This window comes from Hypanus sabinus, chromosome 7, assembly GCF_030144855.1.
Source record: "Hypanus sabinus isolate sHypSab1 chromosome 7, sHypSab1.hap1, whole genome shotgun sequence".
Lineage (NCBI taxonomy): Eukaryota > Metazoa > Chordata > Chondrichthyes > Myliobatiformes > Dasyatidae > Hypanus > Hypanus sabinus.
Genome location: NC_082712.1, coordinates 108,642,775 through 108,770,454, shown reverse-complemented (window position 1 = coordinate 108,770,454; position 127,680 = coordinate 108,642,775). Strand labels below are relative to the sequence as shown.

The 127,680-nt window shown below is 41.7% G+C and overlaps 2 protein-coding genes across 5 annotated transcripts; both read left to right on the top strand.

Annotated features, from left to right (window-relative positions):
- Nucleotides 1-30,447: 30,447 nt before the first annotated feature.
- On the top strand, nucleotides 30,448-95,461 carry slc39a13 (solute carrier family 39 member 13). 4 transcript variants are annotated; one of them, XM_059975358.1, is made up of 10 exons: nucleotides 30,448-30,462; nucleotides 43,379-43,735; nucleotides 44,648-44,761; nucleotides 53,324-53,448; nucleotides 78,654-78,848; nucleotides 78,953-79,042; nucleotides 80,664-80,714; nucleotides 82,167-82,299; nucleotides 89,574-89,673; nucleotides 93,783-95,461. In XM_059975358.1, exons 2-10 carry the CDS (start codon nucleotides 43,414-43,416, stop codon nucleotides 93,853-93,855), a joined length of 1,203 nt encoding a protein of 400 aa, XP_059831341.1. In that variant the 5' UTR covers nucleotides 30,448-30,462; nucleotides 43,379-43,413; the 3' UTR covers nucleotides 93,856-95,461. The 4 variants fall into 4 exon arrangements, with proteins under 4 accessions (XP_059831341.1, XP_059831342.1, XP_059831340.1 ...); XM_059975357.1 differs by lacking the exon at nucleotides 30,448-30,462 and adding an exon at nucleotides 30,534-30,692; XM_059975356.1 differs by lacking the exon at nucleotides 30,448-30,462 and adding an exon at nucleotides 30,534-30,692 and having other exon boundaries at nucleotides 43,367-43,735.
- On the top strand, nucleotides 34,621-43,358 carry LOC132397087 (general transcription factor II-I repeat domain-containing protein 2-like). Its single transcript, XM_059975355.1, has 2 exons — nucleotides 34,621-38,029; nucleotides 38,111-43,358. Exon 1 carries the CDS (start codon nucleotides 36,093-36,095, stop codon nucleotides 37,509-37,511), a length of 1,419 nt encoding a protein of 472 aa, XP_059831338.1. The 5' UTR covers nucleotides 34,621-36,092; the 3' UTR covers nucleotides 37,512-38,029; nucleotides 38,111-43,358.
- Nucleotides 95,462-127,680: the final 32,219 nt, after the last annotated feature.

Below are 127,680 nucleotides of genomic sequence, written 5' to 3'. Positions count from 1 at the left end.
TGGAGTGACATAATGCAATTTTCCAGTTCTCCAGACTGACTATTTCAGAATCTAGTGATTATGTTGGTTGCTAGATCCAAGATCCAGGCATGGTGATGGTTATTGTGGGGTGAGAGATGGACAGTAGCTTGCATGGTGGGTTTTTGAGGAAAAGGGTGGTGATAGTTATATTTTTCATCTGAAAAGGAGGGTGGGGAAGGAGGTTAAGTTGGACAGTAGTTTAGTAAGAATAGGGTGAAGGGAGTATGTGGTGATCATGATGGCTTGAATTCAGCATGAGAGCCAGCTGGAAAGTGCATGATGTAAATTTAGGGGCTAATCTTGGGAATGTTAGTGTCATAAAGCATGGAAACAGGCCCTTCAGGCTAGCTCATCCATGCCCACTTGAACGAGTTCTGTTTCCCCATTGTCTATAATTTTCTCTGGCAGCTCTTTTCATATACCCACCACTCTGTGCAAAAACATTGCCCCTTTTAAATCTTTCTCATTTTACCTTAAATCTATGCTTCTAGGTTTTGGACACCCCACCCTCTGAAAAGGACTGTGACCATCCAATGTCTCTCAAGAGGGGAATGGACTACTCCAGGTGACCAAACCATCAAAGAGAATCTCTTAATTGACTGCCCAGGAAATCCACTAAGTGTCCCATGACAAAATCTACAAATTGATAGCATAGGGAATCTACTAATTACACCTCCAAAATCTATCAACTGTCCTAATGGGGAATGCATTAACTGACTTCCCTTGAAATCTACTGTTGTGGAATTCCTAACAGATCTTGAGAAAAGACCTGAAATGAACTAATTGGTCCAGTGGGGAACCCACCAACATCTTATACATCTTATACATTCTTATACATCAACCACAAACAAGAGAAAATCTACAGATGCTGGAAATCCAAACAACACACACGAAATGCTGTAAGACTGTATTCTTTTCCATAGATGCTGCTTGGCCTGCTGTTCCTTCAGCATTTTGTGTGTGTTGCTATACATGAAACAATGTGGCTAGCTAGTAAATCTACTCATTCACCAGCCTATGAAATAACTTAAAGGTTTATGTAATTTACTCAAAGAACAACCAGGGAATCTTAACATTTTAGAATTTGATGGAGGAGGCAATTTGGTACAATATGGCTATGTTGACCCTTTGAAAGAGATGTCCAGTTTAATCCCACTCCCTCTGGGAGACAATCTAGTGCCTTCTTCTTTTTCCATTTGTGTAAATAGTATGATTCCTACATGCCAATCCACTTGTCAGAAGAAACTGTTTCTCTCCACTTGTACTCTCAAAACTTTTGCATAAATGGATTTGTCCTTGATCATTCCTGCACTAAGGAGAGCAATCCAGTTTAACTATACAATTGAAGTTACTCATCTCCAGTATCAGCCCAGCAAACTTCTGCACTCAAGCTGCCTGAAATCCATACAAATTAAAACCAACAGTGCTTTATTAGCATTGTAACATAACTTCCTTGTTCTTATATTCAGTACCCTATCTACAACTGCAAATATCTCACGTATTTACTGAATTGTGAATTACTGCTTTCATTTTCAGGTTGCACCCAGTCTCTACAATTACATCTTCTTAAGCTAGTACTGTTTAGATTATATTTCTTCTGCATTTGATACCTCCCGATGTGTATCTTTTCAACATAACCTCATTAAGTTGCATATATCATATACCTGCCTACTTTAGGAGTCATTTTTATGACCCCCCTACCCCCCCCCCCGAAGTTTGCTTCATTCCTAGTTGCTATTTACTTTGTAGGCATGTTTGGTACGTCACATATTTCAAAAGGAACTTTATGATTATTTGCAAATACCAAGAAAAGCAGTGGCTTAACTGCTGATTCCTAGGGATCACCACTGCACAACACTTAACACAGAAAACTATCCACTCCATTCAATCCTATTTTGTTTCTAATCTGTGAACCAATTACTGTTTGTATCACTGCCCATTTAATACCATATATTATCTTCTGAATAAGTCTCTCAGGTACGTTATCAAATATCTTTGAACATCCATATGTAACAACCAACAAAGTGTTCTACAGGGGCATTACCAACATTTAACTATCAACCACATAGGGCGTTATTCAGACCAACAACCAAAAGCTTGGTCAAAGAGTTGCATTTAAGAAGCATCATACGGAAGGAAGGAGATTTAGAGAGACAGATACTAAATGAGAATTTTAGAGTCAAGACCGACAGATGGCCACACTGCTGATAATGGAACTACTAAATTCAATGGTAATGAAAAGGTTAGAATTGAAGAAGGCAGTTAATTGAGATGGAAGGGATTATAGAAATGGAAAGGAAGAGGGACCTGTGGACAGTTTCAAAACAAGAGTGTAGGCTTTTGTGCTCTCAAACTGCAACTTTGCTCTTTGAACATTTGTAGCTCTCCATTACCCTGCAGAACCTCTGTCATTTACAGTCTTAGTTTCCTTAGTAAACAAGAAATATCCCATCTACACCAGATTTATTATTGTATACTGTTTAAGTAAGAATACTTTTTTTCTTTTGTTTTCTTTCCTTCTTTTACTTCCTTTCACTATACTTTTTTTCCCATCATTATCAAATTCAATGCTGGTCAATGGGATTCATAGGGTGCCCACCTGAGTGAAACTGCATCTGTCTGTTTCCATCGTTATTTATTAAATTATTTCCGTAGATTAACCAGCAATGGCTTCTCATCCTGCTCCCAAGTCATGACTTCCTATGTCCATCAAAGAGCCAGTCGTAGAGAGAAGGGTGATCATCCCCCAAAGTTCCCTAGATTGTGGTGCATTGAAAGGTAGAAAATTGAATGTTCTATTGAGGAAAGAATGAAGAGAAAATATTTGACCAGTTAAACTGATATCAATTGATAGAAAAAAGCTAGTAACAATCATTAGGTGTGTGGTAACTGAGCATATAAAAAATTATAACTAGCCAGAAACAACATATTTTCATAAAGTCAAAACTGAAACAAATCTAAGGAGTTTTTAGAACTTGAAATGGGGAGGAGCTGTAAACGCAATGTATCTGCTTTATCCAAAAGGTTTGTGTTCAGAGATAAAGATGGAAATAGGCCTTTCAAGGCACAGTCTACACCAACTACCTCTTTACAGTAATTCCATTTTTATCCCACTTAGATTACACTAACTCCCATTAGATTCTACAACTTACCCTCACACCAGGCACAATTTATAGCGATCACTCAACTGACCAAACACGCATGAGTTTGGAACCTGGAAGGAAACTCATGTGGTCAAAGACAGAAGATGCAAGCTCCACAGAGGGAACACTTAGAAACTAAATCTGGTGAGCTATCAGTAAAATTAACAAAATAAATGTTCAGGAATTAGAAGTAATACATTAGCAGAGATAGATGCTTGATTAAAATAATGAACAGAAATAAAATCATTTATTTGTACTTTTGCAGACAGGATCAATACCAGCTATACAAATGGTTTAGAGGAAAGGCAGAGTGCGAAGTATTCATATTTGCTTATTTTACAGAGCTAGATGGGAAAGTGAGTTGTCAAGAGGACAAAAAGACAATATGAAATATCTACACTGAAATATTGTCAAACTAAGCAAGTGTGCAAGGCAGTGGCAGCAGTCACATAATGCAGAAAAATGTGAGCAACAGACAATATGATGGAGGAACTCAGTATGTCAGGAGGCATCAACGGAGGGAAACAGACCATCAATGCTTTGGGTGGAGACTTTTCATCTGTATTGAAACATAGAAGGGAGACGGCCATTATGCAAAGTTGTTCAATTAATAAATGAAAGTTTATCTTACTAAAACATGTGAGATTGAAGACTGATAGGGTAAACTGGTGACTGTAAAAGTCGGGTGCTTGGGATTCTATGTCAAAATAACAAGTTAGTAATTTAGGATGGAATGTGGTGAAATTTCTTAACTCAGAGGTTAATTGAATTCCAATGGCTGTGGATGCAGTTGTTGAATAAATTTTTGTCAAGAATTTTAGGATCTTGGCAAGTCAAAGGGTTCAGCCATGCTACTGAATGGCAGATCAGCCCTGAGAGGTAGGAGGTCCCACATGTGCTTCAACCACCTCCCTGACTATTGTCTCAAATTGAGCAATCTGTTTGCAAATCATAAGATGAACCTGAACGCATAATCACATCATCGCCACAACAACCAATTTCATAGAATTGTGGACTCTGCTCAGAATTCAAGCTGCCATTGAAGATAAGGTTATGCCCTTTGCTCCTCAGTTCATTCCTAGCCATACATGTCCTAATCCCAGGAAGTTCCAGTTCTAGTTTTACCTTCACATTTGTGTTGATCACCTTGCACAGATATTACCTTAAATTTAGAACTCTCATTCTTGTTTTCAAGTTCCTTCATGGCCTTGACCCTCCTTAACTCTCTGAAGCCCTCCAACATAACATGCCTGCACTCTAACTCCTAATCATGCCAAATTACTTCACTGCCTGACGACGTCCCAAGCTCTGAAATTTTGTTGCTAAATCTCTTTGCAATTTTACTTCTCTTTACTCCTTTGAAATGTTCCTTATAATCTTTCCCTTTGACCAATTTTTTGGTTATCCAGGTCATCCTATCTTCAGATGAAAGCCAATAAGAAAATTTGAATGATAAATTTTGTGAAAGATTTAGGAGCACTTAATGATGTGAGAAATGTTTTTTTTAGAATAAATTATTGTAGCTGTGCTCTCTCCCTTACACAGTTCTTTGCAGATAAAACCTAGTGAAAATGTAATGTTGTACGATGCTGTCCCCTACTGGGGTTGAAAGGATTAACAAAGGCACAAATAAAAGTGAATTATACTGAAGACATTTTCTGTTAAGTTCCAAATTCAGGGCTTGAGTAGTGCATAGCAATAAATAATGTGACAAAGGAAATGCAGAATATGCTTAAAACGAGACTTGGAGGAATGGAGAGTGCTGGGTTCATTTGATGATTGGAGGTGTTAGAAGTTAGTTATGGGCAGCTGAGTTTTGGATGAAATGAAAGTTATTGAAATAGTTGTGTTTGAAGATGGTTTCCATCAAGGTAGTAAAGATAAAGGTAGCAATACTGAGGCAAGGTAGAATGAAATAAGTTGTTTTTGTAATTATTAGAACTATGGAGTTAGTAGATCAGTCTGGAGTTAAATGTGATCCAAGGAGAGCTATGGAAGTAGAAGTTGTTTGTGGCAAGGACTAAGGACAATGCTTTTGTTGTGGGGAGAATAAAATATGGGATTAATCTAAGATTAGTATAAATGGGTGTCTAAATAGATTGTGCAGACTACAGGCAATATTTTCAGCAGTGTAGTTGCAGAAACAAACTAAGAAACTTCTCAGTATATCAGTTACCATCTGTAGAAATAGTAAAAGATGACTTTTTATCAGAAACAGGTAACATTCTGAGGCAGAGCAAAGAAGAGAAGAGTACAAATGGAAAATTCTGTGATAGGGTGGAAGTGCGGAGAAGTTAGGTGACGAAAGGTGAAAGTGTGTGATTGATTAGAGGTGTCAGTAAAAGAAGCAGAATCATTGCTCTGAATCCCATTCTGACAAAGGGACTTGGTCCTGAAACATTTTGCATAAAGCTGAGTGGCTTGCTAAGTGTTTCAACATTCAAGCAGAAGAATTTTCTGCAATTATCAATAAAGCTGCTGAAGATCTGAAATAATAACATAACATGCTTATTACCTGAAATTGTTGAAATCACTGTTTGAAGATTGCAATGCACCTGGTTGACTTCACTCTCTTGTCCTCAGCTCGTGATGAAAGATGAGAATAACTCCAGGGACTGTAAGATCAATATGCTCAATTTCAAACTGTTTACATCCTTTGTGAACTCATTGTCTTCCTCACTATTTATTAACACACTTCTTTACCTTCCATCAATGAACTCAGATACATTGCTCTTGGTCATTTTATCAATTAATATAGTTGTTAATAATGGACATTCACAATTATAGTAGTTATAACATGACAGCCTGGAAAAACATCTTTAATTAACCAAAGGGTTCATTTATTATCAAAGTATACAGTTCTGAAACTTTTCTTCTCCAGATAGTCACAAAATCAAGAAAGAAAAGAACATCAGAATGATTATCAACCACCAAATCCCCCACATACAACAAAACAAAATCGGGCAAAAAACACAGAGTACAAAAAAGCCATAATACTGAAAAAAAAGTCCACAGTCCAAGATCATATTCAAAACATAGAAAACCTGGGTGATTGGAAGATCAATCTCACTGGTGATCAAAAGGCAGTCTCCCCTCCTGTGATAAAAAGACAGGTAGCTGGTATTTCAATCTCCCTCATCACTTTAATCGGTGAACGATGCAAGCTTTAATCCTCAAAACGAATTCGAACATCAGCATGCAGCCTTCTTGCCACAAGGTTCCTGCATTATGCCTCTGACTCCCGGAATTCCCTCAGAGACTGAAATACCCAAACTGCAAATCACAGGCTCCAACAGTTCCAGAATCACATCAAGATGAAAAACAAATGAAAAATACAAAAGATGTAAAATATATGGTTTCAGGATACTTACGAGGGATATCTTTATGGGGTAGAGGGAAGGGGTGTGTAGAGAGAAAGAGAGGTGAGTATAGAGAGAGGGGTGGGTAGAGATAGGGGGTGGGTATAGAGAGAGGGGTGGGTAGAGAGAGAGGGGTGGGTAGAGAGAGAGGGGTGGGTAGAGAGAGAGGGGTGGGTAGAGAGAGAGGGGTGGGTAGAGAGAGAGGGGGTGTAGAGAGAGAGGGGGTGTAGAGAGAGAAGGGAGAGGGGGTAGAGAGAGAGGGGAGCCAGAGAGAGAGGGGAGTAGGGGGGGAAGTAGAGGGTAGAGACAGGGGGCGTAGAGAGAAGGGTAGTGAGTGAGGGGGAAGAGAGGGGGCAAAAGAGAGGTGGGGGTAGAAGGAGTAGAGGTCAGTTGGTAGAGAGTGAGGGGTGGCTGGGCGAGAGGGAGTGGGGTGCTGCTGGGAGAGGAGGAGGTGCTGGGATGGGGGTGGTTGGGGGGGGCTACTGGGTGGGGAGAGGTGCTGGGAGAGGGAGGGTGCTGGGAGAAGGGGGTTGCAGGGAGTGGGGAGGTGCTAGCAGTGGGCAGATACTGGGAGAAAGAGGGACTGGGGAGGGCCAGGATAGAGAGAGTGGGGGCTAGTAGAATGCAGGGACTGGGAGAGAGGGGGGGCTACTGGGTGGTGAGAGGTGCTGGGAGAGGGAGGGTGCTGGGTGAAGGGGGTTGCAGGGAGTGGGGAGGTGCTGGAAGTGGCGGGGTTGCTAGCAGTGGGCGGATGCTGGGAGAAAGAGGGACTGGGGCCAGGACAGAGAGAGCAGCGGGCTGGGAGTGAGAGGGGGTCCGGGAGAGAGAGGGGCGTCCGGGAGAGAGACAGGTGTGAGGGCTATCTCTTATTTTGCCATTCAATTTATTTGCTGGCATGCCTTTTCTCTGCTGTTACAAGGTCCAAACAGAACAGCTGCATGGAAATCTTGAAATACATATGCATCTCACAATATTGAAATCAATTCAACATTGATGTTGTCAAAATAATCTCCTAGAAGTGGGGCAACACATCCAATTAATCTTGGAGAAATATTCATCAATTTTTAATTGTATGACACTATTTTTAAAATTGATGATCTCTGCATATTTAAACCACAGTCTATTACTTGATCTGGATTGAAAAAAAATGGTTTAAAAACGATTTCAGCTGATTTTTGCAGTCAAACACAGAGATGCACGCAAAGTTCTAAACACAGACAATTATTAGCTTGTCATTGTTCGATCTTCTATCAGGATTTGCACAAGTCATTCGTTAATTAAACACAAAAGTGATTTTCCTGTATACTTTAAGAGCTGAAGGCCTCTGAGATGTGCAAGATGTGTTGTTCATAAGCCAAAATATCAATGTAATCTATCGTGTTGGGTAAGAGTTGAAACTGATAATGGCTATACTCGCTGGAAAGATAATCAAGATGCAGAATACTATAATTCTATACCCATCTTCTTGGTGCTCATTATGGAGCTTACAATTTGATCAAGAATGTTGGCCATTCTTCCTCATAGCCAGAAGAGAATACCTGAAATAAGCACAGTACTGATGTCAGTTTCAAGAGCTCCTAGAATTTGGTTTTATTATTCATTGGCTGATTTTACTTGGGCTGCTGATAGAATGGGAGGAGTACAGAAGATAGTCAGATTTCAGCCAACTGCAGCAGGGGAGAGGAACAGGAGGGGTGAGTGTCTGGAAGTAGCCAGAACACACAGAGCTATAACAGGAGAGGGACAGAAAGGGATGAAGGAAGAATACTGAAAACAGGCAGAGCCCATCCAGCTACTATAGGAAAGATGGACAGGAGGAGGGAGTACATATTTTTACATCTCTTAATGATTTTTCAATTTTATAATACAGTGTCCACAGAAATGGGACAAAGATAACCACTGAGAAACAGAATCAGTGTGTACATTCTTGTATTTATTCTTTGGCAGTGTCAGGTATTCTCCACGTTACAGAGGTACTGTACTTTCATATGAGAATGCTGCTTAGATCCCTGTCATACTATTGCAGTGCTCATGTGGGAGAAATGTTAATGTCAGTTAACATTAAATGCTATGGACTTGAATCAACTTATACTCAGTGGCCACTTTATTATGTACCTCCAAATAGCCACTGTGCGTGTGTTTATGGTTTTCTGTTGCTGTAGCCCATGTAGTTCAAAGTTCGATGTGTTGTGCATTTAGAAATACTCACTTACAAACTATTGCTGTAACTATTTGAGTTACTGTCACCTTCCTGTCAGCTTGAACCAGTTTGGCCATTCCCCTCTAACTTCTTCACCCATGGAACTGTCACTCATTGGATGCTTTTTTTTTTGTATTATGCACCATTCTCTGTAGACTCTAGAGACTGTTGTGTGTGGAAATCCCAGGAGATCAGCAGTTTCTGAGATACTCAAAGCACCCTGTCTGGCAACAACAATCATTCCACAGTCAAAGTCACTTGGATCACATTTCTTCTCCATTCTCATATTTGGTTTGAATAACAACTGAATTTCTTGTCTATATCAATACATGTTTATGCATTGAATTATTGCCACGTGATTGGCTAATTAGATATTTGCATAAATGAGCAGATGTACTTAATAAAGTGTACACTTGGAGGCAGCACTTTTGAGAGATACCACTGAGTGATATGGTGCATGTTTTGGAGTTCATCTCACAAGTGGTTAAAGCACCAAGGCAAACCAGCATTAAGACCGCAAGAGCTTGAGACTTGCAGCTGTAGGTAAAGTTTCTAAAGATTGTTTTATTTAACGCTCCAGAAAAGTTCCATCTCTGTAAATTGGATGGAACCTTCCAGAAGGACAAATAAATGGAATCATTAGAAACTTTGCTACACAAGGCTCTTCATTCTAATGTGCCATGCTAGTCAAATAAGGGATAGCTTCCCTAAAATCACCTTCCTCCTTGAACTATAACTGTGTGTGTGACTACACATCAAATACAAATCCAGCACAATATCACTGTAGCACCTGTTCTGGAGTCCTACGACCCACTGGGTAAAAATATTTTCTTTCATCCCCTCTTTAATCCAACCAGGTACCTTCACCAGTTTTTGATCCCTCAGATACCACCTCTATCTGGAGCACATGGTGGGATTCTGGTGTATTTCTAATCCCAGGTTCTTTTAGGAGTCAGGGACAAGGCATAAAACTTGTCACTTAATGACCGTTTATTAAGAATTAATAGAACAAAGAAAACAGAAACAGGACAGCGATAGGGAACTTAGTACTTCAACAAGTAGCTGAAGAAAAAGGTAGTACCTAACATAAAACAGCACTCCTACCCAGAGATAAGAGAGATAACAATGGTCCAATCAGAAAATAACTATTAATAAAATCAGCCTTTGAGAAAATACTCATTAAATACAGTCAATGAGAAAATACTTCTTCAAAGAAGCTTCCAGAATTCTACTTTAGACCACCTCTAAAAGGCATATTAGACTGCTATGTTTAAGACTACTTAAAATGCAAGCAGATAATTGATTGTTAAACTACAACGGAAGTAATAATTAAAATTAAACTGTTGGATCCAACAACTCTGCCTTTGATTCTAAATCTCACATTTAGAATCATCACATCTGAAAATTCAGGTGCAGAAAAACTTGTTACATATAAACTAATCAAAGGTTATGAAATATCAAAGGGTATATATATTCTTCAAAGTATTCATAAGATTATATCATGGTTAGGCAGATCTGTAGGCACACTTACTTGAGTTTGAATTATTTTATTAATGATCACCTTTAAACAAGTAAATGATATATTCGTACTAATGTGTTTTATCATATTTACAACTCATAATATTGAGTAATGCCATCTTCCCAGACGTAAATGAATCCAGTCAAAGAACTCCCATCTATCAGATTGATGTATTTTAGTTACTTCTTTTACGAGAATGATCAGCCAAATTAGCTATCTTTAGATTTGTCAGATATGTAATTACAACACTCCTTGCCTAGAACTGCGCACATTTCCCCCTTAATTGCTAAGAGAGGATCTAATACCATACGATTTTGAAGAACCATTCTACGTAGCATGACCTTTTCTGTTGTTACTTTACTTTACCCAAGGCTTCGGCAGTGTGACTGCTTACTCTTTCTAAGGCTTTCTGCAAAGTCATAAAATGGGAATAGAATTGATGGAAAAGGATCTCCTTCTGAAATGTCATGTTTACTTCCAGACTCTGGCAGGTAAGGGTAAGGTGTATGTATGCCTCATGGCAGGAAAAACATACCCTAAAGAATAGGATCCTAAACAATTACACGGAAGAGAGATGTAAGCTCAATTTCCACACAAACAGTACATATTGTTCCATGACCTTAGATCACTTCTTATCACTTTACAAGAGCTCTGTTGGATTGTAATATTTTTCTGATGGTCAATAAAAATTTCAGTATCATTATCCCATTTAAGAGAATGTAGAGTGTAATTATATAAACTAAGGCTTACTGGAATGGTGCCTTCTGCACTCCAGGTAGGGCAGGAGTACTTAATTGTGGTGGCTTTTCCACTGCTCCAGGATTCTTTTTCTGGCATGTCATGCATCTTTCAAACATTTGTCAAGCATGAACCCTGATTTAGATTCTGCTATAATTGGGATAATCTGTTAATTATCTTTTGCACTCCAACATGCCACAGAGAGTGCATTTGCTGTGCCAGATAAGGAAGCAGTGTAGTTAGGCCACTAGTCTGTGACTTGTACCATATCTCCAAACACCATCAGTTTTAATCCAGAACCAGTTTTCCTGTCTGGAGCATTGAACTTGCATCACTTGGATATCTTTTATGCTGGTCTGCAATACAGAGTTCATGAATTTCCAAAGTCATGAACAACTCCAAAAGCATATCAAGAATCTGTGTAGGTTTTAGCTGATCTTCCAACTTACAGACCTCAGTCAAAGTTTTTAGTTCTGCCTGTTGCACAGAGGTACCAGGATCCATACTTCCTGGTGCTAAGTACTTCAGTTCCAAAAGCAACGGCCCATCCAGCCATTCGAATTCCTCTCTCAATCATTGAGGAGTCATCAGTGTACAGAATCAGATCCAGGTTCGATAGGGCATTTCTTTGTAATAATTTGCATTTTCTTGGCAAATTATAGTTCTTGCACAGTCATGATTATCATAGTCTTCTATGTCAGCCAATAACAAGTGTAGCTGGATTTGCTGGGCTCACCCATTAAATGGTGATATTAGATGTCTTAAGAACAGTAGACCACAAAGCAGCCATTACTTGACAGACCCTGTTCATCATCAATAAAGTGCGTACTGAGTGTGGATATTGAACATTCAAAATATGATTGAGCATAATGCTACAAACAGCCATGACTCCATGATAGATTGACTGCACTGCTCATAAACATGGACCCCACACAAAAAATGCTGGAGGAACTCAACAGACTAGGCAGCATCAATGGAAAAGAATAAACAGTTAATGTTTTGGGCCAAGACTGATGGAGTCTTGACATTTTATGCGTGCGCTGCATGCTCTATTGTATTTGTACAAACACAGAAATGACCAGAGTTGGACTTCCAGTGAGGCACGAGGCAAGATGGCAGCACAGCACTGAGCGCTGACATATAACCCTCCTTTATCATGTTCTTTAGGGCTCATAGATGGCCTTAATACAAAGTTGAATTGGAGAAAGATCTAACTAAAGACATGACCTCAAAAAAAGATCCAAATTCAACCAAGATACCAGCAGATGACACCAAGCTAGCGATTCATCCAAGGAAATAGCTATGCTAATTAAGTCAACAATGGCAACGGAGATGGAATTGCTGCAAGAAACAGTAGTCCACGTGCTAAAGAAGTTGCTGGAAAAGACTCTCAACCCCATAAGGAAGCATATGGCAGAGAATGGCAACATTCTCCAGTCGTTAAAGAGCAAGCAGACATTCATGCTAAAAAATTTAGCATGGTCTTCAACAAAATAGACTACTTTCAGGTTAACTTATGCAAAAATAAGGAAGATACTAGCTCCTGTCTCGCTGGGGTGACTAAGATATGGAAGAAGTTAAACGACTTGGAGAATAGATCCAGAAGAAACAATGTACGGCTGGTCAACTTACCGACAAGTGCTAAGGGCGACGATCCGAGAGGCTACCTCCAGGAGATGCTGCCTAATTGGACTCCAGCGCTCAAGAACTCCCACAGCACTCCATTGGAGATCGATAGAGCACATAGGATCTTTTCCAACAACACCTCAAGACCGCAGACCATGGTTTTTATGCTTCTATGGTACACCGACCAGCAGGCTATCCTGGAGGACACGAGGAAAGCCAAACCTACTCTCCCTGATGGCACCCAGCTGCAGTTCTTAGCCAACTACAGCCCCGGCACGATGCGGGAATGGCAGGGCAAGGAGATTTGTGCTAAGTTTCGACAGAAGGGGATCAAACTCGTTCCTCATTTACCTGGTGATTTTGAGAGTGAATATCAAGAGCATGATGTGGTAAACCATGTATATCTGTCTCGACACACCCCTCTGCTGACTGCTCCTGTGGCTCCTCCCACAGACCCCTGGATAAGGGTGATTGTGTCACTGCTCCTCCCACAGTCCAGGGCAGTCATCCGACATGGATGTGCTCCGTTTTACTGCTAATAAAAGCCTTTCGGTATTTACTCTTCTTCCAGTCTTTTGGAGTTACTGATAGTGCATCACATGAAGATGTCGTTTAACTCAGCAGAGGAAGTGAAAGACGACCTGAAATCATCAGTGTTGGGAGATATGGAAGAAGACCCTCGGCAAAGTCCACACGCCCCTCAGGAGATGGAACTGCATTAAGAGCTCGGACCAGCCTTTCTGCACAATCTAATAGGCACGGGCAAGTTAGCGTCCTAGGTGTGAAGTTTTCTGGTTATTCTTTTATTGGTAAGTCATTTGATGTATTTAGTTAATTAAGGGGCCAGTTTGTTTATGAGTATTGCAGGTCATAGTTTTAAGGCAATGGCTCAGTTAACTTGTTAGAACAAGGATAACATGGTAATGTGATACAAGTCCGTCTAGAGTATACTTTTTATCTTTTACTTTCTAAGGTGATATTCAACACACCCAAATGTCATACTTCATCAAGAATGAAGCTGAAAAACAGCAGCTTGTTCTGAATAACTTTATTTGTACAAGTTCATTTCGGGTTATGTCTCCAGTAGACTTGTTTACATTCCTGGGCGCGAGATAAGACGTCACTGGCGTCATCGTCATCGCTATGCGACGATCTATTAAAGCAACAGCTGGGGTACAACAGTAGAGCTGTTGGGGTCTTGATTATGTGTTGTACTATATTTGAGACAGGAATGGTTTTAATTATATAGGTTAATGAGTTTGACTAGCCTTTTTTTTCTTGTCTCTTTGATATGACTGTCTATGAGAACCGTTTTGCCTTTCTAATTTGTATTGGTAGAGAGCGGCGGTCAATGTTCAGTGTCTGACATTGCTACGTGACAATCACAAATGTTACAAAGTAAAGGGTTGAATGGGAGGGGTAATGGGAAGGGGGATTGGAAGGGGGTAACTTAGGGCTCCACTACCAACTTACAACAACAGATCCAGGGGAAGATGAGCAACACAGATAAATTAGAAAATCCTACTATTGTATCATCTAATGTTAGAGGCTTAAACTCTCCCTACAAGCATTCAAAGGTTTTGGATTTCTTACGCAGAAGAAAATAGATATTGCGCCATTACAGGAAACATATCTTAAACCTAATGACATTCCCAGGGTTCAAAACTGCTTTTATAAACCCGTTGTGGCATCAGCTGATGGTACTTGTATGGAAGGAGTTATCTTTTTCTTTTTAAATCTTTTTACTAATTTTAAACAAACATAAATGAAACATGAATACAGAGAGGTTGAAAGTACATAATTAATAGGTTAAATATACATTCAGATAAATGATAATCCATATGTAATAACCTCCCAAACTCATAGTAATTACGAAAAAAGGGAGTAAATAAGAAGAAAAAAAAACCCAAAAAAGAAAAGAAAAAAAACCTAACCAACATGGGCCATTGCATTATGTCAAATATACACAGTAGTGTCAATAACTCCGCACCTCCATCCAAATAATTGAAGCAGGGTTTAAGGAAAAGTCAGTTTAACGGATATGAAAATGTTAGATAAATGGTCTCCAAGTTTCTTCAAATTTAACTGAAGAATCAAACACTTCCAATTTTTTCTAAGCTCAAACAAGAAATAGTTTGAGAGAACCACTTAAATATAGTTGGAGGATTAATTTCTTTCCAGTTCAATAGGATAGATCTTCTAGCCATTAACGTAACAAATGCAATCATCCGTCGAGCTGAGGGGGATAAACAAATATTATCCACCATTGGTAAATGGAAAATTGCAGTAATAGGATGCGGTTGCAATTTGATATTCAGAACTGTTGAAATAATACCGAAAATATCTTTCCAATAATTTTGCAAACAAGGGCAAGACCAAAACATGTGGGGGAAGGAGTTACGATATTAATAAGACTAATGTATCAATTGAAAGAACTGGCTCCGAAAATGAAGGACGTCTAGCTTTTTGCTGGACATCCATTCAGGGTAAAAAAGTTGCATTCATTAGCCTATATGCCCCAACTATATTCGAAACTGAACTTTTTCCCCCCATTTACCTCACAATTACTAAAGTTAAGTGACTACCAACTATATGTTGGTTTGGACATGAATGCTTTGGTAATCTTCCTCAACTATACCAAGTTCTCAAGAATCTGCTTCCAAAGCACTTAACCTCTTTCTTATGGATTTAAATTTAACTGATGTGTGGAGGGTGCATAATCCATCTGCTAAAGACCATACCTTATTCTCCACAAGACATAAAACTCTCTCTCTGATAGATTACATTCTTATATCCTCTGGTTTGCTGCCTTTGGTATGCTCAATAGAATTTTTGCCCAGATATCTATCTGATCACAACCACTTAAATCTACTTTTAATTATGGCAAAATCAAAAATAAGGCTACTAGGTGGAGGTTGAACTCCTCCCTTCTAAAAAACAACAAATTTCTAACACAACTGAGAACAAAATTGATGGAATTTATAAATTTAAATAAAAATAGTGTCTCACATATGACAGTGATTTGGGCCTCCATCAAAGGTTTCTTACAAAAATACAAAACGCCATATGGTTCAGTTCCCACCTACACAAAAGCAGGCTTCAAAAGATTTCCACCCTAGAAGAACAATGTAAGGTTTTGGAGAATGATCTCAAAAGGAGATACACCATAACGAAAGAAAATGAGCTCAAAACAAAACAAGCAGAATTAAATGATTTATTAAGACATAGGGCAGAATATATGATCCATATAACTAAACATGTATTATGCAGAAGGCAGCAAACTGAGCCATCTTTTAGCTCTAACGCTCATACAGGAAGCTAAAAGGTCTATACCAGCAATTAGATGTGCTAAAGGTGGAGTAGTATGTTCAACAGAGGAAATAAATGAGGCATTCAAAAATTACTTTAAAGAACTGTATACAAGTGGCTCAATTCCTTCTGAGAATGACTTCACCGATATTTTTAGAGGATTAGACCTCCCTGCGTTGTCATTAGCGGACACCAAAACTCTAAACACTCTATTACACCGGATGAGCTACTTAAAGCAGTCAAAGATACAAATAAGGGCCGTATGCCAGGTATAGATGGCATACCTGTGGAACTTTACCTAGCACTTTGTGATATTCTTGGATCAGTATGATTAGAAACATTAAATTCTGCCATTGGAAATGGCACTTTCCATAGAGATCTAAACACAGCCCTACTCACAGTTATACCTAAGCCTGGCAAGGACCCCTTAGAGTGTGCCAATCACTGTCCAATCTCCTTGGTAAATGCCGACTTCAAGGTATTTTCCAAAGTCTTAGCCAGTAGACTTGAGACAGTAGTTGGGAAAATAATTAGCCCAGATCAAACGGGCTTAATCAGGTGACGTCTCACATCTGATAATATTCGCTGGCTCTTAAACATACTGAGTGCAACACACAAAATCCCGCCTGCCTGTGGCCTGCTATTTCTAGATGCTGAAAAAGGGTTCAATCACCTTGAATGGTCATATCTTTGGAGAGTTCTAAAGGATTTAAGTTTGGGGATAAATTTATCAACATGATTCAAACACTGTATGTTAATCCCTCAGCCTGGGTATGTGAGAGGAGGTTTCTCAGAGTTATTTGACATAGGATGGGGCACATGACAAGGGGACCCTTTGTCTCCTGTAAATTTTACTATATCTATTGAACCGCTTGCACATTTAATTAGAAACTCTCCTCAGATCTCCCCTATTACAATAGTTACAACATCACATTCGATATCACTTTACGCAGACGACACATTAGTTTATATGGCAAATATTCAACAAACTCTCCCCTATGTTTTAAAAACACTGAAGCAATTTGGATTTCTTTCAGGGTACAAAGTTAATCTGTCAAAATCAGCACTGGTGCTGATTAATACAGATAAAAGTAAGGTCTCTCTCTCTCTCTCTCTCTCTCTCTCTCTCTCTCTCGCTCTCTCTCCAGATTAATGTTAAAAATGAGGTCCTCTGCTTGGATATTAAAGTTGATACTTCCCTATCATCTGTGGCTAAAACAAATTACTCTTTAATTTTGAAAAAAAAAGATATTAAGAGATGGAGAAACCTGCCATCTTACCCCGCATTAATTTTATCAGCTCAATGATCCCACTTGCACCTTCAGCAGGATTTTGGCAAGAACTGGACTCCTTACTACAATGCTATGTTTGGAACAGTAAACGACCCAATATAAAATGGTAAGCTCTACAATTCAAAAAGCCGGATAGGGGATTGACATGTCCAAATTTTAAACTGTATCACTGGGCATTTGTGTTAAAAAGTCTTAGCTATTGGATGGAGGAGGATAAAGTTTTTTCATGAAAAAATATAGAATAAGAGCTAATAGCACCAATAAGGTTGAAGGACTTTTTCCTTATAGGTATGTCTACCAAAAAAATGTGATAAGTATTATGGTCTAATTTTAACCCATATGCTACGAGTGTTTAGAGCAGCAGAAAAATTCCTAAAATTTAAAAGCATATGGTGCAAATCATCTCCATTATGGAACAATAATCATTTTCTATCTGGGGGTGGAACCATTCACTAACAGAACTTGGGAGGATAAGGGTATTACTACTCTTCAAGATTATTAATGGGACGTACTATCCTTAGCTTTCAAGAACTGGCATCTCGATACATTATTGATAAACACTATCTTTTCTTCTACTTTAGAGTAAGACCCTCTTGTAAAGCCTACAGGGTTCCCTGGGGGTCAGATTTAAAGGACCATCCCATTTTAAGTTGGATACAGAGTGCTCCAAGACAGATTGTGTCATATATCTATAAACTCACAGAAATATATGCCCACATCAGGAATGAAAGCCTGGGAGAGGGACATATCTGAATTGGGACAAGTCTTAGACTAGGATGTGATTTGGGATAATATTGCCGGTACTGTGGAAAACCCAAATCATTGGCATGTACACTTGAAATTTTGTCATAGAGCATATTTAACACCAAGAATTAGACATCAGATAGGACTGGTTCATGACCCATATTGCTCATTTTGCCCCCACAGAACCATTGTCTCTTTTATACATGTTGTTTGGGAATGTCTATGGGGTTTTTAGTTTGTGGGGGAAGGTTATCAGTACTCTTAAAGAATGAATGGGGGTACCAATGGGCCCCACTGTACATCTTCTAAGTGATGACTCCCACCTGTTCCTTACGGAAAAAACATGCAAAGTCTGGCTGGCAATCTAAGAAGATTGTAGTCCAGCGTTGGAAAGCTCCTCATGGTATTTCAAGTACTCACTGCTTTGGAGCTTTTTGGACATTGCTTACCTGGAATTATCGTCAGCCAGAGTAAATGATAGAACATAGAACAATACAGCACAGTTCAGGCCCTTCGGCCCACAATGTCATGCAGACCCTTAAATCCTACCTCCCATTTAATCCTCTACCTTAAATTTATCCATATACCTGTCTAGTAGTCTCTTAAATTTCACTAGTGTATCTGCCTCCACCACTAACTCAGGCAGTGCATTCCACGCACCAACCTCTCTCTGAGTAAAAAAACCTTCCTCTAATATCCCCCTTGAACTTTCCTCTCTTTACCTTAAAGCCATGTCCTCTTGTATTGAGCAGTGGTGCCCTGGGGAAGAGGCACTGGCTATCTATTCTATCTATTCCTCTTAATATCTTGTATACTTCTATCATGTCTCCTCTCATCCTCCTTCTCTCCAGAGAGTAAAGCCCTAGCTTCCTTAATCTCTAATCATAATGCATACTCTCTAAACTAGGCAGCATCCTGGTAAATCTCCTCTGTACCCTTTCCAATGCTTCCACATCCTTCCTATAGTGAGGCGACCAGAACTGGACACAGTACTCCAGGTGCGGCCTAACCAGAGTTTTATAGAGCTGCATCATTACCCCGCGACTCTTAAACTCTATCCCTCGACTTATGAAAGCTAACACCTCAAAAGCTTTCTTAACTACCCTGTCTACCTGTGAGGCAACTTTCAGGGATCTGTGGACATGTACCCCCAGATCCCTCTGCTCCTCTACACTCCCAAGTATCCTGCCATTTACTTTGTACGCTGCCTTGGAGTTTGTCCTTCCAAAGTGTACCTCCTCACACTTCTCTGGGTTGAAATCCATCTACCACTTCTCAGCCCACTTCTGCATCCTATTAATGTCTCTCTACAATCTTCGACAATCGTCAACATGATCCACAACACCACCAACCTTTGTGTCGTCTGCAAACTTGCCAACCCACCCTACTACCCCCACATCCATGTCGTTAATAAAAATCACGAAAAGTAGAGGTCCCAGAACAGATCCTTGTGGGACACCACTTGTCACAACCCTCCAATCTGAATGTACTCCCTCCACCATGACCCTCTGCTTTCTGCGGGAAAGCCAATTCTGAATCCACCTGGCCAAACTTCCCTGGATCCCATGCCTTCTGACTTTCTGAATAAACCTACCGTGTGGTACCCTGTCAAACGCCTTACTAAAATGCATGTGGATCACATCCACTGCACTACTCTCATCTATATGCCTGGTCACCTCCTCAAAGGACTCTATCAGTCTTGTTAGACACAATCTGCTCTTCACAAAGCCATGCTGACTGTCCCTGATCAGACCATGATTCTCCAAATGCCCATAGATTCTCTCTAAGAATCTTTTCCAACAGCTTTCCCACCACAGAAGTAAGGCTCACTGGTCTATAATTACCCAGACTATCCCTACTACCTTTTTTGAACAAGGGGACAACATTCCCCTCCAATCCTCCAATATCATTCCTGTGGACAATGAGGACATAAAGATCCTAGCCAGAGGCTCAGCAATCTCTTCCCTCGCCTCATGGAGTAGCCTGGGGAATATTCCGACAGGCCCCGGGGACTTATCCGTTCTAATGTATTTTAACAACTCCAAAACCTCTTCTCCATTAATATCAACATGCTCCAAAACATCAACGTCACTCATATTGTCCTCACCATCATTAAGTTCCATCTTATTGGTGAATACCGAAAAGTAGTATTCATTGAGGACCTCGCTCACTTCCACAGCCTCCAGGCACATCTTCCCACCTTTATCTCTAATCGGTCCTATCTTCACTCCTATCAACCTTTTGTTCACATAATTGAAGAATACCTTTGGGTTTTCCTTTACCCTACTCGACAAGGCCTTCTCATGCCCCCTTCTTGCTCTCTTCAGCCCCTTCTTAAGCTCCTTTCTTGCTACCCTATATTCCTCAATAAACTCATCTGACCCTTGCTTCCTAAACCTCACGTATGCTGCCTTCTTCCATCTGACTAGATTCTCCACTTCACTTGTCCTTCACCCTACCATTCTTTTATCTTCCTCACTGGGACAAATTTTTCCCTAACATCCTGCAAGAGATCCTTAAAACATTGACCACATGTTCATAGTTCATTTCCCTGCAAAACTATCACCCCAATTCATATCCGCAAGTTCTTGCCTTACAGCCTCATAATTTGCCCTTCCCCAATTAAAAATTTTCTTGTCCTCTCCGATTCCATCCCTTTCCATGATAATGTTAAAGGCCAGGGAGCGGTGGTCACTGTCCCCCAGATACTCACCCACTGAGAGATCTGTGACCTGACCCAGTTCATTACCTAACACTAGATCTAGTATGCCATTCCCCCTAGTAGGCCTGTCAACATATTGTGACAGAAATCCGTCCTGGACGCACTTAACAAACTCTGCCCCCTCTAAACCATTGGAACTAATCAGGTGCCAATCAAAATTAGGGAAGTTAAAGTCACCCATGATAACAACCCTGTAATTTTTGCACCTTTCCAAAATCTGCCTCCCAATCTGCTCCTCAGCATCTCAGCTGCTGCCAGGTGGCCTATAGAATACTCCCAACAGAGTAACTGCTCCCTTCCTGTTCCTGACTTCTACCCATACTAACTCAAAAGAGGATCCTGCTACATTACCCACCCTTTCTGTAGCTGTAATAGTATCCCTGACCAGTAATTCCACCTCTCCTCCCCTCCCGCCCTATCCCTTTTAAAGCATTGAAATCCAGGAACATTGAGAATCCATTCCTGTCTTGGTGCCAGCCAAATCTCTGTAATGGCCACTACATCATAATTCCAAGTACGTATCCAAGCTCTCAGTTCATCACCTTTGTTCCTGATGCTTCTTGCATTGAAGTACATGCACTTTAGCCCTTCTACCTTACTACCTTTACACCCTTTATTCTGTTTGTCTTTCCTCAAAACCTCTATGCTAGATTTGGCTTTACTCCATGCACTATACTTGCAGCTGTTGCATGACCTTTATCCTCCTCCACCTCACTATCTGCTCTAACACTCTGGTTCCCTTCCCCCTGCAAATCTAGTTTAAACCCCTGGAGCAGCACTAGCAAACCTTCCCGCAAGGATGTTAGTCCCCCTCCAGTTCAGGTGCAACCCGTCCATTCGGAACAAGCCCCACCTTCCCTAGAACAAGGCCCAATTATCCAGAAACATGAAGCCCTCCCTCCTGCACCAACTCCTTAGTCACGTATTTAGCTGCATTATCTTCCTATTTTTAGCCTCACTAGCATGTAGCACAGGTAGCAATCCTGAGATTGCAACTCTGGAGGTCCTTTCCTTCAATTTTGTACCTAACTCCCTAAATTCTCTTTGCAGGACTTCCTCCTTCTTCCCATCCACATCACTGGTCCCTACGTGGACCACGACATCTGGCTGTTCACCCTCCCTCTTGAGAATACTGAGAACTCGATCCGAGATATTACAGACCCTGGCACCAGGGAGGCAACAGACCATTCGGGATTCTCGATCTCTTCCACAGAACCTCTTTTCTGTCCCCCTAACTATCGAATCCCCTATCACTACTGCTCTCCTCTTTTCCCTCCTTCCCTTCCGAGCTGAGGGTCCAGTCTCGGTGCCAGAGACGCAACCACTGCAACTTGTCCCTGGTAGGTTGTTCCCACCAACAGTATCCAAAATGTTATACTTATTATTGATGGGAACGGCCACAGGGGTGCTCTGCTCATTCTGTTTATTCCCCTTCCCTCTCCTGACAGTCATCCAGCTATCTGTCTCCTGACTTTTAGGGGTGACTATCTCCCTGTAACTCCTGTTTATTTCTGCCACTGCCTCCTGAATGATCCTAAGTTCATCCAGTTCCCTAACTCGGTTTGTCAGGAGCTGCAGCTGGATGCACCTTTTACAGGGGGTGCAGTCATCAGGGACAATTGTGCTCGCTCTGACTTCCCACATACTGCAAACGGAGCACTCGACTGCCCTAACTGCTGCCTCCACTACCTACTTCTAAGTTAATTAGAGTAACTAAAGGAGCTTACCCGGCCTTACCTCACTGGGAGCAAGCTCATCCTCAGCCTCTGCTTGCCGAAGCCTCTCGAGCCAAAGCCTTCCTACTGTCTCCCTCTACTCCATCACCCGATCCATTAATCTGCTCGCTTTTTAAACTCTTCTGCTGCCTCACAGGCCTACTTTCACGCGCTTGCACAGTTGTGCCTCGTTCAAACTGCCGAAGAAATGACCGCCCCTTCTCAATCTGCTCACTTTTTAAACTGTCCTGCTGCCTCACAGGCCTACTTTCACACACTTGCGCAGTCGTGCCTCGTTCAAACTGCCGAAGAAAAAAAATGATGCACGACCAAACACAATCTTAATGTGGACAAATTTGATATCTAATTTAAAAGATCTTCTGTTAAAATAGGAATGCTCTATCTGTTTATGCACTACTATTCAGTTGGTTGGTTGGAGGGGAGAGAGTGGGGGGGAGAGAGGAGGGTGTAGATGAGGGTTGGAGGTGACTGGGTTAAACAGTCAAAATGTAAATGGCAACTGGTTGTACTGAATGTAATGTGTTGGTGTTGCAATAAAAATTAGTGATAAAAAAAGAAATTTCCAGAGTTGCTGAACTGCTGTAGGAGGTTCTGTTGATTTAACAGCTTTTTCATGACCCTCAGTAACTTCCCATTTATCTTGTGGAAGTATTTTGTCTCAAGTAACTGATTTCCTCTTGTGGGAATTGTGCCTTGTCTAGAGTTGCTTTGTTACCCTTGATGTACAGGTGATCCAACAAATAAAGTGCATCATGTTCTTGCTAATCTGCAATCAGGCATCATCCACATATTGTATGATTGCTGGTTCAAATGTGGTCTCAAAGCCGCGTGATAGACCATGAGACCGTTGTGAAGCCCTTATAGTGGCCTCATCCACTGATATTGCTTATCATCAACTGTAAAAGCCAACCATTGTTGACATTCAGGCGTCAACGCTCCTGATCAGAATCCATTGGCCAAATCAATGATAGTAAACCATTTGTGTGATGCGTTCAGAATGTTAGGGTGTTTTTGGGGTTAGGACATATAGCAAATAACTTCAGTAACTAACTTCAGGCACCAATCTTCAGATCTGAATATCGACTGTAGATTAAATTTTAAATACTCTGGACAATTGGATCCAAGAGAAAACAGCAACTGATTGAAGGACCAAACATTGTTGGTTAACATTGTCTGGAGTGTTGATGTAAAGAGGGAGTGTGGGAGTTGTGTGTAGTTCAACGAAAGCATTACAGATACATTGTAGATATAGAATTACCCTTTGATCTTTAGCATGTAAAATGTCATGTAATGTTGAGCTGAGCAGATCTCTTCATCCAAAAGGGTCTCAATATGGCGCCTGCTGTGTTCCATTATGTCGAATAAAGAGACTTCATATCAATCAGCGAGTTCTCTCTGGTGATGTTATTCAAGCGACAAACAGAGCACTGAAAATAGTTGGCTGCTCTGCCACTATAGGGGTTAACTTGTCAATACATTGATTAGCAATGGTTTCATCTTCAGTCCTGTTTTTCTTCACTCTCTCGGTCTTTATTGGAGCAAACTGTGACATAGCTATCAATCTTATTGTTTCATCACTGTCATCGTCTTGTGAGTCGTTAAGCACCACTGTAAAGTCCCTGTCATGTCGATTGTAATTCTCCGGAGCTCGGATGGTGGCGATGTACACGGAAAGTGCTCGATGTGAGCTGTGATTCCTTGGTTGGAGCTTCCGAAGTAGGTGTTTCCCAAGACAGAGCACCAGGAGTGTTGCCAGTAAGACGGCCCAGTTGAAGTTACAGCTGCACTTTTGAAGTTGTTTTAATTTACTTTAAAATCTCATATCGATTGAACTACCGTAATGTTCTCCCAGTAATTCGGTTAATGCAAATATTTGCTCTTTAGGCTTTTTACTGTCTCTATCACGGTGTTTCTGAAGATTATCGTAAGCTTTGCGTTTCTTTCAATTTGTAAAAGAGCTCACTTTTTAAACTTTTTCAATCACTCACACATTTAATCAAACCAACCATACATTATAATCTCTATATCAGTGGCATTCATTTTCTAGATTTTAATGCATTCCTTTCCATTCTCAATAAACTTAACATTGGTATTTTTCATCTGGACTTTTTCAACAATTTTATCAAACATAAATGTTTCACTTAGGTAAGAGATCAAACCTTCAGCTATGTACTTTAAGTTCACAATAAAATTATTATCAATGTCACCACATACAACCCTGAAAATTCATTTTCTTGTAGGCATTCTCATTAAATCCAAAATAGAATAATAACCATAGTCGAATAAATAAAAGACCACAACAACTTGGGTGTTCAGCCAGTATGCAAAAGACAACAAACTGTAAGCACAAAATGAAAGAAATGATCATAATAAGTAAAGCAATAAATATCTAGAACTTAAGATGTAGAGTCCTTAAAAGTGAGTTCATAGTTTGTGGGAACATTTCAGTGATGGGACAAGTGAAGTTATGTCCTTTGGTTCAAGAGCCTGATGGTTGAGAGGTAATAACACTCCTGCACTTGGTGGTGTGGGCCTGAGGCTCCTACATCTTCTTCCTGATGGTAGCAGCAAAAAGAGTGCAAAGCCTGGGAGGTGGAGGTCCCTGATGATGGAGGCTGCTTTCCTCTGCCAACACTCCATGTAGATGTGCTCAGTGGAAGAGGGTTCACGATTTTGGCCATTGTTCTATTTTGATCTTAATTCATGCATACTTTTTTATGATCTAGACCACGATCTTGAAATTTAACAGGTTGCCTGCAACCCGAATTTGATTCTTTTTTCCCAGTGCTTCACTAGCTTGCACTATTTAAGCTTTCTCATGCACCCCACTGGCTTGCATGCCTCGATTTTTTTGTCACACATTGCTGCTTGTGCAAATGTGATTTTCTGACACTTCACTGGCCTGTATATTTAATTACAAAATTACAGAGCTGTTTTTAAACCAGTGACTTAGCAGTTTCCTCAATCCTAACTCTGATCCAGCTTTCAAAACCCATTTTTCTCTTGGGCAATAGAACGGAACATAAATAGGAAGTCCTTACCCCTTTAGTTTGGATGCCTAAAATTCTCTCCGTCTTGGAGCTTTCCGAGTAACTGCGGACTTTGAATATCTTAGCCAACTACCACAAACTATAGGATTCTGGTGTGTTTCAAATCACGTGTTCTTCTGGGGGTCAGGGTCGAGGCATAAAACCTGTCACTTAATTATCATTTATTAAGAATTAATAGAACAAAGAAAACAGGAACAGGAGAGTGATATGGGGTCTTGATAAATTGAAGAAAAGTTAAAGAAAAAAATGGTGCCTAACATAAAATGTCAACCCAAATACTGAGAGATAAGAGTGAAATTCCTCAGATAACAATGGTCTGATCATAAAATACCTATTAATATAATCAGCCAATGAGAAAATGCCCCTTCAGAATAAAGCTAAGAGGCTTCCAGAATTATACTTTATACACTTACTCGAGGCATATTAGGCTGTTATAAATGCTACTTAAAATACAAGCAGATAATTGATTGTTAAGCTACAAAGGAAATAACAATTAACATTAAACAGCCTGATCCAACACCTCATACACTCCAATTAATTTTCCCCAGCCTCCTCTGTTCCAAAGTAAACTAGTACAGTTAACTAAACATTCCTCAATGTAAGTTGCTCGTCAGTGGAGCTTGTACTCAACTTGAGTCTTGCTGGCCTGGGTACAGGTTCACAACTGGAGAATTTTTGGTGTGAATGTAAAAGCTAATACATAGCAAGCATGAGAAAATCTGTAGATGCTGGAAATTCAAGCAACACACACAAAATTCTGGTAATGTTGATTGTTGCATAACTCCAGTCACAATCTTGGACTTTTTAAGGATTTCTGAACAGCAGCTATTTTGAATGCGTGGTAAGGTTAGAAGATAATATCATAATTACTGTATCAGCAATCTTTTACAAGGTGTTGCAGAACCAATGAATCAATACATAGTTGATTAAATAAAAACAGAAATGCCATAAGAAATTGGCTAGTCAAGTAGCATCCATGGAAAGAGAAATGGGTCAATGGATCAAGTCAGAAACCTTTCCTCAGAACAGGTATAAAGCAAATGAATATTCACAGTGAAGATGAGCTTGTTGGGACCAGAGAATGGTAAATTGTCAGAATGATAGAGGGCATCAGAGAATAAATGTGAAGGGAATAGACCAATGGGGGCAGAACCGAGCCAAGGTAGAATAGTCCATTTTGTAGATCTAGGTTAAAAAAAGGGAAGGGCAGGGTTGGGGCATTAGCAGGATGGAGGCTGTGGAAGGAAGATCTCCTGAGACAAAAGCCTTATTGATAGCTTGATATAGCCTGTTGTGGTTTGGGAATATTGGAGACGGAAGAACAGATTACTGGACTGGATTAAGGATTCCTAGCCAAAGAAATGTGCATTAAGGTACAGGAAGAAAGGTTCTACAGCAGGTCTGGCCTGGAAGTCATTGAGCTTCAGGCATAGGTGTACAAAGCCAAACAATGTCTCTGCCAAGGACTGAATACTTGGTAAACAGTGGGGGAGAACAGAAAGGTTGGGTGCATGGTGGGTGGCGTTGGGGTAGGTAAAAGACCAGAGGATGTTATTGAAAATCCATGTTGAGGATGACCCAGTAGGGACCAGGGAAACAGAAATGAATGATGGGGAAGATCAGTAGTGTCATGGATGTAAGAGGGAAGGTACTGGACCATAATTCAGTCTGGAAAGAAATGTTTGATAGGGCAAGATTATTCTGAAACAATGGAATACTGAAGCACTCCTCTTTGTGGAGCTTGGGTAGGAAGCAGAAAGAGTGTGATTGGCCACTACCAGGTTGGATACTCTGGCAGAAAAATCTTTCAGTAAAATGAGATCTGTAACAGTCTAGGAGACAAAGGCCTGATGCTGACTGCAGAAATCATGGTACAGAGGGAGGTATGAGGACGTGTCTGACAGCTGATGTTTGCATTATGGAATAGAACATCCATGGTGAAGATTAGCTGAAATTGTCAAAGTAGTTAACGGCTCTGGCCCCTCTTCGATTTAACTCCTTGATGACAATTGACCCACAAAATAATTTCATTGATGAGTGTGGATATTAGCAAAGCATTGCATTCCTGATGAAAAGAACAGCAAATGAGCAAGAGAAGTAATGTCATACCTTCATCATCTTCTTAAGTCCCTCAGGTCAATGATGACTTGCTTTAACTGCAGTTCTGTTGGTTTCACGGACCCATCTCAAGTGAAACAAGAATAAGGTTTGATGGGGCTGGAAAGTTGGTAGATGAAAAGACCATGTTCTTGCAACGGATGGACTCAAGTTTCTAAATGCTAGCTTGAAGGCTTCTTTTCCACACCGAGTGGTACGGACAAGGAATTCCCATGAGCCAGTGAGGATGTTACACTTTTTCATGGTGGCTTTGACAACACATCAAAATATTTCTTCTATGCATTGAAGGATTTCTGGATTTCTTGATTAGCTTGAGGTAGAGTGCCTATTTGAAAGTCTGGTGTCAGGCATGAAAATGTGTCCTACCACTGAAGTCAAATGTTTAAAATCTGAGCCTCAGGTGCTGGGAAGAGTACACCATAGCTGGTTCACTCCTCCTGCCTGAGGTTTTAGTAGATTCTGTGGAGACAGCATTTGGAACTAATTCTCCAATACCTCCTGTGTCCTTCTTCTATAGGTAGTTCATGTCACAAAAACATACAGCTATTGCTAACAGATGGTTCCTGAGAGATATAAGTGGTCTGCATTTTCCTGGTCTTTTGGAAGTTCAAGGTTCAAAGGGCATTTATTATAAAAGTATGTATACTTTCACAGCATATGCCAGTGATATAAAACCCAATTCTAATTTGGATTCTGATACAACCTTGAGATTCATCTCCTTACAAGCAGCCATGAAACAAAGAAACCCAATAGAACCCATGTTTTAAAAAGAGCATCAAACACCCAGTGTGCAGAGAAAGAATAAGACAAATCATTGCAAACAATATTCAGAACTGAAGCTCACAAAGCCAGGCACCACAGCAGCTGATCCAGAAGTCCATTAGTTACAGGCCACAGTTTCAGTCCAGCACAGAGATGGGGAAACCATGTGGTGCAGTGAGCTGAACAAGAATGTCCCTCACCTTCGACCCTGACATCCTGATCATTTCAATCTGGCCCAGTGCTTAAACTGTCCAAACCTCCGGTTGTTCCTCACTCTCTGCCACTTTGATACATCCTCGGGCTCCATTGCTTCATTTCAGCCAGTACCCGACCTTTCCAATTCAGCTTGGCTCTTAAATCAATCAAATCTCGGATCTTTCTTCAACTTCGCTCCGCCACATCAAATTACCTCCAAATCCACTCCAGCAATTTCAGTCCTTCCTCTTTGAGACCCCACACCATATTAATGCCAGGTCATACAGGCAATTCAGCACAACTTTTGTCAGGGAAGCCACAAGCCACTGATTGTGATTGTTTACCAGAAAAGTCTTAAGTTGCTTTTTTTGTTTTGTTGTACACCAGAAAGTAGTCACTAAACTTCCACAGCACCATCTTAAACCGGAAGGTGGAGGTAATGTTCTTGGACAGGGGTGGGTTGGTACAAGAGTTTTTGAGTGGAAGGTCCATCCTTTTGATGTTTCAGGGAACAAGGCATCATCATCATCATTATGTACCATGTAGGTTCTTGGCAATTTTTCCTGCAGAAGTGGTTTGCCATTGCCTTCTTCTGGGCAGTGTATTTACAAGATGGGTGACCCCAGTCTTCAGAGACTGTCTGACTAGTGTCAATGGTTTCATAGCTGTACTTATTCTTCTTCTGACTTTTAATGGCAATTAGCAGTCCAACTTCAAGGTGCATAACCACCAACTGGACTGGAGTGAGCTGTACAGACTTGGGAAATAAAACCTCTACTAGTTCTTTATCAACTGAAAACTAAATTATCCCAAAAAGCCCTATAGATTTTAAATAATGAAAGACAATATTGTGACTTAGTCACTTCCATAACTTAGTAAAGTTTTTAAATGAAAACTGTCAACCCCCAAAGCTAACACAAGGAAATGGCAAAATGACAGTCCTGACAAAGGGTCTCGGCCCAAAACGTCGACAGTGCTTCTCCCTATAGATGCTGCCTGGCCTGCTGCGTTCCACCAGCATTTTGTGTGTGTTGCTTGAACCCCCAAAGCTAGTAGTGCAGCCTGCATTTGCTTTCTTTCAAGCTTTGTATGCTTCACCTTGTAAAAGAATGTGTTCAACTGTTACATAATGAATACCTACACATACCAGTGTTTTCCAACAAGATACAAGGAATAATTAAGCATAGTATGCCCAATTCTAAGTCCAAGTCAATCCAATTCTTCCTCTTCTTGTCTTACCTTCTCATCAATCCAACAGTTTTATGTATTCTATAAAGATGTCTCCCCTTATGCCCATTATCCCACAGATCTTGGCATAATCCCCTACTTCTTAGCTCCACCAATCCCTCGGCTTCTGGTTTGCTAAATCAAAGATCTATTCCACAGATGAACTTTTAACAGCTTTTTTGGCCAAACAATCAACCCGTTCATTCCCCTCAACATTTCAATGTGCAGAAACATAACAGGCCTTGATATGCACCAGCTGCTCATATTGCTTCACATGATTCTGATGCAGGTGTTACACCTTGGCTAAGAGTGACCTGAGGCTAGCAGAGAGGAGTGCTTTTCATTTGATAAACATTTATCTCCAACCCGCCACTCAAGAGAACATTTAGGGAAGTCAAAAATCAACTTGGAGCCGTGTGGAGAAGTGCACGTGTGCCAGTACTGTTTGCACACTTTGCTCCAACACCGAAGTTGGGATGATTGACCATGGCTCTGGTGAAGGGCTCAGAGCAACTCTTTATCCTGCAGCTGAAGACCTATTGAGATTGAGGCGCGTTCAGCAGATGCTGTTAAGATCCGTATTCGGAAATCATGGGAAAACACAGCCAGTACAAGAACTGTCGTGTTTAGAAATGCTCAGACCGTCTGACGGCGTCTGTGGAGAAAGGAACAACAGGCCGGTTTCCGTTCACCGGCCTCAGGTCAGGAACTTGCGGTTACCGTTGGAGACCGCGCTCTGGGGAAGTGGTCGCGTGCGCGCGCGGGAGCGAGCTTGGGTCCGCATGCGCGGGCTCGGCCGGCCGGCGCTCGAGCCCCGCATTTCGCGTTGGCTTACGTGGCGGCGGCTGAAGCAGGAGGGGGTGTGGGGGGTAAGGCAGGAGGCCGCAACAGTGGCTGTTCCTGTCCGCCTCAACTGGTCGTGTCGCCGGAGGTGAGTACTCGGGGAAGGGTGAAGGCGAGCTGGGTTCCTGAGGGTGGATATTTTTGCTTCCATTATCGGCCGTCACACACGGAGCAGCCCGCCTTGTCCTCTTCTGTCATGCCGCCTACTCACCAACTTGCCTAAAAGTTGGTCATTGCTTCCCGACCCAATGGCCTCTGCAACCCACTGTGAGAGAGGCTAAAGCTCATCAGCACCTGGAGAGGGAGGGCTTGTGTTCGGGATTCCCTCCATCCCAGCTGACCCTGGTGAGGGAGTCCATTTCCTACAAAATCTTCGCATAGAAGTCCACACCCCCACCCCCGAATCTCTGGACAATTAATCCACACCATCGTGGACAAGCTATCACCCCCACCCACTCCCTCACCCTGAGTATTGTATTACCCCATCCCTGAATCTCTGGGCATGCTATTGCCCCCACCCCACATTCTATCGTGGACAAGGCATTGCACCCCCCCCCCACTTGAATCTCCGGGCAACCTTTTGTCCCCACCCCCAAATCTCTGCGCAAGGTTATCCTCCAGCCCATCCAAGGCATAGCCCCCATCTCTAACCCCTCTCCCACTCCTGGGCAGGGTATTACCCCCATTCCACTCATGGATATAGCCATCACCCCACCCCCTATCTCTGGGTATTACAATGCCCCCACCCCACACTCTATTGTGGACAAGTCACCACCCCCACTCAAGCCCTGTCCCTGAATATTATATCACTTCCCTTGCCCCCTACCCCTGTGGGAGGAAAGGGGGATAAGCAGATGGAGGTGATGGGCAAGCAAGGGGATAAGATAAGAGGGAATTGGGAATGGTGGTGGGTGTGGGTGCTACCAGAAGTTCAAGAAATTGTTGTTCATGCCATCAAGTTGTAAGGTGTAGCTCCTCCAACTGAGTGTGGCCTCATGGCCTCAGTACAGGAGGCCATGTGGAAGGAATGAGCGTCTTTCAATCCCATACACCAGAAAGGTGTTGCTTGCCTCAATAGTCCTGTGAAAGCAAGTGTGTGTGTGCATGATTGTGTGGTGGAGGGGGAACCTTTTATCTCATCAGGTCTGTGGCACATGGGTGGATCTCCCACTCAGCAGCCCCATGGATGGGTGAGGCAAATTCTTCCCTTTCATCAGTCTCAAGTCTCTTCCAACACATGGGTGGATGGAGGAGAGTGTCTCATGGGAGGAGAAAGGTGATTGTCTACCTCATGGCCCTATCAGTAATGGTAGGTGGGAGGGATCTGCTGTTCTGCTGTGTCATGACACTTTTCTGCCTTGAGTCAAGGTCTGGAGGGCAGGACACAGCAACAACCATACCGCATCAGGTTGCACCTCTGTCACCAACATATTGACCTGCTTTTGTAGATCACCCTTGCATCCATTGTATCTCAAGCTTCTGGCTGTCTCAAAGTATTTAGTGGAGCAACACAAAATATTTAATGATTCAGTTGTGTTTAAGGAGATTCCTGATGTGGCGAGGACATTCCAAGCATATAGATGGTTGAAAGAGTGCAGAGAAGGTTTACAAGGATGTTGCCGGGACTTGAGAAACTGAGTTACAGAGAAGGTTGAATAGGTTAGGACTTTATTTCCTGGAGCGTAGAAGAATGAGGGGAGATTTGATAGCGGTATCTAAAATTATGATGGGTATAGATAGAGTGAATGCAAGCAGGCTTTTTCCACTGAGGTTCGGGGAGAAAAAAACCAGAGGACATGGGTGAAGGGGGAAAAGTTTAAAGGGAACATGGGGGGGGGGGCTTCTTCACACAGCGTGGTAGGAATGAGCTGCCAGATGAAGTGGTAAATGCAGGCTCACTTTTAACATTTAAGAAAAACTTGGACAGGTGCATGGATGAGAGGTGTATGGTAGGATATGGGCCAGGTGCAGGTCAGTGGGACTAGGCAGAAAAATGGTTTGGCACAGCCAAGAAGGGCCAAAAGGCCTGTTTCTGTGCTGTAATGTTCTATGGCTGACAAAGTATTTTTGTGGCGAAAGTCAGCTCAGAGACATTGATGGTTTTGGGTGGATGGTCAAGGTAGGAATTTTCATTTAAGAAAATTTTCAGGTTTACTTGTCTTTAAGTAAAATGTAGGTGCAGGGACATAGCATGGGAGGATTGCCTGTCATCTAAATCCATGCCGATTATCTCTTGCTTTGATTTATAACTGCTTGAGGCATGGCAAAAGAGAAACACCCTAGAAAATATAGCTGCAGCTGCTTGCATATATTTTCATTGTCAGCACACGTTTGAAAGGTGAATAGATCCTCAAGCTTTTGCAAGATAAAACAGGATTTTATAGTAATACAAAGCATTAGCTGGCAAAGGACACCACAATATAATAAAGTATGTATTGTAAGAGTTTGTAGAAGCACTGAGAAATAGCAAGTAGTTTTGAGGCGCACGGTAACTGTACCTCATTAAAAAGTGGTGAAGATTGGATTTGCTGTTTCAATTTGTTTCTTCCTAGCAATAATTATTCAAATTTTTTTTGCTTCATCACAATTTGCATTTATGTATTGCCAAGAATAATGTTCTTTATGGTCTGTTAGATACAACATACAGATATACTTGAAATTTTTTTAGGGATGTGGGCATGTGATTCAGTAATTCTGAAATACTTGTAAGCTTTCTGTAGACAAGTCTATTGATTGTGTAATAAATCAGATGTAGTTGAATATTCCAAGCCTTGTTGCATAAACCGATTTGCAGAAGAACTTAAAATGACTAGAGAATGTATTGAGTATATATACTGGTTCTTTTTCTTCTTATGCGTGGTTGCTCACAGCTTTGTGGATTTTCATAAACTTAAATCCACATTTGAATTTCATGCATTCTTTTGATTTCAAGGCAGGGGCAATGGCATGACTGAAAGTAAGATCAGATCTAATGTTAGGAAATGAACATTTTAAAAAAAGTGTGCTGGAAATCTGAAAATAGTCCAGAAACATTCAGCAGATCTGGCAGCATCCATGGAAAGAGAAATGGTTGATTCTGATTCAGAACCCTTCATAAAGGCTGCGAGAGAAATAAGTGAATGTTGCAAATAAGCTGAAGGGTATCTTTCATTCTCACCTACACTGACTTGTATTTCTCCCTCCCAGTTCTGATGAAGGGTGACAAGCCCAAAGCATTAACTGATTCTCTTCCTATAGATGCTGTCTCACCAGCTGTTTTCAGCAATTCATTTTTATATTATTCATATTGGCAGGGTTTTTGCAGAATATTAAATTGTTTTTGGGGTAGGCTGTGAAAATAGTTGAATCCAGTGATGGGTATGTTAGAGGATTTTCCACATGAAATAGTGGAAATGAGCAATGTGTTGTGGTTTACCTCCTGTGAATTTTGTTCTTGCCTCTATTGCCTGTTTATAATGCTAAACTAACATCCTTTATTTTAATTGCCAACGGCTATGCAATAAAAGATTATAACAGAAACATGCAAATCATTTAAAATTTGAGAGCAAGTCAGGCAAGATATTGTCTGGAACTTTGCATTCCTTTCTTAATCTGTCATAGTCTTCGTGCATCTTCCTTTCCTCCCTCAGTTTTGACTTTATTTTGGACACAGCATTTCTAGCATTTTGTGGTTCTGACATTTGTTGCTCAACATTAATTTATCATAGTGTCAGTAAGTAACTATGTTTGATAATTGCAGATTGCTAGAGAGTTTCAGTATTTAGACCTGCTAATGAAAGAGCAGTGATAAAGTTCCAATGCTGGTTTAGTGTGAGAACTACTCCTAGCATTTGAAGGTTGCAGGATTGGGAGGTGTTAGAGAAGTCCTGAATAGTTGATGTTCTTGATTTGGGAGTGCACAGTCAAACCTTGGTAAAAATGTGGTAAAGGGCTGAATTTGGAGGGGAACCAGTGGGAGGAATGGGTCAATGAAGAAAGTGGGGGGGGGGGGGAGGAGTGATGGGACTGGTGGGATAAAGGAGAAAAAATGTAGTGGGGGAAGGGAGTGGTTATGACACCTGGAGAAATCTGTGTTCATCAGGTTGAAGACTACCAAGGTGGAATATGAGGTACTACTCTTACCTGTGTCTGGCTTCAACTTGGCAGTAGAGGAGGCTGTGTTACCTCTGGCTGCCCTCTTTGTGGTCAGAGGGAGAAAGTGTAAACTCCGTACAGACAGAACCAGAAGTCAGGAGTGAACTTGGGCTGCTGGACACGAGGCAGCAAGCAGTTCTACCAGCTAAATCACTGTTGTCAATTGGAGAGTTTTCATTTTTTTTTTACATATACTAAGTTTATTCCATGACTACAATGTCACAACAAAAACCTATATGCAACACTCAAAGCTTCATGAAACATATTACTTAGTTTCAAATTAAAATACCATTATTGTTATCTACAACACACTTGAGTCCCTTAGAGCTTACCATTTACAGAAATCCCTTATTGTACCAGTAGATACTGCTACTGCATGCTTCTCTGAGGACACCTGAGCGTGGATGTGTCCTGGAAAGAGGGACAGGATCTTTATTCCTTTTGACAGGATTTGAGGTCCCTAATGTCACATTTGATTGGGGCTGCATGCACTTTCATCTCTGAAAATCGCTATATTTGTTCAGGTTTGGCCAAGCTTTAGTAAGATCTAGATCTGAATGGTACTTGTGAAATTCATCTTGATGAACAAGTTATTGGTAAGTGCACCTTCTATCACTGATAACTGAGGGTGAACTAAAAGACTGACTTTTTTTTTGCTATATGTTTTGGCTTTACTGGACAGCTTTAAACATAATCAAGTAGCTGCCAATATTGTAGATGTATTAGAAATATTTGAAGGCTGTGTAACACAACCTGCTCACTAGAACTGGGATGTTGAGGCCCCTTGATTTGATGAATTTGATGTCCTCTACTGTTAGTTGATAACACAGGGTAAGTATAATTGGCAGAATAGGAACTTAAGGTTGGGCTTACATGGATGATGTGCTTGGCACTTAACTACAGATAGTTGAAGGTGCTGTGGTAGGCACGGTTTGGGTTAAAGGTGGCCTGCTGTTCTTAGGCTCTGTTGTTGCATAAATGTCAGTGTTTTGTGACAAGGCTGTGGTACCTTGTCAAAGGCCTTTTTAAAATCCAAATATATAACATCCACTGCATCCCCTTTATCTACCCAGGGGTCGGCAACCCGCGGCTCCGGAGCCGCATGTGGCTCTTTCATCTCTGTGCTGCAGCTCCCTGTGGCTTTGGAAAATAAATGATGAGTATTTAATTAAAATGTATTTTATGTTAGTTTGTTAGTTTTTGAAATGTAATTCTAAATTTGAAGATTATGGCGATCTTGTACAATCTAAATAAAACGTGTTTTTTGTCGCTATTAATATACGTCACCACTGCCAATGCCTGACACCCGCCAGTGCGCGATTTCTTTAACTTTTTGATCCAAGTTAGGCTAATTATGGAGAATTCTAAAAAAAGAAAAGTGACTGAAGAAAACAGAACGTTTAATGATACGTGGGCAGATTCATTTGCTTTCACTGCTGACGAGACTGGTTTACCGGTATGCTTAATATGCAATGAGAAACTAGCAAACAACAAAAAGTCAAAAGTCGCAAGGGATTTCCAGAATAAACACGCAGCCTTTGCTCAAAAATATCCGGATGGAGATGAGAGAAAAAAAGCCATTTCGGAACTGATGCGGAAGGTTGATCTGAGCAAAAATCATTTCAAGAAGTGGATGAAGTCTGGAAAATCAACTACATATGCTAGTTTTGTTGCCGCTCAGGAAATAGTCAGGCACGGGAAGCAGTTTACAGATGGTAAATATATAAAAGAATCTTTCATTAAGATTTCAGAACATCTATTCACGGACTTTAAAAACGAGAATGAAATTGTGCAGAAAATTAGGGATATGCCCCTCTCTGCAAAGACTGTCAAAGACAGAACCATAAAAATGGCAGAAAACATCACAAGACAGCAAATTAAAGACATCAATTCAGCTGTGGCCTACTCGATTGCCTGTGACGAGTCTAAAGACAAAGGTGATATTGAACAAATAGCACTGTTCTGCCGGTATGTAAACTCTGCCGGGCCACAGGAAGAAATGATTGAGTTGATACCTCTAAAAGGCCAAACACGGGGGGAGGACATCTGTGAGGCTGTCTTGAATTGTTTAAGAGCCAAAGTAATAAAGACCACCCACCTGGTGTCAGTAGCTACTGATGGGGCACCAAGTATGACAGGAGCACACAAGGGATTTGTGGCTTTACTGCAGAAGTCGCTGGACAGAAAGCTGCTGACTTTTCACTGCATCTTGCACCAAGAGGCACTGTGCGCTCAAACATTTCCTCCACAATGCACAGAAGTAATGGATGTTGTCATTCAGATTGTCAATAAAATAATGGCAAAAAGTTTAAATCACCGTCAATTCCGTTTGTTACTGGACGAGCTGGAAAGCGCATATTCTGATCTCCTGCTGCACAACAAAGTCCGGTGGCTGTCCAGAGGGGAGGTGCTGAAACGCTTTGTCGCGTGTCTGGAAGAAGTGAAAACTTTCCTGGGCAGCAAAGGGCTCACCTTTCCTGAGCTGGAACAGCCAGAGTGGCTGGAAAAGCTACACTTCACGGTAGACACGACAGCGCACCTGAACACGCTGAACACAGCTCTTCAGGGGAAAGGACGCTCAGCCCTAAACATGTTGGAGGATGTTTTGGCATTCGAGCGCAAGTTAACAGTGCTTGCCAGAGATTTACAGAAAGGCACATTGTCTCACTTCCCCAATTTGAGAAAGTTCAAAGAAGCTCACGACATGATATTCGGAGTATTTACATTCTGCAATCATCACAATGCAAACATCGTTTGGGAAACGCTTCTGTGAGTTCAGGGAGGAAAAAAACACATTATCCTTCTTGGTCACTCCCCTAAGCATCGATCCATCCCTACTAAATACGACTGCATTGGCAGGTGTGAGTCAACCTGATCTTGAGATGGAACTGGCCGACATAGCCGACAAAGACATATGGGTGTCCAAGTTTAGACGCTTGACAGCAGACCTTGAAGATGTTGCCTGTCAGAAGGCCGTTCTTGCTCAGAATCACAAATGGAGTGATATTGAAAACCTCTCCAAACCGGACAAACTTGTTTTCGAAACATGGAATGCTATCCCCGACATTTATGTAAACATTAAAAAGTATGCGCTTGGAGTCCTGTCGATCTTTGGATCCACATATGTATGTGAGCAGGTGTACTCCAACATGAACTTTATTAAAAACAAATATTGCGCACGCCTCATAGATGACAGCTTGCGATCCTGTGTAAAGATGAAGGTGACGTCATACAGCCCTGATGTTGAGAGGCTGTGCGCTGAGGTCCAGGAGCAGAAATCCCATTAACCAAGTATGATAAATATTTTAATTGCCTATTTAAGTATATTCATATTTTTTCATTGTCCAGTGAAATAGTCCTTTTATTTTTCAGGTTGACAGCTGGCTGACGTTATTTTTGGTTTGCTGCTGGCGGACAATTTAAGTTCGGCGTTTTTCATAAATACAAGAAGGACTCAAATAGACATTGAGTATTTTACTTAAAAGTAACCTTCAACCCAACGTCTTTTTCTCGGAGTTCAAAATGTTTTTGTTGCATGCAGAAATGTAATTTTGTTTTCTCTGCAGGAGTTCATCGATTTTATAAATGCAACACCTTATAGTTTGTTTATACATAGCATAAAGGTAAAAAAAAACGTTGTATGCAGTGTTATTTCATTTTAAATGTCAAATGGGTTTTGTGGCTCCCAGTGTTTTCTTTTCTGTGGGAAACGGGTCCAAATGGCTCTTTCAGTGGTAAAGGTTGCCGACCCCTGATCTATCCTACTTGTAATCTCCTCAAAGAATTCCAACAGGTTTGTCAGGCAGGATTTTCCCTGGAGGAAACCATGCCAACTTCATACTATCTTGTCCTGTGTCACCAAGTACGCCATCACCTCGTCCTTAACAGTTAACTCTTAACATCTTCCCAACCACTGAGGTCAGGCCAACTGGTCTAAATTTCCTCTCTGCTGCCTTCCTCCTTTCTTAGAGTAGAGTAACATTTTCAATTTTCCAGTCTTCTAGTCCAAAGATTTTAGAAAGATTATTTCTAGTACCACCACAATCTCTAATGCTATCTCTTTCAGAACCCTAGGGTGCAGTTCTTCTGGTCCGGGTGGCTTTTATACCTCTAGGTCTTGAAGCTTTTTGAGCACCTTCTCTCTTGTAGCAGTAACAGCACCCATTTCTTTTCCTTCACACACTACAACATCAGGCATACTGCTAGTGTCTTCCACAGTGAAGACTGATACAAAATACTCAGTTAGTTCATCAGCCATCTCCTTGCCCCTGTTACTATTTCTCCTGCCTCATTTTCTAGAGGACCTATATCCACTCATTTCTTTTATTTTTAACATACTTTGATATTATTTGCTAGCTTGCTTTTATAGTTCATTTTTTCCCTTCTAATGATTTTTTAGTTGCACTCTTTAGGTTTTTTAAAACTTGCCAATCCTCTATCTTCCCACTAATGTTTGCTTTGTTGTATGCCCTTTTGTTTGCTTTTACAATAGCTTTGACTTCCTTTGTCAGCCCTGGTTATAATATTTTACCATTTGAGTATTTATTCATTTTTGGAATGCACATGTTCTGCACCTCCCTCTTTTTTTTCCTAGAAACGCATCCCATTGCTGCTCTGCTATCATCCCTGCCAGCTGCTCCTTCCAATTTACTTTGGCCAACTCCTCTCTCATACGATTGTAATTTCCCTTACTCCACTGAAATACTGCTACATCAGACTTTACTTTCTCCCTATCAAATTTCAAGTTGAACACAATCGTATTGTGATCACCGGCTTTTAAGGGCTCTTTTACCTTAAGCTTCCTATTGCTTCTAGTTCATTACATAACACCTAATCCAGTATAACTGATCCCTGAGTAAGCTCAATGATAAACTGCTCTAAAAAGCTATCTCTTAGGCATTCAACAAACTCTCTCTCTTGAGATCCATTACCAACCTGATTTTCCCAATCAACCTGCATGTTAAAATCTCCCATGACTACCATGACATTGCCCTTTTGACTCGCCTTTTCTAATTCCTGTGGTAACCTGTGGTTCACCTCCCAGCCACTGTTGGGAGGCCTGTATATGACTGCCACCAACATCCTTTTACCCTTGCAGTTTCGTAACTCAACCCACAAGGATTCAACATCTTCTGATCCTATGACCCAACTTTCTACTGATTGATGCCATTCTTTACCAGTAGAGCAACACTACCCCCTCTGTCTACCTTCCTATACCTCCAATACAATTGGTAACCTTGGACATTCAGCTCCCAACTACAACCATCTGTCAGCCATGATTCAGTTATGGCCTCATCATGCCTGGCAATCTGTAATGTTGCAACAAGATCATCCACCTTATTTCTTATATTATGCACATTTAGATACAACACCTTGCTATCCTTTCTGATTTTTGCATCCCTAAAGATATGATACTCAGTCTATTGGCTGCAACTAAGTCCCGTCACCTGCCTGCCCTTCCTGACAATCTGACTGCATGCTAGCTTTACTTTTTTACCATCTGTCCTACCCTGAGTCCCTTCGTTCCAGTTCCCACCCCCCCTGCCAAGTTAGTTTAAACCCTCCCCAACAGCTCTCACAAACCTGCCCGCAAGAATATTGGTCCTCCTCAGGTTCAGGTGCAGCCCGTCACTTTTGAACAGGTAGTATCTTCCCCCAGAAGAGATCCCAATTATCTAAGAACCTGAAGCCCTGTCCCCTGCGTCAGCTTCTCAGCCACACATTTATCTGCCAGATCTACTCTCACTGGCATGTGGCACAGGCAGCAATCCAGAAATTGCTACCTGGGAAGTCCTGCTTCTCAGTTTTCTACCCAGCTCTCTAAATTCTCTTTTCAGGACCTCATTGCTATACCAGGACATCTGGTTGCTCTCCCTCCCTCTCCAAAATGTTGTGGACATGATCTGAGACATCCCTGACCCTGGCACCTGGGAGGCAACATACTATCTGGGTGTCCAGTTCACGTCCACAGAATCTCCTGTCTGTGCCTCTCACTATCAAGTCCGCTATACTACTGCTTCCTTGTTCTCATTCCCTTCTGCACCACAAACCCATGCTCAGTGCCTGTAACCCACTCGCCATGGCGTTCTCCCGGGAGGTCATCCCCTACAAGTGTATCAAAAGCAGTATACGACAGGCCCTCCTTATCCGCGGGGGATTGGTTCCGGGACCCCCCGTGGATACCAAAAAATGCGGATGCTCAACTCCCTTATTTAACCTGTCGCAATGCGGTAGTCTTTAGGCCTTAGCGGAACCCCAGACCTTATTTAACCTGTCTCAGTGCGGTGGACATTAGGACCCGGTGGCAGACCTCTGAATCTGCAGTGTTTCTGTTCACAAAAGTGATCACCATCACGACTGAAAATAAAGTGGAAGTAATAAAGAGATCGGAAAGAGGTGAAATGCTATCGGTTATTGGAAAAGCGTTAGACTAGTCGGTCAACAATCAGAACAATTTTAATGGAGCATTTGAAAGGCTCTGTCCCGATGAAAGCTAAGCAAGGCAGTGGTTTAATTATTGAAATACATATGTTTCTTAAGTATTTTATTTGCATGGAAAGGTAAAATATGTTCTATGTACTAAGACAAATGTTTTACTAGCAGAGGCTACATAATACGGGATGTACCTATTCCGACTTCAAATCTGTCTTAAAGACGGACTCGGGAATGGAACTCGTTCATAACTTGGGGACTGCCTGTACTTTTAAACCATCTCTAGATTACTTATAATACCTAATACAATGTAAATACTATGTAAGTAGTTGTTATACTGTTTTGTTTAGGGAATAATGACAAGAAAAAATAGTCCATACATGCTCAAATAACAAGTGCTGAAGAGAGAACTTCCGGGTTTTCCTGATCCGTGGTTGGTCGAATCTGCGGATAAGAGGGCCGACTGTACTTGTTTTTGAGGGGTGCTCTGCTCTAACTGCCTATTTCCATTTCTTCTGACAGTCACTCACCTACTCGCCTCCTGCGACTTCCCTATAACTTTGATCAATTATATCCTCACTCTCCCCTACAAGCCAAGGATCATCCAGTTGCTGCTCCAGATCCCTAACGTGGTCTTCAAGTATTTGCAGCCAGATGCACTTCATGCATCTCCCAGTTCTCCAAAATCCAGCACAAAAACACACCACAGCCATTTAAATGGTATGCTAAGAGGGGGGAGAAAAACAAAAAGGGAACTTTAACAGATGCTTTACACAGAGCTGACACCTCTCCCGAGCCAAAGCCTGTTGCTTCCACTCTCGCCACTGGCCTACTCCCAATAATGGCCACTCCGCTTATCCCTTCTCTACTTTTATTTAGTTTATAGAGCTCTGTTGACACCACTGATGGGCTCCATACAATAGACAAATGCCCTCAAAGCTCCCTTTTTAAATAACTGCTGCTGACCTGTGAGAAATACCTCTGGGTAAATTTCTGTTACTACTCACTGCAGCTTCTTCTGATTCTATGCAGTAGCCTCCCTACCTCCATACCAGACAGTGATGTTGCCAGTTACAATGCTCTCATGGTACATCTGTAGAAATTTGTGAGTGTCTTTGGTAATATACCAAATCTCTCCAAATTCCCAACAATATATAGTTGCTGTATGCCTTCTTTGTAGCTGCATCATTATGCTAGGCCCATGATAGATCCTCCAGAATATTGACACCCAGTGTCTTGAAAATGCTCACTATTTCCACTTCTGATCCCTCTACGAGACTGGCGTGTGTTCCCTCATCTTGACCTTTCGGAAGTCTACAAGTTCTTTGGTCTTACTGACGTTGAGTGTAATGTTGTTGCTGCAATACCACTCAACTAGCTGATTTATCTCACTCCTGTACGCCCTTGCGTCACATCTGAAGTTCTGCCAACAATAGCTGTGTTGTCAGCATTTGAACTGTAGCCTAGCCACACAGTCATGCTTAGCAAACCCCCTCCGGTCTTCTCCTATCATTTCACATTTCCCCCTCCCCCCTCCTACTTTCAAATTTCTTATTATCTTTTCTTTCAGTTAGTCCTGACGAAGGGCCTCAGCCCGAAATGTTGACAGTGCTTCTTCCTACAGATGCTGCCTGACCTGCTGCGTTCCACCAGCATTTTGTGTGTGTTGCATAAAAGGTTACTATCCAGGTTGTGGAAGTTTAAATAATCCCAAATGCACTTTTGACTTTTTAACCTTGAAAGTGAACAGCACGAAAACAAACGGTGCCTAGCATAAACTGTATGAGAATGAAAGGAAGGGGAAATGCTGGACATTTTACTGAAGATGTACACTGAATAATAAAGGAATGCAGTGATTAGTAAAATCGGACATGAAATAGTATCTGAGTTGTTCATGGCTATAGGTTGCTGTCTTAGAATATGGAAGAACAGATGTACACCTTAAACTGAAATGTCAAAGATTTCAACTAAACAACCTTAGTAATCCACAACTTAGTTGCACTTAGATTCAGTATTGTCTATGATGGATGCCATTAGCTTTGAGCAGAACTGGGCTCTGAAGCTTTTGATAATCCCTGGGTGTAACAAACCACAATCCTCCTCTGGAAATGTTAGATTTAGCTATATTCAAGGTACAAAAATGCTAATAGTATGATGTTCCTCAGTTTCAACTCCTTTTTAGATTACATTTTTCAGCTTATTTTGCAGTGAATGGACCTCCGATATTCTAGTCAAGGATCAGGATGGCGATGCAGAAGCATTTCTCGACTATTGTTATCGTCCTTTGTGTCTGTGGTTTGTTTCCGTCACTGTCCAGTGCAGATATCCACAGAGCCAATGCCAAGAAGCTGACCCGAAAGGCAGCAGCAGCACAGGCTGCTAATGAGAATCAATGGTGGTGCCCGGAAAATGTGTTTGAGCTCCGATCATGGTCAGAACTGTTCTCAGGAGAGCGTGTTGATGCCTGGATCTGTTCTTTAATTGGCTCTGTGATGGTTGGGCTCAGTGGTGTCTTTCCTCTTCTCGTCATCCCAATTGAGGCAGGAGCAACACTGAAGTCTAAAGGTAAGAGTCATAAAAACTACATAAAGGGGTCAATGTATAGTTGAATTTTTGACATTTTTTTTTCTAGTCCAGCCCAAGTAATTATAAAATTCACATATGATTAAAGCTATGTTCTCAATTTCACTTAAAGACATGATGCTCTGAAGGATTAAATATATTAAGCTGATGGGTCATCTAGGGAAAGAACAACTGGGGAATTTGGTTTTCCTCTTCCCCCACGGTATTCAGCTGGGATTAATTTTGGTTGTATGTTAATTTAAACTTAAATTATAGGTTTTTTTGTTTCTTAGTTTTATGTTTTCCTTTCATAGGATGGCTGTATAAATATGCTGTACTGTATCTGCTCTATGATATGCTGTGCTGCTTTGTAAAATAAGAATAAATAATAAAAATTTGAATTACAAAAAAAAAGTATGAAACATGCTGGAGGTCAAATGCAGGGGCATCTCACTCTCGCGCTGCCCCTGTATTCGCCACTGTCTGCGACTGAGCTGATAGACAAAATACCTATCTGACCTCTCTGGTCTACGATGGTCATTGCTGGCACATCTAGCTTCATTTGAAAAGATAAATGGCTTTTTTTAAACTATAATTAACCTTTACCTTATAGTTTTTAAGTTTGGTTTTAAATTTTTTTATTTATGCTTTACTGTTCTTTTTATGCTGCTTTTGATCATAGCACTTCAAATCAGTTGCAGCAGCCTTCTGCCAGCACGAATTGTCAAAAAGCCATCAGGGCAGTCCATTATTGCAGCCTTCATTCACTGTGTATGGTTCAGTTGTTGATAGCCACAGAGCAATTTCAGAATGGTCATAGCAGCAAGATTGGCAGGACTTGGTTGCTTGCCTTTGATGGTTAGAGTTCATAAGTTGACTGCTTGACTTGAGGTTTTCCTTTCTCTGCCCGTATAGATGGTTCCCAACGGTTGAAACGATTGTTGAGTTTTGCCATTGGTGGGCTGCTTGGGGACGTCTTCTTGCATCTTTTGCCCGAAGCCTGGGCCTATACCTGCAGTAGAAATCCAGGTAAGAAATGGATTCCCAAGAGACTGTGCAACAGAGAACACAGATTCATAGATATGGGGGAAAGAAAGCCCTTTGGCCCAGCTTATCTAAACTAATCCATTTGCCTGCATTTGGCCTTTTTCTAAACATTTTCTCTCTATCTACCTGCCCAAATGATTTTTAAACATAATTGCACCTGCCTCTTCTATCTCCTTTGACATCTTGTTCCATATACCCATCACCCTCTGAAAATACTTAACCTTCAGATCCTCTTTAAATCTATCCTCTCTGACTTTAAATCTATGCTTTTTGTTTCATACTTTTCTACCCTGAAGAAAAAATTGAGGCACCCCTATTGATTTATAATGATCAATAAGGACACCCACTGAGCTGCCTCTGATCCAGGGAAAGCCATCTCAATCTGTCCAATCGGTCCTTATAATTCAAGCCCAGTCCAGTCCAGACAATATCCTTTTGAATATTTTCTGCATCCTCTATAGTTCTTTTATAGCATTCTTAAATTCTATAAAGGATGGGAAAAATGTCAGCAGTTTAAATAGGGTTAGATGGATGGTGTTGAGACTGATGCAGAGATGCCTGATAGATAACATTAACACGAATGTTTGGCAGCAGGAAATCTTGACAAGGTTAAGTTAGACAGCTGAAACACAGTCCAGTAGCCGAGGTATTGCTGGCAAAGAGGAACTAGATGTTGTGAGTGTATAAAATTGTTTCCCTATATCATATGCCAGTAATGGAACGACAGCATTGTGGCTGTTACAGAGTCTTGGCTGTCACAAAGGCGGGAAGGACTTCTGCATGCTCCTGGGTTTAGACGTTTCAAAAGATACTAGGAGGGAAGTAGAAGAGATGGGGAAGTGTCCTTGCTAATCAAGGATAATATCACAGCTGCAGTAAGGAAGGATGTCATGGAGGGATTGTCTATTGAGTAGGTGTGGATGGAGGCCAGAAAGAGGGAAGGGAGCAAACACTCTATTGGAAGAAACAGAAATACTCCAGTGGACACTCCCATCCCTCAATAGTAACAGAGACACTGAGGAACAGATTGGAAGGCAGATTTTGGAAAGGTGGAGCAATAACATGGGTGATTTCAAATTCCCAAATATTGATTGGCACCTCTTTGGTGCAAAAGGGTTAGATGGGGCAGAATTTGTTGGGCGTGTCCAGGAAGGTTTCCTGACACAATATGTAGACAGGCTGACAAAAGGAGAGGCCATACTGGGTGTAGTACTAAACAATGAACATGGTCAGCTGTCGGATCTCTCAATGGGTGAGCATTTTAGAGACAGTGACCACAGCTCCCTGATCTTTACCATAGATTTAGACAAGGTTAGGAACTGACAGTATAGGAAAGTATTTAATTGAGGGACTGGGAATTATGATACTTTTAGGCAGGAACTTGGGAGCATAAACTGGAAGCAGATGTAGTCAGGGAACTACACAATAGAGAAGTGGAGGTTATTTAGGGAGCACTTGCATTGGTTTCTGGATAGGTTTGTCCCATTGAGGCAGGGAAAGAATCGTAGGGTGAAAGAATCATGGTTGACAAGAAATATGGAACATAGAACCATAGAACATTACATCACAGAAACGGGCCTTTTGGCCCCTTGGCTGTGCCAAACCATTTTTCTGCCTAGTCCCACTGACCTGTTTCTGGCCCATATCCTTTCATACACCTCTCATCCATGTACCTGTTCAGGTTTTTCTTAAATGTTAAAAGTGAGCCCACATTACCACTTCATCTGGTAGCTCATTCCACACTCCCACTACTCTCTGTGTGAAGAAGCCCCCCCCCCCCATGTTCCCTTTAAACTTTTCCCCTTTCACCCTTAACCCATGCCCTCTGGTTTTTTTTCTCCCCTAGCCTCAGTGGAAAAAGCCTGCTTGCATTCACTCTATCTATACCCATCATAATTTTATGTACCTCTAGCAAGTCTCCCCTTATTGTTCTATGCTCCAGGGAATAAAGTTCTAACCTATTCAACCTTTCTCTGCAACTCAGTTTCTCAAGTCCCGGCAACATCCTTGTAAACCTTGTCTGCACTCTTTCAACCTTATTAATATCCTTCCTGTAATTTGGTGACAAAAACTGTACACAGTACTCCAAATTCAGCCTCACTAATGTCTCATACCACCTCACCATAATATTGGAACTCTTATACTCTGATTTATAAAGGTCAGTGTACCAAAAGCTCTCTTTATCCCCTATCTACCTGTGACGCCACTTTTAGGTATTTTGTATCTGTATTCGTAGATCCCTCTGATCTACTGCATTCCTCAGTGTCCTACCATTTACCTTGTATGTTCTACCTTGGTTTGTCCTTCCAAAGTGCAGTACCTCACATTTGTCTGTATTAAACTCCATCTGCCATTTTTCAGCCCATTTTTCCATCTAGTTAGAAGGAGCACTGTAAGATATAGGAACAGAATTAGGCCATTCAGCCCATCATCTGTTCCACCATTCCATCATGACTGATTTATTATCCAACCCCACTCTCCTGCCTTCTTCCATAACCTTTAATGCCTTTACTGATCAAGAACCTATCAGCCTGCACTTTAAATATAACCAGTGATTTGTCCTCCACAGATTCACCTCAATCTGGTTAAAGAAATTACTCCTCATCTTTATTCTAAAAGGACTCCCTTGTATTCTGAGGCTGTGCCCTTTAGTCCTAGATTCCCCCACTATAGGAAACATCCTTTCTGTATCCACTCTATCTAGGTCTTTCAAAATTCATTGGGTTTCAAGAGATTCCCCGTCATTCTTTTAAACTTCTATTTTTTTTTAAAAAAGTAAGAAAGAATCTTAAGATTTAGGAAGCAAGGATCAGGCAGGGCTTTACAGATTTACATCAGAGCCAGGAAGGACCTTAAGTATGGATTTGGTAGAGTTAGAAGGGGATATGAGAAAGCCTTGGCAATTAAGATTAAGGAAAACCCGAAGGTGTTTCTGCACACATGTGAAGAACAGTAAGATGACTAAAGTGAGTGGAGGCCTGATCAGGGGTAGAAGGTAATATGTACCTGGAGATGGAGGGAGTAGAGGAAATCCTTAAGCTTAAGTATTCACCAGTGAGAGGGTCCTTGATGTTTGAGAGGTCAGGTAAAGCTGGCTGATATGGTAGAACATGTTGACATTAAGAAATAGCATGTTATGGATTTTTTGAAAAACATTAGGTTAGATGCATCCCCGGTGAGATATGAGGGAAGAGCACCTTTGGCAATTATTTTTATGTGTCCTCAGTGGCCAGATGCATATTACCAGATGATCGGAGGGTGGCAAGTATTATTATTTTGTTCAAGAAAGGGAGTAATGATAACCCTGGGAATTGTAAAACAGTGAATCTTACTTCAGTGGTAAATTATTGTTGAAGGTTCTTCGAGATAGTATTATGAGATTAGGTGAACCATAGTCTGATTAGAGATAGACAGCATGGCTCTGTGATGTGTGATTCTTGCCTCATTAGGGTGTGACAAAGCACATTGAGGGTAGTCCAGTGGATGTGGTGTATATAGATTTTAGTAAGACATTTAATAAGGTTCTGTTTGTGAGTCCCATTCAGAAAGTCAAAAGGAATGATATTCAGGGGAACTTGGCTGTGTGGATACAGATTTGAGTTACCTATGAAAGTCAGAAGGTGGTTGTAGGCAGAGCATTTTCTTCCTGGAGGTCGGTGACAAGTGGTGTTCTGCAGGGATGTATTGTGCAACTCCTACTCATTGTGATTTATATCAATGACTTGGATGAGGAAGTGAAAAGGTGGGTTAGTAAATTTGTAGATGACATTAAGTTTGGTGGCATTGTGAATAGTGTAGAAGACATTGACAAGATGCAGAGTTGGGTTGAGAAGTGACAGATAGAGCTCAACCAGCAAAAGTGTATATAGTCTTTACTTTAGAAGGCTGAATTTGAAGGCAGATGGCAGGGTTAATACAAGATGATGTTTTATCTCTATAAAACCCTGGTTAGATCACACTTGGAATATTGTACAGGTGTTCCCCTCTACCCTTTAAAAAGGTAGAGTGTTCCAATGAAACATTTAAGCTGAAAAGGCATAAAGCGAAGAACCATTAATTTATATGGGACAATTTTTCGTAAAAGCAAAAATCCTCTTTGTAATGGGAAAACGGCTTACTAATGTAGGTCTTTTGTAAAAGTGAAGTGGCGTAAAGTGGGGGGACATCTGTATTCAGTTCTGGTTGCCTCATTATAGGAAGCGTGTGGAAGCGTTAGAGAAGGTGCAAAGGAGATTAGAGAGCAAGTCTTATGAGGATAGGTTGAACAAGCTAGGGCTTTTCTCTTTGGAGCCAAGGAAGATGAGAGGTGACTTGGTAGAGGTGACAAGATAAAAGGCATAGATTGAATGGATAGTCAGAGACTTTCTGCCCAGTGCAGAAATGGCTAACCTGGCATAATTTTAAGGTGATTGGATTAAAATGTAGGGCAGTTGCCAGATGTAATTTTTTTTTAAACACAGAGTGGTGTGTGTGTGACAACGTGCCAGTGGTAGTGTTACAGGCAGGTGCCTTAGTGACATTTAAGAAACACTTGGGTGATGGAAAATGAAGGGAAGGTTTACATTGATCTTGCAGTAAGTTATAAGGTCAACACAACATCGCTGGCTGAAGGCCTCTACTGTGCTGTAATGTTCTATGTTCCATAAATTATCCTGAAGTGTCTACATCAAATTCCATTTGAAACCTATACATTCAAGTCTTGTATTTTGCTGATTTACAATCTGCATACTCACAAGATCAGCCCAGATTTCACCCTGTACTTCAAAACTGATCGCTGCTGATAAAATTCAACTTATTTAGTGTGTTTTAAGAATATTGGGTACAAAAAAGAATGTATTTCTTCTCGTTATCTGTGGGGAAATCTTTGTTATACCTATTAGATACTGAGGACTTGTTGCAGCTAACAGGTTAGAGCCGGGGGTGTTGGGACTTCACTGAGGGAAGAAGTGAGCAATGGTAGCAGACTAGTTTCATGTAAGTTGTGCCTTAGTTATATGAGCATATTGTAGAAGCCTTGAATGGAAAGAGTGATGCAATAATGTGCTCCAGGTCTTTATGGAAGTGTTTTAAGAAAAACATACATAGGTTTCTTGAGAGAAAATTGTAAAGGGGATTCATTTTTTAAAGCCTTGAAGATGCCTTTAGCTTTCTTATTCCTGTTGGCCAAAAGTGTACTTCTGGTTAATCCCACTTCAGTTGGAGTCTTGGAGGTTATCACTGTAAGAGCTCGTCTGGAAAAATTGCAGATATGATCAGGTTGAATGCATCCACCACCCTTTTATGCAGTGAGTAACTCAATGATGAAAATCATTTTTTCTCAACTCACTAATTCATCAGTTAACTTCAATCTGTGCATCCCAGTTACTGTACTATTTGTTCAAAGGAATTAGGTTCTTGATGCTTGCCCTTTAGGAATCTCATATTTCAGAATGCAATAAACATTAAATTTAGGAATAACATAAGTATTGAGGGGACCAGAAGCAGACTTCAAAAGAATGTGTCACATAATTTCACTAATCTGCTTGTACTGTGAAATTTAATGCAGGAATAGAATAGGTGTTTTGGAAGAATAAATGAGGAAATATTTAAGTTGTACAATTTTTTTAAGGGAGTATGTCCAGGGTTCAGTTACATAAATCTATGAAAGTGGCGAAAGAAGACAGGGTCTTTTAATGTAAAAGCATGTGAGTTCCAGATATATAACTGGTAAAGTATTCAGAAGAGGGATATGAGAATTTGTTTTAACAGGAAAATGTGGCTTAGACAGAGGACAGTTGTGGCTCTACTCACTTTATACTTATGACTGTGAGGTTAAGCACGACCCCAATGCCATATTTAAATTTACTGACAGCACCACTGTCATTGGCTGAATCAAAGATGAATTAGCATATAAGAGGGTGATTGCAAATCTGGCAGAGTGGTGTCACAACAGCAACCTCTCACTCAATGTCAGCAAGACCAAGAAATAATTATTGACTTTTGGATGAGGAAACCAGAGGTCCATGAGCCAGTCCTCATCGAAACTTCAAAAGTGGAGAAGTTCAACTTTAAATACAGCGGCAAAATGGTTAGTACAACACTTTACAGTACCAGTGCCCTGGGTTCAATTCCGGCCGCTCAGGATTTTGCACGTTCTCACCGTAACCCCATGGTTTCCTCCCACAGTCCAAAGATGTACCGATCGGTAGGTTAGTTGGTCATTATAAATTATCCTGTGACTAGGATTAAGTCGGATTGTTGGGCAGCATGGCTCAAAAGTCAGGAAGAGCTCATTCCAAGCTGTATCTCAATAAATACATGTCAGGGGATCTGTCCTGCGTCCAGGATGTAAGTGCCATTACGACACTGCCTCTACTTTGACAAACTTCTATAGATGTGTGGTGAATAGAATATTGACTGGTTGTATCATGGCCTAGTATGGAAACACCAATGCCCTTGTATAGAAAAGTCTGAAAAAGTAGCTGATGCAACCCAGTCCGTCATTGGTAAAGTCCTTCCCACCATTGAGCTACAAGAAAGCAACATCTATCACCATCATCCAGGCAATGATCTCTTCTCACTGCTGTCTTCACGAAGAAGGTACAGGATCCTCGGAACCCAAACCACCAAGATTAGGAATAGTTATTACCTTTCAGCTTTCAGGGTCTTGAACCAGAGGGGATAACTTCACTCACCCATCACTGCACTGTTCCTACAACCTAGAGACTTTCAAGGACTCTTCATCTCATGTTCATAATATTTATTATTTTTCTTTTTGTACTTGGACAGTTTGTTTTTGCACATTGATTGTTTGTCCATCCTGTTGGGTGCAGTCTTTCATTAATTCTATTGTTTCTTTTATTTACTATGATTGCCTGAAAGAAAATGAATCTCGGTTATACATGGTGCATATATGTACTTTGTTAATAAGTACTTTGAGAAACATTGCCATTTTTGACAGGTGGTTGCCCGAAAGCGATGATGTAAGAATATTCAACCAAACTTTGAAAGGAACTCTGACAGTGCTAGAAGAAAAGTGGGACTATCTTCATAGCATCTTCAGAGCCAGCACAAGCACAATCAGCCACATATTATCATGTGCTTAGAGATTCAAATAATCTAGGGAATGAGAGCATGAGCATGGAAGGAAGTAAAACTGACTAAGATGGCAGGTTTTGTTAATTCCAACTACTTGAGTAATATTCTCTGTGGGACATGCTGTCCTTGTCCAGCTGGCCTATATTTGGTTCTATATAGCAACAATTGCAGTTACAGTGTTTAAAAGACATTTGGACAGATACTTGGATAGGAAAGGTATAAAGGGATATGGGCATAATGCATGCAAATAGAATTAATGTAGATAGGAATCATGATCAGTGCAGAGCATGTGGGCCAATAGGGCCCGTTTCTGTTAGGGATTCAGCAACAATAAATATATAAGTGAGGCAGGGTTTTTTATAACAAATAAAACATTTATTAAACACTGAAAAACAAACCCCCAAAAGCAAACAAACAACTAACGTAACTGGAAATCAGCTGCTGTGCAGCAGCTTAAACAGTTCTTAAAGGAATAAAGCAAAAACAGTTCTTAAAGCGATGGTGCAAAAACAGTTCTTCAAAGTAGTACTGCAAAAGTTCAAAATGCTTACAGTCCATTAAAGGAGACTTTTTAGACGATTTAAATTCTTTCACGTCGTGTTGCTGCGGTTCCCAGTCGAACTATACTTTTCCCGGAGAATTTACGTTAAAGGCACTGACCTTTCGTTTACAAAACTGTACCCAACCCTTTCTGCTATTATTGCAGGGGTTAGCATGGGGACAGCCAACGAATTCCTTCTGAATGTGGATCAAACAAGGTCAAACCTGTTTCACCGTCGAAATCAACTTTCCTCGATCTTTTAGCTCCCAAACACCGATCTTCACTCTCCACTGATTTTTAACTGGCAGTATTATAAAGAAACTGCCCACAATGACCTTTTTAAACTTTAGGCATTAAATAAAACTCCACCTTTCAACCAAACTGCGTCATAATATTGGACCACGCAAAATGGCAAATCCAGCCACGAACTGCCCCTCCTCACAGGGAGGGGTCCTCCTTTTATACACTGTATAAAAAAAACCTGTCACATGACCTCTACTGGCGGGAAAATGATGTCACTCCACCATCACAAGACCACTACCTTAGGTCCAGCATATCTTCAACACCACTGTCACGTGACAAGTACAAGATACCCACGGGTACGTAACACTGTGAAGTCTGATTCCATGATTTATTGTAATTAATTCTTAACTGGATAAACAAATTACCCAATTAAATTGCAAAAAAGGTGGATTTTCAATTTTTCTAGCATTTTCTCTTGCATAGCTCTATATATAACCAGAGAAGCTTAAAGAAATTACAGCAGCTTTGCCAATGAAATGTGCTGGTTGGTTAGTGTGCATTTGAACCCAAGCAAGTAGAAATGTACACAATAATTCGTACAATAATTACTTAAGTCAGGAGCTTTCTTGCCTGAGACGCATTTTCTTTTCAGCTCTTCTCACCACTTTGTGTCTTATGTGCAGATGGAGGCTATAGTCGAGACCAGCAAAGGAAGTTGGGATTTTGGGTGATTGTTGGACTACTTGCTTTCTTTGTTTTGGAGAAAATATTCCCAGATAAAGATGAAGAGGAAACAGAATATCACAAAGTAAGTGAAGTATAAACTAGTCAACCACCATAAACCGCTAAAAAGAACTTTGGTTCACCAATCCACTTCCTTCTACAAGTGTGTTCGACACCATCCTGAACTATTTTCCACCAATTAACATTCAATCATTATCTATGCTTATTATGGCCTGTACCTTATCTATCTAAACTCATTTCAAAGCCCAAGGACTTTTCCATTTGTCATGGTGATGCATGGCATTGTTTCTGTGGTTCAGTTATGCAGTCATAACTGAAAGTTTGGGAATACTGAGTGAAGAGTCTTGCATTAGGGGAATCTCGAAGCATCCAAGCAAAAACGTAGAGAGTGAATCCTGAAGTATGATTTAGATCTGTTTAAGTTCCTAATTTTAATTGATTTTAGAAAAGATGTTCTAGAATAGAAGTGAATGGAGGGTTATGGACCGAGTGCAGGTCAGTGGGATTAGGTGAGAGTAAGCGTTTGGCATGGACTAGAATGGCCGAGATGGCCTGTTTCCGTGCTGTAATTGTTACATGGTTATATGAAATATGTTTAGCATTTTTGTTTTGTTAAACAATTTCTGCACGAGTGACTGGGAGCTGCTCTGATTTGGAAACTGGTATAGGAATCATGCTATCTTTTTGCAAGGTCTAGAAAGCTATAAAAGTAGAGCTTGAAAAATGTTCCCCACCTGGAAAACAAGAGATTCAGATCTTGAATAAAAGTTAACTGCTGAAAATGCTCAGCAGGTTGGGTAAGATCAGTGGAAAAAGAAGCAAGTACAATTGGCCCTCCTTATCCGCGGGGGCTTAGTTCCGAGACACCCTCCCCTCCCCGCAGATACCAAAAAATGCAGATGCTCAAGTCTCTTATTTAACCTGTCTCAGTGTGGTGGACAGCTCTGAATCCGCGGTGTTTCTGTTCACGAAAATAATCGCAGTCACAGTTGAAAATAGGGTGGAAGTAATAAAGCGTTTGGAAAGAGGTGAAATGCCATTAGTCATTGGAAAAGCATTAGGCTACAATAGGTCAACGATCAGAATAACTTTAATTGAGCATATGAAAGGTCCTGCCCTGATGAAAGCTACAATATTACTAAGCAATGCAGTGGTTTAATTATTGAAATACGTATGCTTCTTAAATGTTTTATAAGCATAAAGGTAAAATATGTACTATATACTAAAAAACTTTTGACTGACGCTAAATAATACCTGATGTACCTGTTCCGACTTCAAATCCCACTTAAAGACGGACTCAGGAACTGAACTCATTCATAACCCGGGGACTTTTAAGTCATTTCTAGATTACTTATAATATCTAATACAATGTGAATGCTATGTAAATAATTGTTATACTGTATTGTTTAGGGAATAGTGACGAGAAAAAATAGTCTGTACATGTTCAAACAACGAGTGCTGGATAGAGAACTTCCAGGTTTTTCTGATCCGCGGTTGGTTGAATCCGCGCGAGTGGAACCCACGGATAAGGAAGGCCAACTGAATTGTTGGTTCAAAATGCCTTAACAGAATTGAGAATGAAAGAAAATGTTAGGTTCTGTTGAGTGATTCCTGTAGTTTCAGTTCCTGGATGTTGACAAGAGTGGGCAAATACCATGGTCATTCATTATTGAGAATGTAGAGTTTTAGCTCATCATACAAGAAGAACATGACTATCATGTACAAAAGAAGCCCCAAGTAATGTTGTGATATTATTAGGAAAACCTTAGTGAAGTAAACACCAGCATTATGAGATGCCTGAAGACTTGCAGTCAGTGAATCAGAAACAGCTTCTTCCCCCCCCACAGATTTCTGAACAGTCCATGAAAACTACTTCATTCATTTTTTTAAATGCAATTTTTTCTACTGTAATTTAAAATAATTTTACATCTTTGCAGTATATTGCTGCTGTAAAACAACAGTTTTCACTAGGGAACTTTGAGCAGCACCCATTTAGAAGTTGGAGATTGGAAGCCTGAGAAGACGTAGCTCACTCAGATTCATGGATTGAGTAGAAAAGGCAGTGACGCGGCAGTTTGAAGCTTTGAGCAGCGCCCAATCAGTGTTTGGGATTTACTGGCGGGGCAAATTAAAGGCAGGGTAGTGGAGTGACCATTGTCGAAGAGGCAGAGTTAGTGGAGACCGAGGCTTTAGCCCTTGAACTTGTCCAAAAGGTCTGAGATTCTTGCTCCCTGTGTGGATGAAAGTGGTGGGTGTAGGAAGGATGGGCAACCTAACTGTGGCACCTTGATTCAGGGAGCCATTCAAGAGGGGGGAGAGAAGACAAATGTAGTGGTAATTAGGGATAGTACAGTCTGGGGAATAGACAGTTTTCTCATGAAGGTAGAGAGTCCTGAAGGCTGTGTTATCTGCTTGGTGCCCGGATTCCGGACATCTTATCTGACCTGAGGAGGAATTTGCAGTGATGGGAAAAGATCTGGTTATTGTGGTCCAATGCCATAGGCAGAATGAGAAAAGAGGTTCTGCTCAGGAAATTTGAGCAGCTAGGGACTAAATTAAAAAGCAGAAGCAGAAAGGTGGTAATCTCCAGATTACCACCTGAGCCATGTGCAATTTGGCATAGGCTCAAGAAGATTAGAGAGTTAAATGTGTGGTTCAAGGATTGGTGTGGGAGAAGTGGGTTTGGATTTATGGGAAACTGGCACCAGTATTGGAAAAGGTGGGGGGGGGGGGAGCTATTCTATTGGGACAGGCTCCACCTGAAATGTGATGGGACCTGCATCCTGGTAAATTGCAAAGCTAGGGCTGCAGATAGGGCTTTAAACTAAATAGCAGGGGAGTGGGTTCAAAAGATTGGAGAAGTATGGATAAAGAAAAAGAGAAATAAAGAAAGTAAAAGCAAAAGTTTAAAAAAAAGAGTGGGGTGCAAAAAAAGTCAAGTGCAAAAGAGACAAAGATAACTAGATTTTAAAAGCACAATGAGTGTAAGGCCACTTTATCTGAATGCTTGCAGAATACAAAACAAGGCCAGTGAACTTGTGGCACAAATCAGTCTAAAGAAGTATGGTTTAGTGGCCATTACAGAAATGTGGTTGCAGGGTGGAGAGCATTGGGATTAAATATCCAAAGATATCAGGTAATGTAGAAGGATAAGCAAGAAGGTAAGGGAGGTGGGGTACTGCTCTTAATTAAAGATGAGATCCAGGTAGTGGTGAGAGACAATATAAGATCTGAGGAGCAGTGTTGAATCCATCTGGGTAGAGATTAGGAATAAAAAGGGAAATAAAATCGCTGGTGTGAGTTGTCCTCAGGCCACTGAATAACATTACAGTGGCACAGGCAATAAACTGAGATATATCTGAGGCATGTAAGAATGGAACAGCAGTAATCGTGGGGGACTTTAACTTGCACACAGTTTGAGTGAATCAAGTTGGTCAAGGCAGTCTTGAGCAGGACTTCATAGAATGCATACGTGTTTGCTTTCTTGAACAGCGTGTAACTGAGCCTATAAGGGAGCATACTATCTTGGATCTGGTCCTGTGCAATGAGACAGATAAAATTAGCAATCTTATAGTTAGGGTTCCTCTTAGAAAGAGTGATCACAGTATGATTGAGTTTCTCATGCAATTGAAGAGTACAATAGTTCCATCTAAAACCCAGTGTATTATGCCTAAACAAGGGACACCACAATGGGATGAGGGATGGTTGGATAGGGGTGACTGGGAATGCAGGCTATATGCTGGGACAGTTGAGAAACAGTGGAAGACTTTCAAAGAGACTTTTCAACAAAAAATATGTTGTGCTCAACAAAAGTATATTCTAGTTAAAAGCAAGGACAGTAAGGGTGGGGAGAGCCAGCCATAGATAACTAAGGAAATAAATAGGAAAGCATCAAACTAAAAGCTCATGTATATGAAGTCAGCAAGAGTAGTGGCAAACTGAAAGATTGGGAGAACTTTAAAGCACCAAAGAACCACTAAGCGAGCAGTAAAGAAAAGGAAATCAGATTATGAAAATAAACTAGCACAAAATACAAAAGCAGATGGTAAAAGTTTTTATAATTATATAAAGCAGAAAAAGGTGGCTAAAGTGAACGTAGGTCCCTTGGAGGACAAGAAGGAAGAATTGATATTGGGTAATGAAATGGCCAAGGCTTTGAATCACTATTTTGTGTTGGTTTTCACGGTGGACGACACGCCGAACATGCCAAACAGAGATGATAGGGATGCGAGGAGAGGTGAGAACCTCAATACAATAGCTATCACTAAAGAGGTAATGCTGAGCAAACTTGGGAGCCTGAAGCTAGACAAGTTCCCTGATCCTGATGGAATGCATCCCAGGGTACTGAAAGAAATAGCAAAGGTTATAGTCGAGGCTTTTGCGATAATTTGCCAAAATTCTCTGGAGTCTGGGCAGGTCCCGGTGGATTGGAAGAAGATGAATGTCACACTACTGTTCAAAAAAAGGATGTAGGATAAAGGCATGTAACTATAGGCTAGTTAGTCTAACGTCTGTGGTTGGGAAAATGCTTGAAGCTATCATTAAAGAAGAAATAGTGAGGCATCTGGAAAGAAATGGATCCATCAAGCAGACACAGCATGGATTTAGCAAAGGCAGGTCCTTTTTGACAAACTTTCTGGAGTTCTTTGAGGATATGAGTGCAATGGATAGAGGGGAACAGATGGACATTATTTAATTGGATTTCCAGAAGGTGATCTATAAGGTGCCACATAAAAGGCTTATACATAAGATAAGGATGCATAGAGTTGGAGGTGATGTATTAGCATGGATAGAGGATTAGTTAACCAATAGAAAGCAGGAAGTTGGGATACATGGGTGTTTCTCTGGTTGGCAATCAGTGGTGAGCGGTGGTGCCGCAGGGATCGGTGCTGGGCCCGCAACTGTTCATGATATACATTAATGATCTGGAAGCGGGGATTAAGTGAGTATCTAAGTTTGCTGATGACACTAAATTGAGTGGAAAAGCAAATTGTGCAGAGGATATGGAGAGCCTGCAGAGAAATATAGATAGGTTAAGTGAGTGGGCAGATAGAGTACGATGTTGGTAAATGCAAGGCCCTCCACTTTGGGAGGAAAAATGGAAGATCAGTTTATTATTTAAATGGTAAAAGATTGTAGCATGTTGCTGCGCAGAGGGACTTGGGAGTGCTTGTACCTGAATCGCAAAAGGTTGGTTTGCAGGTGCAGCAAGCTATCGAGAAGGCAAATAGAATGTTGGCCTTCATTGCTAGAGGAATTGAATTTAAGAGCAGGGAAGTTATGTTGCAACTGTACAGGGTACTGGTGAGGCCACATCTGGAGTACTGTGCGCATATAACATGAAAGGGATAGATAAGATAGAGGCAGGAATGTTGTTTCCACTGGTAGGTGAGACTAGAACTAGGGGAATTTTAATTTGGGAGAATAAATTTAGGATATAGATGAGGATCTGCTTTTTCCAGGGAGTGGTGAATCTGTGGAATTCTCTGTCCCCCAATGAAGCAGTGGAGGCTACCTCAGTAAATATATTTAATGTAAGGTTGGATAGATTTTTGCATAGTATGGAAATTAAGGGTTATGGGGAAAATGCAGGTAGGTGGAGAGGAGTCCATGGTCAGATCAACCATCACCTTAATGAATGACAGAGCTGGCTTGACGAGCCAGATGGCCTATTTCTGCTCCTGTTTCTTATGAAAGAGTTAAGGACCTAACAGAGGAAAGTCACAGCAGTCAGATCTCTGACACTGAGTCTGACTCGGTGACTCAGAAGGGAAGGCAGAGAGGAGGCAAGCTGTGATAAGAGGTTTTGTTAGTTGGGGAACAGAAAGGAGGTTCTGTAGATGAAAATGAGATTCCTGGTTGGGATGTTGTGTCCCAGGTGCCAGGATCCAGAATATCTCAGATCGCGTCCTCAACATTCTTCAGTGGGAGGGTGAACAGCCAGAGGATGTGGTCCCTGTAGGTACTAATGACATAAGGAGGAAGAGTGACAAGGTTCTGCAAAGGAAGCTGTGTGCTAAGTTGAAAGGCAGGACCTCCAGGTTTGTGATCTCACAATTGTTATGCATGCTACGTACTAGTGAGGCCAGAAATAGGAAGGTCATACAGTTTAACATGTGGCTAAAGTTTGATGTTTGGGGGGTGGGGGCAGATATAAGAGTTTTGGTTATCATTGGAAGGTGGGACCTGTACAAAAGAGATAGTTTGCACCTGAACTGGAAGAGGACTAATATCTAACGGGAAGGTTTGATAGTGCTGCATGGTGGGGTTTAGATGAGAGTTGCAGGGGGATGGGAACCAGAGTGCCAGAACAGTTAGTGGAGAGGTTGAGGAGACAGATGTTGGTAAGACCTCAGACAAAGACAAGGAGTCAAAAAATTGAGCATGGTGCGACTAGTGTCCTGAGCTGCGCATATTTCAATGCAAGAAGTATAGTAGGAAAGGCAGATGAGCTTGGGATGGACCGACACCTGGAATTATGATGTAGCCATTAGTGAGACTTAATTACAGGAGGGATGGGACTGGCAGTTCAATATTCCAGGGTTTCGTTATTTTAGATGTGACAAAGCAGTAAGGATTAAACAAGAAAGGCTGACATTACTAGTATGGGAAAATGTCACAGTAGTACTCAGGACACTGGAGAACTCATCTAGTGAGGCTTTATGGGTGGAACTGAGAAATAAAAAAGGAATGATCACATTAATGAGGCTACAGTATATTACAGACCACCCAGCAGTCTGAGGGATTTAGAGGAACAAATTTGTAAAGAGATCAGACTATTGCAAGAAACATAAGTTTGTTCTGGTAGGTGGTTTTAACTTCGCATGTATTGACTGGGAATCCCATACTGTAAAAGGACTGGATGGAATTGAGTTTGTCAGATGTGTTCAGGAAAGAGTCCTTCATCAGTATGTAGAAGTCCTGACAAGAGACTTTATGATACTTGATCTGTTATTAGATAATGAGACAGGGCAGGTGACAGAGGCTTGTGTAGGGGAACACTTTGCTTCTAGTGATCACATTGCCATTAGCTTCAAAGTAAATATGCCAAAAGTTAAGTCTGGTCTGTAGGTTGAGATTCTAAATTGGAGAAAGACCAATTTTGAAGGTATCAGAAATAATTTGGCAAGTGTGGATTGGGACAAGTGTTTTCTGGCAAAGGTGTACTTGGTAAGTGGGAGGCCTTCAAAAGTAAAATATTGAGAGTACAAAATTTGTGTGTGCCTGTCAGAATAAAAGGCAAAGATAACAAGTGTAAAGAACTCTGACTTTCAAATGATATTAAGGCCCTGGGTAAGAAAACAAAAATGTACTTAGCAGGTATTGATATGGTAGGGACAAATATGGATCTTATGGAGGATATGAAATGCAAGAGAACACCTAAAGAAATGAGGAGGGCTAAAAGAAGGCATGAGATTACCCTAGCAGACAAGGTGAAGGAGAATCCTAAGGGATTCTATGGATATGTTAAGAGCAAAAGGATTGCAAGGAACAGAGTTGGTCCTTTGGAAGATCAAAAAGTTAATCTCTGTGGAGCCAAAAGAAATGGAGAAAATTTTAAATGAACGTTTTTTGGATCTGTATTTACTCAGGAGACAGAGTCTACAGAAATGAGGCAAAGCAGCAGCAATGTCATGCACCCGATACAGATTACAATGCAGAAGGTGTTTACTGTCCTGAGGCAAATCAGGGTTTCCCTTAGACATTGTGGGATGTACTGTGCAGAAATTTCCGGGGCCATAGAAGAGATATTTAAATCTTTCTTGGTGACAGAGGATTGGAGGATAGCCAATGTTCCACTGTTTAAGAAAGGCTCTAAAAATAAACCAGGAAATTATAGGCTGGTGATTCTGATATCAGTAGTGGGAAAGTTATTGGAAGGTATTCTGAGGGACTGGATATATGAGTATTTGGATAGACATAGGCTAATTAAAGATAATCCTCCTGGCTTTGTGTGTGCTAGGTCAAGTCTAACCAATCTTATTTTTTTGAGGAATTACCAGGAAAGTGGATGAAGGCAAGGCATTTGACAAGGTACCAAATGGGAAGCTGGTCAAAAGGGTTCAATCACTTGGCATTCAATATGAGGTAGTAAGCTGGATTGGCTTTATGGGAGAAGCCAAGGAGCTGCCAGGTCTGGAGGACCAGAGTTATAAGGAACTTTGAATAGGTTAGGACCTTATTCCTTGGAATCTAAGATTGAGAGATTATTTGATACGGGTATACAAAATTATGAGGGGTATAGGTAGGGTAAATGCAAGCAGGTATTTTCCACTGAGGTTGGGCGGAGCTACAGCCAGAGGTCATGGGTTAAGGGTGAAAGGTGAAAAGTTTAATGGGAGCACAAGGGAAAACTTCTTCACTCAGAGGGTTGTGAGAGTGTGGAACAAGCTGCCAGCACTATTGGTGCATTCAAGCTCAATTTCAATGTTTTAAAAGAAGTTTGGATAGGTACATGGATGATGGGAGTAAGGAGGGCTGTGGTTCTGGTGTGGGTTGATGGGAGTAGGCAGTTTAAATGGTTTAACACAGATTAGATGGCCAAAGAGCTTGTTTCTGTGCTGTACTTCTTTATGACTCTAAAAATGTAAGTGATAACAAACCTGATTCTGATACAGCCACGTTGGCAGGATGGGGGTAACACATTATAGAAACATAGAAAATAGGTGCAGGAGTAGGCCATTCGGCCCTTCGTGCCTGCACCGCCATTCAGTATGATCATGGCTGATCCTGTACCTGCTTTCTCTCCATACCCCCGGATCCCTTTAGCCACAAGGGCCACATCTAACTTCCTCTTAAATATAGCCAATGAACTGGCCTCAACTGTTTCCTGTGGCAGAGAATTCCACAGATTCACCACCCTCTGTGTGAAGAAGTTTTTCCTCATCTCGGTCCTAAAAGGCTTCCCCTTCATCCTTAAACTGTGACCCCTCATTCTGGACTTCCCCAACATTGGAAACAATCTTCCTGCATCTAGCCTGTCCAATCCTTTTAGAATTTTATATGTTTCAATAAGATCCCTCCTCAATCTTCTAAATTCCAGTGAATATAAGCCTAGTTGATCCAGTCTTTCTTCATATGAAAGTCCTGCCATCCCAGGAGTCAATCTGGTGAACCTTCTCTGTACTCCCTCTATGGCAAGAATATCTTTCCTCAGATTAGGGGGCCAAAACTGCACACAATATTCTAGGTGCACCAAGGCCTTGAACAACTGCAGTAGAACCTCCCTGCTCTGTACTTAAATCCTTTTGCTATGAATGCCAACATACCATTTGCCTTTTTCACTGCCAGCTGTACCTACATGCCCACTTTCAATGACTGGTGTACAATGAGACCCAGGTCTCATTGCATCTCCTCTTTTCCTAATCGGCCACTGTTCAGATAATAGTCTGTTTCCCTGTTCTTTGCAACCAAAGTGGATAACCTCACATTTATCCACATTAAATTGCATCTGCCATGAATTTGCCCACTCACCTAACCTATCCAAGTCACCCTGCATCTTCTTAGCATCCTCCTCACAGCTAATACTGCCGCCCAGCTTCGTGTCATCCGCAAACTTGGAGATGCTGCATTTAATTCCCTCATCTAAATCATTAATATATATTGTAAACAACTGGGGTCCCAGCACTGAGCCTTGCGGTACCCCACTAGATACTGCCTGCCATTCTGAAAAGGTCCCGTTTACTCCCACTCTTTGCTTCCTGTCTGCCAACCAATTCTCTGTCCGCATCAATACCATACCCCCAATACCGTGTGCTTTAAGTTTGCACACTAATCTCCTGTGTGGGACCTTGTCAAAAGCCTTTAGAAAATCTAAATATACCACATCCACTGACTCTCTCCCCTATCCACACTACTAGTTACATCTTCAAAGAATTCTATAAGATTCATCAGACATGATTTTCCTTTCACAAATCCATGCTGACTTTGTCCGATGATTTCACCTCTTTCCAAATGTGCTGTTATCACATCTTTGATAAATGACTCTAGCATTTTCCCACCACTGATGTCAGACTAACCGGTCTATAATTCCCAGGTTTCTCTCTCCCTTTTTTAAAAAGTGGGGTTACATTAACCACCCTCCAATCCTCGGGATCATTAGTTCTAAGGATCAGAACATCAGAAACTAAGGAGTTTTGAAAAATTATCACTAATGCATCCACTATTTCTTGGGCTACTTCCTTAAGCACTCTGGGATGCAGACCATCTGGCCCTGGGGATTTATCTGCCTTTAATCCCTTCAATTTACCCAACACCACTTCTCGACTAACATGTATTTCCCTCAGTTCCTCCATCTCACTAGACCCTCGGTCCCCTACTATTTCCGGAAGATTATTTATGTCCTCCTTAGTGAAGACAGAACCAAAGTAGTTATTCAATTGGTCTGCCATGTCTTTGTTCCCTATGATCAATTCACCTGTTTCTGACTATAAAGGACCTACATTTGTCTTAACCAATCTTTTTCTTTTCACGTATCTATAAAAGCTTTTACAGTCAGTTTTTATGTTCCCTGCCAGCTTTCTCTCATAATCTTTTTTCCCTTTCCTAATTAAGCCCTTTGTCCTCCTCTGCTGGTCTCTGAATTTCTCACAGTCCTCAGGTGTGCTGCTTTTTTTTGCTAATTTATATGTTTCTTCTTTGGACTTGATACTATCCCTAATTTCCCTTGTCAGCCACGGGTGCACTACCTTCCCTGGTTTATTCTTTTGCCAAACTGGGATGAACAATTGTTGTAGTTCATCCATGTGATCTTTAAATGCTTGCCATTGCAGATCCACTGTCAACCCTTTAAGTATCATTTGTCAGTCTATCTTAGCTAATTCACGTCTCATACCTTCAAAGTTACCCTTCTTTAAGTTCAGAACCTTTGTTTCTGAATTAACTATGTCACCCTCCATCTTAATAAAGAATTCTGCCATATTATGGTCACTCTTACCCAAGAGGCCTCGCACGACAAGATTGCTAACTAACCCTTCCTCATTGCTCAATACCCAATCTAGAATGGCCTGCTCTCTAGTTGGTTCCTCAACATGTTGGTTCAGAAAACCATCCCACATACATTCCAAGAAATCCTCTTCCTCGGCACCCTTACCAATTTGGTTCACCCAATCTATATGTAGATTGAAGTCACCCATTATAACTACTGTTCCTTTATGCAAGCATTTCTAATTTCCTGTTTAATGCCATCCCCAACCTCACTACTACTGTTAGGTGGCCTGTACACAACTCCCACTTGCGTTTTCTGCCCCTTAGTGTTATGCAGCTCTACCCATATCGATTCCGCATCCTCCAGGCTAATGTCCTTCCTTTCTATTGCGTTAATCTCCTCTCTAAACAGCAATGCTACCCCACCACTTTTTCTTTCCTGTCTATCCCTCCTGAATATTGAATATCCCTGGATGTTGAGCTCCCATCCTTGGTCACCCTGGAGCCATGTCTCTGTGATCCCAACTATATCATATTCATTAATAACTATCTGCACATTCAATTCATGGTCACTTTCTTCTTTGCCCAGTTGATGTTTGCAAAACAGGATGGCACAATTGTAGAAGTAGTGCTACTGGCTCACTCCTGATCTAAGGTGCTGTCTGTGTGGAGCTTGCACATTCTCCCTGACCATGTGAGCTTCCTCCATGTCCTCCAGTTTCCTCCCAACTCCCAAAGTCGTGTAGGTGGGTGGTTAATTGCCCCCAGTGTTAGAATGGCTTTTAAATTTGGGGAGGGAATATGTGGAGAATAAAATGCATTATTGTAAATATGTGTGTTTGATGATTGCTGTGGACTTCTTGTGCTGATGGACCCGTTTCCATGGTGTTGAACTTTTGAGTATATGAGTAACATGTATAATACCTGGGTAACTGGGCAATGAGTGCAGAGCTCCAAAAGAAAAACCCATAGCCAAGAGAAACAAACAGATCAATTCCTAAAATAAAAATATCACAGTATGGTTAAAAGAAAAAGAAAGGAACCCTAAAATAAGGATAGTGCAAATAAGGGAATGTTTGAAGAGAAGCACTAAAGGTGCTTGAAGAGTTGCCTCAAGCATGATCCAAGAAGTCAGAGAGAGAAATCGTGGAACAAGTACACAGAGCAAAAAAATAGCTCTGGGGGGTGGGGGGGGGGGATCACAAATGCAGTCCAGAGGGAAGTTATCCAAAAAGGCATAGCTATTCAGTATAGTATGGTTATGAGACACCCACAGTGATACCAAGCAATTTGCTATGCTCTGGTTTGTCCCAGTCAGCCTCTTACTGTTAACCACTAATCTAGATTTCTAAGGAAATGGATCATTGTTGCCTAGAGATCTCTAATAACTAGTAAGAGAGGTAAGTGAACACAAAAGTTACAGCTTTGTTTGGCCATGTACAAAACTTTGAGAAGTTTGTAGTTCATTTTCTTGTTGGCACTGAGCACGGTTTTTTGATATAGAAAATAGAACATAGAACAGAGCAGCCAAGGAACAAACCCTGCTGTGTCAAACTATTTAAATTAATAGTCATATGGCTAACAAAATTCTTATACCTACACAATGTCCATATCCTACCATTTTCCTTGCATGAATATGCCTATCTAAATTTCTCTAATGTATCTATCTAAACGTCCCTAAAGTATCTTCCTCTACCACCAACCAGACAACACATTTCAGGCATCCACCTCTGTGTGTGAGTGTGTGTGCCCCTCACACTTCATTTGAAATTACTCCCTCCCATAGGAAATGCATTCCCTATGGTATTAAAGATTTCAATTCAACCCTGAGAAAGATGCTGTCTTTCTGTCTACTGTGTCTCATAATAAACCTCTATCAGCCTTCACTGCTCCAGAGAAAACAACCCAAGTTTGTCCAACCTCTTGTTATAGCACACATCCTGTAATCCAGGCAACATCCTTGTAAACCTCTTCTTCAGCCTCTCCAGAGCCATAAAATCCTTCCTGTAATTGGGCAACCAGAACTATATACAATATTCCAGATGCAGACTGGCTAGAGTTTTATAAATCTGCAAAGTAACTTTCTGACTTTTGAACTCCATACCTTGACTAATAAAGGCAAGCATATAATAGCAACACACAATGCTGGAGGAACACAGCAGGTCAAGCAGCATTTATGGAAGTGAATAAACAGTTGATGTTTTGGACTGAGACCCTTCTTCAGGGCTGAAAAGGATGCCAGAATAAACGTGATTTCTTTACCACCCTATTAAGCTGTGTAGCCACTTTCAGGGAACTGTGAACTTGGACCCTAATATCCCTCTGCTCATCAGCATTGTTAAGGATCTCACTATTTACAGTGTACTGTCTCTTTACGTTTGACCTACCAATGTGCAACTCCTCACATTTGGTCAGGTTAAACTGCATTGCCATTTCTCCACCCATATCTACAAGTGATCTATATCCCGTTGTATTCTTTTCCAATCATCAGCAATATCCACAATACTACAAATCTTTGCATTATCTGCAAGCTTACTAACCCACCCATCTACATTTTCATTCAGTTTATTTATATACATCACAAACAGAAGTACCAGTCCAGATCCTTGCAGCACACCAATAATCACGGACCTCCAGCTAAAGTAAATCTCTTCAACCATTACTCTTGAGTTCTTATGGCAAACAGTTCTGAATACAAATTGTCAATTCACCATGGATCCCATGCATCTTAATCTTCTGGATGAGACTCCCTTGAGGGACCTTGTCAATGCCTTATTAAAATATATGTGGACAGCATACACAGCTCTACCTTTGTCGTTTACCTTAGTTACCTCATCAAAATCTCAATGAAGTTAGTAAGATATGACTTGCCCCATACAAAGCCATGCTGGCTTTCCCAAATTAGGCCATGGTTTTCCAAGTGCTCATAAATCCTATCCCTAAGAATTCTTTCCTGTAACTTCCTTACTACTGAAGTGAGACTCACTGATCTGTAGTTTACAGGATTATCCCTGCTTCTCTTCTTGAATAATGGAACAACATTAGCTACTTGCCAGTCCTTTGAAACATTCTTTGGCTGGAGAGGACATTAAAATATCAATCAAGGACCCAGCAATCTCTTTTACTTCTCTCAATAATATGGGTTACCACCTATCAGGCTGTGGGGACGTCCACCTTGATGGTCTTTAAGAGGCCCAACATTACCTCCTTTACCTCAGAATGCCCTAGCATATCAATATGCTCAGCAATGATCTCCTTCTCCTATGTAAAGTATTCATTAAGGACTTCATCAACGTCTTTTGCATCCAAACAAATGTTCTCTCTTCTTCTTCTCTCTCCCCCCCCCCACCAACTTTATCTTTGAGTGGTCCTACCTCTCCCGAGTTATCCTCTTGCTCTTGATGTATGTATAGAATCCATTGGGATTCTCTTTTATCCTACTTTTTATGACCTATCCTGGCTTTCCTAATTCCATTCTTGAGATTTTTTTGACGACTTTATAATCATCAAGGGCTCTGTTTGATTCTAGCTGTCTAAGCTCTGCATACTTATTCTCTTTCTTCTTGACTAAATTCATCACCTCTCTCGACATTCAAGGTTCTGTTACTTCGCCATCTTTGTCCTTCCTTCTGACTAGTACGTACCTGTTCTGGACTTGGTGCAGTTGGTCTCCACACCTTCCACATGCTGGGTGTGGAATTGCCCAAAAGAAACTGTACCCAATCAACTTTCCCTAGTTTTTGCCTAATGCTCTTGTAATTTGCCCTGCTCCAATTGAATACTTTCCTGCAAGGTCCATAATTATCCTTACCTACTGCTACAGTATCTTAAAACTTGAGGAATCATGGTCACTGTTCCCTAACTGATAAGCTACTGAAAGATCGATCACCTCACCAGGCTAATTAACCAACACCAGGACAAATACAGCCCCTCTTCTTGTTAGACATATTGATTTGAGAAACTCCTGGATGCATCTAACAAATTCTGTGCCATTTAAACCTCTTGCATTAAGAAGATCCCAGTTTATTAGAGAAGTTGAAATTGCCCATGACAACAACCCTATTGTTTTTACCTTTCCTTAATCTGTTTGCATATCTGTTCCTTGGTGATGGGATTGTACTACAGAGCCCTCTAAAATCAGAGTGATTGCACCCTTCCTACTTTTGGGTTCTAACCACATAGACTCAGTGGATGAGTACCCTCTGAGTGCTGCTGTGATCTTGTCCCTGGTTAATAGTAAAACTCCCCCTACCTCTTTTACCTCCCTCTCTCTTTTCTTAAAGATGGAAACCCTGGGACATTAAGAACCAATTTGTGGCCTTCTCTCACCAAGTCTCTGTAATGGCCACAACATCATAGTTCCATGTACTGATCCATGCTCTTAAGTTCATCATCTTTACCCATGATACTCCTAGCATTAAAATACACACTTTTCAAACTTTCTCTGTCCCATCAGATCTACTAATTTGTTCTTGCCAGTTTTTACTGGCCCTGGCATCAGCCTTTCTCTCCATCCCTCCACTTTCCAACCTGATTTTAGGTTCCATCCCCTTGACAAACTAATTTAAACTCTTGTATAGCACTAGTGAACCTCCTCGTCAGGATATTGGTTCCCCTCCAGTTTAGGTCTATCACTCCCTCTTGTACAGATTACTCTTACCTGCTACACCAGTTACTCTGACAGTCATTCATCTGTACTATCATACAATTCCTGCTCTTGCTACCACATGGCACTGAGTAATCCAGATATTAGTATCTTGGAGGTCCTGCTCTCCAGCCTCTTCCCCGACTCCCTGTACTCACTGCACTGGATCTTTTCACCCTTTCTACTAATGTCATTGGTGCCAATGTGCTCACCCTCCCTCTTGAGAATATTCAGCATCAGCTCCAAGACATTCTGGACCCCAGAACATGAGAAGCAATGCACCATCCTGGCATCTCTTTCACACTCACAGAATCTCCTGTCCGTCTCCCTAACTATTGATTCTCCTACCATTATTGCTCTGCCTGATTTTACTTATCCCTGCTGAGCTTCAGAGCCAGATACAGTGCCACTGACCTGGCTGCAGCTGCTGTGCCCTGATAGGCCATCCACTCTCCGTGATCCCACTCCTCAGACAAGTTGTGGTATAAACATGCTTATGTTTTTTTTGGGGGGGGTAGTTTTAAATTGATTTTGATAGTACGGATTCTCATGGCCTTTGCCATAGCTGTTGCAAAGATGTGCCAAAATGTACCAATCACCCATTCACTGATGAGCATTCAAGGCACATTTTCAAGAAACCTATATTTTGATCCAAATTCTATGAGAAAATTAGACAGGTATGGCATCCAGAAATCTTCTATGTTAATCCAACAGAATTGTGCACTGCTGTAGTTTGGACTGTTTATTTCAATAATCCAAATCAGTGATCATTCTTTTAATTAAGTTCTGATATTAAATTAATTAAGTCTTGAAGAGTATTGAATCTTGAAGGAGCACTGCTTTATTCATCAGTACTGGCAGAAATCCAATTGCATAGTTAACATCTCTCAGCAATGATGATGGCAGCTGTTTTTCCAAGTAAGTGATATTATTCAAATTCAGCAAATTTAAATGTAGTAAACGGAATTGAATATATCAATTGATTTTTTTGTTTGGTATGTTAAAGTTCACTTGTACTTGTTCTAGTTCATGTACTCCAGCTCAATAGCCAGTTCTGCCAGTACTCCAAGCCCATAACAGTCAATATCACTATGTTCCATATCAGGATTCAGAACCTTTTTTGAGCTGACCTATTACAGGTAAAATTGACCATTTAATTGCTGACTGAACTGTCAGCACAAAGCTATTTCATTTGGTCTGCATTTAAAATAGCAACTGTGAATCCCAAAGATGGGCTTATTAAAATTAGTATCCTTTGTCAAGTTACAATGTGTAAAATACATGGGGGAAAATAGGAGAGGCTTTCAAACCTACTATGTCATACTATGTATACTCTACTTCAAAACCAAATCTCCCTCTTTCCCATACTCCTTAATGTATTCTGCATCTTGAAATCATTCTGACCCTAATTCCATCTTGCTGCTTTTCCTTATATTTCTACCTACCACCTGTCAGCCACTGTCTCTCAACTCCATACCTCATTCCCTCCCCGTCACCACTAAACTTGGCTCATCTACCCATCCTCCTCCTTATCAATTGGTCCCATTTATCTCCTTCCAGCCACTGCTTCATCACTCCCATTCAGCTCCTTATACAAGCTATTTCACTCGGAGTATGGGCTGCCAACTTCAAACGTTCACTATTCCTTTAGTGCCACAGATGTTGCTTCATGCATGGAGTTCCTCCAAAAATTGAGGGGTTTTTTGCTCCAATTGTAGCATTTCCAGTTCATTGTGTCCCTGTTCTACACATTCTCTGTTCATACATTATTTTCAGAATTATGCCCTCTAATTTATATTGCCTTTCATACTTGACAATACATATTGCTTTCTTGAATGCAGATGCTAGATATCACATTGATGTCAGTAGCCTCAAAATTCCTGGTGGAACATAGAAACATAGAAAATCCACAGCACAATACAGGCCCTTTGGCCCACAAAACTGTGCGGAACATGTCCTTACTTTTGAAATTACCTTGGGTTACCTATAGCCCTCTATTTTTCTAAGCTCAATGTACCTATCCAGGAATCTCTTAAAAGACCGGATCGTATCCACCTCCACCACTGATGCCAGCAGTCAATTCCACGCACTCACCACTCTCTGCGTTTTCTTTTAAAAAAAACACTTACCCCTGACATCTCCTCTGTACCTACTTCCAAGCACCTTAAAACTGTGCCCTCTCGTGTTAGCCATTTCAGCCCTGGGGAGAAAGCTTCTAACTATCCACACGATCAATGCCTCTCATTATCTTGTACACCTGTATCGGGTTACCTCTCATCCTCTATTGCTCCAAGGAGAAAAGGCCGAGTTCACTCAGCCTGTTCTCATAAGGAATGCTCCCCAATCCAGGCAACATACTTGTAAATCTGCTCTGCACCCTTTCTATAGTTTCCACATCCTTCCTGTAGTGAGGTGACCAGAACTGTGCACAGTAATCTAAGTGGGGTTTCACCAGGGTCCTATATAGCTGCAGCAATATCTCTTGGCTCCTAGACTCAATCCCACAATTGAAGGCCAATGCACCGTATGCCTTCTTAACAGCACTGTCAGCCTGCGCAGCAGCTTTGAGTGTCCTATGGACTCGGACCCCAAGATCCCTCTGATCCTCCACACTGCCAAGAGTCTTACCATTAATGTTATATTTTGCTGTCATATTTGACCTACCAAAATGGTCATACTTACCTGGGTTAAACTCCATCTGCCGCTTCTTAGCCCAATTTTGCATCCAATCGATGTCCCTCTGTAACCTCTGACAGCCCTCCATACTACCCACAACACCCCCAACCTTTGTCATCAGCAAGTTTACTAACCCATCCCTCCACTTCCTCATCCAGGTCGTTTATAAAAATATACAAAGAGTACGGGTCCCAGAACAGATCCCTGAGGCACATCACTGGTGACTGACCTCCATGCAGAATAAGACCCGTCTACAACCACTCTTTGCCTTCTTAGTTTCTCAATAAGCCTTGCATGGGGTACCTTATCAGATGCCTTGCTGAAATCTATATACACTACATCTACTGCTCTACCTTCATCAGTGTGTTCAGTCACATCCTCAAAAACTTCAGTTAGGCTCTTAAGGCATGACATGCCTTTGACAAAGCCATGCTGACTATTCCTAATCATATTATAGCTCTCCAAATGTTCATAAATCCTGCCTCTGAGGATCTTCTCCATCAAATTACCAATCACTAAGAAAGACTCACTGGTCTGTAATTTCCTGAGCTATCTCTACTCCCTTTCTTGAATAATAGAACAACATCCGCAACCCTCCAATTCTGCAGAACCTCTTCCATCCCCATTGATGATGCAAAGATCATCGCCAGATACTCAGCGATCTCCTCCCTCACCTCCCACAGTAGCCTGGGGTATCTCATCTGGTTCCAGTGACTTACCCAACTTGATGCTTTCCACAATCTCCAGCACATCCTCGTTCTTAATATCTACAAGCTCAAGCTCATCCCTGCAATCACCAAAATCCTTTCCCATAGTGAATACTGAAGCAAAGTACTCATTAAGTACCTCTGCTACCTCCTCTGGTTCCATACACACTTTTCCATTGTCACACTTGATTGGTCCTCTTCTCTTGTGTCTTATCCTCTTGTTGTTCACATACTTGTAGAATGCCTTGGGGTTTTCCTTAATCCTACTCGCCAAGGCTTTCTCATGGCCCCTCTGACTCCAAATTTCATTCTTAAGCTCCTTCCTGCTGGCCTTATAATTTTCTCGTTCTCTATCATTACCTAGTTTTTTGAATCTTTCATAAGCTCTTCTTGACTAGATTCACAACAGCCTTTGTACATCACGGTTCCTGTACCCTACCATCCTTTCCTTGTCTCATTGGAACGTACCTATGCAGAACTCCATGCAGATATCTCCTGAACATTTGCCACATTTCTTCTGTACATTTCCCTGAGAACATCTGTTTCCAATTTATGCTTCCAAGTCCCTGCCTGAGCTTCGTATTCCCCCTTACTCCAATTAAACGCTTTTCTATCCCTCTCCAATGCTATGGTAAAGGAGATAGAATTGCAATCACTACCTCCAAAATGCTCTCCCATTGAGAGATCTGACACCTGACCAGGTTCATTTCCCAATACCAGATCAAGTACAGCCTCTCCTCTTGTAGGCTTATTTACATATTGTGTCAGGAAACCTTCCTGAACACTCCTAACAAACACCACCCCATCTAAACCCCTCACTCCAGGGATATGCCAATCGATATTTGGGAAATTAAAATCTCCCACCATGACAACCCTGTTATTATTACACCTTGCCAGAATCTGTCTCCCAATCTGCTCCTCGATGTCCCTGTCACTATTGAGTGGTTTATAAAATAAAAAACACCCAATTGAGTTATAGACTCCTTCCTGTTCCTAACTTCCACCTACAGAGACTCCATAGATGATCCCTCCATGACTTACTCATTTTCTGCAGCTGTGACGCTAGCTCTGATCAACAGTGCTATGCCCCCTCTTTTGACTCCCTGTCCTTTCTGAAGCATCTAAAGCCTGGCACTCAAAGTAACCATTCCTGCCCCTGAGCCATCTAAGTCTCTGTAATAGCCACAACATCATAGCTCCAAGTATTGAATCATGCTCGAAGCTCATCCGCTTTGTAATACTTCCTTGCATTAAAATAGACATCTTAAACCAGCGGTCTGAGCGCATTCCTTCTCTATCACCTGCCTATCCTCCCTCTTGCACTGTTCCAAGCTTTCTCAATTTGTGAGCCAACCTCCCTTTCCTCTGTCATTTCAGTTTGGTTCCCACCCCTCAGCAATTCTAGTTTAAACTCTCCCCAATTGCCTTAGCAATCCTCCCCACCAGGGTATTGGTCCCCCTGGATTCAAGTGCAACCCTTCCTTTTTGTACAGGTCACACCTGACCCGAAAGAGGTCTCAATGGTCTAGAAATCTGAATCCCTGCACCCTGCTCCAATCCCTCAGCTACACATTTATCCTCCACCTCACTCTTTTTCTATACTCACTGTCATGCGTGCAATAATCCTGAGATTACTACTTTTGTAGTCCTGCTTCTCAACTTCCTTCCTAACTCCCTGTAGTCTGTTTTCAGGACCTCCTCCCTTTTCCTACCGACATCGTTGGTAGCAATATGTACCACAACCTCTGGCTGTTCTCCTTCCCACTTCAGAAACATCCTGGACCTGGCACCTGGGAAGCAAACTACCACCTGTGTTTCTTTCCTGTGTCCACAGAATTACCTGTCTGACCCCATAACTATAGAATACCCTATAACTGCTGCCATTCTCTTCCTTTCCCTACCCTTCTGAGCCACAGGGCCCGACTCTGTGCTAGAGTTGCTTCCCCCAGGTAGGCTGTCCCCTCCCAACAGTACTCAAACAAGAGTACTTATTGTTAAGGGGACAGCCACAGGGGTACTCTCTAGCATCTGACTCCTGCTCTTCCCTCTCTTGACTGTTGCCCACGTATCTGTCTCCCAAGGCCCTGATGTGACTACCTGCCTATAGCTATTTATCACCTCCTCACTCTTCCTGACCTGATGAAGGTCATCGAGTTCCATCTCCAGTTCCCTAAAGTGGTTCCCAAGGAGTTGCAGCTCAACAAACCTGATGGAGATGTGGCTATCCGGGAGGCTGAGATTCTCCCAGACATCCCACATCTGACACCAAGCACAGACCATCGGCCTGACACACATACTTCCCGTCTGTATTCTGCACAGGCAACCTACCTCGCCTCGACCCAATTTCACCGAGGTCCTGTTAAGCCAAAGCTCTCCTACTCTATCTTCCTCTACTCTGACGCCTGCTCCAAACTTGGAGCTTTCTCACTAACTCAGCTGTGCCACAATATTAGAATTAAACTTGCAGTGCTACAAATGGAGTATGTTTACATGAGGAATTTGTAGCACTGTAAATTGTTGGAGAAGATCCTGAGAGGCTGGATTTATGAACATTTGGAGAGGTATAATATGATTAGGAATAGTCAGCCTGGCTTTGTCAAGGGCAAGTCCTGTTTTACAAGCCTAATTGAAGTTTTTGAGGTTGTGACTAAACACATTGATGAAGGAAGAGCAGTAGATGTAGTGTGTATGGATTTCAGTAAGGCATTTGATAAGGTACCCCATGCAAGGCTTATTGAGAAAGTAAGAAGCCATGGGATCCAAGGGGACATTGCTTTGTGGATCCAGAACTGGCTTGCCCAGAGTGGTTGTAGATGGGTTTTATTCTGCATGGAGGTCGGTGACCGGTGGTGTGCCTCAGGGATCTGTTCTGGGACCCTCACTCTTCGTGATTTTTATAAATGACCTGGGTGAGGAAGTGGAGGGATGGGTTAGCAAGTTTGCTGATGATACAAAGGTTGGGGGTGTTGTGGATAGTGTGGAGGGCTGTCAGAGGTTACAGTGGGACATAGATTGGATGCAAAACTGGGCTGTGAAGTGGCAGATGGAGTTCAACCCAGATAAGTGTGACGTGGTTCATTTTGGTAGGTCAAATGATGGCAGAATATAGTATTAATGGTAAGACTTGGCAGTGTGGAGGATCAGAGGGATCTTGGGGTCTGAGTCCATAGGACACTCAAAGCAGCTGCGCAGATTGACTCTGTGGTTAAGAAGGCGTATGATGTATTGGCCATCACCAATTGTGGAATTGAATTTAGGAGCCGAGAAGTAATGTTGCAGCCATATAGGACCCTGGACAGACCCCACTTGGAGTACTGTGCTCAGTTCTGGTCGCCTCACTACAGTAAGGATGTGGAAGACATAGAGAGGGTGCAGAGGAGATTTACAAGGATGTTGCCTGGATTGGGGAGCATGCCTTATGAGAATAGGTTGAGTGAACTCAGCCTTTTCTCCTTGGAGCGACTGAGAATGAGGGGTGACCTGATAGAGATATATAAGATGATGAGAGGCATTGATCGTGTGGATAGTCAAGAGGCTTTTTCCCAGGGCTGAAATGGTTGCCACAAGAGGACACAGGTTTAAGGTGCTGGGGAGTAGGTACAGAGGAGATGTCAGGGGTAAATTTTTTACACGGAGAGTGGTGAGTGTGTGGAATGGGCTGCCGGCAACGATGGTGGAGACAGATACAGTAGGGTCTTATAGGAGACTTTTGGATAGGTACAAGAAGCTTATAAAAATAGAGGGCTGCGGGTAAGCCTAGTAATTTCTAAGGTTGGGACATGTTTGGCACAACTTTGTGGGCTGAATGACCTGTATTGTGCTATGTTTCTATGAATTGGTTAACCTTTGAATATTACTTAAGTTCTCCATATTCCTGCATCTACTTATTCTACTGTTGAGCTGCCTAGGGAATAGCACACTTTCCAGTAAAGCAGCTTATTTTCCCTTCACTTAATTGTAAAGCAGTTTATAGCCAGCTCTTGTATCATCTCTCCTCCTCATCTTTTTACTATCTCTGTTCTAGTCTTTCAGTCCAAGTGAAGGACCTCAATTCAAAACATTAACTATCTGTTTCCCTCCTACCTGAACTGAGTTTCTCCAGCAGATCGCTTATTGTTCCAGATTTCAGCACCTGCATTCTCTAATGTCTTCAGCTTACTCTGCGGAATTGATGCTCTGAAATGAGATAAATATAAGCAGCTATTAAAGCCCAATATAGAATATATTAAACTGATCATTTTGCAGTAAGTCCTTAATGAGAGGGGTACAGACTTCTGCAGATAACAAAAATGCAATCCCATTAAAGCCATTAAAATGCCACTCAACTCAGCTTGTATGATTCAGTCTATCAAAAGCAGCTTCTAATTACAAGAGAGCTTGGAGTTCCCTTTCAGAATTGTGGGGTGGTGGGGGAACCACTGAAGCATTGTTTGTAATGAAATGTTAAAATTTTAAGACAGAGTCAGAATCAAACAGTATGGGAACAATTGATTTTTCACCATATCCTTGCCAATCACATTCCTTATTTATCAGCTATGGCTTGGGAATTAGAGTGCTGGTCTGGATAATTTAATGTTGTGTTGGGCTCTGCCTCCACTATCCATTCAGCCAGTGTCTTCCAGGTTCCAACCAGCTGAGTGAAAAAGTTCTGCCTCAGAGCTCTCTAATCTCTTTTGCTCTTCTCTCTAGTTTCAGCATCCTGTAGGGAAAAGATTTTTATCAAGATGGCATACCTATGGCATGCAGTGCCAGCCTTCAATTCTTTAAGCCCAACCCAAAATAAAACAGATCCATATAAGTTCCCTTTAGTGCTGAATGGAGCAGCAATTTATTTTTACAACTAAATGGTTGGCTCAGTTAGCTCTGTTTATATTTTATCTTTTGTCACTTGTTAGTGGGTACAGAATATTTGGTGATATTAACGGGAAATACTTTGTGTAGCTTAGTGCTTCTATGAATATTCACATGAATTATTGTTTTCTGTGATGAACTTGGTCAAGTCTAATTTTTTGGAGAAGACTTGCTAATGAAACTAGTGCCATATGCATAGCTCTCAAAGCAACCAAATACAAGCCAGATATAAAGTAGTTGGTTTTGTTAGTCCAGCAACTGAGAGTAAAGTGTGCTGATTTTCCTACATCTTTTATGAATAGAACCATAAAACACTACAGCACAGAAAACAGGCCATTTGGTCCTTCTAGCCTGTGCCAAAACTTTATTCCACTAGTCCCATTGACCTTTACCCAGTCCATAACCCTCCAGACCTCTCCCATCCATGTATCTATCCAATTTATTCTTAAAACTTATAGTGAGCCCGCATTTACCATGTCAGATGGCAGCTCGTTCCACACTCACACCACTCTGAGTGAAGAAGCTCCCCCTAAACCTATGCAACAAAGCTTATAATTTCATGCTCACATTTCTTGTATTATGAGGTACAATAAAAATATTATTTAGAAATTTATTTTTCAATAGTTTTCAAAAATTGTATTAATCATTTTTGAACAGCTTGCTTCATTTATTTCATTCGCTGCTATACTTAATGGTGAAATAAATATATGCAAATAAACAACAGGACTCATAGTTATTCTTTTTTTAATCAATAATTATTATTATTACTAATTCACTAATCAATGATTATCTCTGCTCAAAATTACCATGTCATGTGAGATAATTTTTTTGATATCACAAATTTGGACACATGGTCTCCGAAAGGTTCACCGTCTCTGCTTCCAACTATCTACCTTGTCTCCTCCCTTCATAATTTTATACGTGTCTGTTAGGTCCCCCTCAGCCGCCTCCACTCCAAGGAAAACAAAATCAACTTGTCCCTTCTGATACTGAAACACTTCATTCCAAGCCACATTGAAGTGAATGTCCTCTGCATTATACAATAATGAGTTGTATATGTATTACACTTCAAAATCACTGATTCAACAATCTTTGATTTACAGATTTTTCCTCGTGTGTAGTTGATTTTGGACTTTTTTTTATCTTTCACAGAAGTAAAACCTGTTTATAACCATGTACTTTGCAGAAATGTCTTTGAGGTGTTAAAGGCATACTGGGTTTAGTCTTTAGTAATTAAATATGCTGCTATAAATTACTATTTATTTATAAACCAATAGATTATCTTTTCATTAGTGTATTGTTTGGCTATCATAAATATTGTGTCTTAATATGAAGACAGAATATTTCATTGACTGGAAGCCACTTGGGAATATCCTGGGGGTGTAAGTGACTTTTTAAAAGAAATTTCATCACTTCCTGCAGCAGACAAACCTCAGCTCATTAGGAATTTTCTTATTGTTCTAGACACTTCAGATTCAGAAGACATTGCAGAATAGATGTTGTTATACAGATAAAGGGATAAAATGCCTTCAGAATGGAAAAAATATTTCCTCTGTGAATATGCATTGCATTGATTCTTATTTTGAAATCCGAAATGGGTACTGCTATGACACTACATCACAGCTAAAGGCATTTACTCAGCCTGTTCAAGCTATAAAGGTAAGGGGCCACAGATGTATGCTGGATTGACTTGTTTTCTCAAATTTTGCATGACTGCATTTCCATTTTGTTTTGAAAATTTAACAATACTTTCTGTTCTTCAGATTAGTGGATACTTGAACCTGATTGCTAATGGTATTGATAACTTCACACATGGCCTGGCAGTGGCTGGCAGCTTTCTTGTTAGCAGAAAGGTTAGTAAGTAGAAGAAATTAATTTGCCAATATAAGACCTTAGTTCCTACCTATAGGTTTGCTCCTAGACACAGTTCTGGGAGTGAATCAACGTAATTGTTGTGCTGGTCACATTATAGAATTTGAAGAGTGCTGAATTCATCTTGCTACTTAATTATTAACTTTGGTCTGGTCAAAAAAAAAAGAACAAACTAAACTTAATCTCTCAAATTCCTCTTTCAGAATGTAGCAACAAAATATTTTCAAATTCCTTTTGGAAGCAATGTTGATTAGAGACACATATGCATTCAGTCACACTCATAGATCTAGACTAAAGCCGGGTAATAAGTTAGGATGAAATAGTATTAAATAATACCTTCAACTTGGTCTAATAGCCAATAATATTGGTCTGTATTCGAGCCATGGGGTCATGATATAGAAACAAGCCATTCAGCCTTTAGTTTGCCCCAGTCAACCACCCATTCATACCAATTGCATTTTTTTCAACTCTTCCTCTCTCTCTCTCCCCCCCCCCCCCCCCATATTATCATTAACTCTTTTACCCTTCCCCATTTCTACCACTCACTTATACACTAGGGGCATTTTACATTTACCAATTATCCAACCAACTCATGTCTTTGGGATATGAGAGGAATTCAAGGGAAACTCGCATGTCATAGAAGAAATATGCTAACAGACAGCACCCAGTGGCAGGATTAACCCATGTTGCAGTGAGGCAGTGACTTTGCCACTGTGCTGCCAATCATTTGCCCAATAATGACTCCTGATGGCACTCTTTTTTTTGTTATTGCTTCTTAGATATTTATGCTGGTGAGACTTCTGCTACCCTAATTACCAGTATGCCGAGATGGATTTTGTAGCTAGTAGTTGTTGGTCTCAAGTTGCATGTAGCAACTAAATTCCCACAAAATGTTCAGCTGTTAATGTCACTGAAGGTTTACTTTCAGGTAGAAGAAAACTTTCATTTTGGAAAAAAACAACTGTACAGCTGTTAGGTTGCACAATATTCAAAATCTGCAATCAGTAATGCCAATAAATTGTGTGTGGGAAAGATCTGGGTAATGGATTAGCTTGCAAAAATCTGGCACTAGCTCAGAGGCAAGCTGCCTCCCATGCTATAATGACCTGCCAACTCTCTATTCCACAATCTCTTGAGTGTGGTAAATCCAGACCCTCCTGATGAAGGGTTTCAGCCCAAAACGTCGTCACTACCTCCTCCCATAGATGCTGTCTGGCCTGCTGAGTTCTGCCAGCATTTTGTGTTTTTATTTATTTCCAGCATCTGCAAATTCACTCGTATGCCTTTTAATGCTGTAGGCCTTGTCATGTACTTTTTATGCTGCTTTGTGTGAAACCAATTTCATCAAATTTAGTTACTAAAATCCAAATTCAAGCTGTTCATATTTTTTTAATGGTGGCAGAGACGAGTAATTAAATGGCTCTAACACAAACTGCTTCATTTCACTGTTTCCTTCAGTGAGATCTGCACTAAGCTAGTCACGCATGATAACAACTGTTGTAGCAGTTATTAGTGGTATGATCTTTCTAATTCACATTGTTTTGGTTACAACTGTCTATTAAGCCAATTGCAGTTTTGATGTAAACTTATTTTATCTTCCAGGTTGGGCTCACAACAACACTAGCTATTCTGCTTCATGAAGTCCCACATGAGGTAAGTAAATTTGTTCTTAATGTGAATAATTTATCATTCCAATCTTTTTTCTTAATATTTTCTCAGTTCAGTACATTGTCACCCTCCTCACCCCATTCTTACAAAAATATATCAGAGGGAATGGCACCCATCCCAGTAGTTCCCTCTGTGACCATCAATTTTCAACTGGTGTGAGGAATTTTAGTTGTTCCACTCAGTGTCACTGGAAAATGGGAGATGCTGATTGTTATGTACTAGCTGTAACCAATGTTCCCTCTAATTTTTAGTAGTCAGTGTGCGCAAAAATCTTATGTTGTGCAAATTTATTTCATGTGACAAAAGTATGTGTGCACTGAATGCACACATGGCAGTTTATGTAGGTATAATTGACATAAAACTGCACAGAATAACAACAAAATAACATACATATTTAAGTCACTGTTATTTTTTTTCTCTCTCCTGTCTTTGGCATTTACCCATTCTTTGATGATCTCTGGGTTTGATAGTTTTCGCTCTTGCTCATCTGCACTCAGCCGTAACATGCATAGCACTCCTGTAACGGGTAATGATGGGGTCTGTTGCCTGACCTTTAATACACTGTCCAAATGCGATTTACTTTGCAAATGACCCTTCAAAAAGTCAAGTATCCATATCATCTTACTTCTTCCCACTAGCAATTTCTTTCCAGCAACTTTCGCATCACGACAATACAAAAAGATAACTCCAGTTTCCGAATCATATATAAATGTTTCCCTTAGCTGAAAGTTCATGACCTCATGAGCTTTTGGTGTAGCAATTTCTACTATCTTGTTAAGCCATTCAACTTTAAACAAATTTACAGTTCTTTTGTGCTTCACGCCCTTTGCTTCTTTTGAATTCAACATAGTGAATCAATATTTTTTTCAATAAAATCTTAGTAAGCTATCTACAGGATTTGAAACGTCTTTGTAAACTTTACAATATGAACATTGTCTGCCAAAGATGGCTGCCACCGTGTTGCAGCTGTACAAACCGGCGGTTCAGGGAAGATGAAATGCCGTAAATTAGTGATGTGCATTGTGGTATTTGAAAAACCGACTAACTAGTTAACAGAAACATTTAGCTAAAAGATTACTTTCAATAAGTATAATTATTAATTACTACATTATTTTAGGTAACTAACCTTTTGTTTGCACATTATTTTCCTTTGTGTGCTGGTTGAAAAAACGTGTGCACAGCTTAAAGGGAACATAGGCTGCAACCCAATTCAGTCACACGTATGTTAGAAGCAAATTCTAAGTACCCTTGTCATAATTGAACTGAACATGCCAAAGTAAACTTATTCCAGCCAGCGTTTCTCACGTTTTGTTGATGTGTCCAAAGATGAAATCCTGAGGGGAACAGTTTGGAGTTTAAAGGCTGCATTTGAGTTCCCTGTTGTGAGAAATTCATACTTGTGAACTTGGTGTACTCATAACAATGTCTAACCCACAGGTCGGAGACTTTGCTATACTGCTGAGGGCGGGATTTGATCGATGGAGTGCAGCTAAAATGCAGCTCACAACTGCATTTGGAGGAGTGTTGGGGGCCTGCTTTGCCCTCTGTGCAGAGTCTCCTGAAGGAGCAGGTAGAATTTTATCCATTTCATATCATTGTGGAATCTGATTGTGGGCCTGGAGAGAAAAAGTGTCTTGAACAAAAGTGATAATGGAATTCCAGCTGGGACCAAGAAGTTTTATCCTTAGTGTTGAGAGGCAATCTAAGCACAATGTGGGCAGGAATGTTCGTGATTTCTTTCTCTTTCTGTGGTTATCCGTGACTGCCATGTTATAGTGCTTCAGTCTGGGATAATGGTAAGTCATCCTTGCTAAAGTGAGAGGGTTTGGAATAAGAGGGGCAAGTGCATTAGTAACAACAGTAGCAGAATTAATCTTCTCTTGCTGAGGATGGAGGGTGTGGATGTAAATTTTACCTGTTAGATTGGCATCTTATAATTTACTTCAGATAATTACAACTGCTTTAATTTTAATCTACTCCTCTCCCTTGAAAGCCATGCTTGTATGATTCAGATTCAAATCAGTTTATTGGCAGGTACACCAGAGTGCAATGATATTCCTTGGCCATGTAAAGTTTGTAAAGTAAACATGTACATGGTAATATAGTATATACAGTTAATTGGGCTATCAGTTAATCGGGGCAGCCACTTATTTGGGGCAACTTATCAAACAAAGACTTATCAAGAAACTAGCCGGGATTCCCTTTGTATATTTGGGACAGGAGACTGTTGCCAAACAGTTAATAACTATTGCCAGTCGTGTGCACTCGTGTGGCTGTTAGACACTACAATGTGCTTCAAGCAATCAGTTTTTAAATGGCATCAGTTCAAAGCTTCATTTATTATCAAAGTATGTATGCAGGATACAACTGAGATCCTTCTTCTCCAGGTAACCACAAAGCAAAAGCCATGGAAGTCAGTTCAAAGAGAAACAGCAAGCCAGTCCACCCACCCCTGCACAAAAAAGTACAGCAACACAATCAACTCCCAATCCCCCCCCACACAAAGAACTAACAAAATGCAACAAGAGCATCAAGTCCCCAAATCCCCCTCTCCCTGCACAAAAAAAGAACCTGAGAAACAACAGGCAAAAACACAGAATATAAAAAATAATAAGATGGAGGGGGAGACCATAGATCAAATCTATTAATGCAGAAAACCTCAGTAACATCCTCCAACATCTCAAAAGAGAGAGACTCAGAGGCCTCTGGACACAGCAAGAGGCCACACAGGCTCCCCTCTCAGGCAGTGATCAGAAGGCAGGCAGTTGGTGCTCTCCCTCCTCATTCATCTTGATGTTTCAATCTGCCTCCTTGCTTTATTCAGTGAATTGGGATCAAATGTCGGCTCGTGCCACATCCCACAGCCCCTTTGCCTCGAGGCTTGCGCATGTTACCTCCTAGAATCCTCTCAGAAACATCAAAGTGCTGGATGAACCAGACGATCTCCAAACTGCAGATCGCAGGCTGCAACATTTCCAGATGTACAATTTAGACAAAAAACACATAAAAGAAGTGAAATAAATAGTTCTGTAGTGAACCAAGTAAGTGTTGTACACAGGTGCCATCTTGATCGGAAGTTGTGTGTGTTTGTGTTTTAAAGTGCTGAGATTTTTGTCACCGACAGTTGGTCAGCAAGAAGCAGTAAGACCATTCAGAACTGTTTTGCTCACTGTGGTTTCAAGCATTTCATGTTTAGAGGTGCCAGAACCAGCCATGAGTGAAAATGAAATGATTTCACTACTTAAAACAAGTTAGGAACAATGAAGAAAGTGAAGGGTATTGAAAATCATCTTGAAAGGTACAATGAAAATTAAGGTTTGGAAAATGCAATTGTCAAAATTGTTGTATGAATTCAGTCCAATATCTGCTGAATTTGTTCATTTACAGTCAACCAAAAGAACATGGCAGCATTCACTGGATGAATTCCTCCATCGGTAAATATTAGGAGCTAATACAGAATCAGGTTTAATATCACCAACATATGTCGTGAAATTTGTTGTCTTTGCAACAGCAGTACAATGCAATACATCAGATAATACTTTATTGATCCCAAAGGAAATTATGGTGTCACAGTAGCATTACAAGTGCACAAATATAAATATTTGAAGAAATGTAGAAAGAATAAAAAAAAAGTTACCACAAACAGGAGGGGTTCATCACTTCCCCGGCTGTAGGTTGACTTATTATAGACCCTAATGGCCGAGGGTAAGAATGACCTCGTGTAGCATTCTTTGAATCAGTGCAGTTGAATTAGTCTATTACTAAAAGTGCTCCTCTGTTCAGCCAAGGTGGCATGCAGAGGGTGAGAAACATTGTCCAGAATTGCTAGGATTTTCTGTAGGGTCCTTTGTTCTACCATAGCCTCTAGTGCAGGGGTCAGCAACCTTTACTACTGAAAGAGCCACTTGGACCCGCTTCCCACAGAAAACACTGGGAGCCGCAAAACCCGTTTGACATTTAAACTGAAATAACACTGCATACAACGTTTTGTTTTGCCTTTATGCTATGTATAAACAAACTATAATGTGTTGCATTTATGAAATTGATGAACTCCTGCAGAGAAAACGAAATTACATTTCTGCATGCAACAAAAACATTTTGAACTCCGAAAAAAAGACATTGGGTTGAAGGTTACTTTGAAGTAAAATACTCAACGTCTATTTGAGTCCTTCTTGTATTTATGAAAAACGCCAAACTTAAATTTGCCGCCAGCAGCAAACCAAAAATAACGTCAGCCAGCTGTCAACCTGAAAAATAAAAGGACTATTTCACTGAACAATGAAAACATATGAATATACGTAAAATAATAGGCAATTAAAATATTTATCATACTTGTTCAGGTTGACTCACACCTGACAATGCAGTCGTATTCAGTAGGGATGGATCGATGCTTAGGGGAGTGACCGGGAAGGATAATGTGTTTTTTTCCTCTCTGAACTCACAGAAGCATTTCCCAAACGATGTTTGCATTGCGATGATTGCAGAATGTAAATACTCTGAATTTATCATGTCGTGACCTTGTTTGAACTCTCTCAAATTGGGGAAGTGAGACAATGTGCCTTTCTGTAAATCTCTGGCAAGCAACGTCAACTTGCGCTCGAATGCCAAAACATCCTCCAACATGTGCAGGGCTGTACGTCCTTACCCCGTTGAAGAGCTGTGTTCAGCGTGTTCAGGTGCGCTGTCATGTCTACCATGAAGTGTAGCTTTTCCAGCCACTGTGGCTGTTCCAGCTCAGGAAAGTTGAGCCCTTTGCTGCCCAGGAAAGTTTTCACTTCTTCCAGACACGCGACAAAGCGTTTCAGCACCTCCCCTCTGGACAGCCAGCGATAAAAACACGTTGTAGCGGTGTGCTACACGCAGTCAGTAAACTGCAGTCAAAGATAGCTTTATTCGAACTAAACAGCCTTGCTTTTAAGCCTCCCTCAACCCGCCCCCCATGGGCGCGGATGCTGCAATAGACACGTACTCACAAACCCCCGTAGGCTATCTCCCTTAGCCTGAACGCTGGCTAATTGTGAGCTGGTTCGGATGTGTCAGGAAATGGGTCGCCACAACGTCTTATTTAGATTGTACAAGATCACCATAATCTTCAAATTTAGATTTACATTTCAAAAACTAACAAACTAACATAAAATACATTTTAATTAAATACTGACCATGTAGCGGTGTGCTACACGCAGCACTAAAATTACGACACGGAGTCGGTAACTGCAGTCGAAGGAAAAAACTTTATTCGAAATCTTCAGCCTCACTTTTAAGCTTCCCTCAACCTGCCCCCCATGGCGCAGAGGCTCCAAAGCTCTGTGCTCGCAAACCCCCGTAGGCTATCTAATTGTGAGTCGGTTCGGATGTGCCAGGAAAAGGGTCGCCACAACCAATTATTTCCCAAAGCAACAGGGAGCCGCAGCACAGACGTAAAAGAGCCACATGTGGCTCCAGAGCCGCGGGTTGCCGACCCCCGCTCTAGTGTGTCCAGTTTGACTCCTATTATAATAGAGCCTGACATTCTAATCAGTTTATTGAACCTGCTGACATCTTGTGTGTTGATGTCATTGCCCCAGCACACCACCACATAGGAGATTGTGCTGGCAACAACAGACTGTTAGAGGCCTGCATATTCCAAATGATCCAGGTGACCCAGGCTCTTCTTGTGCACAGCCTCTGTTGATGCTCCTCTCAAGGTACTTGTTTAAAAAAAAAACCACCATGAATTGCACTAAATGTTTTGTGTATTTTTTTTCCATGGGTTCAATGTCCACTCAGAAATTGGATGGCAGAAGGGAAGAAGCTGTTCCTGAACTGTGTGTGCCTTCAAATTTCGCTGCTCCCTCCTGATGATAGCAATGAGAACAAGGCAGACCTGGGTGATGAGGGTCCTTAATGATGGATGCCCCCTTTTATTTTTTTTTTGAGGCATCGCTTCTTGAACATGGCTGGATACTATGTACACTAATGTCCATTTTGGAGCAGACTAAGTTTACAATCTCTGCCCCCCCCCACCCCCCCACCCATACCAGACTATGATGCAGCCAGTTAGATTGCTGTCCACAGTACATCTTTAGAAATTTGCAATTTCTTTGGTGACATACCAAATCTCAAAGTCCGAATGAAATATAACCTTTGTAGTTGCATCAATATGTTGGGTCCAGGATAGATCCTCAGAGATGGTGACACTTAAAATTGCTCACTCTTTCCACTTCTGGTCCCTCTGAGGACTGGTGTGTGTTCCCTCGTCTGACCCTTTTTGAAGTCCACTATCAGTTCTTTGGTCTTACTGACGCTGAGTACAAGGTTGTTGCTGCAACACCACTCAACTAGATGATCTATCTCACTTCTGCACATCCTTTCCTCACCATCTGAAATTTTGCCAACAATATTTGTATCACCCATGTTATTTAAAAAAAAAAGTTGGGAACCCCTGGTAGTATTTACACTGCTATGATTCTGGAAGCTTCTCTTGGTACTGCATTATTTGAATAAGAGTTAACCAGTAAGATAGCTTTTATCTACAAATTTGAATGGCATTTTTTCCTTGTCTAAATAACTTCACCGCAAGGCAGCGGCATCTTAATCTTAGCATCTTAGTCTCTTTGTCTTTAAGCCTTCTGCTGCTAGCTTCTGTTCTTGCTTACTTTGTTATATTGATGGTAATTAAACATTTGTGAAACAAAAAAGTTTTGTGTCTCTTTTCTGACTTCTGAAAGAACCTTGGATGAAAACAAAAGGATCCAAAGTCTTGTTTCCCAAATCCACTTTCTTAGCAACACCCCCTTCCCATTCCCCTGTGTGTGTAGTTAATATATGATGGATGTACAAAGCTATTTTTCCTGGATAACAATGATGGAAGATTATAATATGATACTTAAAATGTCCGTTGATTTTATGGAATGTTGATGTTGAGAAACATTTCAAATGAGGACCTGTCATCCAGTGGTACAGGGTATTGTTGGATCCTTATTTCATGCAGCCACGCAAAGCCTGTGAGGTGAAGAACGTGATCTTTAAAGTACTGTCTCTAAATGGTGTTATTTTCACAGGAGCAGAAATGCATGATTAACATTGGACACCTTTTTTTCTAATTGCATTGTGCTTTATGTGATGCTTATGAAAGTGTCAACACTATGCCCCTTAGTATGAAATAGTTGCAACCGAGTTGTGGTACCATGAAAGGTAGGCACACACTAATCTGACGTAAATTGCAGCACCATTTCATCATAAACTCCCAAAAGTTGCGGAGAGCTTTTCCTTCAACAGATCATTATACTAAATGTCATTTATTAAATATTTACAAATCATATCTCTACTTTTCACTAAAGAAATAAGTGGCACTTTGTCATTTAGGATCTCATTGTTTCCACCTTTCAAACCACCCATACTTGAATTTTCCAACCTGTCTATCTTGCCTACATGCCTCTCTGTTTATAAAAATGCTGTTTCCTTTTTACAATAACCTTGTTTGCTTGCTTTGTCTGTTCTTCCCCCCCCCCCCCCCCATTTCCAAAAAGAAATAGCATTGTGCCTTTTGTTCCCTCCCCCAGTACCTTTGGGCTCAACCCATCTTTGAAAAGACAATCTGTGTGGCTCATTTTATGTTCTTGGTGACAGTCTGGTTGACCACTGAAATCGTGCATAAAATGCTGAAAGAACTCAGCAGGTCACTCACCATCTATGAAGGGAAAAAAAACACTTAATGTTTCAGGACGAGACTCTTCAGGACTAGGAGGGCAGAAACGTAGAAGGCTGGAGAAGAGCTGGCAGGTGAGAGATGAGTCTAGGTGAGGGGGAGGAAGATGGGTAGGTGGACGAGGGGGAGAGGGGATGATGTTAGAAGCTGAGAGGTGATAGGTGGAAGTGGCAAAGGGCTAAAGAAAATGGAATCTGATTAATGAGAACAATGAACCTACGGATGAGACAAACCAAAGGGAGGAATATGTGGGAGGGGAAAGAGAAGGTGTGGTAGAATGATTTTTTTTAAAAATGGAGAATGACAGAGGGGAGTGGTTACTGGAAGTTAGAGAAATCGATATGCATGCAGTCAGGTTGCCTTCTACCAAGGCAGAATATGAGGTGCTGTTCTCCTAATCTGCATCTAGTCTCAATCTGGCTGTAAAGGAGGCCATAGACAGACATATTGGTGTGGGAATGGGAAGTGGAATTAAAATAGCTGATCACTGGATGATCCTGGCTGGTATGGTGGAGAGAATATTGTTGCCATCTAACTGGACTCTGACAACTCGCAGTTTATATACTTAAGCATAAAGAGAACAGCTATGAAATTACTGTTCAGAATTAATCCATTTTTATAGCTATTGATTCAATAGAAATTTTCTGCACTTCTGAATCCTATTTGAATATTTAAGTGCCAAATATACATATTTCCGGTGTTAATAAAATCTGTGTTGTAGGACAATAATATTCTAAGATTAGTAAAATATTTGTCCAACAATTAGTAAGTGTCACAAGATTTCATTACCATCCTTCTTTTGGTAACTTTGGGTCCCAGGCTTCAGCAGAAAATGCTGTACAAAGGAGAGCTGGGCTTTCAAGGATTGTGTACAGCCTGGGTGACTGCAATATGTCTGCACACTGTCAGCTTATTATCTTGACTTTTGCCTTACTAAACATCTACAAGAGCAAAGGCACTCAACAAAGTGCTTTCCTGCTGACCTGCGTCATGTCTCACCAATGTAGAGGAATTTGTGCCAGTTGCAATAAATGACACTAATGGATTTGTATGTGACAACCATTTTACTGAAATATTAGCGTATAATACTGAGAGTTTGCAGGTAAGGGAAATGTAGTCACTGTAATTCTAATTTCTCAATATCTTCAATTGTACAGGTGGCAGTGTAGCTTGGATTTTGCCATTCACGTCAGGAGGATTTCTGTACATTGCTCTGGTTACTGTGGTACCTGATCTCCTTCAAGAGACAGATGTGCAGTAAGTACTTGTTGCCAGTATAGTCTTCGGAATGGTGTTTTTATTCTGGAATTGTTGGGTGGAAAAACAAAGGCCACTCATTCCTCACACAGAAATTAGATTGTTTCGCTGTAAAATAAATGACCATGATCATTATTATGCCTTAATATTAGTAATAGCGATGATTCAACTTAATACCCCTTTGACTGGACTATGCTGCTAAAGTGACTGAATAGCTTTCTAGATGTATAAACACTTTTCTCACTTATTTGAGTTATTAAAACAAAACAATACTCAGACATTTGTTACTAGAGCATTCATGACTGCATGCCAGTGAATAATATCACTCCAGTCTGTTGTGCAAGAAGAAGAGAGCAGAATTGTTGTGTTTGTATATTGTGCCATTCAGGCTACATCTTGAGTACTGAATCAGGTTTACTATCACTGTCTTATATGAAATGAAATTTGTTGTCCACAATGACAAGTACAAAGACAAAATTACTCTAAATTACAAAGTGGAAAAAAAACAAGATGATGTTTCATGGACTGTGTACAGATCTGTTAAGTGTTTTAGGGAAGATGCAATTGCTTTAGAAAGTGTGCAGAAGATAGTGCTGAGAATGAAAGATTGTAGTTGAGGAAAATTGGACAAGCTGAAGCGGATGAAGGGAGATTAAATGAGAAATTAAAGCTGCCATGGGAAATGTCTTTTTTTATTTCTTGGGTCCTTCAGAGTAGTTTTTAAAAAAAGCAAGTGGAATAGGTATAAAGTAGAAGTAAAGAAGAGATATTGGCAATTAACTTGCAACCAGGATCACCAGAGTTCATTGCTATTTGAAGGACATGGCTTAGTGAAGTTCGGCTGTTGTGTTTTTCTAAGTATGTTTCAGAAATATTTGGCTCTTGAGAAATTTTGAATGTGCTAAGGTCATGGATCGCACTGTATCAATGAATGGAGCTGGCTGATAACCAAAGATCCTGTTGGGGATTGTCTACTTCAACCTGTTGTGGATCAATTTGTTTCAAACTTCCTAGTGTCCTAGTGCAAACAAACCGATTCAAGTTGATGTGAAGGTCAGATGTTAACAGGATCTAGACTTGTTAAGCCCTGTGGCAGAGCACTGATGAGCTGAAAGGAGAGACTAGATGTTATCTTAACTAGCTATTTAGCATTACATCAGGGTGACTGGTCTATAGATAGAATATCTTTAATTTGAATGAAGTCAACGTTTGAGTTCATTTACAGAATCACTGAATGATACAGCATAGAAAAGTGTCAATTTAGTTTACAAAGTAAAAGTAATGGAGTTAGTCTCACTACCCCACTCTTCCCTCTCTTTCTCTCCCCCCCCCCCCCCCCGGCTTCTCCCCAACAGAGACTGTTCTGTTGTTACTAGGTCTATACTTGCACCCTCTTTAGAATGCAGGGGTAATGTTTACAATTTTCCCAAGATTTCCCTCTGCAATTTTCCTTCAAATCTCTAAATATTCCAAAGATGTTTAATGTTTTCATTATTTTTAACATTTTATGCTGTTCTTGATTTTAAATCTATTTGAACCCTTTTAAATGTTAAAGGCATTTTAAATAATTCAAAATCATGTCGTCGAGGCTAATGATAACCTTGAAGGGACACAGTGGTCACAGCCTGAGGTTTACTTGTCCTCTGACTTGTGCTTGTATTGCTCTTCGCTACTTTCTTGTGTTATCCTGAAGTGCATCATTATCTGTGGATTCCTTTGAAATCTCATAATTTCACTATCTCATAATCCAATCATCTTTGAGCATTGGGCTTTATTTTTCTTTTCCAAATGAATTTGCACGCAATATTTTTTCTGTGCATTTATGACATGGGGGTCATTTTTTCTATTAGACAATAGACAATAGGTGCAGAAGTAGACCATTCGGCCCCTCGAGTCTGCACCGCCATTCTGAGATCATGGCTGATCATTCACTATCAATACCCAGTCCCTGCCTTGTCCCCATATCCCTTGATTCCCCTATCCATCAGATATCTATCCAGCTCCTTCTTGAAAGCATCCAGAGAATTGGCCTCCACCGTCTTCCGAGGCAGTGCATTCCACACCTCCACAACTCTCTGGGAGAAGAAGCTCTTCCTCAACTCTGTTTTAAATAACTGACCTCTTATTCTCAATCCATGCCCTCTGGTACTGGACTCTCCCAACATCTGGAACATATTTCCTGCCTCAATCCTATCAAATCCTTTAATTATCTTAAACGTTTCAATCAGATCCCCTCTCAATCTCCTCAATTCCAGCGTGTACAAGCCCAATCTCTCCAATCTCTCTGCGTAAGACAGCCCTGCCATCCCAGGAATCAACCTAGTGAATCTACGCTGCACTTCCTCAATTGCCAGAATGTCCTTCCTTAAACCTGGAGACCAAAACTGTACACAATATTCCAGGTGTGGTCTCACCAGTGCCCTGTACAAATGCAAAAGAACATCTTTGCTCTTGTATTCAATTCCCCTTGTAACAAAGGCCAACATTCCATTTGCCCTCTTCACTGCCTGTTGCACTTGCTCATTCACCTTCATTGACTGGTGAACTAGGACTCCTAGGTCTCTTTGCATTTCTCCCTTACCTAACTCGACACCGTTCAGACAATACTCTGCCCTCTTGTTCCAGCTTCCAAAGTGGATAACTTCACATTTATTCACATTGAATGACATCTGCCAAGTATCTGCCCACTCACTCAGCCTATCCAAGTCTCCCTGTATTCTCCTAACGTCCTCTTCGCATGTCACACTGCCACCCAGTTTAGTATTGTCAGCAAACTTGCTGATATAGTTTTCAATGCCCTCATCTAAATCATTGACATAAATCGTAAAGAGCTGTGGTCCCAATACAGAGCCCTGTGGTACCCCACTAGTCACCTCCAGCCAGTCTGAGAAACACCCATTCACTGCTACCCTTTGCTTTCTATCTGCCAACTAGTTTTCTATCCATGTTGAAACCCTGCCCCCAATGCCATGAGCTCTGATTTTACTCACCAATCTCCTATGTGGCACCTTATCGAATGCCTTCTGAAAATCTAGGTACACAACATCTACTGGCTTACCCTCGTCTAACATCCTTGTTACACCCTCAAAAAACTCCAACAGATTAGTCAAGCATGATTTGCCCTTGGTAAATCCATGCTGGCTCGGCCTAATCCTATTTCTGCCATCTAGATGTGCCACTATTTCGTCCTTAATAATGGACTCAAGCATCTTCCCCACGACTGACGTTAGGCTAACAGGGCGATAGTTCTCCGTTTTCTCCTTCCCTCCCTTCTTGAAAAGTGGGACAACATTAGCCACTCTCCAGTCTTCAGGAACTGATCCTGAATCTAAGGAACATTGGAAAATGATTACCAATGCATCCGCAATTTCCTGAGCCACCTCTTTTAGAACCCTCGGATGCAGACCATCTGGACCCGGGGATTTATTAGCCTTCAGTCCTACCAGTCTACTCATCACAGTTTCTTTCCTAATGTCAATCTGTCTCAATTCCTCTGATATCTTATGACCCTGGCCCATCCATACATCTGGGAGATTGCTTGTGTCCTCCCTGGTGAAGGCAGATCTAAAGTATGCATATTCTTAGGTAGCACTAGATTCGGTGAAGTTGTTTTGCAGAGATGTGTTAACATTTAGTTTTTTCTCAGAGCTGTGAATGCTTTCATGAGAATACCAGGTCTTTATTTTGTATTTATTGATTTTAAAAGGCAACTGTTACTGTAGTGTGATTGTGTAGAGGTTGTATAACCCCTAGTGTAAAGACGAGGGTTTATAGATATATGGACACTGGATTCAATTCCAACAATGACTGCAGACACTGCAGTCTGGAGTAAAATCAAACTTCCAGGGAAACTTGTGATCAAAATTCCAGGTCAAGACTTTGCATCAGAACTGAGAGTGTAGAGGGAAGATGGCTCCTGTGTTTTAAGTTATGGAACCAGCAAACCTTGTTATTGGATATAGTTTACTGTGCATCGGCTACTAAAGCTGTAAATAATTGAGGAAGAAATAACTATTTGACATTTGGGGAATGTATGAATGTAGCATGTTTGCTTCTCAGAGTTTACTTCGCTGGTGCCTGCTTAGTTAATATATGATTCTTTGTTGCAGGAACTCTGTGTATCAAGTATTGCTCCTTTGCAGTGGGATTGCAGTCATGATGCTGGTGTCTGCCATTGTCTAACTGATGCCTTGGGTTAATCCTAGATCAGAGTGTCATTTTAATGGTACCTGCAGAAAGGTATCCTAGAGCCAGCATTATTTACATAATTTGATCAGCAAGACCAACTATTGCATCGGAAAGAAGGTGTACAGATTCATCCCTTCCTGTCCAATTTGACCACCATCTCTTAGCTGAGTCAAATAATAAAATTTTTTAATGACTGATCAGTTCAAGCTCAACCAAATAAAAATGCAGTAAAGCCTCCTGTCAGATGTCACACATCTACAAACAGCCACTGGATAGTTCATGGTGCTTCAAAATCTGGCAGCCTTGACTCCTCAACTTATCTGACCAGCTGAGTGGTTATTGTTGTGTACACTTAGTATTTCATGGATCCTCCTTTGTCTCCCTTCTCACCAGAACACTTCATGCAGAAGAAGTGTGACTGATAAACCTTGTCACTTCATGAGATTCACAACCGGTCAACCGACATCAGCTTAAACTCAAGTACAGTAGTGCATGCCATTACTTAATGACCTCATTTGCAGGTACTTGAATATTTCGAAGGCCTAACGGGTAATGTTCACCTTCTTTCAGAAAGAATACTGAATACATTCCGAAAAAAGATGAACATTCTCTTTTAAGGCCTGCAAGTATTCCTCAAGAACTGCCAGGCAGCTGTTCTTTCTGCCTGACCAGATCAAGACAAATAATTGTGAGAAAGCAATTTACACCTCAGCACATTACTGCTCTTCCCATCCCTCTTTGCCAAACACCAGCCCAAGTGTCACACTCAAAATGCTGGAGGAACTCAGCAGACCAGGCAGCATTCATGGAATAGAGTAAACAGGACTGGTGAAGGGTCTTGGCCTGAAACGTCAACTGTACTCTTTTCCATAGATGCTGCTTGGCCTGCAGAGTTCCTCCAGAATTTTGTGTGTGTTGTTTGGATTTCCAGCATTTGCAGATTTTCTCTTGTTACCAGCCCAAGTGTTATGTTCCGAGTGCGAGTTGAATTTCAGTTGCACAGTGGAATCTGATGAACACGTTCCATGACCTCAAATTTTACGTTAATTTCCTACAGTTCCTTTAAATATTTTAAAGGCAAATAACCTTTTCGCACATTTGATTGCTACATACATGTTTGGATAGCACAAACAAAATGACCCTAAAGCCTCTTGTCCTCACCTATGTTAGCCAAAGATTACTGCCGCAGTGATGCATTTGGTGTGGATGAATGCCTTTTTGTTACGTTGGTTTAACAATGCCATGTGTTAGGTCATCCCCTTTGGTTACTCAGTTTTGCTGTGACAATGAAATTGGTTATCTTTTAAACACTACTCATCCTGTGTATTCAGGCGAGGCCCGTGGTCTGACTGTTACAGACTGTTAAATTAACATTATTGGTGCTGTCTGCTTTAGTGTGGGACTGCTGCTCATTACATAGATGAGATCCACAGCACCTTGCAACTATGCACAGACCTGTCAGTAAACTAACTCTCTGCACTTTCTTCTAATTTTGAGGCATAGATTTTATTTTGTGTATTCTTGTAATAAAATTTATGTATTTTCATCTTAATTGTAAATATTTAGCATGAATATTTGAATAAACTATGCATATATTCAATTTGTCTCATGTACTCTATCTTGGAATGGAAGAAGGATGGTGGTTACAGAAGGATGAAGAATAGAAGCAGTGTAATATAGTGATTTTGCTGCAGCCACAGTGTGAGAGTTGTTTCTAACCTAGCTCTCGTGTGGAATCTGCCAACATTTCACTTGCCTTATTGCATTTGACTCTACTATGTGTCATCCAGAGCTGATGGCAAACATTTGAGTTCCACAAGACAGATGATCAGAATTTACTCTTTCAATCTAATTCCTGAGGCACAGACCTAAGTTTTGATAAAGAATAGGTTACTATTGGTATTCCTATTGGCCAGTTGGGATGTAAGTCTATTCTTTAAAGTGGAGTACTTCTTATTGGGTCTGTCCCCTCCTGCCAATATGTAGACAGTTTCCATCATGTTGAATGTCACCCTAATGGTGTTAAATTGGATGGACTCTAAACAGATGGTGGAGCTAAATACTCATGTAAATATGGCTTCAAGGACAGGTAAGAAGTTGCTTATCTTCTGCTTCTAAGCCTTTTCACCACTCCCAAGGGCCACAGATCAGTAGTAAAACGGAACACTCTACACTTGGCTGCATGGCAATGCAATGAGTTTGAACATAATTAGCACAAACCATTGTGTGACTGGCACCTTGTTCTGTATGGTAAACATTCATCATAACCACACCGGCTGCTGGTATGCCTTCATCACAATCCGCTGTAACAATTCACCAAATGCTCCTTCCCATAGAAATTCCAAAACCTATAACCACTACATTAGATAGAGGCTGCCAAGCATCAAGTTTAGTATTAGAATAATACAAAATTTATTACACAGAAGGAACCATTCCACCTATTCATGTCTATGTCGTTGAAAAATATCCAGCCTAATCCCACCTTGAAATTTGGCATGGATTTGTGGACTGAATGGCCTGCTTTCACCATTGTTAGTGTTTATGCAGTTTGGAATCTGTCCTGTTTTGAATTCTGTTGACCCATCCTTAATCTTTTGGTCTGTTTTCGTCTTTTGAGTGTGTTTCTGGAGCTGTTTAAGCCTGTGATTTGCAGTTCAGAGATTGTTTGGATGATCCAGTGCTTTGCTGTCTCCGAGAGGATTCCAGGAGGCAGTGAGCCTCGAGGTGAGAAGGCTGTGGAGGGTGGGGGGGTTGACTTCTACAATTTGAATCTTTTTTGCCGATTAAAGCGACGAGGGAGGTTTAAACATTGAAGTGAATATGAGCGCCATCTGGCTGCATCAGATCACCACTGGATCATTTGGGGTTAGGGAGCCGTTGATGTTCTTGTTGCATTTTTCATATTTTTGTTTGGGAAGGGGTATTTTGCGGGGCAGTGTTCTTTGCGGGGGTGGTGTTTGGGAGTTGATGTTCTTGTGGGGTTTGGGGGGTGTTTTTTTTTCTTGGTTTCATGGCTATCTGGAAAAGAAGATTCTCAGATGATAAATGAACCTTTGAATCCAAAGTCCCCAGCATGTACAACTGATCCACAGCATTTGATACTGTTACAGGTCAACGTTTCTGTGACCATTATAGGGCGGGTAGATGATGTCAGTATAACGAAATGCAGACAGATTGCTGGGACATTCGAGAGTGAGGATTTAAGACTCCAGACTGCGAGCGGGAGCTCGCTACAGTAATGGTGAAGTTTGATACTTTCCCATGCCCAGAGGATTGGGTTGATTACCAGCACACAATGCACATTGGATATGTGACTGTCACTTTGTACAATCCATACGTGGATTCCTGGAGTACTCTGTGACGACCACTTTTTGTTAACCCTTACATGGATTCAAGTGTGTTATGTGGTGACCACTCATGCTAAGGAGTATTCCGTGACTGTCACCTTGTGATATCTCTACGTGAATTTTAGAACACTACTCGTCGGCTGAGATCTTCTGTGACCGTTACCTTGTTTTCCCTGCTTGGAACCTTTGGAATTCTTCATGGATGCCTCTTCGTTACATTTTAATGTGGATTTACAAGTTTCTCCTCTCACCTATTCCATGGATTACCGAAACTTTCTAGTTTGCCATCTTAAGACTTTAAGAACTGTCCCAAAGCCTGACGGTTTAGGAGTCACAAGCGCATAACACTGTGAGCTTCTGTTTAGGAGAGTAGTTTGTTTAATATTTTGTATTTTGGGTAGATACTAATAAAAAGTTATTTAACATTAAAACTTGACTCAGGCTGTGGTCTATTGCTACTGGTGCGTAACAATACAAAGAAAATTCTTTGCTCCAAGAAGTAATGCAGTTAATATGTGCTTTTCCCTATTTGGTGATATCCCCTATCTGCATAGTCCATTTGGATCAAAACTCTTTCATTGTTTAAATAGTTCCCCTCAATCATAATACAGTATACTCATTGTTTTATTAGTTGGGAATGAGTTTTCTGCTCGCTCTTCAGGCATACATCGACTGGTGAAATTTCTGGTGAGTCTTTTACTGCAAACAAACTTTTGTTCTCCTAAAATCTTCTGTTTTCCTCTCTGCAATACCTCTGATAGATTTCAGAAATATTTGATTTTGCTGAACTGACCAGATGCAATGTTCAAGTCATTCAGTGGTAAAATCTGCTGAATGGAATTGTTTTAGGCAAACTCATCCTTTATTAGTCCTGACGAAGGGTCTCGGCCCGAAACGTTGACAGTGCTTCTCCTTATAGATGCTGCCTGGCCTGCTGGGTTCCACCAGCATTTTGTATGTGTTCATCCTTTATTAGGTGATTCAGACTTTTAGGATGTTGGCGACCTTGATCGACACGAGTGTGGAGGAGAGTGCTGACCAAATCTAGTTTCCAGTTGACCCATAATATTTCCAGTTTTACCACCCTTCCTGGTTTTCGTAAGTCACCAAATGATATGACAGTAAGGGAAGTGATCATAATATTGAATTCGTACTGCAATTTGAGAGGAAGAAGCATAAATCACATGGTCTCAGTATCACAATGGAATACAGTAAAGGGGATTACGGAGGCATGAGAGAGGAGCTTGCCCAGGTGGATTGGAGGAAGATACGGGTGGGGATGATGGCAGAGCAGAGGTGGCTGAAGTTTCTGGGAGTAGTTAATAAGGCGCAGGATAGATATGTCCCACAGAGTAATAAGTTCTCAAATGGCAGAGGTAAGCAACAATGGCTGACAAGGGAAGTTAAGAACTGCATAAAAGCCAAGGAGAGGGAATATAAGATCGCAAAAGTGAGTGGGAATTTGGATGATTGGGAAGCTTTTAAACTCCAACAAAAGGCAACTAAAAAAAGCTATAAGAAGGGAAAAGATTAAAATGAGGCCAAACTAGCCAAAAAGCTGGATACTAGAATTTTTTTTTCAATTGTTTAAAGAATAAAAGGGAGGTGAGAGTTGATATTGGACCACTGGAAAATGATGCTGGTTGTGGTAGTAATGGGGGACAAAGAAATGGCAGATTAACTTAATGGGTACTTTGCTTCAGTCTTTACTGTGAAAGACACTAGCAGTGTGCCAGAGATCCATGAGTATCAAGGAGCAGGAGGGAGTGCCATTGCTTATGATCTTTCAAGAAGCACTTTCTTTCAGTAATCTTGAAAATGATCTTTCAGAATCACAATATCTTTCAATTTTGATATTGGCATGGTCACAGATGACTGGAAAACTGAAAATGTCACTCCACCCTTTAAGAAGGAAGGCAGACTAAAGAAAGGAAATTGTAGGCCAGTTAGCCTAACCTCAGTGGTTGGGAAAAGTGTTGGAGTCCATTATTAAGGTCATGGTTTTGGGGTACTTGGAGACTAATGATAAAATAAGTCAAAGTCAGAATAGTTTCTGTAAAGGGAAATCTTGCCTGACAAGTCTGTTACTGTTACTTCAAGGAAGTAACAAGTAGGGTGGACAAAGGACAGGCAGTGGATGTCATTTTCAGAAGACATTTGATAAGGTGCCTCACATGATAAACAAGATAAAATTCTATGGTGTTACAGGAAATATACTGGCATGGTTAGAGGAATGACTGACAGGCAGGAGACAGCAAGTGGGAATAAAGGAGGCCTTTTCTGGTTGGCTGCCAGTGACTAGTGGTGTTCCTCGGGGTCAATATTGGGACTGCTACTTTTCACATTATTTGCCAGTGATTTAAATAGTAGAATTGATGGCTTTGTAGCAAAGTTTGCAGATGATACAAAGATAGGTGGAGAGGTAGGTTGAGCTGATGAGGCAATGCGATTGTCAAAGGACTTGGACAAATTGGAAGAATGGGCAAAAAAAGTGGCAAATGGAATACAGTGTTGGGAGATCTATGATGCATTTTGGTAAAAGGAACAATAGTGCAGATTATTATCAAAATAGGGAGAAAATTTAAACATCAGAGGTGCAGAGGGAATTGGGAGTCCTCATGCAAGACTCCCAAAAGGTTAATTTACAGGTTGAGTCTGTGATAAAGAAGGCAAATGCAATGTTGGCATTTATTTCAATATAAAAGTGAGTAAATAATGCTGAAGCTTTATAAGACATTAGTCAGGCCATACTTGGAGTATTGTCAACAGTTTTGGGCCCCTTTATCTCAGAATTATCTTGTCATTGATGAGAGTCCAGAGTAGGTTCATGAGGATTATTCTGGGAGTGAAGGGGTTAACATGTGAGGAGCATTTGGCAGCTTTGGGCCTGTCCTCACTGGAATTCAGAAGAATGTCGGGGGGGGGGGGTCTCATTCAAACCTACCAAATGTTCAAAGGACTAGGTAGAGTGGCGGTGGAGAGGATGTTTCCTCTGGTAGGGATATCCAGAACTAGAGGACATAGCCTCAAAATTAAGTGGTGACCTTTTAGAACAGAAGTAAAGAGGATTTTTTTTAGCCGGAGTGGTGACTCTGTGGAATGCTCTACCATGGACAGTGGTGGAGGCCAAATCTGTGGGTATTTAAAGCACAAGTTGATAGTTTCCTGATGGATCGGGGCATCAAGGGATATGGAGAGAAGGCAGGTGCAAGAGGTTGAATGGGATCCAGGATCAGCCATGATGAAATGTAGCAGACTCGATGGGCTGAATGGCTCCAATGTCTTATGGCAGTTGTAGCCTCCTTTAATCCTGCACTCACTTCTCTTTCTTCACATGCTTGAACATCTGGCACACTGCTAATGTCTTCTACAGTGAAGACTGATGCAAAATACTCATTTAGTTCATCTGCCATTTCCTTAGCCCCCATTATTATTTCTCAAGCTTCATTTTCTAGTGGTCCTATATCTTTTTTTTTTACATACTTGATAAAGCTTTTGCTAGCCACTTAATATTGTTTGTTAACTTGCTTTCGTATTTCATCTTTTGCCTCCTAATTCTTTTAGTTGCTCTGTAGGGTTTTTAAAAGTTTTCCAATCCTCTATTTCCCGTAAATCTTTTGCTTTGTTGTATGCCCTCTCTTTTGCTTTGACATTAGCTTTGACTTCCCTTGTCAGCCACAGTTGTACTATTTTGCCATGTGAGTATTTGTTTTTGGAATACACCTGCACCTTCCTCATTTTTCCTAGAAATTCACATCATTGCTGCTCTGCTGTCATCCCTGCCAGCAACTCTTTCCAATTTACTTTGGCCAGCTCCTCTCTCATACCACTGTAATTTCCTTTACTCCACTGAAATACTGTCACATCAGAATTTACTTTCTCCCTATCAAATTTCAAGTTGAACTCAATCATATTGTGATCACTGCCTCCTAAGTGTTCTTTTGCCTTGAGCTCCCTAATCACCTCCGGGTCATTTCACAACACCTAATCCAGTATGGTTGATTCCCTAGTAGACTCAACGACAAACTGTTCTTAAAAAGCCACCTAATAAGCATTCAACAAACTCAGTCTCTTGGGATCAATTTCCAACTTGATTTTCTCAATCAACCTGCATGTTGAAATCTCGCATGACTACCAGAAGGGACAATCAGGGCAGCCATTGCTGGGAGCAGGCCAGTGGAGAGAATAGGAGTATCAGGCTTTGGCTTGAAAAAGGCATTGGCACTGTGTAAGCTTCTTTTAAGGTTCCCTTTTTTAGTCTCTTATTGTACTTAGTGTAGTAAATGGCTTTTGTGTGTTCTTCATGCCAGACATTGGAGTCCTGGGAGATCCAGAGTCTCCCAGGGAACTACATCTGCATGAAGTGCATCCAGCTGCAGCACCTTGAAGACCGTGTTGGGAATCTGGAGGAGCAACTGGATGACCTTCGGCTTGTACGGGAGAGTGAGGAGATCATCGATCAGAGTTATAGGGAAGTAGTCACCCTGAAGTTGCAGGAGGTGAGTAGCTGGGTGACTGTCAGGAGAAGTGGAAATGTGAATAGACAGAGCAGAGCACACCTATGGCCATTTCCCTTCAAATATAAGTATACTGTTTTGGATACTGTTATGGGAGATGACTTCCCAGAGTAATGACACGAAGACCAGGTTACTGGCACTGAGCATAGATCCATGGTGCAGACGGGAAAGAGGGCAGCGGTAATGATAGAAGATTGGTAGTCAGGGGAACAGATTGTTGACTCTGGACCAGGTTACAGGCACTGATGTGCAGTGGTGCAGATGGGAAAGAGGGAGAAAGGGGAAGCGGTAGTGATAGAGGACTCGGTAGTCGGGAACAGCTTGGAGATTCTGTGGATATGAGCAGGACACCCGGATGGTATGTTGCCTCACTGGTGCCAGCTTCAGGGATGTCTCAGATCATGTCCACAGTATTTTGGAAAATGAGGGAGAGCAGCCAGATGTCTCAGTACATATTGGTGAAATGACATAGGAAGTAAAAGCAAGAAGTCCTGAAAAGAGAATTTAGAGAGCTATGTAGAAAGCTGAGAAGCAGGACCTTCAGAGTAGATTTCTGGATTGCTACCTATGCCATGTGCCAATTAGAGAAGAAACAGGATGGTTTGGGAGATAAATGCATGGCTGAGAAGCTGATCATTGGGATGTCTTCTGATGGTAGTCAGGGGAACAGATGTACAAAAGGGACATGTTTCACTTGAACCCAAGAGGGACCAATATTCTTGTGGGCAGGCATGTTAGAGCTATTGGGAGGGTTTAAACTAATTTGGCATGGGGTGCGAACCAGAGTGAAGGGAGTCGGTAGGACAGATGGTAAAAAAGCAAAGATAGTGTACAGTCAGACTGTCTGGAAGGGCAGGCAGATGATAAGACAAAATTACAGCCAGCAGGCTGAGTATCAACCACACACACAAAATGCTGGTGGAACACAGCAGGCCAGGCAGCAACTATAGGGGTAAGCGCTGTTGACGTGTCAGCACTAACCAAAAGGAAAGATAGTAAAAGATTTGAAAGTAGTGGGGGGAGGAAGAAATGTGAAATGACAGGAGAAGACCGGAGGGGGTGGGATGAAGCTAAGAGCTGGAAAGGTGATAGGCAAAAGGGATACATAGCTGGAGAAGGGAAAGGATCATGGGACGGGAGGCCTCGGGAGAAAGAAAGGAAGGGGGGGGGGAGAACACCAGAGGGAGATGGAGAACAGGAAGACAACTAAATATGTCGGGGATGGGGTAAGAAGGGGAGGAGGGACATTAACAGAAGTTAGAGAAGTCAATGTTCATGCCATCAGGTTGGAGGCTACCCAGCCGGTATATAAGGTGTTGTTCCGCCAACCTGAGTTTGGATTCATTTTGACAATAGAGGAGGCCATGGATAGACATATCAGAATGGGAATGGGACATGGAATTAAAATGTGTGGCTACTGGGAGATTGTGCTTTTTCTGGTGGACCGAGCGTAGGTGTTCAGTGAAACGGTCTCCCAGTCTGTGTCGGGTCTCACCAATATATAAAAGGTCACACCAGGAGCACCAGACGCAGTATACCACACCAGCTGACTCACAGGTGAAGTGTCGCCTCACCTGGAAGGCTAAGTATCAATGCATTAGGGATGCAGAATCAAAAAGGGTAGCAAATACAGTACTCAAAGTGTTATATCTCAATGCAAAGTGTATAAGAAGTAAGGTGGATGATCTTATTGCACTTTTACAGATTATTAGGTATGATGTTGTGGCCATCACTGAATCATGGCTGAAGGATAGTTGTAGTTGGGAGCTGAATGTCCAAAGTTACACATTATATCAAAGGAATAAGAAGGTAGGCAGAGGGGGTGGTGTCGTTCTGCTGGTAAACAATGGCATCCCAGGACATCTTCAGGGAGCGGTGCCTCAGAAAGGCAGCGTCCATTATTAAGGTCCTCCAGCACTTAGGGCATGCCCTTTTCTCACTGTTACTATCAGGTACAGAGGCCTGAAGGCACACACTCAGCGATTCAGGAACAGCTTCTTCCCCTCTGCCATCCGATTCCTAAATGGACATTGAACGGGTGAACACTACCTCACTTTTTTAATATATTATTTTCTGTTTTTGCACATTTTTAATCTATTCAATAGACAAACTCCATTTCCAGAAAAATTGGGATATTTTCCAAAATGCAATAAAAACAAAAATCTGTGATATGTTAATTTACGTGAACCCTTATTTAACTGACAAAAGTACGAAGAAAAGATTTTCAATAGTTTTACTAACCAATTTAATTGTATCTTGTAAATATACACAAATTTAGAATTTGGTATCTGCAACACACTCAACAAAAGTTGGGACAGAGTTAAAATAAGATTGAAAAGTGCACAGAATATTCAAGTAACACCGGTTTGGAAGACTCCACATTAAGCTGGCTATTTGGTAGCAGGTGAGGTATAATGACTGGGTATAAAAGTAGCGTCCATCAAAGGCTCAGTCTTCGCAAGCAAGGATGGGTCGTGGCTCACCCCTTTGTGCCAAAATTCGTGAGGGAATTGTTAGTCAGTTCAAAAGGAACATTTCCCAATGCAAGATTGCAGAGAATTTAGGTCTTTCAACATCTACAGTACATAATATTGTGAAAAGATTCAGAGAATTCAGAGACATCTCAGTGCGTAAAGGGCAAGGTCGGAAACCACTGTTGAATGCACGTGATCTTCAAGCCTTCAGGCAGCACTGCCTAAGAAACCGTCATGCTACTGTGACAATTATAGCCACCTGGGCTTGAGAGTACTTTGGAAAACCATTGTCACTTAATACAGTCCATTGCTGCATCCAGAAATGCAACTTGAAACTGTATTACGCAAGGAGGAAGCCATACACCAACTCTATGCAGAAATGCCGGTGAGTTCTCTGGGCCCAAGCTAATCTCAGATGGACCGAAAGACTGTGGAACCGTGTGCTGTGGTCAGATGAGTCCACAATTTAGCTAGTTTTCGGAAAAAACGGGCGTTGAGTTCTCCATGCCAAAGGTGAATTGCATGTATGTGAAGGTACCATTGACTCTGAGGCATATATTAGGATTTTAGAGAGACATATGTTGCCATCAAGGCGACGTCTCTTCCCAGGAAGTCCATGCTTATTTCAGCAGGACAATGCCAGACTACATTCTGCACGGGCTACAACAGCGTCGCTTTGTAGACAGAGTATGTGTGCTTGACTGGACTGCTACCAGTCCAGATCTATCTCCTATTGTAAATGTATGGTGCATCATGAAGAGGAGAATCAGACAACGGAGACCACGGACTGTTGAGCAGCTGAAGTCTTATATCAAGCAAGAATGGACAAAATTTCCAATTGCAAATCTACTACAATTAGTATCCTCAGTTCCAAAACAATTAAAAAGTGTAATTAAAAGAAAAGGTATGTAACACAATGGTACATACCATTGTACCATACACAATGTCCCAACTTTTGAGTGTGTTGCAGCCATCAAATTCTAAATTTGTGTATATTTACAAAATACAATTAAGTTGGTCAGTAAAACTATTGAAAATCTTTGTACTTTTGTCAGTTAAATAAAGGTTCACATGTATTAACATATCACAGATTTTTGTTTTTATTGCATTTTAGAAATATCCCAACTTTTCTGGAAATGGGGTTTGTAATTGTAATTACAAATTGTATTGTATTACAATTGTAATAATGTAATTGATTTACTTGTTTATTTATCATTATTTTTTTCTCCTATTATTACGTATTGTGTTGAGCTGCTACTAAGTTAACAAATTATCTGTGGGGGAATTATCTACCTTAGATACTAAGATGCAGCCAAACTAGAACTTTATAAATCTGCATCATAACTTCCTGACTTTTGAATTCAGTGCCTTGGGTAATAAAGGCAAGCATGCTATATGTCTTCTTAACCACCCTATCAAGCTGTGTAGCCATTTTCAGGGAGCTGTGAATTTGGATGCCAAGATCCTTCTGGTCAACACTTTTCAAGGTCTTGCCCATAACAGTGTACTGTTCCTTCACATTTGACCAACCTCGGTGCAACATTTCACATTTGGATTAAACTCCATCTACCATTTCTCTGTCCATATCTGCAACTGATATATATTCTGTTATATTCTTCGCCAGTCTTCTAAACTATCCACAACTGCACCAATCTTGGTATTATCTGTGAACTTTCTAATCCACCCATCAGCATTTCCATCCAGGTTACAAAGAGCAGAGGTCCCAGTGCAGATTCCCACAGAAACACTAATAATCACAGACATCCAACTAAAATAAATTGGCAAGCCAGCTCTGAATCCAAATGGCTAATTCACCATGATTCCCATGTGTCTTAATCTGAATAAAGGACTTCAAATGCTTCATTAAAATTCATATAGGCAACATCCACAGTCACCCTTGTCACCTCACCAACTTGCCCCACACAAAGCCATGCCAGCTCTCCCTAATTAGCCCATGGTTTTCCAAATGCTCATAAATCTTGTTCCTAAGAATTCTCTCCAGTAACTTCCCTGCCACTGATGTGAGACTCACTGGTCTATAGTTTCCAGGACTATCCCTGGTTCCCTTCTTGAATAATGGAACAATGTCAGCTACTTGCTACTCCCCCAGGACCTTGCCTGTGGCTCGAGAGGACCCTAGCAACCCTCCAGCAATCTCATCCCTCGCCTCTCTTGATAATGGGCATATCCCATCAGTCCCTAGGGACTTGCAAGCTTCTGCCCTAATGAACATAATAAATAGGAGCAGGAGTAGGCCATCTGGCCATCAAGCTTGCCCTGCCATTCAATAAGATCATGGCTGATCTGTCCGTAAACTCAGCTCCATCTACCTGCCTTTTCCCCATAAACCTTAAATCCCCTACTATGTAAAAACCTATCTAACTATATCTTAAATATATTTAGTGAGGAAGCCTCAACTGCTTCCCTGGGCAGAGAATTCCACAGATACACCACTCTCTGGGAAAAGAACAGTTTCTCCTCATCTCCATCCTAAATCTTCTCCCCTGAATCTTGAGGCAATGTTCCCTAGTTCTAGTCTCACTTACCAATGGAAACAACTTTCCTATCTCTATCTTACCTATCCCTTTCAAAATTTTGTATGTTTCTATAAGATCCCCTCTCATTCTTCTGAATTCCAGAGAGTATAGTCCCAGGCAACTCAATCTCTCTTCATAAGTTAACCCCTTCATCTCTGGAATCAACCTGGTGAACCTCCTCTGCACTGTCTCCAAAGCCAGTATATCCTTCCTCAAGTATGGAGACTAGAACTGCACACAGTACTCTAGCTGAGTCCTCACCAGTACCCTGTATAGTTCCAGCATGACCTCCCTGCTCTTGACTTCAATCCCTTTAGCAATGAAGGCCAACATTTTGTTTGCCTTCTTAATAACCTGTTGCACCTGCAAGCCAACTTTTTGCAATTCATGCACAAGCACTCTGCACAAGAGCATGCTGCAACCTTTCACCATTTAAATAATGATCTGCTGTTTTATTCCTTACAAAGTGGATGATCTCGCATTTACCAATGTTGTATTCCATCTGCCAGACCTTGGTCCACTCACTTAACCTATCTATATCCCTCTGTGGACTCTCCACATCCTCTGTACAATTTGCTTTTCCACTCAGTTTAGTGTCATCAGCAAATTTTGCTATGCTACACTCAGTTTCCCCTTCCAAATCATCAATGTAAATGGTAAACAGCTGCAGGCCTAGCACTGACCTCTGTGGTACCCCACTCACCACTTACTGCCAACCGGAGAAATTCCCATTAATACCTACTCTTTGCCTTCTATAGATTGACCAATCCACTATCCATGCCAATACACTTCCTCCAACTCCATGCATCCATATTTACAAGTCTCTTGTGTGGCACCTTATCAAATGCCTTCTGGAAATCCAAGTATATGATAACCACCTGCTCCCCTCTATCCACTGCACACATTATGTCCTCAAAGAACTCCAGTAAGTTTGTCAAACAGGACCTGCCCTTTCTGAATCCATGCTGCGTTTGTCTAATGGAACCACTCCTTTCTAAATGTTTCACGATTTCTTCCTTAATGACAGCTTCAAGCATTTTCCCGACTACAGATGTTATAGTTGCCTGTCTTTTGCCTACATTCTTTTTTTAAAAAAAGTGGCGTGACATCTGTCTTCCAATCCACCAGGACCTACCCAGAGGGTAGAGAATTTTGGTAAATGATTACCAACACGTTTACTATAACTATCGCCAATTCCCTCAGCACCCTGGGATTCATCCCATCAGGACCAGCGGACTTATTTACCTTAAGGCCCTCTAGCTCTATCTCTTTAGTGACAGTGATTTTATCAGTAATGTTCTGTAAGAGACCTAATACTACCTCCTCCTTCACCTCAAAATGCTCTAGCATATTAGTACTGATCTCCCTATCCTTCATGTACTTCTCCCTGATAAATACTGATGTAAAGTGCTCATTAAAGACCTCATCCACATCCTCTGCATCTAAGTAATAAAATATAATATATATATGTATCCCCTCCAGGGGTTCTCAACCCTTTTTATGCTATGGAGCCTTACCATTAACCAAGGGGTCTGCAGATCCTGGGTCGAGAACTTCTGCTTCTATTCCATCTTCTCATAAGCCTGCACTGCCATGGATTTATAAAGCAAGTTCCCTCTAATCTTCTATAGTCCCTGGACCCTGCCTTTCATTGTGTTTATTAGCCCTTCCAGAGTTGCATGGTTATCAATTGATCCACATGTGCTGAGGGTTGTGGACTCATCATTACATCACAAAAAACAGCCTCGTCTGTACTTCTTGCTATCTCAGTAATGCAGCCAGCATTATCAGAGACCCTACCCATCCTGGACATTCACTCTTCCTCCCCCCCACCCCCGCTTCCATTGGGAGGGAGCTGCAAAAGCCTGAAACTTGCCAGCCTCATTTCATAATAAACTACAATAAGACACTGTAATAAAACTATTAAATGACTCCAGAGTCCAATAAGGTGGCCCTCACAATCTACCATGTTATGTTCTTGCTACCTTTGATGTAGTGGTTACACTTTATTTTGCATTGTTGTTTCACTGCAATGCACTGCATAATGATTTGATCTGTACGAACAATATGCGAGATGAACTTTTCACAGTTTCTGCAGGTGCTGGAGGGACTCAGCAGGCCAGACAGCATCTGTGGAAAACAAACAGTTGACATTTTGGGCTGAGACCTTTCATCAAGTCTAGAAAGAAAGAATCACAGTCAGGTTAAATATCACTGGCACATGTCATGAAATTTGTTGACTTTGTGGTAGAGGTACGACGCATAGAGGGCAAAAAGTGTGAATTACAGCAAATAGATAAATAAGTAGTGCAAGAATGGTAGTGAGGTGTTCTTGTGTTCAATGTCCTTTCAGAAATCAATAGCAGAAGGGAAGAAGCTGTTCCTGAATCGTTAAGTGTGTGTCTTCAGGCTGCTGTACCTTCTCGCTGACGGTAACATGACCTGGGTGCTGGTGGACGCTGCTGTTTTCAGCTAGTGCTCCTTCAAGATGTCTTGGATACTGTGGAGGCTCTAGCTTATGATGGAGCTGACTGAGTTTACCACTATCTGCAGCCTACTTTGAACCTATGCAGAAGTCCCCACACCCCCTCACCATACCAGACAGTGATGCAGCCAGTTAAAATGTTAGAGCCAAGATCCCAGAATAAGAAGGGATCTGGGGGTTGGGGAAGGAGGACAAGTTAGAAGGTGATAGGTGAAACCAGGTGTGTGGGGAAGGGGGAATGAAGTAGGAAATTGGGAGGTGATAGGTGGACAAGACAAAGGGCTGGAGAAGAAGGAATCTGATAATAGAGGACATTGGACAATGGGAGAAAGGGAAGGAGGGGAGGGGCACTGGGCAGGCAGATGAGGAGAAGAGGTAAAAGGCCGCAGTGGAGAATAGAAGAAAAGTGAAGTGGGGTGGGGGGAAGAGAAGAAGTTATCAGAAGTTAGAGAAATCGATGTTGATGCCACGAGGTTGGAGGCTACCTAGATGAAATATGAGGTGTTTTTCCTCCAACCTGAAAGTGACCTCATCACGACAGAAGAGGAAGCTATGGACAGACAAGTCGGAAGAGGAATTGGAATTAAAATGGTGGGTCTCGGGTTCTGGTGACGTCATCGTCCAGTATGGCAGCTTAAGTCACTGGCTCCTCCGGAAAAACGCATGTTAAGCCCCGTTATTCCATCAAATAATATATTTTTCAAAAAATATTTGAACTGAAAAGAGGGGCAAGAATGGGGAAAAGGAAGGGAAATAAAAGAAGCGAGACTGCGGAGCCTGCGGCCGAGAGGAGTGCACGAGCGGCTCTCCGACCCGACCGCGTGGCAGCGAGGCGGCCACTGGGCCTCGTTCAGATGAGGCGGCCAATATGATCGAAATCCTGAGAGAAATAAAGCAGCAGCTCCGGGATATTAAGGCAGAGCTTGCATTGAGAAGGTGGAAGATCGCGTTCAAAACGTGGAACGGATACTGAGCAAGACAATAAAAATATTTCATCACCAAGAAGATAAACTACTTGACCTGGAGGAAAGATCACGGCGGAAAAATATCAGAATCTACGATGTTCCCGAAGGAGCGGGGGGCTCGTCTATGACGGAGTTTGTCGGAAAGTTACTGCGGGATGCACTGGATCTTCCCTCGGCTATGGTGCTGGAAATCGAGAGGATGGTTCCGAAACCTACCCAGGACAGAAAGCCACGCTCTATAATAATTAAGTTCCTTCCATACAGCACCAAGACGCAGATTCTACAAAGGGCCTGGGGTAAGAAGAGAGTGGTTTTCGACGATAAATTAATATATTTCGACCAAGATTACCACCCCCCCCCCCCCCCGCGGTCCTGCAGAAACACAAAGAATACTCTGAAGTAAAGCGAGTACTAAAGCAAAATAAGATCAGATTTAAAACTCCGTAACCTGCTAAACTTCGAGTGTTTTATGACAACGGGACGCGGTTGTACCAGACAGTGGAAGAGGCGACTACAGACATGAAGGCCAGAGGTTTGCCCGTTAGTGTCACCAAAACAAGGGAAAGCCTGGCTGAGGAACTGTCCCGCTCCGCTTGGGGAATAGTGTGAGAATTGAGAAGGCAGGAGACGGGAGGAGGCCGAGAGAAATATATCAGGAAGAGACTGGGAGTTTCCCAAAGGCAGTCCTCACCCCCTTCAGAATAGCCATAAGGTTTGGCTAACTTTAAAAATGTTGAGAAGCTAAATGAAAGCAAAAGTAGACGGTGATATACCTATCTCGAGAAATACTTATTATAATGTGGATTTTATATTACTTAGTTATTCTTTATTCGCTCACTTACTCCTTTTTCCCCACCAAAATGAGAATATATATATATATATATATATATATATTTATATATACACACACACATACATATGTAATGTGTGTGTGTGTGTGTGTGTGTGTGTGTGTGTGTGTATATATAGGAGGAGTACACAGGGAAATCTTTTCTGTGTGATGGATTTGTTCACTGACTTTTATGAATACTGCATTGGTGTCCCTCAACTCAAAAGTAGGAAGGGGTTATCCCCCACAGCTAGACATTTCCTCTAGCTCAACGCATCTACTAGTGACTTCAGCCTTGGAATCACACGTTCATTGCCATTTTTGTTATTATCTGCGTTTCTTGGTTCGTATTTGTTCAGGGAGTAGATCGATTAAGTTTTATTCTAATTTCAATGATACATTGACAGATAAATACAGATGGTTAAGGACAAGGTAAAATTCATTTCTTTTAATGTCAATGGGCTATTAAATCCAATCAAACGTAAGAGAATTTTATCCAAATTGGAACAATTTGATTCATACTGGAAAAAATGGTTTAACTAAATAATGCCTCATAGGCCTGACTTTATTCTCACAAATCAATGAATCTGTTGTAAAAACAAAAGATCACTCCCTACTTGTACATAGTTCTTCCCTTTTGCTTGTTTTTTCTCTCCACTCTGTTCTATAAGTGTGTACCTCAGATAAATACTTTGTGGAGGTTTGTGATATATATCATTATGTGATATATAGGTACAATGTCTGAAACACATCTTATGGAAATGTTTGTTTGATGATGAACTTCAATAAAAAAATAAGTTACAAAAAAAAAATGGTGGGTCTCACCAGTGTAGAGGAGAGTATATCAGGAGCATTTGATACAGTAGATGACCTAAATAGAGTCACAGGTGAAGTGTTGAATGAGGTGGAAGGACTTTTTGGGGCCCCAAATGAAGGTAAGGGTCTTTTTGGCACCCCAAATGAAGGTGAATGGTCAGGTGGTGCACTTCAATAACTTGCAGGGGTTAAGTGTTGAGAGGGAGATTAGTGGGGATGGATGAATGGACAAAGGAATAATGGAGGGAGTGATTCCTGCAGAGACTGGGAGGCAGGTAAAGGTATGTTTAGTGGTAGGGTCCCATTGAAGATGACAGTTCAGGAGAATGATTTATTGGATGTGGAGGCTCATGGGGTAGTAGATGAGATGAGAGGAACTCTATCCCTGTTAAGGCGGTGGGAAGATGGGGTGAACGCAGATGTCCAAGAAGTGGAGGAGATGAGGAGGAGAGCAGCATCAATGATGGAGGAAGAAAAATCCCATTTTTTGAAGAAGGAAGGCATTTCTGATGTCCTGGAAAGGAAATCCTCATCCTCATAAGAGATAGAGTGGAGACTGAGAAAGGGGAATGGCATATTTACAGGAGAAATGGTGGGAGGAGGTATAGTCAAGATAGCTGTGGCAATTGATAGGTTTATAAAATATATTGGTAGACTGTTTGTCTCCAGAGATGAAGACTGAGAGATCAAGAAAGGGGAGAGAGATGTCAGAAATGGACCAAGTAAATTTAAGGGCAGGATGGAAATTGGAGACCGAAATTGATGAGCTCAACATAGGTGCATGAAGCAGCACCAATACAGTCATCAATGTAGCACAGAAAGAGTTGGAGAGCATTACCAGGGAAGGCCTGGAACATGGACTGTTCCATGTAGCCAAAGAAAAGGCAGGTATAACTGAGGCCCATGTGAGTGCCCATGACTACACCATGGGTTTGAAGAAAGTGGGAGAAGCGAAAAGAAAAATTATTGAGGCTGAGGACCAGTTCCATCAGACAGAGGATAGTGGTGGTGGAGAGGAACTCGTCAGGTCTGTTGTCATTAAAGAAGCAGAGAACTTGAAGGCCTTCTTGATGGGAGATAGAAATGTATAGGGACTGGACATCCATGGTGAAAATGAGGCAGTCAAGGCTTAGGAATTCAAAGTTGTTGAGGGGATCAAGAGCATGGGAGGTGTCACAGATGTAGGTGGGAAGGGTCTGAACCAAGGGGGATAGAATGGAGTTGAGGCATGGGGACACGAGTTCATTGGGGCAGGAGCAGAAGGAAACAATGGGCATAGTCGAACCATCAGGTTTGTGGATCCTGGGGAGGAGGAGGAAATGAGCAGTCAGGGTAAAGGATCTATGAGTAGGTGGCAGTGGAAGGAGGATCTCCAGAGATTCTGAGGTAGGTAAGAGGAGAGTCTGAGAGTTGCTGCCTGGCCTCAACAAGGTAGAGTCATTCTACCAGCACCCCTTTGTCTGGAGGTTTCATGGTGAGGTTGGGATTGGTGCAGAGGGAGTGGAGGGCAGTGTGTTCAGAAGGGGTAAGGTTCAAAGAGGAGAGTGGAGTGCTGATGTTGAGCCAGTTGATGTCTTGTTGGCAATTAGAAATGAAAAGATGCAGAGTGGGATGTCCAAGAAGAGGAGGAAGGTTGGAGACAGGAAAAGGGGTCATTCGTGCTGGGTCAGGAAGCCTAACCGAAGTGGACTCAGTGATGGAGGTGACAGAAGAGCTCAGCATTGTGGCGAGTGTGGAACTCGCTGAAGTTGGACTTAAGTGGGTCAAAGGTGAGGCCATTGCTGAGGACAGAACAATCCCCCTCAAAGAGGGGAGGGTGAAGACTTGGCAGGGGTTAGAGCTGATATCTGAAAGGGGAAGAGGCAGGAGAGGGATAACACACACACAATTACAGGAAGTACCACCATAATGAGGCACTCTGTTTGGAGGAGCAACACCTTATATTCTGTCTGGGTTGCCTCCAACCTGATGGCATGAACGTCGACTTCTCAACCTTCTGGTAACAGCCCCACCTTCCTTTCCTTCACCATTCCCCATCCCCTTTTCCCTCCCTCACCTTATCTCCTTCCCTGCTCATCACTTTCCTCTGGTGCTCCCCCACCTCCCTTTCCTCCACAGTCTTCTGTCCTCTCCAGCCCTTTCTTTCTTTTACCAATCAACTTCTCAACTCTTTACTTCACCCCTCCCCCTCTCCCGGTTTCACTCATCACCTACTACCTGGTATTTCTCCCTCCCCTCACCCATCCTCTTGTCCTGACACTTCAGCTTTTTTTTTCCAGTCCTGATGAAGGGTTTCGGCCCGAAATGTTGTCACTACCTCCTCCCATAGATGCTGTCTGGCCTGCTGAGTTCTGCCAGCATTCTGCGTTTTTATTTATTTCCATCATCTGCACATTCACTCGTGTTACAGATGAGAAGTAGTTGCTTTGGACCTCACCCACACAGATTGTTATTATTCCTACAATAGGCCCCACATCTTCCCTTGTCAACCCCTTATTGCTAATATACAGTATATAACCATATAACAATTACAGCACGGAAAAAGGCCATGTCAGCCCTTCTAGTCCGTGCCGAACGCTTACTCTCACCTAGTCCCACCTACCTGCACTCAGCCCATAACCCTCCATTCCTTTCCTGTCCATATACCTATCCAATTTTTTTTAAATGACAAAATCGAACCTGCCTCTACCACTTCTACTGGAAGCTCGTTCCACACAGCTACCACTCTCTGAGTAAAGAAGTTCCCCCTCATGTTACCCCTAAACTTGCCCCTTAACTCTCAACTCATGTCCTCTTGTTTGAATCTCCCCTACTCTCAATGGAAAAAGCCTATCCACGTCAACTCTATCTATCCCCCTCATAATTTTAAATACCTCTGTCAAGTCCCCCCTCAACCTTCTACGCTCCAAAGAAAAAAGATCTAACTTACTTCATTATCCACACCACCACCTATCTTAGTATCATCTGCATACTTACTAATCCAATTTACCACCCCATCATCCAGATCATTAATGTATATGACAAACAACTTTGGACCCAGTACAAATCCCTGAGGCACACCACTATTCACTGACCTCCAACCTGACAAACAATTATCCACCACTACTCTCTGGCATCTCCCATCCAGCCACTGTTGAATCCATTTTACTATTTCAATATTAATACCTAATGATTCAACCTTCCTAACTAACCTTCTGTGTGGAACCTCATCAAAGGCCTTACTGAAGTCCATATAGACAACATCCATTGCTTTACCCTCGTCAACTTTCCTAGTAACCTCTTCAAAAAATTCAATAAGATTTGTCAAACATGACCTTCCATGCACAAATCCATGTTGACTGTTCCTAATCAGACCCTGTCTATCCGGATAATACCATCTCTAAGAATACTTTCCATTAATTTACCCACCACTGACGTCAAACTTACAGGCCGATAATTACTAGGTTTACTCTTAGAACCCTTTTTAAACAATGGAACAACATGAGCAGTATTCCAATCCTCCGGCACCATCCCTGTTTCTAATGACGTTTGAAATATTTCTGTCAGAGCCCCTGCTATTTCTACACTAACTTCCCTCAAGGTCCTAGGGAATATCCTGTCAGGACCCGGAGATTTATCCACTTTTATATTCTTTAAAAGAGCCAATATTTTCTCCTCTTTAATCACCATAGTTTCCATAACTACCCTACTTGTTTCCCTTACCTTACACAATTCAACATCCTTCTCCTTAGTGAATACCGAAGAAAAGAAATTGTTCAAAATCTCCCCCATCTCTTTTGGCTCCACACATCGCTGTCCACTCTGATTCTCTAAGGGACCAATTTTATCCCTCACTATCCTTTTGCTATTAATATAATTGTAGAAACCCTTCAGATTTATATTCACCTTACTTGCCATAGCAACCTCATATCTTCTTTTAGCTTTTCTACTTTCTTTCTTAAGATTCTTCTTACATTCTTTATGTTCCTCGAGCACCTCATTTACTCCATGCTGCCTATATTTATTGAGTATCTCTCTCTTGTTCCGAACCAAGTTTCCAATATCCCTTGAAAACCATGGCTCTCTTAAACTTTTAACCTTTCCTTTCAACCTAACAGGAACATAAAGATTCTGTACCCTTAAAATTTCACCTTTAGATGACCTCCATTTCTCTATTACATCCTTTCCATAAAACAAATTGTCCCAATCCACTCCTTCTAAATCCTTTTGCGTCTCCTCAAAGTTAGCCTTTCTCCGATCAAAAATCTCAACCCTGGGTCCAGTTCCATCCTTCTCCATAATTATATTGAAACTAATGGCATTGTGATCACTGGACCCGAAGTGCTCCCTAACACATACCTCTGTCACCTGACCTATCTCATTCCCTAACAGGAGATCCAACACTGCCCCTTCTCTAGTTGGTACCTCTATGTATTGCTGAAAAAAACTATCCTGCTCACATTTTACGAACTCCAAACCATCCAGCCCTTTTACAGTATGGGCTTCCCAGTCTATGTGTGGAAAATTAACATCTCCCACAATCACAACCTTGTGCTTACCACAAATATCTGCTATCTCCTTACAAATTTGCTCCTCCAATTCTGACTCCCCATTAGGTTGTCTATAATACATCCTATAAGTGTACACCTTTCCCATTCCTCAATTCCACCCAAAAATATAGGATATATTTTATATAATTAATATAAAAATATAGAAAGTGCTTTGTGATTTTTCTTAATTCTGTCCACTCATAATTTATTTATGTAGCCCCTACACTGTTATACTCCTGAAGGGCTTCCCCCGTTGCATCCCTCTACCTATACCTGCCAATACTTTTTTTTTATCCTCCTCTTTATGCCTTGACACCTAAAGGTCTTTGGACTTGCCCTCTGTTGTTCACCCTTATTGACACTAACTTTTAATTTCTGAATAACTCTTACATGTCGGAAATAGACCTACCAACATGAAGCTGCTGCTAGTCTACTTTTGCTGTCCTTTTGTTATCTGTCTTCTGCACTATGGCCAGTAAATATGTAAATATCTCTGTCAGGGCCAGATCTTTTGACTTGCCTCTTGTATCAGCCAGGGATACATCTCAGTCACCTATTATCTTATTTTAAATGGTAAAATAGTTTAGAATTTCTTTGCCTCTCCAAATTCTTCAACTACATAAGTCAGTATTCCCTCTGTAGCAAACCCATCTCAGGAGTGTGGTTAGTACATTTCAAGAGCATTTATCTATTTTTTATCAAAGGATGTATGAATTATACAGCCTTGAGATTTGCTTGCTCAAAGCCAGAAACCTGATATGCACCTCAAATGCAAGAGAAGTAAGACAAATCACGCAAACAGTTGAAGTGAACAACAACATTCTGAACCAAAATTGAGACCTCAGATCCAAACCCTGGAGTAGGCCCAAAGCCTTGCTTATAAGTACAACATATTAGCGGGCACAGAGCCCAGCAGATGTGGCAGTCTTCATTGTCTCAGCACCATGGAGAGAGGAGTGACCATCACAGAACGAGCAAAATTGGCTCTGACATGTCTTTTCTGTCTGTCTGACCAAACAAAGGAACAGCAAAAGGCTCCAACACCCCAGGAGAGAGGAGTAATAATAATTGCATTATTATTGTCTTTGTACAATTAAACATTTATAATAGAAACAGAAAATGTTCAAAATCTGAATCTGCAGGGCAGCATCCGTGGTGAGAGAAAGTTAACCTTCCATGTTGATGATCCTTGTAAGTTTAAAAACATGGACAAAGATGACCATTTTTGACCTGAGACCTTAAACTGTGTTTCTCTCTCCCCAGACACTACTACACCTGCCGACTATTTCTAGCATTTTATTGTTTCTACATTCAGCGCTGGCAGTCTTCAAACTGCGAGGTTGCTTATTGCCCTGAGCTGCATTTGAACATGGTGGGCATGGACTCTAAAAGTGTTGCAAAGTTTAATCTTTGGTACATGGAGCTCAGAAAAATAGAGGGCTATGGGTAACCCTAGGTGATTTCTAAAGTAAGTACATGCTCGGCACAGCATTGTGGGCCAAAGGGCCTGTATTCTATGTTTCTGCCATTTAGCCCTGTGGTTTGGGGAAATGCTCCAAGAAATGCCTCAACAGGTTTTTGTAAAACTACTTCTGGTTCTTTGTAAACTACTGAACCTTGAGCTGATTTAGTCATGGGTGACGATTGTCTCATTTTCATACTAAAAAGGAACCAGTAAACAAGAAAATTCCTCTCCTAACTATTATTACCATCACCCTATTTCCCTCCATTGTCTCACCATCAAAGCATTTTTGTGCCTTTCCTCTGTTCATTACAGTTTACTGCATTCCTTATAAACATACGGCAGGACAGGGCAACACAGAACAGGCCCTTTGCCACCACATCTTTGCTGAACATGGCATTATTTCCATACGCTGCCATGGTCCATGTCCCATTCCTTCATTCCTTGCCCATTCAAGTGCCAGCCTAAAATGACCCGACAGAGGTGTACAAGATGATGAGAAGCATTGATCGTGTGGTTAGTCAGAGGCTTTTTCCCAGGGCTGAAATGGCTAGCATGAGGGGGCGTAGTGCTTGGAGGTAGATACAGAGGAGATGGCAGGGGAAAGCTTTTCACACAGAGAGTGGTGGGTGTGTGGAATGCACTGCCAGCGACAGTAGTGGAGGTGGATACAATAAGGTCTCTTTGATTGATACATGGTGCTTAGAAAAATAGAGGGCTATGCAGAAGGGAAATTCTAGGCAGATTCTAGAGTAGGTTACATGGTCAGCCGAAGGGCCTGTAACGTGCTGTAGATTTCTATGTTTCAAATCATCCCCTGTCACCTTAAGCCTATGCCCTCTGGTTTATGACATCTTCAACCCAGGAAAAAGATGTAATCCTCAGCCTCTCCGTGCTCCAGAGGAAAAAAATTCAAGTCTGTCCAACTTCTAATATACTCCAATCTATATAGCAACTTCTTTGGAAACCTGGAGGTGGAGAGGGTCAGCAATTTTAAATTCTTTGACATTATCATACAGAAAATCTGTCCTAGGACTAGCATGGCATGCTAGTGCCACATCAGCGCCCCTACTTTCTCAGAAGTTTGCACAGACTCGGCACATCCTCTAACAATCTGATAAACTTGTGTAGATGCACAGTGAAGAGAATCCTGACTGATTGCATCATGGCCTGGCATGGAAGCACCAATGCCCCAGAACATAAAAGCCTACAAAACATAGTGGATACAGCCCAGTTCATTAGCCACTATTGAATACATCTACAAGGAGCACAACCATTAGACGACAGCATCCATTATCCAGGAACCCAACATCCAGGCTATGCTCTTTTCTTGCTGGTGCCATCGGCAAAGAGGTACTGTCATGGTCCGGATCAGTTCCCCTTTAAATTTAGTTAGGTTGTGATCTGGACCATTGACTCCTTGTTCCCTCCTAATTCCGTTTCACATGTCCCTTGAGCTTGGCAATCAAGGTCATCTACCCTCGACCCGAACCGGCAGTTTATAAGACCCTGGCTTTAGCTGTTCAGGGCGAGAGTGTTAAGAAGCCTTCACAAGTCACCGCCGCCGCTACGACAAACCAGAGTCATCCAGCCCGCATCGGAGTACCAGCAATTCGCCTTCCGTCGCCAGAGTGTAGTCCAGGCTCCTCAGCGAAGGGGAAGGGAAGCAGAGCCTATTGAACAGAGGCTGCCCCCAAGTAATGAATGGCTTCCGATGCCGTTGCTTGTGCGAAGCGGTCGTGAGCCAGATTCTTCTGCAAGGAGTGACTCGAAATCACGAGGAAACACAAGCTATTCACCAGCGTTCTTCACTAAACAGGAAAATACTTCCCCAATGGGGAAGTCAAAGAAACAATTTAATTCCTCTGGCGGCGGGGAGTCTGACATTGCTAATGCTCAATCTGGGACTGAGATATTTAACCTTCCTGCGGTTACCAGATCAGGTGTGGTTTCATGCAAGACAGGCGGAGTCTTGACTCGATGTTCATGCCCCACTGTCCGTGTCTACCCCTCGAAGAGTCCCGGCTCAGTGCCTGAGTGGAAGGCGGAGTCCTGGCTCGATGTCATGCTCAGTGTCTGTGTCTGCACCTCGAAGAGTCCCGGCTCAGTGCCTGATCTGAAGGAGGAGTACTGGTTCAAGATTCCTTGTCCTGTGTTTTTGGGGTTCACGTTTCCGGCTGCAGCGATCCATGGTATCCAAGCGTCTGGCGGCAGTGAATCAAGGTCCTAGTTTCCTAGTCCAAAGTCCACGGCTGCCCATGTTCCCACTGTCCAAGTCCAAAGTCCACGGCTGCCCATGTTCCCACTGTCCAAGTCCAAGGGCTGCGACGATCCATGTTTCCATTGTCCACGTCCAAGGGCCGGGACGATCCATGTTTCCATTGTCCAAGTCCAAGGGCTGCGATGATCCATGTTTCCATTGTCCACATCCAAGGGCCGCGACGATCCATGTTTCCATTGTCCAGGTCCAAGGGCCGCGACGATCCATGTTTCCATTGTCCACGTCCAAGGGCCGCGACGATCCATGTTTCCATTGTCCAGGTCCAAGGGCCGCGACGATCCATGTTTCCATTGTCCAAGTCCAAGGGCTGGGATGATCCATGTTTCCATTGTCCAGGTCCAAGGGCTGCGATGATCCATGTTTCCATTGTCCAAGTCCAAGGGCCGTGATGATCCATGTTTCCATTGTCCAGGTCCAAGGGCTGCGACGATCCATGTTTCCATTGTCCAAGTCCAAGGGTTGTGACGATCCATGTTTCCATTGTCCACATCCAAGGGCTGTGACGATCCATGTTTCCATTGTCCACATCCAAGGGCTGTGACGATCCATGTTTCCATTGTCCAAGTCCAAGGGCCGTGACGATCCATGTTTCCATTGTCCAAGTCACGGCCGCGACGATCCATGTTTCCATTGTCCAAGTCCAAGGGCCGGGATGATCCATGTTTCCATTGTCCAAGTCCAAGGGCCGGGATGATCCATGTTTCCATTGTCCAAGTCCAAGGGCCGGGACGATCCATGTTTCCATTGTCCAAGTCCAAGGGCCGGGATGATCCATGTTTCCATTGTCCAAGTCCAAGGACCGCGATGATCCATGTTTCCATTGTCCAGGTCCAAGGGCCGTGATGATCCATGTTTCCATTGTCCAGGTCCAAGGGCCGTGACGATCCATGTTTCCATTGTCCAGGTCCAAGGGCCGTGATGATCCATGTTTCCATTGTCCACATCCAAGGGCTGTGACGATCCATGTTTCCATTGTCCAAGTCCAAGGGCCGTGACGATCCATGTTTCCATTGTCCAGGTCACGGCTGCGACGATCCATGTTTCCATTGTCCTTGTCCAAGGGCCGGGATGATCCATGTTTCCATTGTCCAAGTCCAAGGGCCGTGACGATCCATGTTTCCATTGTCCAGGTCACGGCTGCGACGATCCATGTTTCCATTGTCCACGTCCAAGGGCCGTGATGATCCATGTTTCCATTGTCCAAGTCCAAGGGCCACGACGATCCATGTTTCCATTGTCCAAGTCCAAGGGCTGCGATGATCCATGTTTCCATTGTCCACGTCCAAGGGCTGCGATGATCCATGTTTCCATTGTCCAAGGGCTGCGATGATCCATGTTTCCATTGTCCAGGTCCAAGGATCGTGACGATCCATGTTTCCATTGTCCAAGTCCAAGGGCCGTGACGATCCATGTTTCCATTGTCCAAGTCCAAGGGCCGTGACGATCCATGTTTCCATTGTCCTTGTCCAAGGGCCGTGACGATCCATGTTTCCATTGTCCTTGTCCAAGGGCCGTGACGATCCATGTTTCCATTGTCCACGTCCAAGGGCCGTGACGATCCATGTTTCCATTGTCCAGGTCCAAGGGCCGTGACGATCCATGTTTCCATTGTCCAAGTCCAAGGGCTGTGACGATCCATGTTTCCATTGTCCAAGTCCAAGGGCCGCGATGATCCATGTTTCCATTGTCCAAGTCCAAGGGCCGGGATGATCCATGTTTCCATTGTCCAAGTCCAAGGGCCGGGATGATCCATGTTTCCATTGTCCAGGTCCAAGGGCCGTGACGATCCATGTTTCCATTGTCCAAGTCCAAGGGCTGTGACGATCCATGTTTCCATTGTCCAAGTCCAAGGGCTGGGATGATCCATGTTTCCATTGTCCAAGTCCAAGGGCTGCGATGATCCATGTTTCCATTGTCCAAGTCCAAGGGCTGCGATGATCCATGTTTCCATTGTCCAAGTCCAAGGGTCGTGATGATCCATGTTTCCATTGTCCAAGTCCAAGGGCTGCGATGATCCATGTTTCCATTGTCCAAGTCCAAGGGTCGTGACGATCCATGTTTCCATTGTCCAAGTCCAAGGGTCGTGATGATCCATGTTTCCATTGTCCAGGTCCAAGGGCTGTGATGATCCATGTTTCCATTGTCCAAGTCCAAGGGCTGCGATGATCCATGTTTCCATTGTCCAAGTCCAAGGGCTGCGATGATCCATGTTTCCACTGTCCAGGTCCAAGGGCCGGGATGATCCATGTTTCCATTGTCCAATTCCAAGGGCCACGAAGATCCATGTTTCCATTGTTCAGGTCCAAGGTCTGTGGCTGTCCATGTTCCCACTGTTGGAGGGCAGAAGAAACGTTTCAAAGACTGCCTCAAAGTGTCCCTCAAAGACCTCAACATCAATCCCAGTAACTGGGAATCGCTTGCTCTGGACTGCCCAACCTGGTGGAGCAGGACCACTAAAGGAGCATATGCAGCAGAAATCAGACGCACCGCAGAGGCTCAGAGGAAACTGAGCATGCAAGGCTCGAGCTACCTCCACTTCCACTGCAGCACTTACCCTCATGTTGGCGAGCTTTCAGGGCCCAGATTGGCCTCACCAGTCACCTCCGGACCCACAGTCACAAACCCTCCACCTGACAGAAGGACGAACAACAACAACAACAGCAGCTATTACAAGTTCATGCTCCATAGTCTTTCAATTTCCTCTCTTAGTTCAGCATATTTCTGATGTTTTTCATATTGATTTCTGTGTGTGATGTGTGTTTGGAATGGCTGCATCTATTAAATAAGTTGTTCTTGCTTGTTTATCCTGTGTTATTATATCTGTAATACTACATATGGATTGTCCAATCTGTAACAATGATCGGTCATAATATAATTTATAGGACTCTAGTTCTAAAACTGGATCACGCTTGTATTTATAGTAAGATGTTGTGTCTTTGACGAGTTTGTATCTTAATGCAAAATTTTGGTTAATGACGTTGGTCACTTGATTGTGCCTATGTAAGTAATCAGATGGAGTTAAACATTTGCAGGGTCCTGTAATGTGTTGGATTGTTTCTGATTTCTCTGGGCATTTTCTGCGTTTATCATTTTGAATTTATTGGTTCATTTTAAAGTATTTTTGACAATTTTTTTGTAAACCACCTGGTCCTGCATTGCCACAAGGAACCCCTTTGTTTCTGGGAAGAGGTCTCCCACTCCAAACCAGGCGTTCAGCATTTCCTTGTCAACATCTAGTCTATTCAGATCTATGTATCTTTGTTATATTATTACTATCGAGCTCTGATTGGCAGATTTTTAGTCTTGATTTTAGTCTTGAACTAAATTCTGTTGGAAGTTTTCCCTTTATTGCACTATGATCTATTTTCTTTGCTTGTTGATATCCCAGATACTAATGTGATTTATATCCATCCATCGGTTGTGTTGTATCCTGCTACTCTGCTTTATATTCTGCTAGCTCGATTGCAGCTTTTTTGTTTAATGTTCTGCACTTATCCTGTCCAAAAAAGTTCATGTTTTGCACCTTTAGAGAAGAGTTCCACTATTTAAAATAATTGTTTTAGCTTTACTAATGAAGGAGCATATAATTTCAAATTATCTAGGTATAGAGGGTGTCTCATACCCTATTTTCATCCAATTTAATATGGGTTTAATATGGAAGCGGGTTTATTAAGTGTAGTTTGTATATATCAAGTTTCTATTAACCATTATTATTATTGTATTTTTATTATTGTTATTTGGTTTTCTTTTGTATTTACCGTTTGTCTTCGTTTCCACATTGGTTGATGTCAGTCTTTGTTTGTGTGCAGGTTTTCATTGTTTCCATTGTATTTCTTTGTTTTACTGTGAATGCCTGAAAGAAAATTAATCGCAAGGTAACATGAACGTACTTTGATATTAAATTTACCTTGAACTTTTGGAATTGGGAGATTACTAGGTAGTGTTAAATTGCCAAGAATGTGGGGAGGGATGGATATGCCCTTGGGGTTATTTTTGATAGGGTCTAAGTTGCAACAGTCCTTGGGTCAAATGAGTAAATGGGGCGCTGAGAGGGAGTTAATGTAAGTAAAACATGTTGCAAATAGTGGTGTTGTGAGACCGTCCAAGACTTGATTCGGAGCATGATTAGGCCACTCAGCCCATCAAGTCTGCTCTGCCATTTCATCATGGCTGATTTATTATCACTGTCAATCCTGTTCTCTTACTCTCTCCCTTCGTAATCAAGAACCTTTCAACCTCTGTTTTAAATATACCCAATGACTTGGTTCCACAGCTGTCTGTGGCAATGAATTCCAAACATTCACCAACTGCAGGCTAAAGAAGTTCCTCTTCATCTCTGTTTTAAACAGACATCTATGTGTTCTGAAGCTGGGCCCTCTAGTCCTAGATTCCCCCACTAGACAAAAGATCCTTTTCATGTCCACTCTATCTAGGCCTTTCAATATTTGATAGTATTTGATGAGATTCCCCATCATTCTTCTAAACTCCAGTGAGTACAGGCCCAGACCATCAAATGCTCCTCAAATGAAAACCCTTTCATTCCAGGAATTATTCTCATTAACCTCCTCCTCGTACATTAACCCTGTCATTCCTGGAATCATTCTTGTGAACCTTCTCTGAACCCCCTCCAATGTCAGCACATCCTTTCTTACATAAGGGGCCTAAAACTGCTCTCAATACTCCAAATGTCTTATGAAGCCTCAGCATTACATCTTGTTTTTATATTCTAGTCCTTTTGAAATGAATGCTAACAGAGCATTTGCCTTCTTACTACTGACTACTGAGTTAATCTGCAGGAACTCCTGCATGAGGTCTCCCAAGTCGCTTTGCAGACCTGATTTCTGAATTTTCTTCCCATTTAGAAAATAGTCTATGCCTTTATTCTTTCTTCCAAAGGGTACGACCATACACTTCCCTACACTGTATTCCATTTGCCACTTCTTTGCCCATTTCTCCTGCTCTAAGTCCTTCTTTTTGCTTCTTCAACTCTATTTTCCCCTCCACCTGTCTTTGTATCATGCACAAACTTGACCACAAAGCTGTCAGTTCCACCAGGCACCCATTAACAGTATACTACTTCTAGGGAGCCCCTTTTAATCTCCCCATTTCCCCGTAGCACCACCACCCCTTCCCCACCACTCAGAATCTATCACTCACCTACCTACCCCTCCACCTATCTTCAAATTGTTTCCAAAAGAAGTGGTCTCTACACTGAACCCTGTGGAACACCACTGATCACCGGCAGTCTACCAGAAAAGGTCCCATTTACTCCCACTCTTTGCCTCCTGCCAATCAGCCAATGCTCTATCCATGCTAGAACCTTTCCTGGTTTCTTAGGTTCTTTAGCATCCTCTTGGGTGGCACCTTGTCAAACATCTTCTGAAAATCCAAGCAAGAAAACATACAGTGACTCTCTATCCTGCCTGTTATTTCCTCAAAGTTGCCAGCTAAGATTTCTCCTCAAAGAAACCATGATGACTTTAGCCTTTTAATCATGTGCCTCCAAATACACCAAAACCTCATCTTTAAACTAGCCTAGAATTTCCCTTCTTTAGCCTTCCTCCCTTCTGAAAGAATGGAGTGACGTTTGCAATTTTCCAGTCCTCTGGAACCATTCCGAAATCTAGTGATTGTTGAAAGATCAATACTAGTTGCCTGTACAATCTCTTCTGCCGCCTCTTTCAGGCCCCTTGGGTGTAGTCCATCTGGTCCAAGTATCTTATCTACCTTCAGGCCTTTCAGCTTCCCAAGCACCTTCTCCTTAGTAATAGCAGCTGCATTCACTCTTGCCCCTGACGCTCTTGAATTTCTGGCATACTGCGGGTATCTTCCAGAGTGAAGACCAAAAAAAAGTACTTATTAAATTTCATCTACCATTTCTTTGTCCCGGCATTTTCCAGTGTTCTGACGTCCATGGATCCCAGATGACAGTCTCCGATTGTAAGTGAGGTTCCCCTTTAAGACAGTGAAGAAAGGATTCCGTGCTGGTTTAAAAGTTCATATGAGGAAAAGAGGATTGCAATTTCCACTACCGTACTTCCTGCTGGCAAACATACAGTTTCTGGTAAATAAAATCAAAGAACTCAGCAAGATTGTTGCACCAGAGGGATATCAGAGACTCCTCAAGGCACACAAACATGATGGTTCTGCTCACCCAACTTGAAATGCCTTACGATCAAGTGTTCCGTCATCCATTTTACATGCTGTGGGAGTTTCAGTCATCATTTTGGTAGCAATGTACATCCACCTCAGGCCTGTGTCAGAGGCTCTAGAGAAACTGAGTGACATAATCGACAGGCAAGAAATGGCACACCCTGGCATTGTTTTGGGGGATTTTAACCAGGCCAGCTTGAAGAAGTCTCTAAATAATTAACACCAACATATCACTTGTGAAGCCAGATGCGTCAACACAATGAACCACTGTTACACTACAATCAGGAGTGCTTACTGAGCCACCCCATGCCCACACTTTGGAAAGTCTGATCATCTGGCTTTTTTAAAAATTCATTTATGGGACTTGGGTGTTGCCAGCTAACCCAGCATTTATTGCCCAACCCTAGTTGCCCTTGAAAAGGCGGTGATGAGCTGCCTTCTTGAATCGCTGCAGTCCCTGAGGTGTGGGTACACCCACAGTGCTGTTGGGGAGGGAATTCCATGATTTTGACCCAGCGACAATGAAGGAACGGCGATATGTTTCTAAGTCAGGATGGTGAGTGACTTGGAGGGGGATTTCCAAGTGGTTGTGTTCCCAGTTATCTGCTGTTCTCGATTTCTAGATGGTCATGGTCGTGGGACTAAAAGGTCTGAGTACAGTCAGAGGATGAAGACCGCAACCCCAATCATGAGGACGAGGAATGTATATGGACAAGCGAGGTGCAGGAGCGCCTACAGGACTGCTTTGAGTTGGTAAACTGGACTGTATTCAGGAATTCATTTTTGAGTCTGAATGAGTATATCACAGCTGTCACTGACTCTGTGAATGACTGTGTGTCTAAGAGAACATACTGTACATACGATTTGTACTCTGCTGAGGGCTAGATCTCTGGTGATCCAGGACCATATCATAGGCCAGGTACAACTTGCCATGGGCTATCTCAAGAGCAAAAGAACAATGGAGGCTGGAGGTGGAGTCAGATGCACATCAACTCTGGCAGGGTTGGCAGGCCATCATGAATGGCAGTGATGCTTCACTCCCAGGTGACCTCAACACCTTTTTGCTCGCTCTGAAAAGCAGAATAAAACTACAGCTATGAGGATCCCTGCAGCATCTGGTGACTCTGTGATCTCTGCCCCAAAGGCTGACATCAGGCTGCCTCTCAAGAAGGTCAACTCTTGCAAGGCGACAGGCCCTGATCGTGTACCTGGTTGGGCTGTGAAAAATGTGCCAACCAACTGGGGGATGTTTCTAAAGAAATTTTCAATCTCTCATTGCTACAGTCGGAAGTTCCCACCTGCTTTAAAAGGGCAACAATTATACCAGTGCCCAAGAAGAGCAGGGTAGCTGCCTTAATGACTATCATCTAGTAGAACACACATCTATGGTGAAGAAGTGCTTTGATAGATTAATTGTTGCTAGA

Coding starts and splice junctions, on each gene's coding strand:
- LOC132397087 (XM_059975355.1), top strand. CDS start 36,093: ATGGAGAATTCTAAAAAAAGAAAAGTGACTGAAGAAAACAGAACGTTT.
- slc39a13 (XM_059975358.1), top strand. CDS start 43,414: ATGGCGATGCAGAAGCATTTCTCGACTATTGTTATCGTCCTTTGTGTC. Junction 43,736..44,647: donor AGCAACACTGAAGTCTAAAG/GTAAGAGTCATA, acceptor CTGCCCGTATAG/ATGGTTCCCAACGGTTGAAA. Junction 79,043..80,663: donor GCTTTCTTGTTAGCAGAAAG/GTTAGTAAGTAG, acceptor TTTATCTTCCAG/GTTGGGCTCACAACAACACT.